General features: G+C 50.4%; 1 long non-coding RNA gene across 1 annotated transcript; it reads right to left on the bottom strand.

The window, feature by feature from the left end:
* Positions 1-90,892: 90,892 nt before the first annotated feature.
* Positions 90,893-134,749, bottom strand: LOC119518618. The gene is made up of 3 exons (XR_005213806.1): positions 134,711-134,749; positions 130,203-130,250; positions 90,893-91,338 (listed from the first exon to the last, which is right to left on the bottom strand). It is a non-coding gene; the product is annotated as an uncharacterized LOC119518618 (long non-coding RNA).
* Positions 134,750-144,179: the final 9,430 nt, after the last annotated feature.

The following is a 144,179-nucleotide window of genomic DNA, read 5'->3' as shown; positions in this document are numbered from 1 at the left end:
ATGTGCATGCACTGCTGAGGGCTCTGTCTCAGGGACCAGGTAAGATGTATGCCTTTAGCCCCAGGATGGATTTATCAAACCAGCAATGATGCAAATCACTTCCACAACTAATTTCCAGAATGTCCTTACACTGCCCGCTCAAAGCTGCCCTCAATCTTCCAAGGGAAGGGACCAAGCAGTGGGGGTGCTCCTGGTCCTTCTGGAGCAGAAGAGCTGAAGCACCCCTCTGGGAGGAGCCTTTTCTGTGACCTGTAGCTGCCCCACACGTTCTGAGGGGTGGGGCTGGAGTGGGGGTCAGGGGAGGTCGCATCAGTGAACCAGGGCTCCCTTGCTCCCCAAGTGTGACCAGTGGGGAGAACTGCCTGGTGGTTGGATGTCCACTAAGTGAGCTCCATGACATGCAGGGAATAGGGTAGAAGTGAGGCTCCAGAGCCATCATGCTGCGTTTGAACCCCAGCTTTCCCTCTGTTGCTCACCTGTGAAACAGGAGGCAAAAATTCAGATCCCTTGGGAGGATTGTGTGCTGCATCCTGCTCGTAAGCAATTGGGAAATTTCATGGCTGGCTTTGCAAGGTTGGGAGGTGGAGGGAAAACCAATGTACAGTGTAGGCCCTCAATAAATACCTCCCAGTATCATCAGAGAGTCTCACACCAGTATGCCTTGCACATATGCTACTTCCTAGAAAACTCATATCCATCTGTGCCAGTTTGAATGTATTATGTCCTCCAAAATGCCATTATCTTTGATGCAATCTCATGTGGGCACATTTATTAGTGTTGATTAGATTGTAATTCTTTGAGTGTTTCCATGGAGATGCGACACACCCAACTGTAGGTGATAACTCTGATTATATAATTTCCATTCAGCATGGGCCTTGATTAGTTTACTAGAGCACTATATAAGCTCAGACAGAAGGAGCAAGCTTGCAACAGCCAAGAGGGACACTTTGAAGAACGCACAGGAGCTCAGAGAGGGGCTGCAGCTTACAGAGACATTTTGAAGACAGCCATTGAAAGCAGACACCAGCCACGTGCCTTCCCAGCTAACAGATGTTTTCCAGACACCATTGGCCATCCTCCAGTGGAGGTACCCAATTGCTGATGTGTTAACCTTGGACACTTTATGGCCTTGAGACTGTAACTGTGTAACCAAATAAACCCCCTTTCTAAAAGCCAATCCATTTCTGGTATTTTGCATAAGGCAGTATTAGCAAATCGGAACACCATCCTTCAAAACCCAGCATGGATTTCTCTTCTCAGTGAGTTCTTTTCTGCCACCTCCATCAAGAAGTCTTTCTCTATCCCATCTTCTGCCAGCACACTTCACTGGGAGCATTTTTTGCACCATGTCTCAGGGTCGTTTATTTTCCTGACTGAATTGCCTGCATGCAAATATTAGTTTCCCTCACACTTTAAAATTTCTTGTCTAAGTTTTGGGTAGAAAGGGCAGGTATCCTTGCATCCAGCAGTCTGGGAGCCCAGGGACCCCTGGATCTGTTGCACGAGCAAGTTCCTTGGAGGTTCTGAGCTTCCTTTCCTACTCTGTAAACTGGAGCTAGAACATCGGGAAAGGGCAGGTGGATGAGAAGCTCGGTGTGCCGGGGTAAAGCTGGTGGTCGAGTGCCATGGAGGAGGTGCCTTTAGATAAACTAGATTGTTTTCCCTCTCTCTTCCATAGAGGAAGTAGACTGGAGCAGACAGAAGAAAGAATCAGTGAATTCAAAGACAAGACAATTGAAATGATTCAGGCTGAGGAGCAGAAAGAAAACAGAATGAAAAATGGTGAACAAAGCCTAAAAGGTCTGTGGGACGTCATCAGCCATACTGATAAATGCTTTATGGGAGTCTGTTCTAGTTTGTTAATTCTGCCGGAATGCAAAACACCAGAGATGGATTGGCTTTTATAGAAGGGGGTTTATTTGGTTACACAGTTACAGTCTCAAGGCCATAAAGTGTCCAAGGTAACACATCAGCAATCAGGTACCTTCACTGGAGGATGGCCAATGGCATCCAGAAAACCTCTGTTAGCTGGGAAGGCACGTGGCTGGCGTCTGCTCCAAAGTTCTGGTTTCAAAATGGCTTTCTCCCAGGACGTTCCTCTCTAGGCTTCAGCTCCTCAAAAATGTCACTCTTAGTTGATGTGGGGGCATTTGTCCTCTCTTAGCTTCTCTGGAGCAAAATCTGCTTTCAAAGGCTGTCTCCAAAATGTCTGTAAGCTGAAGCTCCTCTCAGTTCCAGTGCCTTCTTCAAAGTGTCCCTCTTGGCTGTAGCAAGCTCGTTCCTTCTGTCTGAGCTTATATAGTGCTCCAGTAATTTAATTCAGACACATCCTGAATGGGTGGGGCAACACCTCCATGGAAATTATCCAATCAGAGTTATCACCCATAGTTGGGTGGGGCACATTTCCATGGAAACAACCTAATCCAAATGTTCCAACTTAATCCCCACTAACATGTCTGTCCCCACAAGACTGCGCCAAAGAACATGGCTTTTTCTGGGGGACATAATACACACAAACCGGCACCGAGTCCCAGAAGGACAAAAAAAACAGAGAAACGGGAAGAATGAATTCAAAGAAATAATGGCAGAAAAGCTCACAAATTTAGCAAAAGACATGGATATGCACACAGAAGAAGCACAATGAACCCCAAACAGGATAAACTCAAAGACAACCCTGCCAGACACACAGCAGTCAAATTGGCAAATGCCAAGGACAAGGAGAGAGTTCTGGAATCTGTAAGAGAAAGAAAGGTGTTATGTACAAGGGAGTCCCAATAAAATTAAACATCAATTTCTCATTGGAAACCACAGAGGCAAGATGGAAGTGGAATGAAATATTTAAAGAGCTGAGAGGAAACAATGCCATCACAGAATTTTATATCTGGTGAGACTCTTTCAAAAATGAGGGAGAGAATTAAGACATTCCCAGATAAACAAACGCTGAGGAAGCGCATCCCCACCAGACCTGCCTGACAAGCAACGCTGAAGGGAGCTCTTCAGACTGAAAGGAAAGGACAATAGGCAGCAGATCAAAGGAGCATAAAGAAATTAAGACCCCTGGTGAAGGTAAGCATAGGGGTAATCTTAAATACCAGTACTATTGTAATAATATTTTTTGGCATGTAACTCCACTTTTTACTTCCTACAGATTCTAAAATGCAAATGCATAGAAATTATTGATAAATCTATGGCTTGGGACATACAATGTGTAAAGATATATTTTATAACAAGTAGAACAAAAGGTGGGGGGACAGAGGGGTACAGGAATAGTGTATATGTATGCAATTGAAGTTCAGTTGGTATCAAATCAAATGTGATTTTTATACATCTAGGATGTTAAATTTATAAGCCTCAGGTGACCACAAAGAAGCTATATAAAAAATATATGCAAAGAGAAATGAGAAGGAACTGAAAATGATATACTACAAAAAGTCAGATCAGTATGAAAATAGGCATTAATGAAAGAATTGAGGGACAAAAAGGTATAAGACCTACAAAGACCAAATATGAAAATGGCAGAAGAAAGTCCTGCATTATCAGTAGTTACTTTAAATGTAAATGGATTAAATATTCCAGTCAAAAGGCAGAGATTGGAAGAATGGATTAAAAAACATGAACTGACTATATGCTGTTTAAAAACTTTTCTGTAAGATCTCAACAGACTGATAATAAGTAAAAGCCCAACAAAGAAAAGGACCAGGTCCAGGTGGCCTCACTGGTGAATTTTACCAAACATTCTGTTTAAAAAAAAAAAAAAAAAAGAACAGAAAATAAGTGAAATACGCATTGAAGAGGATGTGGAGAAATAGGAACACTCATTCACTGCTGGTGGGAATGTAAAATGGTGCAGCCACTGTGAAAAGGTTTGGCAGTTCCTCAGACAGCCAAGTATAGAATTACCATAAGACCCTGTAATCATACCCCAAAGACTTGAAAGCAGGGATTTGAACAGACATTTGCACACTGATGTTGCTAGAAGCATTGTTCACAATCGCCAAAAGGTGGAAGCAACACAAGTGTCCCTCAAGAGATGAACAGATAAACCAAATGTGGTCTATACATGCAATGGAATATTTAGCCAAATAACGAATGAAGTTCTGATACAGATGACAGCACTGATGAGCCTTGAAGACGGCATGTTGAGTGAAATAATCCAGAGACAAAAGGACAAATATTGTATGATCTTACAGATAAGAACTAATTAGAATAAGCAAATTCATAGATTTGGGAACTAGGCTGCAGGTTGCGCAGGGACCGGGTGGGCACAGGGAAGTGGACGTTAAGGCTTAACTGGTACAGAGTTTCTGTTTCAAGTGACAGAAAAGTTTTGGAAATGGATGGAGGTGATGGCAGCACAACATTGAAAATGCAATTAATACCACTGAATTATACACCTGAATGTGGCTAAACGGGGAAGTTTTATGTTGTGTATAGATATATATATATGACCAGGACAAATACTTAAAAAAAAAAAAAAACCCACCACATCATAGGACCATACAATGCGGACAGCAAATCCTAAGGTAAACTATGGACTATAGGTAATAACACGTAATTATAATACTGTTTCATCAATTGTAACATAGTTACCACACGAAGGTAAAGCGGTAATAATAGGGAAAACTTGCTGTGTTTGGAGTGGGATGCATATGGGAACCCTGTATTTTCTGCATGGGGTATTCTGTAAACCTACAACTTCTCTAAGACATTTTTGTTTATCCCAACCTGCGTGGAAAACCTCTCGGGCCCGCATCGGGGGCCCACTAGCTCCCTCATGGCATCTCTGCCGATGGATCTTCACAGCAGGGATTGGGGAAACCAAAGCAGGCAGCTCCAAACCACTTCCATGGCCACTCTCTCGCCTCCCCTAAGCTGTGAATACAAGTGGCCAGGCCGGTGTATTCCTGGACTGTCTGCCTGAGTCATAAGTCAAAGCGGAACGGCCGGGTTCTGGGTTCGGGTCTCCGCACGTCTCTCTCCGGGACAGGTGGCCCAACGCCCGCCACCGCCCCGGAGGCCGCTCCCCACGCCAGCAGTGGCCCCTGCCAGGGGCTCTCCCACCCCCGGAGCACCAGAGCAGGAGTCAGCAAAGCCACAGAAGTCACAGGAAGTGACTTTTGAATTCCTTTTGAATTCCTGTCCCAGTAAACGTGCTCCAGGAGCAGCACATAGATTTCGGTCAATATGGGTTTGACCTAAGCCTTCCCCACCCCACACCCCTGCTTGATTTATAAGCAAACTCAGAAGAGGAGAACCTAAACCCCTGGCCCCTCCCGGTGGGTTTTTTCCTTTTTTCCTTTTTTTTCTGTTGTGTGTGTGTTTTGTTTTGCTGCTACACTGAAGTTTTGTGGTTTGCAACACCCTCTGCAAAGTTCACGGGAGCCGTATAAGAAAATACCGAGTATGTTGGCTGCCAGTGGACTTTATCATGGTCAGCGCAGTGAGGACCACCAGCTGGGGTTTGGGCAGCCAACCCGATCCCGGACCCTCGCGCCAGGCGCTTCTGCAGGCCTGAGACCTGAGCATCAGCCTCCACGTGAGATACAGGTTTCCAGAGGTCATCCCAGGAGCAAAGATCTCACAGGTTGCTACTGCTTTTATTAGGACAGGAGGCTGAGTGAGGGAAGGAAGCTTTAACTGGCAAGAGGCAACAGTTAAAATACAAGCCCAAGTCCTGGCCAGGGCAGGGGGCCCCCGGTGATCTCCCAGTCCTCCCCTCCCCCTCCCCTCCCCTCTACTGGCCGACACAGTCCTGCCTCAAGGCCCCACAAGTGCTATCCCCCCATGGGGTGCCCCCTCCCCCAGGCATCCTCCCAGCTCTCCCCTCGCCTGTCTCTGCGCTTGGCTCAGGGTCACCTACCCAGTCAGTTCTTCCCTGACCCCCGTTTGCAAAACTGCAAACTACCCCGTTCCCAGGCCCCTCCCTGCCCCTCCACACATCCATCTCCATCCAGCAAACCACAGTGTTTGATTTACTTTTCTGGATCACTGTCTCCCACCCCTCAGCTCCCACAATCAGAGTGTTTGCTTGTTCACTGTCAGGAAGCCAGCACAGTGCTCAGTGTTCAATAAATAAGGAATGAATGAATGAAAGATAGGACTTGCCTCAACACAAGTGAGGAGCAGTCCCTGGCTAAATGTTTTTGAATTAGGGATATCGGTATTGGAGAGGTTCCCCAAACCATCCTCTCTCTATCTTGTGATGCCTTAGCGATTCTGCCACCACGGGCAGCCAGTGTTCCCCGAGATAAACCATCGAGAAGCCAGCTGGGCTTTCTGGGTCCCTGTTCTGTGTTGGGGCAACTGTGCATTGTGTACACGCGTATCCTTGCTCGTCTTGGTCTTTCTCCTTGTGCCAGTTCGGATCTACTATGGCCCTCACAAAAGCCATGTTCTTTAATGCACTCCTGTGGGGACAGCTTATTAGTCTTTCGAGTAGGGTGAGACCTTTCAATTAGATCATTTCCATGGAGGTGTGACCCACCCATTCCAGGTGGGTGTTGATTAGATCACTGGAGTCCCTTAAGAGAGCTCATGGAGAGAAGGAGCTCAGAGAAGCTGAGAGAGATATTTTGGAGAGAAGCTAAGAGATGTAATCCAGAGTTTGCACCCGGGAGAAGCTAAGAGGCGACTCAGACCCAGACACTTGGAGATGCAGACAGAAGGACGTTTGGAGATGCTAAGCTGAGAGATGAAGCCCAGAGTTTGCCCCAGAGAAGCTAAGAGAGGACCCTCCAGACGCTTAGAGAGAAGAGTCCCAAGAGAACCAAGCAGAGAGCTGAGACAAGCTAAGAGAGACAGAAGCCCAGAGACATTTTGGAGAAAGACATTTTGAAACACAACCCAAGAGCAAAGGACCAGCAGACACCAGCCACGTGCCTTCTGAGCTGACAGAGGTGTTCCAGATGCCATCGGCCTTTCCTCAGTGAAGTATCCTCTTGTTGATGCCTTAGCTTGGACATTTTCATGGCCTTAGAACTGTAAATTTGTAACCTAATAAATCCCCTTTATAAAAGCCAATCCATTTCTGGTCTTTTGCATAAAGGCTGCTGTAGCAAACTAGAACACTCCTCAAAAGCTGATGTGAAATTATCCATTTAGTTCCATCAGTTTAGTTTTTATTCTCTTCTTCACTTGACTTCAGCAGCAAGTGAGACTGGGCCAGGGAGCACCACCGAGGCTCTCACTTTGTAATTCATCTCTGTGATCATTTAGCTTCATCTCCTGGGTCATGAAATAGTTAAGTCAGCAGAGCACCTGGCTGCTAACTCTCTTCTAGGCATGGACAATTCTCAGTGGGAATGATTACCAGGAGCTGGCCTTCTGGGGTGGGGCTGGGAGAGCAGAAAGAAACAACTAAACCCTGACTCTAAATCAGCATAAAAAGCAAGAATTCCAACAAATGGCTCAAGCCACACAAAACAACGATGAGCAACCTGGGCTTTCCCTGTCTTGGGACCTAATAGTTTGTGAAGACAGGAGGCTGGGGACGCCTGCCCTGGAGGACGGTTCAGACACAGGAGAGGTGGGTGTTAGGGGACCCTGTAGCCCAGACACAGAAGGGGGCAAGTAAATGAAGAAAATGAATTTACTAAACTCAGCACCAGCTGGCAGTCTCCACATCTCCTCACCAGCCCACGGCAGCTGCTCCTGCTACCTGTCTCCATAGATCCTGGTCCTTTTTCCATTCGGATGCACAGTGGCCTTTCTAACTGTTTGCTAAATAGCCTCACCTTTGGAGAGGACCCTCCTGTTTCATGCTCAAAGACCCCAATTTAGAGAAATCAGGAGCAAACCCTTGTGTGGGAAGCACAGGAGATTCACCACTGAGTGTTGAATCGCTGACTGAAGTGAGGATGGAGAACAAACATCGATGGACTGTTTTAGGGAACTCCAGACCCGAAAGAGGTTCCCAAAACAGCATGGACACACCCCGGGGTCTCCTCCCCTCCCCACCCTGTGACTTCTGGCAGACCCAGCCCAGTATCTGCTGCTGTGTCTACTCCCCAGGAGTGAGACGGGAGCCTCCCTTCGCCCGGCGGTCGGGACGGAGAGCACGGCTGCCCCTTGTGCAGTGACAGCCAGGCAGCTCCGTGGCCCTGAGGTGGAGTCGAGGACGGGGCTCCCCTGAGCGCCACTTTGGGGTGCGTAAGGAGTTCTCACACTGAGTTCACCCAACAGCTGCCTAAAGGTGATGTCTGTTGGGAAACTGCTGCCTCACGTCTAATTGCCTGATTTTTAGGAGACCACACACCCTCCTAAGCCCTGGCCCTGGGGGTTCGCCTGTCATAGCTTCAGTGTTTAATAGGAGGAACGTATTAGTTTGGAATTGATTCCTGGATCCCTAATCTATCTTAGACTTACCTCCAGGACCCAGGTAAGCTGCATCACCTTCCCCCAGTTCACACCCCGGAATCCACTGCTCAAAGCTGACAAGCAGATCCAGTGTTGTGCTTTAGGCTAACAAGGGCCCGTGCTCCCATCCCAGAAAGACTACTCATCTTTCCTACTGAAAAATAAGCATCCGTGCCCCAAAATAAGGACACCAGGGGCTCCCTGCAGCGTTCCTTAGTACAGGCTCAAAATGACAAGAGCCAGATGTTCATCAATTGGAAATTGTGAAACGATTGCCACATGTCCAAACAGTGGAGCACTCTGCAGTTGTAAAGGGCAGGGGGTGGCTTTCTGAGCTCGGGGGAAAGATGCTGGTGACATTGTGCAAAACAAACTGCAGTTTGATATGGTTTATGCCACATTTTTACAAACATAAGACAAGCAGAACTCTGAATATGGGTTTAGCACATACACACACACTCACGTTCACACTCAGGCACACTCGTACACACATGCACACACACCTTGATTTGACGTTGAGGTTAGAAGCACACCGGTTCTGCAGTCTGACCGAGTGGGTTCAACGTCCTTGCCACTTCCTCATTTTTTTGGTTTAAAAAAAATTATTCTGAGTGTTTCCCTCTGTAAAATGGGGATCACGACAGCACCTGCTCTTAAAGGTTGGTTTTGAGAGAGAGGCTGCTCCTGGCCCCCGTAAGCAGGCTGCGGGTGTCACTAGCACTAAAAGCGCAACCTGGGAGTGAGTACAGGAAGGGAGGGGGACGAGACGCTCCCTCTGTGCTTTGAACGTGTCTATATTGTTTTAAATTGCTTGTGAGCTGGAGGTTTCCCTCCATGCCCCTGAAATCTGGCTGCCCTCCGTCAGCACCTGATTGCAGAGCTCACCGCGTGACAGAAGTCCCTGCTCTACGACCACCAGCGTGACCAGGCATGTTCCGAGCCGGCTGTCCTGAGAGTTCTCAGAGACGGGCTGTGCTGGGGCCCACTGTGGGCAGCTTGCCTCGGAACTTCACCCCATTCCCGTTGAGCCTCTGGTGTCCTCGACGAAGGCGCCCACCGGCAGTTCCTAGGGGTCACCTCCAAATTGCTGACCACGAACCACTCCGAGGCCCGAGACGGCACAGCGGTGAGGTGCCGTGAGGCCCCAGGTCTGCACCTGCCAACGTCTAACCTCACCCCGATGTGGTGTCAGCCCCCCCGAGGGAGGTCAGAGGCGGGAAGGCGACGGCTCCCAGGACCAAATCCCTAACCAGGGACCAGCCACTCGGTGCTCCTGCATTTTCCGCGTCACAGGGGCGTCGGGGGCCCAGCAGGGACCCATCACGACTTAGAAACCAGGGACAACGGTCAGGCTGTCCCTCAGAAAGCTGAACAGAGCTGCCCTAGGACCCCGCGGTCCCGCTCCTGGCTGTGCACCCCGGAGAACTGAAAGCTGGGACCGGGGCAAGCCTTGTGCATCGAGCTCATGACAGCGTGTTCACGGCACCGAAAGGAGGAAGCAGCTGAAGACTAGAGGCACAAAACGTGGCACGTCCATGCAACGAAATCACACTCCGCCATGACAGGGAGTGAAGCCCTGACACACACTGCAGCGTAGATGAACTGTGAAGACGTCATGTTGAGTGAAATAAGCCAGACACAGAAGGCCAAACGGTGCATGGCTCCCTTTATATTAAATATCTAGAATAAGCAAATGCAGAGGGACAGGAAGTAGATCACAGGGCACCAGGGGCTGGGAAGAGGGGACAGGGGGAGTTTTCCCCTAAAGGATACAGAGCTTCTGTCTGGAATGATAAAAAAGGCATTGTAAGATGGTGGGGATGGCAGCGCATCGTGAATGCAATTAATGCCCCTGAATTATATACTTAAAACGAGTAAAATGGCAACTTTTATGTAATGTGTGTATTACCACAATAAAATTTAAAATGAGTAAATGACCCGGGGTGCAGGAATTCAGCCCCGAGCTGCCTGGCTCCACAGCCCCGTCAAAGTTCTAATCACCGCACATGCAGGTCACACATTCGAGCTGGCAGGTGAGACGTTCTCGGGGGTGAACGGATTCCAAGAGACCGTGACTGCAGGGTCCCCAGGCACCGAGAGCGGCAGAGCTGGCTGTGGGCCCCATCCTGGAGCCCCCCACTCCTCCCTGCCACGGAAACGGCGACTCGTGTCCGACCCCCGAGCACGGAGAGGGGGCTGCCCTGCCCGCACAGCTGCGGGTCCTGACAGGGAGCCGACTTCTGGCCACGAGATGCTCTGAATTTGAATCTGAATCTCCATTGGACGAGTTCGTTAATCTTTTAACAATTCTTCCTTCTCCTGCTTGCTGACGCGGCCTCGGGGTGAGGCTGGAGAGGGGGCTCTCTCCGCGTCACCCCGGTCCCTTGTCGGGCCAGGCCGAGCGAGCGAGATTCTGCACAGGCCTCAGTCTTCGAGCTCCCTGCACACCCAGTGCCGCCGTTTCATCTTCCAACAGCAGCCGACGCCATTCTAAAGAGCTTCCAAAGCCAGCCTTCCCCAAATAGCGCTCCTTTCCCCAACTAAAAAGGGGGAAATTCTGCAAAAAATAAAGAGCTGTTTGGAAGTAGCAATCCCCTGGAAAACGAAAAGGCATCTTGTGCTGGCCGAGTAGCCCCTCAGTGGTTCCGCCTTGAGGAGCGCTGCCTTTTCGGTATTTAAAGCTGTCACAAGGCTTCACCCTGTCTCTTTGATACAACACAGGCTCCAAGACACCCAAAGCCGTCAGGCTGAAGTGGGGTGTTCACTTTGACTCATTACAGGATAGATTTGATGCCAAATGGATGGACCATCCCAAAGTCACCTTTGGATTTTGTGGACATTTTTTTTTTTTTTGTCCTTTAATCATTTGTCAAGTTCACTCAACTGGGTTATTTCACTTGCCCAAGCAGCCCCTTTTTGTGCCTGAGCCCAGCAGGTGCCTCCAGCTCCCGGCACACACCCAGGGACGTGGCGCCCTGTGAGCCCCGCTCTGTGCCCCGTGCACTGGGTGGCTGGTTTCAGTTTTCACCGGAGCTAATTGAGGCTTGTGGGAGGCTTGCAAGAGGGTGGTGCCTGGGGAAACAAGAGGCTTTTGAACACAAGGTGAAAGAGCCTGACGGTGGTTTACATTCTTTACCTTAATTTTAACAAGTATTTGAACCCCCTTGAAAATTGCTTCTCTACAATAATAAACAGAGGCTGCATTGAGTCATGGGCTGGCCCCCCATGCTCACAGGGCTGGGGGGCTCCGGCTAACTCTGGAAGGCCGACCGGTAGCCAGGAGAATGCCTGCTCACCACAGCCTGACCAGCCCTCATCTGGGGGCACGCTGGGGTTGGTGTGGCAACATAAGGTTTTGGGTTACACATAAGCAAGTGAAATAGTGTATAAATAATTGAGGTGGAGAGTTACAGAGGAAAAGGCAGCCGCTGTCTGCCTGCCCTCCTGCCTGCCTGACCCGCCTGTTATTCATCACGCCAGGGTTGGAGCCTCCTCGGGCTCGTTCATCTCTGCTCAGGGCCCTGGAGTTGGCAGTGAGGGCCCATCCGCCAGACCTGGAGGCGGACGCCACAGCCAGCGCCGTGAGAAGCAGCAGCGGCCAAGGAGAATCCATTTGTGCACCCTCGGGTAGTTACTGGACACCTGCTTTGTGCCAAGCTCTGCTCTAGGCAATGGGGACCAGCAGCGAACTGAAACGCTAAGGAAACCCACCTTCTCGTCTCGCCACCAAGGTGTTGCCCTGAACTAGCAGCAGCCCCGGGGAGTGTGCCAGAAATGCAGTCTCAGCCCCACCATGACCTGCTGAGTGAGGAGCTGCTCAAGGTGCCCAGTTCATTCGAGCACAGAATAAAACTTGAGAAGCACCAGTCTAGGAAACAAAGGGAAGGTTCAGGAAGAAAAACCAAGGGGCCAAGTCGGAGAGCTGCTCTGCCCTATAGCTGCTTCTCAGGCAGCCAGGGCGAGCTCAGTGGGGCCGGAATCATCAGCCCCAAAACCACAGACGAGCAGGGCCAGCTGGTGGCAGCACCCATAATGCGGGCTGGCCCGGAGGACACATTTCTTTCACTCCATGAAGTAGGCAAAATAACAGCCCCCCCAAAGATGTCCAGGCCCTAATCCTGCAGCCTGTGAATGTCACCAAAATGGCAAAAGGGACTTGGCAGATATGGATAAGACAAGGAAGCTGTGACGGGGAGATGAACCTTTGTTATCCTCACAATCCTGCCCTTATAAGAGGGACACAGGAAGGTAAGAGAGACGAGAAGACGCTGTGAGCACTGAGGTGAAAAACCGAGGGATGTGACCAGCAGCCGAGGAGTGGCGGCTGCATCTAGGGCCGGAAGTTGGAAGGAAAGGAATCTCCCCTGGAGCTGCCAGCAGCTCTGCTGGCACCTTGAGTCCAGCCTGCAAGGCTCCTTTTTACTTTCAGCCTCCAGAACTGCAAGAGACTAAATCTGTGTTGTTTTAAGTCACTGAGTTTGTTTCTCCTCCCTTAGAGAGGATCTGCCAATGGTGTCTATCACTTCTCACGTCTTAAACTAGTCCTAAAATCAGCCAAACCAAGCAACAGCAGACCCAGGCACTCACATCCCCATATTCGAGGGGCCCGGAAGGTTCTAGAAAGAATATCTCTGACGGTCCAGATGAACAAGGTACACTACAGCTCATTCAGCATTAAATAACATTTCCTGGGAAAACAGATTCTGTCTTTTGCCTCGTTGGGGCCCACATATCCCTGTCCCTGGGTTTTGTACACAGTTGGCGCTTCATAGAGCATTGCGTGATAGAGTCCCGTGAGCTTCCGAGCAGAGCTTCCTACACGCCGGCTGGGGGCTTTGGTCTGGGGAGGCTTCTGTCCCAGGACAACAGCCCCCGGGGACACTCAGCCCCCTTCCTCTGAAAACGCTGGTTTTCCCAAGGTTCTACTCCGCGTCCTCTCGAGCTCCGTCTCCCTGCGAGCCCCACCCCTGCCCCCAGGCCCACCACCACCTCGACCCCACGAACGCCCCACAGCTTGTCCTCTCCAGGCCAGTTTCCTCTCCCGAGTCCCAGACCGACTTGGCTTCTCCACCTGGTGTCCCCCGGGTGCTTCAGACCAACCCAGCAAAGCCCACCTCCTCGCCCCTGCCCCCTGCAGCTCCTTCTCCTGGGTTCCTTATTTGGAAAATGGCTCCAGCTTCCACAAGCTTTGCTCCAGACAGACACCTGGGAGTCGTTCCTGACTCACCCTGCTTTCTCACCTCCTACGTCCGAGGCAGCGCCACAGCCTGGCGACTATACTCCCTAAGCATCCTTGGGTCTGAGCACCGCAGCCAGCACCAGCCCCTGCTCCCGGCCACGACCGCCTCTCCAGGTGTCCCTGCGAACCCAAATCTGATCACAGCTGCCGCCTCCTCTGAACAGGTCTCCATTAACCCCAGATAAGCCCAAGGATCCTACGCCTGCTTTCCTCCCCAGCCCCTCCTTCCACTCCGCACCCTCTGGGCCCCAGACACCCTGAAGCTCTCTCCACTCTCCAGTCCCCGCCCTATGCTTTCTCTTCTTGGGGGCTTTGTACCCGCAGTGACTGCTGAGGGCAGCCCCCCACACACCCCTGCCTGGCTGACATCTACCTGTCCTCCAGGTGTTGAGCCCAGCACCTCTTCCTTGGGAACGAGGAGGGTCTTCACTTGCTCTCAGTGCCCCGTGCCCGCCCACCAGGGCACCTTTGCCAGGAAGAGCACGTGCCCCTCTGCCCTCAGGCTTTTGCAGAGGGAGGGGATGCCCCCCTCCCCCAGGAGGAAAGCATGGTGGGAAACGACACTTCTGGTCCCTGTGTCCTCCCTTCACCCCCACCCCTCTCTTCCCAGCGAAAAGGGAAGGAGCGTGCCACCCTCCTGCATGATGACATCCCGGCACAAACCCGACACCTGCTAGCCTCCAAATCCAGGCTCCAGGCCCCGTCTTCTATCCCGAACCACTCCCCTCACCCCCAGCTGCTCGGCCGGCACCTGGGACGTGGGCGAGCCACTTCCGCCCCGGCAGAGGCAGGGAGAAGGCGCGGGAAGCTTGGCTGTAGCCCCAGACCACACGGTCTTCCCCAGAGGCCCTGACTACCAGGCTCTTCAATAACTGCAGCCAATAAGAAAGCTCCAAACCTTAATAATAAGCATTAATCAAGCTTTGACCATTGAAGAATCAAACTTTATATATATGTATGTGTGTATATATGCACATATGCAGATATATATTAATATGTTTATTCATTTGTTCATCTCTGGACTCGGGGAAACTGACACACTTTGCTGAAGGGTATGCAATTATCCGTCCCCTGCTAGAATAACCTTCCACGAAGGCGTGAGCTCTGTCAGTCTTCTCATCGTGCCACCTTCAGCCCTCGGCGGTGTCTGGTACACAGAAGGTGCTTGGCAGGTGCTCGTTGGCTGAAAGCGTCTATACAGGGCCCCAACCAAAATGGACAAATGGCTTCTCAGAGACCAGCTAACCCCAGAAGCCTCCAACCACCAGCCGGATCTGAACCCCCGACCTACCAGAATATTCCACCGCCCACATCCACCCACCTCCATGATAGTAAAAGCCAATTTGTAAAATTACCCGGCAGCCGGGCAGACAAGCACACGGATTGCTCAGCTGCTCCTGCACGCAGACTGGCGTGAAATAGCTGCTACTGAAGGGATCGGGGAGGGCGGCCCCAGGCTGCAGCTGCGAGTCCTTCTCCCATGGCCAAGGCTGGGGAAAGCAAAGACCTTGCTTCCGTGGCACTCACCACCTCTGGGCGCAGGTCTGCCCTTGGAAGGGAGCCTGGAATGGCTGGTCCAGTCAGCCTCGGAGATGCACAAAAGAGGCTTGGGGCCCGGGGTGTTTGCACGTGACAGGCACCATGTTGAGCAGTTCACACATGTCGCCTCCTTCTGGATCCTGGGTGGTGAAGGGCCCGGCCTGCCTCATGGGGCCGCACAGGGCCTGGATGCAGCCTCAGGTGTGACACACTCAGCACAACGCCCAGGACGGCTCGGGTTTGTCACCTGCTCATCTCTGCACCCCCACTGGGCTCAGTCCTCACCAGCACACACCCACCAGGCGGGGGCTGCCATGATCCCCACCAAGATGGGGAAACTGAGGCTCAGAGAAGCCACACGCTGGCCCGGGGCTGCACCAAGACAAAAGGGAGTTCCTTAAAGATTTACTGCAATGTCGAATCTGAAAGCAAATCCATGAACTTTCCACAGTGTTACCTTGAAGTGACATTAAAAACCGCTGGTCCTTCTGCCACACTGAATGGATCTTTTGCCCAGGCGTGCTTTTGTGACATTGTGCATGGGTCATCTGGAAAATACTGGATCACTGAGTCAGGCAGCTCTTCCCAATGTTGACACGTTCCATTAAACAGTCTCAAAAATTGGTTTGCTAATATTGTCACCAATCTCTTTGTCTTTGCTCACCATTTGTCAGTCATTCCATGAAAAAAGTCACTCCCAGCTTAGCCGTCAAGTGCTGTTTCTGGAGAGAGCTGTTGTACGCCGAGCTGAAGTAAGTGTGCTCTTTGCATATTTTGCCACATGGATTGTTAAAAAGACATGTATTCAGGGTGGAGATTTAATATGTTAATAATTGTACTGCTCCATCAAGGGCATTCTTAAGTGGAGCTCCTCTTCAGCTGTAAGTGCGTGGCGGTGATGGGTTTCCTGACCCCAGCACACTGTGGGACATGGCAGTGTCCACCGCTGGCTCTGCACAATCAGGCAAACGTCAACACCGTGAACATGCAGCCAACATCTTAGTTTTAGGAAATCCTTTCAACCTCATGGACCCCCAATGGGGTCCCGGTGATCCCTGGGCTACAAGGACCCCAGTTTATAGCTGCTGCCCTAGGTCATAAACCTAGGAGGAGAGTTCTGGAAAGGAGAGGGAGGAAGGGGGGGAAGAAGGGAGAGAGGGAGGAAGAGGGGGAAGGAAGTGGGGCTGCCAGTTACTCATACAATAGGCAACTAGACTCAAACTTAAGTCTGAGACCAGAACCAAGGACTTAGAAACCCTTCCAACTGGCAGGGGGCATGGGAGATGGTGTCACTCAGGGCTCCCATAAACTCCGGCCTCTGAAGACTTTCCAGGCCTGCAGGAGCCCAGGCAAGGTCACTTTGCCCTGAAACTTTTATCCCTTTGACATGGGATCTCAAGGGGCCTTTCAAAAACCTACAGAATCCATACCAGACTGTCCTCAAGGTTTCTAGGTTTTGCCCCAAAGGTCCTTGATTCTAGATCTCAACATTCCTTTGGTTTGGTGATCAACTTCAGTATCAGTTGGGGTCTCACTAGGAAAGGGACGCTCACGTAGAGGTGACCGCAGAGCAGCGCATCGAGGGCAGGTTCAGGGGCCCACAGGGGCTGGGGACGCATCTGGGACCAACAACAGGAAGACGCCATCCTCACCCTGGGCTGGCAAGGAGTGGCAAGGAGAGGGGGGCTGGGGAGAGCGCAGGCACCAGCGGGGGGCCCGTCTCTTCTCCCCCGCCCTCCAAGCCATGCGTGCCATTGGCTGATCCCAACCTGAAGCGGAACACAGCCTCCCAAGGCCCAGGGCCACAGGACATGAGGATCTGGAGGGACCCAGGGAGACCAACACGTCCAGCTCCCACGTCACACTGGCAACGGGCAGCACTGCCAGGGCAGCCTTGAGAAGAGGTCACGGTGCCCACCTCCCATCCAGGCCTCCTACCCAGCCCAAGGCGGCAGGGGCTCTGCAGGCCTGTCTTGGCCAAACTCCCGCCTCTCCAGCCTCCCTCCTGCTCCACGTGGATATCCAGCCCCACGTCCATCAGCCTCTCCACAGCTCCTGGTCTCTGACCCTCACAACAGCCCCTTGGAGGAGCTCCAATACCACCCCCATTTTACGGACAAGGAAATCAAGAGCAAGCAGCCGACAAATGGCAGATCCCAGATTCTCAGGCCCAAAGGTTGGCCCGTGGGGGGAGCTGAGGGCACAGAGCCCAGTCTATGGAACCCCAGGTTCACCTGGACCCAGGCAGCTTCCCCCCCTTCCTCTGCCTTGGGACCCTCGTCCGTCAACCTGGGCCACCCCTGCCAGATGATGCTAATGATGACGTCTAAGTCTAAAGGGCACCATGGCCCGCCCTTCTGGAAGTGAGGGGTCCCCGAACCCCATCTGTGCTGTAGTACTCTGTGGGCAAACCCACCCGCCTCCTCTCCTTGGCTGCCTGCACTTGTTTGAATCGGCAGCTGTAAGATTCTGACAATGTAATCAGGCAACGCTTCTCCATCTGGACTTCTGCAACCCTCTGGGAACCATTTGCCAAACACGTGTTTTACAAAGCCTGGGTCCGCCTCGCTGCGACTTGTGCAGCTGATAAGGCCCACCTTTCCACGAAGCACATGGCTTCTGTCCCAGCCTGCTTCCTGGCTGGAGGAGGGGCCCGCGGCTTCCAGGTACTGGGGGGCCGTGCTCGTGCCGGAGGTGGGGGGATGGCAGAGAAAGGACAAGGCCACGCTTTACTAAAAATATAAAAGTGCAACATGTGGTGCTAATCGAACACACAACAGGGGTCAGCAGTATCATGGAAAATAATTCATTTCTAACATCAGGCCAAACATCACTGAGAGAAGGAACATTTGGAAGTATGTCCCATGTACGCTGCTCTCTTTTCTGGATACTCAAGAGGATAAGGCACAGCTGACATCAGTGTGGCTAATGAATTTAGGAAGGCTTTGAGAGTCCAGAATAATTGCAAATGTGAATACTGCTGCAAAACGTGTCTACACAAAGGCTTAAAATGCCCACTTCCTCTGAAACAAAACTTTTAAAAATAGGTATTCCTCGCCTGGTTGAGCAATTGGTCGTCTACTGAATTGCTTGGCATGACTACCTTCTTTCTACAGGGAGGGATGAGGAAATAAAAAAAAAAAAGAAACAGATTATAAACCAGGCTTCAGATTCTCTCATCAGCTTGCTGGGACTTCAGGCAAGTACAATCTCCCCAAGCCTCACCTGGCACATCTGCAAACAGGGGTTGTGTTGGCACCACTGGTTGCTGTTCCACAGTTTCCTGTTTTCTGACAGGACCCTGTTTTTTTTTTTTTAAGTGTCCACCCCTCCCTTGTTATGGGAGCCTGGTCAGCTCAGCAGGCCCAGCGAGCCCTTCCCCGCCCCCGGACTTCGGCCCGTCACGTCCTCACGGTGCCCGGCAGCGGGTGCATTTGGGGCGCGCGACCTGAGACCTGAGCTGCCCAAGCAGTGAGAGGAAGGCCTCCTGCTCCATGGCTGGAGAAGTGGGGTTCTCCCTCCACCCCGAAGAGGAGAACAGAACCCAGCTGCTCCACGTCCTGCCGCAGCTCGCCACCAGGAGGGAAGTCAGCCTGAGAACAGAACCGCAGCACAGAGGAAAAGGGCAAAGCTGAAAGAATCAGAGAAATGGAGTCAGCGTCTGGATGACACCATTTCCCCCAACCCACACACAGACACACACACGCACACACACACTTGGGGTCTCTGTGCACTCAGAAGGTTAAACCAAACAGACCCCTTCAAGCAACAAGGATCCTGCCTGATGTTAACAGGTGATGAGGGGAAGCCCCAGAGATCTGAAGTGACCTGCCCAAGACCACCCAAGAGGGTTTTACAGGTCAAGGCCACCACTCACATACCCCAGCTAACTCAGCTGCCCCCTGTATGACACTCACGCACGTGGCTGCAGATGCCACACACACACGCATGCATGTGCACACACACACACACAGATTCAGAAGCTAAAGGTCAAACAATAGTGGACCTCAATTATAGTTTGCAGCTCTGAATCTGTGGGGCCCCTGGGGTGTTCCTGGAAACAGAGCTTTATTACAAATGTAGATGGCCTTGCAAAGCGGTTTCAGTCCTCAATGTCACTACTGGATCTGAAATGAGATGTCATTAGAAGTGGACCCAAAATGAAAAGTCACGGCAATGGGGAAGGCAGACCTCACTCTCGGTCCTTTGCTTCAGCCCCACTCCCCAGCAAAGTAAGTGCATTTTTAGGGCTGGTGGGGTCTCCCGGGCCTTTCCATCCCACTCCTCAGTGTGCCCAGACACCCGGGTCATCATGGAGAAAGCTGTAGAACAGCAGCTTCCTGGAGCCGGGCTCGGGGCACAGCCAGGGGCCAGCAGTGGCTCAGTACTTGAGACAGATGGGGTTTAATCGGGGGCGCGGGTGACCCCGATGGACGGTCCAGACGCGAGCAGAGCGTAGGGCGCCAGGCGGGGTCCTCTGTGTCCGGATCTCGTGACGAGGAGGTGTGGCTTCCTCGGGCAGGGCACAGCCGGTTCCCGGGGGCAGAGTTGACAACACGTGAGCTTTCCCTCTCAGAGCTGCCCGTGGGGTTTCTGTCTGCGCCTTAGGACTCGGGCTTTCACACAGCGCAGGGGTGGAGGCCTTGCCGTCTTCTTTTAGAAAGTTGCGCTTGGCTCCAGAACTAAAATCCAAGGCTAATATATGTCCCTCCTCAGAAAGTGGCCTCTGTGGCAAAGACACTGGTCTGGGGTGTGGAACTCCCATGCCAACTACTGGAAAGGTAACGCTGGGCACTGGATAACTAGAATTTCAGACGGCGTCGGTCTTAACACCAATGACCGAGCAAGCATTTAACCTCCAGGCTTGTCATGCAATAACGCTGACGATAGAAGTGGCAATAGTGATGCAGCACAATAAAAACAGTGGAGAAGGCGGTGGTGGCAGCTGGCATCACCGAGGACCCGCTCTGTGCCAGGCGGTGCATTATTTAACCCCGTGGAATCACTGCTAGAGGAGAAGGAGGAGGCACAGGAGGCTCGTGACCTGCCCGAGATTCCCGTCTCCCAGGAAGCGGCGGCAGGTGCTGGGGCTGCCTCTTCCCACCACGTGTGCGGTCATGTTGGTAAAAGTCCAAGTGCTGCCCTCGTGCAATGACAATGGCAACCCGTTGGAACTGCACGACGTCTCATTTCTCTTCTGTCCCCACACCCACCGCTATTGCTGACGTATTTCACGAAGCCCGGCCCCCTTCCCTGTGCGCATCATCACTCCCCACTGGGGTGATCTCTTCCCGGGTTCACTCTGCCCCCGGATCCGTGCGCTGCCCGTGAGCAGGGCCACCTCTGCCCAGCGTGGTGCCCAGCACGGCGTCTGAGGGCCTCCATGTTTGTGCAGTGGGCGGAAAAGCCCTGGAGTCGCCAGCTGCTAGCACCGGCAGCCGCGCGGATGATGCTCGTGAGCTTAGTGTTGAGGACCCAGGCAACGAATGTTTGTCTGCCCCGTTCATGTGACGTTCAGAAACAGGCAGAGCTGCTCTGTGGTGAGGGTAAGGGTGACACCTGTCCGAGGGACGGAGGGAGGGGCCGCACGGCCTCTAGCTATGTGGTGGCTACTCGGGTGTAGGCACGTGTGAAATGTCATTGGGTGTTGACTTTACCCCATATAAATTATACCTAAAGAAAAAAAGGTAAAAACAGAAAACAAAAGGGTACATCTTGCTGGAATGAGCCCTCAAAATGATGAGTCTCACAGGAATGCCCAAAGTCCTCTGAACTGGGGGTGCAGCTCAGCTGCCCCCGCAGTGAGTGCGGCAGAGGGACACTGGTCCCTAGAGGTGCCTGCCGGTCCCCAGAACCCGGGTCTAGGCTGTCTCACGTGGCAAAGGGGCTCTGCAGATCTGACTAAACTGAGGCTCCTGAGGTGGGAGGTGGTCCCGGGTTATCCGCGTGGCCTGATGCCGTGACAAGGTCGGAGCCAGAGAAGGGGATGGGGCAGTGGGAGCCAAGGTCGGGGTGGGTGGTCATGGGCTCTGATGACAGAGGAAGGGACCTGGAGCCAAGGAAAGCGGGGGCCTCCAGAAGCGGGGGCGACGAGGAAGGACTCTCCGTGCAGCCCGGAGCAGGAGCCAGCCCTGCCACACCTGGGTGCTAGCTTGGAGAGCCCAGGGTGGGGGTGCTGAGCCCCGGGACCACAAGGCAATGCATCTGAGTGGTTTTTAGCCACTAAGTTCGTGGTAATTTGTGACAGCAGCCACGGGAAATGGCCTGTTTCCTGTCATTCCTCTGCAAGCTCAGGCGACCTTATCTCTGAGCAATGCCAGCCGGGAATCACCGGCCGCACTCGGAAAATGTCCCCGAGCGGGACCAGTGGGTGCTCACCTGCACACCTTCTTCCCTTCTGGACCGTGTCCCGGACAGTGCGACCAGTGGCCAGTTGTGCACATTGAACTTAGCCCCCCTCGGTGACAGGCTGGGCTGGGCTGGGGCTCTGAGTCTCGTTCACTGTGAGGAGCTAAGACGGAGCTGCATTTTGGGGTTCCTGGAGCTTATGCCATTGTGGGGTTCATTTTAAGAAAAATCACTTAAACTTATAAATGCAAGACTCGAGACACCCCCAGGGTCTTGGAAGAGGCTGTGCAAGTGTGGGCCCTGTGGCTCCGCCTCCTCAGCCCCCCACACCCACCCAAAAGGAATAGCCTGTGGCTATCTCCAGACACGACACAGATTAGGGTTGCATGAGCCTGTCCCCTCGGTATCACTGTTCAGAGCCTGTGCATCTCCATGACTGGAGCAAGGTCAGCTGTGGGCCAGTATCCCAGGGGTGTACAAAAGGGGGGCTGAGGGGTGGGGGAACATCCACACCGATTGCAGCCAGTAAGATGTGCATTGTCTCTAGAGAGTTTAAAATGTCGTTGAAACCAAGAGTCAGTCTGCTTTTCATCATCATCCCTGGACTGGCAATTCCGAGCAATGCCAGCGGTAAGATCCCCCTCTCTGCTGGGCAGATCCCCTGCCCCTCCCGTGCACCCCAGCCCTCACTAAATCTCTGTGTGTAAAGGAAGGAGCAGGTGAGTGAGTGGGTACATCCGTGCTGCTGCCAGAGCCCTCAGTGCTGCGCGTCTTCTGCCTGCCCCTCCAGATCCCCACCTCTCCTGGCACCCAGACCAGGAGCTGGCCCTGCGGACCCCAGGAGGGCTCCCTTGCCTTCCGGCTGTTTCAGGCTGGGTGTGGCTGGTGGAACCCTGCCAGGGAGAAGAGTGATGAAAATCATATTTTTATTCTTATTACTTTTCACTCTATTTCCATTTAACATTTAACTTTGAAATATAGGAAAATGTATGGAGAAAGATAGATGATAGATATAGATAGATGGAGGGCTATGGATGGTAGAGATTCAGATGGGTGTAAGTGTGGTCATGGATATATAGAGATAGATAGATTGATACGTAGATAGGAAGAAAGAAAGATAGAGCTTCTTTCCCTTAAGGAATAAAGGGATAGAGGATGGAAGGAAGGGGAGAGAAGCAAAGTAGAAAAACGGAAGGAAGGCCTATCTGAGATGCCCACAAGGAATTCCCTAATTTTTATTTTCTTCCTTGAATTGGGGGCCCAGCATCAGGCTGGGGGAGAGACATGAGTCAGGGTCCCACCTCTGCCCCTTCAGCCAGCTTCCTGGCAAGTCCCCTCTCCAGACCCCCGTCTCTCTTTCAGCCTGAGAGACCCAGAGAATAGCCGAAGTCCCTTCCAACTCAAACGCCCCCTCAAGGTCCCCTCCTGGGCCCCCCACACCCCACATGGCTCCTGGAGCACCCACCACCAGGGTCGGCTGGGAGCTGCGTCTCCGAGGAGAGGTGTCATCGTGGTTACCTTGAATCGCATCCCTGAAAAAGGTTTATGGAATCTTTGCACAGTCTCAAAATACCTCCCTGTAGATACTTGTCTTTTTTCAGTGCAAAGCCCAGGATCCGTGAGCACACGGCATCGGATAGTGCATTCCCACCCAAAACGCAGGACATGATCACAATTGTGCAGAAATATCAGACAAGCCCAAGGTGTGGGCTCTTCGACAAAATTATCATCAACGTTATGAAAGACAAAGGAAAACGCATAAAGCTGTTAGTTTAGAGGAGCCTAAGGAGACAGGGCAACTGGGGGCAGCAGACGGTCTTAGATTTTCTTTTGCTTTTAAAGGACATTCTTAAGATAATTGGAGAAATCTGAAGCAGGCCCAGAGCTTAGATAACAGCATTGTGTCAGCGTTATTTTTTTTGTTTTGATAATGTACTGTGGTTACATGAAAGAAATCCTTGTTTTTAGGAAATAATACACAGAGGATTTAGTGGTCAAGGCTTATTGTGTTCATGGTGTCTATAGGTTAGGCTCAGAAAAAATATGTGCATGCTGTATATAATATATTATATGTAATAGATATATTTTACATAAATGTGTGTGTAGAGAAAGACAAAAAAGACAGAAAACAGAGAGGAGAGAGACAGAGAAGGATAAAGCAAATATGGTAAATTGGGGGGCTTTATTTGGGGCATCTGGGTGAAGGACATCTTGGGAATTCTTTAGACTCTTTTTACAACAGTAAATCTGAAATTTAAAGAAGGGCTGGGGGTGCTTTTTCAGGGATCCCTGAGTAAAACACAAACACACAGGCTACGAATTCAAGAACGTGAATGAGGTGGGGAGATGCGGTGGGTACAGTGGGGGAACCAGCCAGCCTCCACATTTCAAACCAGGACACGGGTGTCAAGCAGGAGCGGCACCTACAGTCCCTCCCCCTGGCACAGTTCACAGCGGCAAATTCTCCCAGGTTCACTTTCATCACCATAAATCGTCATAAGACAACCCCTCCGCCGTATGACACTTAACCAGCAGTAGGTGAGGGAGGCTGACAGACGTGGCATATGATGAGAGATGCTAGAACATTCAGATGCTGAGTTCTGATCATGCCTAATGACATGGATACAAAGACATATTATTTACTCTTAAGCAACCCATGGAGCCCCATAGCTTTGAATCAGGATTTCACATACAATGGGTGAGAGATTTTTCAGGCACAGCAACTCCCTTTATATAATGCAATCTGAGTAAATTTCCTGTAAGATACACGAGCATGATCTTAAAGATAATATGGGGTAACGGGGGCAAAGCCACAGCCGCCACCTGTGTTGACACGTAGCAAACCCCTGATGGGCTCCGACTCAATCCAGTGAGACACGACCTGGGATTCCCTTCTCCCAGTTTCCCAAAGTCCATTCGCAGGCCCCTGCCAGCTGTGTGGACTTTCCGGTTCCTCCACCTGCAGGGCCGTCTTAATTATATCAAGCCGCCATGACTCGGAACGACCACTTCTTTCAATCTTGTCCAATTTGCCCACAGCCATGTCAGCCTGGCTTCCAGACTGGATCTTGGCATTTCTCAACACATTTGCTCAAAGTGCACTGGTTACTGAGGCGTCAAACTCAAGCACGGCGCTTTGCATTGAGGGACACAACTTAAATCCAGTTGGCCGATTTCCAAAACGACTGTCAAATTAACGTGGGGTATCAGTATTGTCGTTTCTGTGTTTAACTTAGCTCTTGGAGGTTTGAAAAACAATAATATTCCAGGTATGCCTGGGAAGCAAAGAAAGAACACATCCACTGTCTTTCCACACTGTCGAGCTCAAACAAACACCCGTTGACAGGTGAACACAGGCTGCTGAGCACAGAATTTGGCTTTCTGCTCTGTGGTGTGTGGCCTTTCTCTGCCTGGAAGGACTCCGTCTCTCTCCTCCTGTCCCTGTTCCCTGGCCTCCTGGGTGTGTCCTTCCGGGCCCAAGTCCCAGGCCAGTTCCCTGTCCCCTTCCCCTGCTGTGCTGCGACCAGGCTGTCACGATGCACCGTGTGCCTCTTTCAGGACGTACACTTCAAATTCTTTACGGTCCCTCTGCATTGTTGGTGGATCCTGTATTTGAAAATTCACCCAGTTACCAACATTTATTTATAGCCCCCAAATCAATACTTGTAGCCTTTTCATGGTCATTTGTGGACATCGTGCCATGATGAGAAATCTGAGTCTCCCGACATGCACATTCCCAGCTGAGGTTGAACGTAATGACTCTCGGCCTTCTTCCTTCAGCTCTCATCCTATAAACAAGTGTCCTTTTCAGGGAAAATGCGTGTGTTAGACAAGCTTCATTCAGGCATGGATGATGGTGCCCTTGGCTGTGAGTTCAAGGTTAATGAATCAACAGTATAAAATAAGGTGTCTCTAAACAGAAATGTACATACAACTATGGTTATTTGTTGACCAGTGGATGAGCTGTTGTGACCAGAGGCCGGTGGGAACCTAACCCAGTATCTCTGCGGCGAGCAGTGCTTCGGGATTTGCTCAGTCTGTGTTCCTGGCAACTGGACAGAACAACCGCCACGGCTAAAAGGACTGACTGTGTTACCGTTTCCTTACCTCCTGACTCCTGCATTGAGTTTCTTACTTGCTTGCCATAGCACTGTGTGGGTATAAAGGCACACTGCTCATTTTCTGACAATCAATGGGCAATATTAGGCATGCCCATTGGCATGGTCTCACTTTGGTCCCACTTGTCAGCTCAGACAGAAGAAAAGTGGAGGTAGGGTATATTAAGCTGAGAACTGTGAGACCATCTCTGGGCTCAGCAAGAGAGAGCACAGCCACTGAGGCATGACGAGCGCCAGGGTGGAAGTTAAGGCGGGCGGCAGCCACATGCCAGCACTTCCTGCTCTTGATACAATGTTACCCTGCCGCGAGAGGGCGATGGAACATGTAAACCCTGAACTGATTTGTTGCCAATCGCCTGCCACCACCACATCCCCAGACCCTGCAGAGGAAGCACCCAGGCATTTTGTACCCAGGCAAATTCTGATTCAGCGTGTCCCAGTTGGGGGCTGAGATTCTGCATTTCCAACAAGCTCCCTGATGAGGCACAAGGACGGCACTTTGCGTAGCAAGGATTTAGAGTAAAAGAATGAAGAGCACTTAAGTAACAGAGCTGCAAAGTCTAATGATAAAAGTAATACTCTCCCATCCCCTCTGCTGTTTAAAGGCTTAGTGTGGTTAGGGACTCTCCATCACAGTCCGCTGTCAACCCATCCTGCAAACCAGCCCCGACAGCCTGTCTGCTCTAACTCCTCTCCTGCCCACGGTCTTGATCGTCTTATTCTCTAGTCCCTCAAAGCCCCTCTTTGATGTGTCTTGGCTCGGCCTTCAGATCCATGTGTCTCTTTTTCACCTTCCTCCATGCCCTGGCAGCTGACCATGTTTTCCATCAGGGGCCCCCTGCTCTCTGGCTTCTGGCTGGGTCCAGCCAAGGGGGTCACCAGCAGGAGATGGCAGAGGGGGAGGGGAGGGGTGTGGGGCCATGTCTCCCCAGCACCCACCTTTCAGGTGGCCTGGAGGCTGCACCCCCTTCTGTCCAGGCCCCCTCCACACAGCTCTTTAGTGGCTGGTTGGCAACCACCAGCTCCCCTCGCCCACTTGGGCCTGGGGCAGGGGAGGCCCCCTCTGTCGGGAGCACAGGAGTGGGGCATTAGGCCTCGTGGTTTCCTGATGCCTCGTCCACGGCTTTGCAAACAGCTCCTTATTAGGTTCTCGTTCTCCTGGGGTTACCCAATTTGAGCGTGGCTTGTGTTTCCTGCCAGGGCCCTGCACACTGCACTTGTCTTCTCCAGAACTTCCGCGATGCTGTAGGAAGCAGGGTTCCCACGGGGAATGTCCCACGAGGGCTGGCTGTTACTATAAATAACTATTTATTATTTTACTAAACCCTGAAGTTCTAGCTCTTGACCCTCCTTCAAGTCGTCTTGGATTATTTAATCCATCAGTAATATCCTCCTCCTTGAACTCATTCAACAAATAACCTGGCACCTAATTTTGAGCTGCCTTCTCTTTTTTGAAGTTGCTTCCATGGATTAGTCTTGTCTCCCCAACTCACCAGGAAGCTCTGACGGCATCTCAGGGTTCTGAGCAGCCCCTGTCCAACTCGGCACCTCACAAAGGGCCAGGATCTTACAATTAATCAATGGTAAACGTCTCCTCTGACCAGGAAAAATACCAGATGCATCTGAAACTCAAATAATTCAAATAAACAACTGGAGAACAATCTATTTATGTGTGTCTTCCATTTTGGTAATAAGTGAGCATTTGGGAAAATGTATAAAAGCAATAAAACACTTTTTTAAATCTGTTTTTAAAATACGGTTGAAAGCTACTGATGCTCTTATAAAGTTTAACCAGAGAGAATCAATGATCTTTCTTCTAATTTGCCGAGTTGAGCCCACTCTGCTGGCTCCCGAAGGCTCAGCACCTGCCTGGGGACCCCCCATCTGGGGGGACAGGGTCTCTTGCCCAGGTGGGTGATTCTGTGCCCCTGAAAGTAATCATGTCACTGTTTAATGGCTCAAACACAGCTGCCATTTATTTCTGTTGACCTTCCCAAGAAAACTGAGCAAGTAGCATTTTGCAGTTCAAAGCCAGCTCCTTCTGTTGAGAAGTCCCCGTTGTGCTGTTTTCTGGAAGGTGTCCCTGCCCCTGTCCAGACATGACCCAGAGGCCGGATCAAGGCAGCGGAGAAGGGGCTCTTTTTATGATTTTGAAACTTATGAATCTGAGATGAGCTGAAAATGCAATTCTCATCTACTGGAAGCCAGTTTTGTTATGACAGAGTTGGTTTATTTGCTCACTTGCTTTCTTGGAAGTGTTTTCCTTACCTAAACGTTCCTTCCACCCACGCCCACCCCCCACTTCTCAGTTTGAACCGGCAGGCATGACATCTGCAAGGCTTTCAAAGCAACAAATACTTCAGACATGGCAGTTCTGGTCGACTTAAGGGATGGCCATCGCCATCACTGGATGGATTACGAGTCCGGTTGGGTGTTGGAGGAGAGAGGGTCCCCTGAGGACTTGAGCTTCCCCCCGCCTGCCCGTCCATCCACCCATCACCAACGTCATGCTAACAAGACAAGGAGTCCTTCTCCTCTGCTGGAGTTACCATAATCCCTAGCCCGGGGTCTGTCGAGAACAGGCTCAGGTTGCAATAGCAACCAGGCCCTCTCCCTTTGGACCCAAAGTCCTCAATTCCAAAATTGAACCATGGTAAGAAAAGAAATGCAACACATGAGCAGATCCAGGACTGGCTAAGGCGTAAGACTCTCCCCTCAGGTGCAACACTCCAGGGATGCCAAAATACTCAGTGGTCAAGGCAAACAGTATTTTAATATGAAATTTTAAGGAATCAAGATCCAGGCAAAAATATTCATGATGAAAGAAATAAAAATTTGAAGTAAAGACAGGATCCTGCCCAATGCTGCCCCATTCACCTAAACCAACCCTGGTTTCCAATAAAACTTTATTTACGAAGCCTGGTGGCCCTTCCCCAGGCTGCTGGCCATCATTTGCTGGTTTGATTTTTTTTTTTTTAATATTGCATTAAAATGACATTTTTCTTGATTACTAAGTTTGCTGGCATCCCCTTACATTGCACCTCCGACATGAATGCCCCTCACCCTAGTTTTCTTGTTCCTGGCTGCTGTACACCTGGAGACGGCAGGGGTGGGGGGCATTGTCAGGGAGAGCGGCCTTTCCCCGGCGATAGTGCCCAGCACCGGGAGACGCCATGCCACGAAGAAGGCAGAAACGCGACGGCTGGGCGGCGGCTTCCCATCTGCTCGCTGCCTGACCCGGCTGCGCTGCTCTCCTTTAGTGCACGTGAAAGCAAACCTCCAGGGTGTCGGTGGCTTCCCAAGGCTGGAGCCTGGGCTAGGGGCCTGGCCACTGTCGCCAAAAGGTGGAAACCACCCAAGGGTCCATCAGCGGGTAAATGGATAGACATGTGTCCATCCACACAATGGAATATTACTCGACAATAGAAAGGAATGAAGTTCTGGACATGCTATGACATGAATGAACCTTGAAAACGTCATGCTCGGTGAAAGAAGCCATTCACAAAGAGCTGCATGTCACATGATTTCACTGATATGAAATGTCCAGAATAGGGAAATCCATAGAGATGGAAAGTAGATTCATGGTTGCTAGGGGCTGGGGGAGGGGGAATGGGGAGCGACTGCTAGTGGGAACAGGGTTTCCTTCTGGGGTGATGAAAATATTTTGAAATTAGATAGTGGTCATGGTTGTGCTGTAAGTGAACTAAATGCTACCGAGGTGTTCACTTCAAAACGGCTAATTCTAAGGCAGAGCCCACTCTTGGAGCTGACCCCTTCTTGCTTCATTGTGGTCCTGGCCCCAATTATAGCTCTAATATATATGCTGCCTCCCTTATCTCTTTCTTTGGGTTTAAGGACCTATTTTAAAAGTCAAGCAGAAAAAGGGACATTACAAATGTAAATCCCGCAGGATGCAATTGCTGTTCACGTGGCTAGTGATTCTGATTACTTTCATACCAGCCGCGTTTCAAGGAGAATTGAATTCAGGTGGTGTGAAAATTACCTGCTTTTGCAGAACACACCACTCTACCTGTTTCCTTGCACACCTGAATTCAGGAGCCTCGCTCCTCCACAAGAGGGCGTGGCCTCGCAGGGGCTGCTCCACCTGGGCTGCCCCGGCCCCGCCCTCGCCCCCGGAGGCCCCAGCCGGTCCTGCCAGCCCAGGAGCCCAGCCACCCCCGGGTTGCAGTCGAGCTGGGGAGGGAAGGCTTCCTTTGTGAGCCAACTGCGGGCTTGAGCTGATTCGAAAGGTGAGGTGTGGAGACAAAGAAAATACTGTACCTTGGTGAATGCCACTGCCATTTACTGCGTGTTTACAGTGTGCCTGCATGGCGCTAAGGACGTTACAAGCGTATCTTATTTAATCTTCCCAACACCAGCTGAAATGGGTCTTATTCTTTTGTCCACTTGGCTGATAAGGAAGCACAGGGAAAGAGCTCGGGTACCTTGTCCAAAGGCTCTTTCCTGGAGTTAGGGTTGGAATAATTATCCAGATAATTAGACAGAGGCCAGCATGGAGAGGCAAGCCCAAGCAGGGTGACTTTCGGAGGCCTGCACAGCATGAGAATTTGAGAATTTGAGGCTTCTCAAAAAGTCTAAGTCACAAGATATTCCTCAAATGAAAATACTGGATCCTTTGCATCTAAAACACAAGGGGAATGTGCATTTGGAGGGAGCGGTGGGGGCTGATTTGCAAGATGTAGGATGGACGTGGTTGAGTCTGGCTCCATGTGGCCTAAATGAGCATGGGGTCTCTGGACCCCTGTCCCAGTCTGCCTGGATGAGTCCGACCCCAGGACAGGCCAGATCCTCAGTGTGCCTCAGTCCTCAACCTAATCCCCTGACCTTCCTGCAGGCTACCACTCACCTGGGCTCACACCCGTCCCCGCCTTACCTGCCTGCCCACCTGCAAGCTGGGGGCCCAGAAGCCACCGTCATCAAGCCATCTTTGGCCCAGGTCCCTCGGCTATGGAATTCATGTTATTAGTTTTTTGATGTTGGAGTGATTACCAGTGGTGTCCCATGTGACATAGCATGCCCACCATTCAAGGTGCCCACTGGCTGCAGAAATGTCTCCAGGTACGGAGATGGGAGGAGGAAGGGAAGCTCTCTCTTCACCTTTAAATGGGGTGAGCCTGAGTTCTGTAACAGTGATTCCAGCAGAGCCTAAAGGAGTGTCTACTGGGATTGGGGTTTTGGGGTCTAACATCCATTGGGCCCCCAGGAGGCTGATGCAGACTCCATGGATCCTCAGCCAGAGGGGGCCTTCCAAACTCTCCATTTACCATCAGCCTCCCTGTCCTTCAACGTGTCCCCAACCATCCAGAGCGTCCCAGATGGTCCCACCAGCTACAGCCCATTTCCTGTGCCATCCTACAGTGTTAGCTTCCATTATCTTAGGGTAGCAGATAAACATTGTAGAAACTTTAGAAGATGCAATGTAACTGAAAAGGAAAAAAAAACATCATCCAAAGATAACCATGTAAGAATGTAAGAGGGTGCAGTCTGGCAGCTCCTCAGAAAGTCGAACACAAAGTTACCATGTGATCCTTCAAATCCGCCCCTAGGTATCTGCCCAAGAGAGATCAAAACAAAACAAAAGAAAACCTGTAGACGAGAGCTCACAGCAGCGTTACTCATCACAGCCCAGAAGCGGAAACAGCACAAATGTCCGGAAACAGATAAACAAACTGTGGTTCACCCACATAGCGGAAGATTGTATAGCCTTAGAAAGGAACGAAGTCCAGACACACACTACCACACCGAGGAGCCGGGGAAGCACGATGCCGAGGGAAAGGGGACAGTCACAAAAAGACCACCTGTCACGTGATCCTGTTGATGTGAAAAGTCCAGAACAGACAAATCCATGGGACAGAAGGTAGATCCGTGAGCCGGGGGCTGGGGAGGGGGAAGTGGGGAGTGACGGCCAATGGGTACAGGGTTTTTTGGGGGGAGTAATTAAAATGTTCCATACTCAGATTGTGGTGATGGCCACACATCTCTGTATATATACTAAAAACCACTGAGCTATACATTTTAATGAGTGAATTGTATGGTATGTGAATTATATATCAATAAAGATTCTTTTGAAAGCAAGTATTCATTTTAACATCACAGTTCATATTTTTCCAGCCACCTCTTTTTCATTGCACATATACATATATAAAAATATACATCTCTATACATGTATACACACATGTGTATATATATATTATACATGTGTGTATAGTCTTGTGCACTGTTGGTGAGTGTATAAGTAGATGCATAAAGGGCATATTATATGCACACATAGATACAGAGAGAGAGAGGATTTCATCGTGTTCATGGCTGGGCAGTACAGTATTTCACAGCCTTGATATGCAAACTCATTTACCTCTGCCCTCTTCCAACTTTTTTCTTCTACATACACTTCAGCGACCACTTAGGAAGACTTTGCTCAGTGGACCAGTGGTTTCCTTGGGATGACTGCCTAGAGGAGCTGCTGTAGTGTTCACTTATTAGAGCTTGTGTCATGGAGAAATAAATTGTCCTCAAGGATGGTGGCAGCCACCTCTGTACCCGCGGGCGGTGAATGGGCAGTGGCCAGCTGGTGTGCCCTGTGCCCTCCTCCGGCCCCTCAACTGCCTGCCTTCTCTGCTCTCACCTCTGTTAGCCGGGAAAACAGTAGCACCCAGTATTGAGCATCTGCTTTGGGCCGAGAGGACACTGTCTCCTGTAGGGCACCCACAGCTGCTTCCAGCAAACCAGCAGACAGGAATCGTCATCACAAAGCCCCTCCTGTGGAGCACATGATGCCCACCTGTCCAGGGAGGCTTGGGGGGCAGGAGGGCAGCTCGGCGGTGACACGTACTTTGGATGTGAGTGCCTTTCGGCAGGACTCGCCCACTCTGGCCTGCAGGGCCCGTGCCTCCTTCGGTGTTTAACTCACTGAGTCCTGACAGCATGGAGCTGGGGTTGACCTAGAGCCTCCTGACCCCGGCCCATGGCCTTCCCGGCTCCGACTGCCCTCCGGACGCACTCACTCACGCTCTGGACCCACAGGCTCTGGGTTTTCCATCCCTGCTTTACCATTTCTCTCTATCAGCCCCATTTTCACCAGCATTGGCTTATCCCACTGGGACATGTGATGGTTAATTCCCTGTGTCAGCCTGGCTCCGCTGTGCTTTCCAGTTGCTTGTTTGAACACTGGCTGAGAAGGTGCCGTGGAGGCGTTTCATAGATGGGGTGGCATCCACGGTCAGTTGGGTCTAAGCCAAGGGGATCACCCTCCATAATATGGGTGACCCTTGTCAGTCGAAGGCCTTAGAGCGAAGATCTGAGGTTTCCTTATGCAAGGAGAAATCCTGCCTCAAGACTGCAGCATCGTCTCCTGCCCAAGAACCTCCAGCCTGCCGGCCTGCCCTGTGGATTTCAGATGGTCTCCACAATCACATAAATCTCTTAATCATACACACACATATATATATACCTAATACAGGATGGGTTCTCACAGGCTCACGGTTTCAGGACCTGTCGCTGACCACCAGAAATTCATTCATTCACAGACTGGGAGGCGGCAGAGAAGGGGCCAGGCAGGGCCCTGCGGCTCATGGGGGGAGATCCGTGACCAAATGGCCAAGCATCCAGGGGACCAGGTGAGGCTGCTCAGCCAGCATCATGGTCACCAGTGGCAACTGAACTGGGAGGGCTTGTTCCACTCAAATATTGATCAGAAAAGAAAGTATAATCAGTCACGAAGATGGTTCTCTAAAGCCGGGAGAACAAAGACATTTTTGCAATTTGGATTCTGAACAGTCCTCTGGCCCCAATAGGCAGAAGTTAGGCGACAGAAGCAACTGGAAGCCTGGCTTCTCACCGATTTAATTCTCTTTAGCAAAGCGTGTGTCTCTATGGTAGCCTAGAATGCCCGGGATTGTCAACCCCAGCCCTCTGAGGACACAACTCCGGAAACAGCCTGTGCCAGCACTGGGTTCCTTCCCTGGCAGACCACGCCGGGGGACAGACGTCAAGCCTCTCGACAGGCTGAGGAGGTGTTTGGGTCTACCCAGGGGTCAGGGTCATGGTGTGAGCAGAGGACAGACTCCTCTACTTCCAAGTCGTATCCACACGGGGAGAGAACAAGGCCATCCCAGGCTCTGCCCTCCCAGGTTGGCTTTTCCAAAGCCCAATGTGATGTTTGGCTCATCTTCACTCTGTACCCCAAATGGCAAGTGGGGATCCCCTAGAGTGTCCTACTGTGAGCTAGAGAAGTACATGAGTTGCCCAGTGGTCCTGGGGCTTGGGTGGGACAAGTCAAGGCCTGTTGGCCTATCAGCGGATTACCCTGGAATAAACTGATAGTAGCCGCTGCGTTTCTTGGCTCTTCTGCAGGAGCCCATTCCCTTATCATCTCCACTACTTTCCAGCATCCAGTGGGGAGCCCTGCTATCATACCACCGATGGGTAGAGAAGCCACAGCGTAGACTGCTGGGCACGCAGCCACACAGAGGGGCACAACCCTGTGCTCTGGGAAGCCACACACACTCGCCCTGCCCTTCTCGGAGAGCGCAGATGTGTGCTCATGGCCCACGCTTTCAGGAGCATCCTCTGTGCTCAGAAACAACTTCAACAGCAAGCAGAGCAGAACCAACTGGAACACACACCTCCGCAGGGACCCCTGGGTGCTGATGTGCTGGAATGCACGTTTCCTTGTCCCCACATTCCTTCCTTCAGGGCAGTGGCTGCAGGTCCACGCACCAGCGCCGAGGACTAGTGACCACGGTGGGTGTGGCAGGGTGCCCCCACCTGGGTCCTGCTGCTCGCTAGTGTGCAACAGGGATAACGCACATTGCCAAGGGGAGCCTCAGTGTGTGTGCGAGCATGTGTGCGTGCATGTGTGCTCTGTCTAAATGTATGCATATGTGTACACTGTGTGCATGTGTGAATGCATGTGCACACGTGAGCATGTGTGTGCACAATGGGTTGCTATCAAGAAATCCCTGACCTAATGCACATGTCACAAGTTGGTCTCGTCAATTGTTTTCCAGGGCCACATAACGTGATGAGCCCGACACCGGTGCTCAGCAAATGGGTTGGAGGAAGGATAAATCGTTGTCATAGCAATAAACCAACTGGAGCCACCCCACCAGGCCAGAGATGAGCCTTAAGGGCAACACACGGGTGCATGTTGCCAGCCCCCACCGGGGCAGCGGGGTCTAGGCCAGGTGGCACAAATGACGGCAAGCCTCCGGGAGGCCCAGGCCCCTGCCACTCCGAGGGGCAGCTGGAGTTAAGCCACCCAGTCATGAGGGCTCACAGGAGGAGGCAGGACTGGAAGGAGGATGGGGGATGCTGGTGTCAGGAAGGCTCGGGCCTCAAGCCCTACACCTGGCTGTGTGACACCAAACAAGTCACACAACCTCTCTGAGCCTCCGTTGTCTCATCTGTAAAAGGGGGTTCATGATGCTTTGTTCAGGGGGCTGTTGTGAGGGTTAAATGAGTAATTGTGTGTGTGTGTACATGTGTAAATACTAATCCTGATCCTGGTACAGTGTACACACTCGCTAGCACAGCCTGGCCTATGGCATGCCGAGGTGTAACGTTAACTGTTCATTCATTGATCTATTCGGTGGGTGTTTATCACACTTACTATTCACCTGTCAGCATTCTAGTAAATAAAAGAAATTCTAGTTAATTCTATGCTAGTAAATAAAAGAAATCCCTACTCTCATGGAGCTGAAAGCCTAATGCAGAGGAAAGAAAACAAACAAATAAAAGATAAAGAGCATGTTTTTGGTGGTGACAAATGCCATGGAGAAAAGGAAATAAACAAAGCAAACCCAGATAAGGGGATGGAGCTGGCCCTGTAGGCACTATCCTCAGACAGGGCGGTCAGGGGCGGCCTCCGGAAGTGGTGCCATCAGAACCCAGACCTGAATGGCAGGAGGAAGGGATCCATGCAGAGTTCTGGTGGGAGAGCATTCCAGGCTGCCAGCCTGGCAATCACAGGCCCTCGAGTGGAGAATCATTCCTTGGGGCACCCAAGGCAGGCTGGGATGGCCAAGGCACACGGCCCCCACCTCTGCTCTCAAAACGGACACCAGGTGCTTGGGCTGGTGAGTGGCCTAGCAGGCTCCTGGCCCCTGAAGCCAGGTCTCCAGCCTTTCATTGCTTTAGGGACGAGTGTGCCCTAATGGGTAGTGGCCAACTTTAGGCCTCACCCGGATGTAATTTCTCCCTGGCATTAATTGGCAGGTAGTGGGTGGGGATGGGGGGACAAAGCCTCAAAGTCCCGGGTGTGTCTCGAGTTGATGCCCCCTCTGAGCCCCAAGGCTGGGGCTGCACAGCTGAGAATGGACACCCCACATCAGCTCATCACCTCGTTCAAGCAAACGAACAGATGCCACAGGCATGCTGGGCACCCCAAGGTGCGCGTCCCTGCTGCTCGTGAATATTCCACCTTGTTTCCCTTAAAAATAATTTTTTTAAGGTCTTGACAAAACACCCACTCTTCTGGGATTTCCAGAGTTAGCAAAAACGGAGCTCGGAGCAGCAGAAAGCTGAGTTGGTGTGTAGCTTGCATTTTCCATTTCCTTCACTTCCACCTTCCTGCTCCGTTTGAGGGGAAAGGGAAGCAGCTAATGTCATGGAGGGAGCGGGCTTTTGCCAAGTTGTCCACGGTCCCTCTGTCCCTGTGGGCCTGCGTCTCTGGACAAGCTCAGCGCATCCCTTCCACCCACCGCGGCACAAGACGGCGTCGGGCCACTTCATTCCCGCTGCTTTCTTTCGGGGAGTTTTAATTTTTTTTTCCAGTTGCCAACAGTATGTTAGGGGAGTTTTTCCCTTCAAGCCTCGCCTGCCAGCAGCTCAGGGAGAGCAGGGCATCAGGAGGTGACAGCACGGGGCTGGCCGAATCCTGAGCCACTTCCACAGATGATGTGACGGTCACCCGGCGAGGGGGCGGTGAGCTCACGCTGTCCCGCACAGGCTTCTGGGGGCCGGGCCTTCGCCAGGGGGGCAAGGAGGGTGGCTCTGGGGAGCTTGGCGTTTTCCTCTGTTGACCTCCAGAGCATGGAGGGCAGGAAACAGGAGTTTGGGGCGCAAAAGGCTAGGTTCTCGACACCACTGAGCACCCTGGAAGGACAGCGGCCCCCGGCTGGAGCTGCTGGGGGCAGGGCCGTGTCTGCTGTCCAGACTGTGCCAGAGTGGGGAACGCAGTCTTTGGGGTCCCGGTGCACACCCAGGGAAGGGCATTCCCAAGGGCCTGAGGAGGGGCGGCTGAGAGCCTCTGGCCATCCAAGGACCATCGTTTCGATCCATGAAGTTGTCTGCACAAAGCTTCCAGGGCTTTCCAAATTAAACGGTGTTTCATAGGATTCTTAACTTTACAATTTTCAGAAAGAAAGATGATATGCAAAGGGGATTTAAAGTCAACGTGAGGACTGTGGCAGGGACCTCAGGGCCCAGTGAGTTGGGAACATGGAGGAGCACAGGGGCATCTGAGTCCAAAGGGTTCCAGGGTAAACACCACCATTCCTCTCCTTGGAACGGGAGAGGAATGTTTATCTCTAGTTCCTTCCCCAGCAGGGGATCCCACACAAGGTGTCGGCCTGTCCTCCTCTCTGCCTCCAGCACTCGCCCGGGGGCCCCAGGGATCAGGAACTCTGTCTTCCTCATCATGTACCCCAGGACAAGGCTCAGACCACTCCATCCTCATGTGTCTTGCCTTATTGTTGCAAGATGGTTGCCACAGCTCCAAGCATCACATCCTCACCCGGCAATGTCCAAAGCAGGAAGGGAGGAAATAGACTGCTCTCTGAATGTTTCTCCCTTACAAAGGAAGGAAAATGTCTCCCGAAGCAGACTTCTTACATCTCATTGGCCAGAACCAACCCTAAATGTCAAAAAGATGGGTGGAGGGAGGGATGAGGGAGGGGAGGAGGGAGGGAAAGATGGAAGGATAAAAGGGTGGGCAGATGGACAGACAGGCAGATGGATGGATAGATGGATGGATGAAGGAAGGATGGATGGATGGGTTTTTTTTCCTTAATATTTCCCCATGGCTCAGTCTGGGGAATGACTCTAAGCTCCACGTTCTGTGCGCCTTTTCTTCTCAAATCATTCAAGGGCTTCCCACGGTCCTTGAGATTAGACCCAAACCATTACAATGACTCACGCCTCCCCTCGTGATCCACCTGCTCCTTTCCCACATGTGTGCCCCACTCTTTGTCCCATCACCCTGAGGATGGGTCCTCCCCGCTCCAGCCCAGCCTCCCTCTCCCCCAGCCCCTCTGGTCCCCCTTTCTTGCCCTACCCCTGGGACAAAAAGAAAGGCCCCCAGATGCTGAGTCCTCATTGACCACCTCTTCCTCACCCCTCAGCACTCGGCTGCAGCCTCATCCTCCCTAGGAACCCCTCTTCAGGAACCCCCAGCATAGCATCCTCCCCAGATTAGGATTGCAGGCAGTGGTTGTATCTCAGCTTGTCCCTGCGTCCCAGCATTGGGGTCATCTACACTGGGCACACCCCGATGTGCCCACTGGTTCCGGGGCAAGAGCCTCAGCTGCAGGAGAGGGTCCCAGAACCTTGGGAAAGAGCCGCACTTGCTGTGAGCAACGCAACCTCCAGAACTGCTCTGCAGGGTGCACTCCGGGGCTGCATTTTTGTTTTTTAAATGAAGATGTGGCCAGATGGTGGGAATCTCTCTTTTCTTCGCGTTTGGAGGAATATTGCAGGGACGCAGTCGGGCTGGGCTGGACAGAGCCCTTTCAGACACCGGGGCTTTGGGTTTTGTTTTGTGGTGCTGTCGTTTTTCTCATTTGGGAGCACGAGTAACCAGGGCATAGGGGATCCTGATCCTCTGTTGTTCTTTTTTTCCTGGAATGCGAGTTAAATTCCACAGGCACATGCCACAGGCGCTCTCCACCCCAGGCTGCCGGGAATCTTTCTCCGTGGCAATCAGGTCTGTCCCCGCCGCCGTTCTTGCTGCATTTCATCCCTTGGCTGGGGCTTTCCGCGGCTGCGGGGAGTGTGTCAGTGCGAGGCCCTCCCTGCACGGGTGGTGGAGTCCAGGAAGTCACCGTCATGCTTTCCAGCCTGGCGTTTGTGCTCCTGCTGCTTCCCGGGCCTCCCGCCTGTGCTGCACCTTTGAAGCGTGTCGAAGCTCCTCGGAGCTTTCAGATGACACTTAGGTAGCATGTCTCCTGCGTTCTGATCCCCACCAGCAGCCTTTGAGTGGTGACACGTTGGCTTTCCCCAGGTGACACCTGTGACTGCAGATGGCTGGCATGGAGGCGGGGCCTCTCCGTGGCTGTCGGGCGATCTCCTTACGTGCCTCCTGTCATCGCATCCTCTGGACTCAGGGGCCCCAAACGCTCCTCTAGCTGCTGGCTGCTCTCAGATGGTTTTTAAAACCTTCAGCTTCAAAACCTGCGGGCAGCCTCCCTGGGAACATGATTTTAAAGTATTTCTCCTCTTTAATCTCAAGTAGCTCAAGGAGGTAGTTTACAAAGCTGTGGCCCTGCTCTGTGGGCTGAGGCCGGAAGCAATGGCCAAAAGGCCGTGGTAGAAAGGGGAGCCTGGGTCTCCCCTGGAATTTGCTGGATGCTACCTGAGGACAAAGCAGACTGGGCAGAACTGGGCTGCCTGTATGCGCTGTTTGGTCAGCAGGGCCAGGCCCCTGCAGATGCCACCCCACCTGGTCCTCGTCCTGAGAAGGCAGACGGGATGTCCCCACTTTACAGGTGAGGACGTTGAGGCTCAAAGGAAAAGTCTCCATGTCCAGGCAATGCTGTCCTTAGATGCTTTTGTCCCCATAATCTGTGTCTGTCTCCAGCCTCACCCAATGCATTTTGCTACTGATAACCCGAGGGGAAGTGTATGGAAGGGGACAGGGACATAGGGAGGGGCTAGGCCATGGAGGGTTGCAGGTTGGACTCGATGCTAAGGGCAGTGGAAACCTGTCACCCCAGGCGCCATGTGTGGTGGCGGTTACAGGAGAGCATGAGGGCCAGGAGGAGAGCAGCTGGCCCAGTTGTCTCGGAGGAGATGGTGGCAGCTTGGCCTGGGTGCTGGGAGCAGGGATGGGGCTGAGCGGAGGCCCGTGGGATGGTGAGCTGTGCACGCTCAGTGCTGGCCCAGACGTGGGGAATGAAAGAAGAAAAGAACCCAAATAGAGCTCGGGCAGCAGGGCCAGGGTGGCACCTTTGCAGAGTCACAGAGGACACAGACACGAGCAGGCTGGGGGCAGAGAAGAGGGTGGTGGGCCTGGGGAGTCCTTATGCTGTTTTGCCTCGAGTGGCTGCTCAGACAGACAACTTCAAATGCGCCTTCTCACGTGGGGTTTGCGGTTCCCCGTGAGTGCTGCCCTAAGCCCTTTCCACGCTGCCTCACTTCGTCCTGGCAGCAGCTGTGGGGAAGGGGTCTCTGTGACTTGCCCCCTTTTGCAGATGAAAGGGGAAGCCCAGAGAGGCCATGTAACAGGTCTGAGGCCACACAGCAGGTGCGTGGCAATGGGGCTCTGAATCCAGACCACCCATGGCCAAGGCCTGTGATTGGAAGACTGGAAACTGCAGGCTGGAAAGAAACGGGGAGGAAAGTACCGGCACAGGGTCTCTTTATAAAACACCCCCACACACACCTTTTCACCAAAAAGCCCATCTCTGACATTCCACTGGAGCCCATTATTGGGTATGAAACTCTCTCTTGGCATTATTTATTCTTATTAAAAAGAAAAAGAAAAAAATGTTAACGCACCTCTACCCTGTTCTAGGTGATACAGCTCAATTCCTCAAGAAAGGCAGATAGATGTTTTTACCTCTAATTTTGCTGTTTTTAAGATCATGGAGTTTTGTTTTATTTGGCCCTTTCAAGCCAAGCCTTTTTATAAAAGAGATTTTACTCCATCAGAGTCCAGTTTATTTTGTTACATAAAAATCCCCAAAGCCCGACCTTGTGAAAACACAGCATTGTGCCCAATGCCGGGGGAGCTGACTGAATCTCAGAGTTTGCTATACAAAGAGGGGTGTGTGCTCCGGGCTCGCTGCAGGTGAGTGTGTGTGTGTGTGTGTGTGAGTGTGTGTGTGTGAATGTGTGAAAGTGTGTGTGAGCACACGTGTGTGTATGAGTGTGTGAGGGTGTGTGTGTGTGAGTGTGTGTGCGTGTGAGAATGTGTGAACGTGTGTATGAGTGTGTGAGGGTGTGTGCGTGTGTGTGTGTGAGGGTGTGTGTTTGAGTGTGTGTGTGTGTGTATGACATCTTGCATGTCAAGGTCTAGGAAGTTGTGACCCAGAATGGTGGGAGCCAGTGAAGCAGTGCGGTCTTTGATGCGGGTGAGAAATGCCCGGACCCTCTTTGCCTCTCCGAGTCCGGGGTGCGCCATGAAAAGCCACGAAGGCCGACTGTGAGTCTGTCCGTGGCGCTGGGGGTAGGACCATGCCTGAAACGTCCCTGGGTTCCCACCCGCCCTCCTCTGAGGCCATGTAGGGTTATCGCTCTTGATACTGAGATTTCAAGCCGGCCAAGGAGGGGACATTTTCACATTTCCAAAATACTGAATTTGTTTTTCAATCCTAAGTGCTGGAGACATAACATCAAATATAACAAACACACTGGGATGGGGGGATGACCACAACAGGGTGATAAGTCAGTGACAGAGACAGGTGGAGAGTACTGAGGGGTCACGGGACAAGGCCTTGAACCACAACTTGAGCAATCAGGGAGAGCTTCCTGGAGGAAGGGACAGCAAAGCTAAGATCTAAAGCTGGTTTCCACACTTTCTTGATCATAAGATGAAAACTTTTGACCCCACACAATGTGTGGTTATTTACTATAAATTATATACAGGTACTCTAGGTATATTATGTATTTCACAAAACAAAGAATATAAATGGATGGGCTCAATATAAAAAAGCAGCAATTAAATACAATTTTAGTTTACTTTAAGTACTAACTCTAAATTTTTTCAGGACCCACATGATTGACAATACATTATCAATTTTTGGGATCTCTTTTAGACTTCCGACTGGTGGGGGTGGGGGCTCTGGCTCCCTGCCGGCCTCGAGGGCTGGGGTCCCTGGGCCTGGGCTGAACCCCAGCTCTGCCCTTTGCTGTCTGCTTGGCCTTGAGCGAGATGCACAAGCTGCCTGCTTCTGCGGCGGCTTGCCTGTGACACGAGGCCACAAGAGTTACCTCTCCAGGGTCTCTGAGGACACAGTGGGGTTGTGCATGCAGGCCGAGCATGGGCCTGACATTTGTCCCTTCCATCTGTCCTTCCATGAGCATTACTGGAACCCCTGCTACAGCTCCCTGAAAAGGGGGCCAAGTCTCCCCATGATTTCCTGGAGCAAGCGGGCCAGCCAGGGAGGCAGGAAAACCACAGGGCTCAGGCAGCGTGAGAAAGTCCCAGGATAAGTGAGGCATGGAGGTGACCAGGGGAGCCGGGGACAGAGCGAGGGAGGATGGCGAGAGGTGTCCTGGCGGAGGGCCTGAAGGGGAAGGGACGGCTGCTGAAACCAGCAGTGGCTTGCACCCCTCCTCTGCTCCAACCCCTGTGTAGCTCCCGTCTCACTCTGGCCCCAGGCCCGACATGGCCCGGCCACCCTCTTCCCCAGACAGCTATGCATCCAGCCTCTCCACCTGCTTTTGGTCTTTACTCAAATGTGCCCTTCTCAGGCTGCTCTCTTCAGTAAGGGGCTCCCCTGCAGCACCCCCATCCTCGATTCCTTTCCCCTGGAGCATGAGGCACCATCCAGCATGCTAGGTCTGCTCCTTTGTTCGGTTTGGTATCTCCACTTCCAGTGGGTAAGTTCCACATAGACGGGGATCCTGCGTGTGTTGTGTTTTGTGCTGTCCCCAGTAGCTTCAGTGGTGACTGGTACACAGGAGGTGCTCACTAAATACTTGCTGAATGAGTGGATGCATCAATTCTAGGTAGAAAGGATAGTACAGAAAGCCACAGAAATGGGAAGCTGTCGATGGGTTCAGGGACTCCTGGGGAGTTCCTTGGTGGAGATGAGCGTTCAGGGGTGCCCTGTACAGTTGCTCAGGTTGCATGCTGCACAAGGATGCCAAGGTCAACAGGCCAGTGGGGTCTGAGCTCCAGCCTTCCATGCTTGTCAGGGTGTGCACCCCCAAGGCTGCCCGGAAGGTGCCTTTCCTCATTTGCATGTGGGCATTATATGTGCTACTTGTGGCTTGGCTCACGGGGCGGATACTGGGAAAGGAAGCCAAGCAAGCGAGAGACATGTATCGGAAAGAGCTCTGTCCTGGCCATGAAGGGGAGCCTGCAGCAGATTCTCAAGACGCCCCATGTGGCATCCCCCCGACCCACCTAACTCCAGCGATGCCACGGTGGGGCGCCCCGGCATACGCCAACACCCCATATCTCGCCAGCGGGCATCCCACATAGCTCACAGGGCTCTAGGCTCGAGCCCCAGGCAGTCACAGCAGCAAATGCACATCCCGTGCCCTTTGCTGACTTTTCTCCATCCTGGCCTGAATCCCTCACTTCCTGCTTCCTGCCATCACCCTCTAAATAAAGTGCCCATGCCAAGCACTCGCCTCGCGCTCTGCTTCGGGGGAAACCGAACCCAGATGGAGCCACTCAAGGTTACTCAAGACGGCTGACACCCCCACGTGCTAACTAGAAAGACCACTGTCAGCGCAGGGTGGGAGGTGAATTGGGGCGTGGGGGTCAGTTTGGAGGCTCCTGTGATGCTGGAGGCCTGGCGCGGGCATGGCGGGGGGTGGGGTGGGGGGATGGGCGGAGAGGACGCGTGGAACTCGGTGGTGGAAGAATTTGGGTGATGACTCCAGGGAAGGGGGGAGTCAAATGGTGGCCAGCCGGCCAACAAGGGCAAGAAACAGGAAACACAGGGGGGCAGATGTGGGGTGACGGAGCAGAAGCGGTCCGTGAGGTTTGCTCAGGGGTAGGAGGTGCTATCCCAGTGGGTTCCAGCCCCTCCGCTTCCTCTCAGCCTGGAGATGTCGTCTCGTGTTTGCTTATCCCCCGCTGCATTTAAGGTGCGCCTGATGAGTCCCTAGAATGACTATGGATCACGGATCACAGGGATAGCACTTTGTAGGAATCGGGGCCGCTGAGGAGAGTGGGAGAAAGGGACGGCTTATAGAGACGAGCATGGGATAAAGAGAAGCCAGCCAGCCCAGAGGAGCACCCAGTGGGTGCCACTGCTGGCGGGACAGGGCAGGGCGCTGCAGCTACAGGCCGGAGTGGCCCACAAGGAGCCCTGAGCCAGGGGCACAGCCAGGCTGAGTGGCATCGCAGGGAGGGGCCCTGGGGAGTAGACACTCCACCTGCTCTCCCGGCCCCTGCCAAGGCCCCTCGCCGGTTGGGTGGACCAACTGCAAGCTGGAAGGCAGGAGAGCCCTTGGGTGCACCCGAGAGGGCAGCCTCCAGGGGCGCAGAGCAGTGGAAGTGGAGGGGCACAGGCAGCACTTCCTTGAAGAGGGTCCATGGGCACTTGGCAGGGGACCCAGCAACCTTGGAAAACCACACACCAAACCCCTTGGGTGGCTGCTCCTGGGGTCTGGAGCGACACGCACCCTCCTTGCCGGGACCTGCCAGGGCCTTGCGGGCTGGCACAGGCTAAGGCAGGGCACAGGCACTACGGGGTGGAATTCTAAACTGTCCCCTTTCTTCGGAGCAATTTGGCAATATACGATTTTAAAATGTGCACACCCTCCTTCGGCAACACTTGTAGGAATTTGTCCAAGGAAATATTCAGACTAGAATTGCGGTCGCAGTTGATTCGTCTGGGGGGGGGGGGTGGCGGCCGGTAGCTAAATCCTAGGCTCCCAGGCTTGCTCTGAGGGTACCGGCGGCGGGGGCTCTTTCCCGGAGGCGAGGGCGAGGCGGGGGACTTGGCCAGGTCCCCGGCGGGGGGGCGTGCAAGGTGTGGAGGGCGGCGAGAAGGAACAGGCAGGACACGGTTCTTTGAGGGTGAAGAAGCTAAGAGAGTTTATTAGGGGTGAGCACAGGTTATATAGGCTGGCATAGAGGGCGGGGGTTGTTACAAGTCAATACTGAGGGGATAAAGGCTAGGATTGGTTCTGAGAGGGTGCGGAGGTTAGGATTGGTTCTAAGAGCACGGAGGTTGTTTGAAAAGGGGCAGGAGTTCCTCTGGCAACGGTGTCTGGCAACAATGTATGCGCACTGGTGGTGATGGGAGTTGCACTGGCAACGGGGAGTGTCCGGGCAAGATAAGGGGGGTGGGGAAAAGGCGGTTCCTCCGGCAAGCCTCCCCTAACGGTGGTATTTTGGGTGAGGAAATGGGGCCTGCCTCCGGCCTCACTTTCCCAGGCCTGGGGGGCTGTGGAGGGCGCTGTCGCCCGTGCCCACCACCCTCCCCAGGGGCTGATCAGGTCCCCCAGCCCAGGCCCGCCAAGTTGAAGCACGTAATCAGTGTCCCGCATTTCCCCCTTCTTTTCTAATTGAAGGAAGAAGCTTACCGGAGAGGTCCGCTAAGGGATGAGGGAAGGGGGAGGCCGGGGAGGGGAAAAGGGGTTGACGGTGGCTCAGCGAGGCTGGAGCTCGGCGTTGGTGTGGCGCCCGGGCGCTCGACAGGGGCCTTGCTGCTAGCGGGATGGACGAGGGTGGGGGGTTTAAAGTTGGAGGTTCAGAGAAGCTGGAGCTCGAGGTTGGTATGAGGTTCAGGCAATTGAGAAGGGCCTTGCGGTCGGCGGGTTGACCGGTGGCGGTGAGGTCGCGGAGGGTTGGTTGTCATCTTGGAGTAGGGAGCGTCAGAGGTGGCGAGTCGCTGGTACTGGATTTGCACGAACGAGGAAAAAATAGCATCTGTTTGTTTTCTTACAAGTTGGACGATTCTGCGGATAATGCAGGGTCCTAAAGTGAGAGCTAGAATGATCATTAGTAGGGGGCCGAGGAGAGGGAGGAGGTATGGGAGGAGGGGGGTAAAGATGTGGGACCAATAGCTGGTGGCTTCACGGTCTCTTCTACGTTGTTCCAGTCCCTCTCGGACCTTCTTTAGGCTGTCCTCGGCGAGACCTGTGGAATTGGCATATACACAGCACTCTTCTCCTAGGGCGGCGCAGAGGCCTCCTTCTTTGAGAAGGAGAAGGTCGAGACCTCGGCGGTTTTGGAGCACTACCTCAGAGAGGGAATTGACAGAATTTTTAAGATGGGAAATAGCGTCTTGTAGGTGACGAATGTCCTCGTCAACAGCCGCCCGGAGGTGAGTTAGGGCGGAGCTTTGACTGGCTAATGCAGCGATTCCGGTGCCAGCGCCTGCAAGACCTAGGAGGGAGGCAATTGTGAGAACGGTGATGGGCTCTCGCTTTTGCAGTGGGGCAGGAGCTGCAGTTGTTTCCAGGCGGAGGAAGAAGTCTTCCTCACTGTGGTATAGGACCTTAGGGATGAGGACAATCAAGAGGCAAGTTTCATGAGTTGTATTGAGGGTTTGTACATTAAGGCAGGGGGTAAGTCCTGTAGAGGAGCAGAGCCATTGGGAGGAGTTGTGGGGAATAAGAAACTTGGCAGAGCTGCTGGGAGAGGAGTAGTTGGCACAAGCTGTGAGGCTGGGAGAGTTACTCGAGCGAGGGCGGATGCACTTTCCTGTAAAGGAGACTGAATGAAAGGTTAAGGGGACGGCAGAGGTATTCCAATTGCATTCCGAAGGGCTGTCCTCTGTGTTTTCTGAAAAAGAGAGGTTGGAGGCGACCGGCTCATACAGGGGGGAGGAAGTGGAGAGGCAAAGCCAACAAGAGGAGGTAAGATTGGGGTTGGAGGAATTCACTGAGGTGAAGGCCGCTTGGATAAGGTCGAGGAGGGGAGAGGAGTAACGAGAGGGGGGTAGGAAAGGTTGGGGTGGTGGTGTTGGCGATGCGTTGTTTGCAGCTGAGGTGCAGCTGGTTGGAGCTGAGGTGCGGCTGGAGGACTGTGGAAAAAGGGGGTTCACTCGGACTGGGGTCCAGGCCCAGGTGTACTGTTGTCATCTGGTGCACCAGGTTGCGGAGACGACGGCGTTCTCGTCTCGTTAGACGCGTGGTTGCTGGTGGCTGGCCGGATTGCCCTTCCTGGGATCCAGATTGGTTGTGCTGCATCATCTGGGAAAACACAAGCAAACCCGCGCCCCTGGGCGAGGAGTGGGGAGGGACCCTTCCAGGCATTATTCTCTGGGTCCTTCCAGTAAACCATCGGGGCCTGGGTGGGCCTATACGAGGGCCCCCAATGTTTATGTAGGGGCGAAAGCCCTTCCTTATTGAATGTGAGTAGATTAAGGTGAATAAGGGCTGCTATGATAAGGTCCCCTGGAGTTGCCTGGGGGAGCATTGCCCTTTCTTTTTCAATTTGTGTTTTTAAGCGGCGATGGACTGCTTCCACAATGGCTTGACCCTGAGGATTATAGGGGATGCCGAAATGATGGGTGATGTTATATAACTGAAGAAAGGCCGCAAAGGAGGCACTGCGATAGGCAGGCCCATTGTCCGTTTTTAGGTCCCAGGGGACTCCCATGAAGAGAATTCCCTGTCTCAGGGCCTTGATACAGTGTTTGGCTGTTTCCCCGGCGAGGGGGACTGCATAACACATGGCCGAGAAGGTGTCAATTATTACATGCACATATTTGAGGCGTCCAAAGGACAGAACGTGAGTTACATCCATTTGCCATCTAGAATTGGGTTTTAGGCCTCATGGGTTGACTCCCTGAGGTTGCAGGGGGCCAAGCGGCGCAAAGGGCGCACAAGTTGCACAATTGCGGACAAGATGTTTACAGGTGTCTTGGGGGAGGCCACATAAATGATGTAACAACGTAGCCGAAAAGTGAAACCTGGAATGCAATAACTTGGCCTGGTTAACAGCATCCCCCGGAGGGGCTGCCATGTGGGTTAGCATAGCTTGGATATTTTGAGCTGAGACCGCTTGGTCTACTATACTGTTGCCATTAGCCAAGGGCCCCGGAAGGCCTGAGTGACTACGAATGTGGCTAACGAACCAAGGATCCTGTCTATGCTCTAAGATGCTTCTGAGGTCAGAAAGTGCTTTATCGATGGCCGAGTTCCCGGGGAAAAAGGTGGAAAATGCGAGGACTCGGCAGACCTGATACGTGTAGAGGCTGTCAGTGAAAATGTTTACTGGGTGGCTGCAGTGGGCGTTTAGCGCGTATGACACTGCCAGAATTTCCCCCACTTGGACTGAATGAAGGTTGACATAACTGAATAGGCGGGGTTCCGGGTGGTCCTGAGAATAAGAGAGGAAGGCGAAACGGGTTTTGGAGGCGTCAGTGAAGACGGTAGTGGCACCCGGGATGGGTACAGAGGAAGGGAAAGGATGGAAGGGGCTGCGGAAGGGAAGCTTGGCGAGCCCCTGTAACAGTCGATGGCTAGGATAATGGCAGCTGAATTCCCCCTGAAATCCTTCCAAGAGGATTTGCATGTCCGGGTTGTCACGTATAAGCAGGTGGGTTTGGCCTGTGTCTAGGGGCCAAACAATTTTTTCTGGCGGCTGTCCGAATACATGAACAGCTAAGGTGACTAGATCTGAAGCTAGGCTGATCCAGAGCCGCACTGCGGGGCAAATTTTCCTAAGCCGGCTTTTAGCAGGGTGCACCCAAAGCAGAGGGCCTGGCACGGGAGTGGGGGTAGGGGCAGCGCTGTCCCAAGGGTTGCCCTGAGGTGTAGAAGGCAGCCAGGGGTTGTTAGTCGGCAGGGTGGGAGGAGTAGCGGCAACTGCCGGTAGCGGCTCCGAGGGGGAGCTTGTCGAAGGGGGAGGCGGAAGTGGGAGGCCCCAAGCGTCGCAAGATGGCGGCGTGGTGGGCGTGGCTAAGACACAAGATGGCGGACCAGCCCCGCCTGTGAAAGGGCGGGGTCTAAGGCATAAGATGGCGGACTAGCTCCGCCCTGTGAAAGGGCGGGGCTTAAGGCATAAGATGGCGGACCAGCTCCGCCCTGTGAAAGGGCGGGGCCTAAGGCATAAGATGGCGGACTAGCTCCACCCTGTGAAAGGGCGGGGTAAAGCACATGCGGTTTCCGGCCCGGCTTAGGGCTGACGTCATCACTAGAGCACTTCCTCCCCTCAGTAGAAGAAGGAGGAAGTTCGCCATTTTGGAGCAGTCTGGGGGGGCGGTTGCAAAGAGGCACAGGGTGCCAAACAAAGAGAGAAAGACACAAAGGAGGACAGCAAAGTAATGGAGGGGAAGAGGGAGAGCGTTAGGAAGAATGGGGGTCATAGAAGAAAAGAAGGAGAGGCAGCCGGGATAATTGGGGAAGGGAGGAGCGGCTCCGGAGCGGCGAGGGAGAGGCGGCCCCTAACGCGGAGCGGCGAGGGAGAGGCGGCCCCTAACGCGGAGCGGCGAGGGAGAGGCGGCTCCTAACGCGGAGCGGCGAGGGAGAGGCGGCTCCGGGAGCGGCGAAGGAGAGGCGGCCCTTACCTTGCAGGCGAGGAGAAGGGGAGCTGGAGAGGCGTCCGGGCGAGCGGGTGGTGTACTGGATCGCTGCGTGGAGAGGTCGCGCCCCACGTTGGGCACCAGTTGCGGTCGCAGTTGATTCGTCTGGGGGGGGGGGGGTGGCGGCCGGTAGCTAAATCCTAGGCTCCCAGGCTTGCTCTGAGGGTACCGGCGGCGGGGGCTCTTTCCCGGAGGCGAGGGCGAGGCGGGGGACTTGGCCAGGTCCCCGGCGGGGGGGCGTGCAAGGTGTGGAGGGCGGCGAGAAGGAACAGGCAGGACACGGTTCTTTGAGGGTGAAGAAGCTAAGAGAGTTTATTAGGGGTGAGCACAGGTTATATAGGCTGGCATAGAGGGCGGGGGTTGTTACAAGTCAATACTGAGGGGATAAAGGCTAGGATTGGTTCTGAGAGGGTGCGGAGGTTAGGATTGGTTCTAAGAGCACGGAGGTTGTTTGAAAAGGGGCAGGAGTTCCTCTGGCAACGGTGTCTGGCAACAATGTATGCGCACTGGTGGTGATGGGAGTTGCACTGGCAACGGGGAGTGTCCGGGCAAGATAAGGGGGTGGGGAAAAGGCGGTTCCTCCGGCAAGCCTCCCCTAACGGTGGTATTTTGGGTGAGGAAATGGGGCCTGCCTCCGGCCTCACTTTCCCAGGCCTGGGGGGCTGTGGAGGGCGCTGTCGCCCGTGCCCACCACCCTCCCCAGGGGCTGATCAGGTCCCCCAGCCCAGGCCCGCCAAGTTGAAGCACGTAATCAGTGTCCCGCATAGAATGAAAAGGTGTGTGTGCTAGGAAGTCTGTCAAATGCTGTCAATAAGAGCAAATTAAATCAAATAAAGAATAAGCTACATGTCCATATGTCCATCCGTAGACACATGTCTTTCCATATGGAGAAATAGCATGCAGTTAGCCCTGGGTGGACAGACAAGGAAAAATGAGCACATTATAATGTATTGTCACAAAAGCACACAACGAAACAGTGTGATTCCATCTTCCATATATGCACATAGACATATACATAGACATGTATATCTTTTTACAAATACGTGTATATAATATTCAGGTTACAACCACAGTGTTGGCTGATGCATCTCCTTCCACCCCTTTCCATCCAGGCCTGGCCTGAGCTGGAAAACCTCTGCCAACAGGAACCAAGAGGTATCCTTGTTCAGTGACGTGGTCAGCATAGCTTTTCAATAACACATTCATTCTGCACGCTCAAATTCAGCCAGGAAAGGAAGGGGGTGGGGGAGAAAAAGAAAACGTGGCGTATTTGTGTGTGCGCTGAGGGTTCTGAGCTCAACAAGGCAGGAGTGTGGTGTGGGCTGCCTGGAGACCGCAGGATCCAAAGCAGCAGTTAGAGCACTCATTAAAATGTGCCAAATATTTGCAGCCTGGTAAGATCCAGCTGCAGAAATCCAGGGGTCAAAGTGCTTAAGGATGCATAAAACGTGGATTTTTCCATAATTATTTAAACATGTGTTAATGAGTGCTGCAGTACAGTCCGACCAGGTCCATCAAAGGATTAAAATCAGAGGGAAATTGGAAAGGAGTAGCTTGGGTCAGTAGGGAAAGCGTTCATTCGGGGGTCAAAATTCCCCCAATTTCTCTTTTGGCTCTAGTCCTCCTGCTCAGAGAGAGTCAGCAAATCTCACTAGAGCACACTTTTCTCAAAGGGAAATGATCGAGGGGGTGGAATGAGATTGTCTGATGCCCCCAGCTCTAGAAGTCTCTCGTTCGTCAAAACCTGCCAATCTCCTATATGGACCGAAAATAGAAAATAAGAAAAGAAGGCTGCAAAAGAACTCTGGAGTTTTCTGTGCTTGGTTAGACCTATAAACGCAGAAAAGGAGCTGTGTTTTAACCAAAGGAACGAATACAAATGGGCCACTCAGAAAGCTCACAGAAAATCTGATGAGAAGTTTCAAATATTTATGCCGTTAGCCCCCACGGCCCTCCTGTCACCGCTGCCTGGAAACCCATCGGTGTCGGCTCAGTCTGGAACCTGTGGGTGAGGAGGGAGGCATTTACACCGCTCGCCAGGCAGGGAGGAAATACAGGAATGGCATCGCCATCGTTTATGCCCTAAGCAAGGAAAGAGAAAAAGAGAAGGCAGCCAGTCCCAGTTCCGGACTTTGCTATATGCCATGCCCGTTACTGAAAGTGTGACTTCCAAAATAAAGACAGTAGTGATTTCAGGGTGTATTTTCTCCTACGTTTTTGAGGATGTTTTGGGCCTTTCATCTCCTCTGAAGGCGTATCACCTAATTATGACTCTTTCATCCCACTATCCTTTAAGAACACGCCAGTCTTCTCTACGGCAATTGATTATGACTGAGGGGTTTCCACGTTCTGCCCGGTGCAGAGAGCCTGAGCATTTGTGAATACCTGAATAAACTCCTTTAATCCAAAAACAAACTCGTCCTGAAAGAAACGTCCTGAAAAGGCCTTTCATAGAGTGTTTTCAAACTCGCTGGTTCATGGTTTCTTTGGATTTCACCCTGTTTCCTGTACTAATAGTCCCTGAATGCATTCCCAATTGCGGCTTACTGGTCTACCGAGGTCCCCAGGATGAAAAGGGAAGAAGGAAAAAAGTAACACAGCGGATGCTTATAGGAGCTGCCAAGACTGGATAGGTTGAAACTGAAAGGAAATATGTGTGGGTGTGAGTGTTATGTTCTTTCTACAGTTTTTTTTAAGGGAATGATTCTCTAGGTAATGCTTTAAAAATACAGTTCCCAGTCACACGTAGCGATCCTGTGGAGTCTGGCTTTGCAGGATGAAAGCAGATTGCCTGAATTAGCGTGGAAAGTTCATACATGCAAGGCCTAACCACACTATTTGGAAGAAATAGATCTGCTAGAAGCTTGAAAACTTGAATTGAAAAAAAAGAAGTCTCTATCATTGAAATTACAGGGGTTCCGTGTATTAAAACTCCTGAGTCAATTCTGTACTCTTTTAATGGAGCCACTATAATCTCAAAAATAGAGATTTCTTTTTTTCAGAAGCCACACATGGCATACGCTATTGATCTTAGTAGTCACAAGGCCACCAGATTCAAGGGGAGGGGCAGAGACCCCACCTCTCTGGGGAGGACTGTGGAAAGGCAAACGGACAGCAAAGTGCTTGCTGCTTTCTTTGCAAATCCTAATCTGTCTCAGGGCTCAAGAAATACAGTTTCAAAACAACTAGATTAGAAAATCTCTAGTATTCCTTCCTGTTAAAAAAGGAAAAAAAAAAGAGGCCATATTTATTTGTTCAGTCTTCTCTTTTTTTCAAGGCTTTATTGAGGTATAATTGGCATAAAATAAACTGCAGCCATTTGAAGTATATAATTTGAGAGGTTTTGACATAGGTATATGCCTGAGAATCCATCACCACAATCAAGACAATGAATATACTCAACACCCCAAAAACCTTCCTTATGCCCCTTTCCAATCCCTCCCTCCCGCTCCCACCCACCACACTCCCATCTGAGCCACTGCTGGCTCGGAGGGATTACCAATAAAGTTGCTATAAACATTTGTGTGCAGGGTTTTTGTTTTTCTTCTTCTGCATGTGAACATGTTTTTGTTTCTCTGGGATAAACGCCTGAGAGTGTGACTGCTGTGTCACGTGGTACAGCGTGTCTGGACCGTTCTACGTTCCCAACAGCTGTGTGCCTGTGATCCTAACTCTCGCCAGCACTGGTGTCGCTGTGTCGCATTTCAGCTGCTCTAACAGATGCGTTGTGGTTCCTCCTCTTAATCTGCATATCTCTAACGGTTAGTGATGTTGAAAGTCTCCTCCTGTGCTCATGTGAAATCAGTAGATCCTCGCGGTGACGTTTCTCCATGTCTTTGGTCTTTCTTCTAAGTGGATTGTCTTTTTATTGTTGAGTTTTGAGCATTTTACTCTCAATATTAGTCCTTTCTCAGACATGTGGCTGGCAAATATTTTTTCATTCTCTTAATGGGTCTTTCAAAAGAAAATATTTTAATTTTGATGACGCCCGTTTTAGAACTTTTCTCTTTTTGCGTTGTGCTCTGAGTGGAGTCTAAGAACTCTTTGCCAAGCCCTAGGCTCTGAAGATTTTCTCCTATGTTTCTTTCTACAAGTTTTAGTTTTACACTTTACATTCAAGTCTGTAATCCATTTCTGGTTAATTTTTGTATAAAGTGTGACACTTAGGTTAAGGCTTATTTTTTTTACCAGTGTATGTACAGTTGATCCAGCACCCTTTGCTGAAAAGCTATCTTTCCTCCACTGAATGGCTTTTGCACCTTGGTAGAAAATCCATGGGGCTTATTTGTACGGGTTGTTTCTCTACTCCGTTCCCCGGATCGTATATCTATCCCTCTGTCTTGATTACTGTAGCTGTCTTGAAATTGGGTAGACTTTATTAAGACTTTTCAAAATTGTTTTAGCTATGCTACTTCCTTTCCCTTGTCATGCAAATCTTACAAATAATCTAGTCTAGACCTATAAATAAGTCTTGCTATGAATTTGATAGGAATGTGTTAAACCTGTATAGCAATTTGAGGAGAAGTGACATCTTTACTATGTCGAATCTTTGAACCCATGAGTGCAGTGTGTCTCTCCATTTATTAAGATCTTTGATTTACTTCATCAGCATTATGTAGTGTTCAGCATACAAGTTCTGTACATGTTTTGTTAAACTTATATGTAAGTATTTAATGTAATAATAAGCTAATGTATTTTTTTGAAAAATTTTAAATGGTATTGTATTTTTAATTTCAGTGTGCATGTGTTCATTGCCACTACATAGAAGCACAGTTGATTTTTTATATTTATCTTGCATCCTGTGGCCTTGATAAACTCACTTATTAGTTCTAGGAGGCTTTTTTTGTAGATTCCTTCATTTTTCTTCATAGACTGTCATTTGCAAAGAGGCACAGTTTTATTTCTCCCATTATGGTCTTCATGCCTTTTATTTCCTTTTCTTGCTTATTACATTGGCTAGAACTTCCAGCATTTTGTTGAATAAGTGTGGTGAGAGTAGATATCCTTACCTTATTCTCAATCTTATGGGGAAAGTATTCAGTCTTTCTTTATTAAATATAATGTTAACTCTAGCTTTTTTGTAGGTGCGTTTTATCAAGCTGAGGAAGTTTGCTTTCTTTCCTATTATTCTGGAGGTTTTAAATTTTTTATCATGAATGGGTGTTGAATTTTGGCAAATGCTTTTTCTGCATCAATTGACATGAAAATGTGATATTTCTCCTTTAGCCTATTAATATATTAATATTCAATATTGATTCTTCAAATATTGAACCATATTTCCAACCCTGGAATTAATCCCACTCAGTCATGGTACTGTATATATGAATTCTATTTGTTGATAGGTTTTTGAGAATTTTTGTCTCTATGTTCATGGGGAATTTTTATTTATTTATTTTTTTATTAAATTCAGTTTTATTGAAATACATTCACACACCATACAATCATCCATGGTATACAATCCACTGTCCACAGTGTGATAACATAGTTATGTGTTCATCACCACAATCTATCTCTGAACATTTTCCTTACATCAGAAAGAACCAGAACAAGAATAAAAAGTAAAAGTGAAAAAAGAACACCCAAATCATCCCCCCATCCCACCTCATTTGTCCTTTAGTTTTTATCACCATTTTTCTACTCACCCGTACACTAGATAAAGGGGGTGTGATCCACAAAGTCTTCACAATCACACTGTCACCCCTTGTAATCTACATTATTATATAATTGTCTTCAGGAGTCCAGACTGCTGGGTTGGAGTTTGGTAGTTTCAGGTATTTACTTCTAGCTATTCCAATACATTAAAACCTAAGAGGTGTTATCTATATAGTGCATAAGAGTGTCCACCAGAGTGACCTCTCGACTCCATTTGAAATCTCTCAGCCATTGAAACTATTTCGTCTCATTTTGCATCCCCCTTCTGGTCAAGAAGACAGTCTCATGGGGGATTTTAATTGTAGTTAGACCATTTACATTTAATGTAACTCCTCAAGCCTGCCATTGCAGAGAGAAAGCAGACATAGACAATGTGTAAATAAATGAACATGGCTATGTTATAACAAAACTTTATTTAATAAAAAATATATGACAGGTCAGATTTGGCCTGCCAGCTGTAATTTTCCAGCCCCTGCTTTACTGTACTGGATAGAACCTCCAGTACAGTGTTGAACTGGAGTGGTAAGAGTAGATGTTTTTTTTCTTCTTCCTGATCTTGGGGGGAAAACATTCATCTTTTGGCATCAAGTATGATGTTAGCCATTGGTTTTCACAGATGTTCTTTATCAGGTTAAGAGTGTTTCCTTCTATTCCTAGTTTTCTGGGAGTTTTGTTTTTAATCAGAAATGGGTGTTATATTTTGTCAAATGCTTTTTTCTGTCTCTATTGAGATGACCATATGATTTTCTTTTTTAGTTTGTTAATATAATAGACTATATTGATTGGTTTCCTAATATTAAACCAATCTTGAATTCCTAGAACAAACTTCACTTGGTCATGATGCATTATCCTTTTTATATATCATTGTATTTGATTTCCTAAAATTTTGTTCAGAATTTTTGCTTCTGTGTTCATGAGGGATATTGGTCCATAGTTCTCTTTTCTTGTCATTTTTTTTTTTTTTGTCTGACTTTGGTATCAGGGTGATGCTGTTCTCATTGAATGTATTGGGAAATGCTCCCCCCTTTCAATTTTCTAGGAAAGTTTGTGCAGAATTGGAATAATTATTCTCCTTAAATGTTTGGAGACTTTGCCAGTGAAGAAATAAGAGCCTGCAGTTTTCTTTGTGGGAAGTTTTTAAACAACAAATACAATTTCCTTAATAGATAGGACTGTTCAGTTTATCTATTTCTTCTTGAGTTTGCTTGGGTAGTTTGAGTCTTTCAAGCAATTTATCCATTTTGCTAAGTTATCTGTAGGACCTGTAGTGATGTTGACATTATCATTCCTGATATTGGTGATTTGTGTCTTTTCTCCCTTTTCCTGATCAACCTGGCCAAAGGTTTATAAATTGTATTGATTTCCTCAAAGAACTACTGTTTTCCTCTTCAGATCCTCCCTCCAAAAAGAGAGCGCTACCTCTTTCTGCTTTCAGTGTGTAAGGAATCCCTAAGAGCACTATCTACCTTGCCCCTCATCTACAGCTGAGCCGCAGGACAAATTCACCTACCAGCTTCCAAGTTTATCAATCCCACACCCAGTACCACCAACTTTCATCTCACAAATAATTTGTTCAAAGGTGCAGCACCCCGCTCAGATACTGCAGTGAAAGCCAATGTGTAGATGTGGAAATATTTTGCACCCCCTCCCCCTCCAAAAAAAAAGCTTTAGTGACAGGGATATAATAACCAAGTGTGCTGGTTTGAATCTATTATGTTCCCCATAAAAGCCATGTTCTTTATTGCAATTTTGTTGGGGGCAGACTTATTAGTTTTGATTAGGGTGGAACCTTTTGACTGAATGTTTCCATGGAGATGTGACCCACTCAGCTGTGAGGACTCTGACTGAATTATTTCCATGGAGGTGTGGACTCCGCCCATACAGGGTGGGTTGTGATCACTTCACTGGACTACTTAAGAGAGCTCAAGAGCCAACACAGATGCTGATGCTTGTAGATGCAGGCAGAAGGACATTTGGAGATGCTAAGCTAAGAGATGAAGCCCAGAGTTTGCCCCAGATAAGCTAAGTGAGAACCCACAGATGCTTATGGAGAAACGCCCTGGGAGAAAGAAGCAAGGATGCAGAGGAGCTGAGAGAGACAAGCCTAGAGACATTTTGGAGAAAGCCATTTTGAAACACAACACAGGAGCAAAGGACCAGCAGATGCCAGCCACGTGCCTTCCCAGGTGACAGTAGTGTTCTGGGTGCCATCAGCCTTCCTTCAGTGAAGGTATCCTCTTGTTGTTACCTTAGTTTCGGCATTTTTATGGCCTTAGAACTGTATGTTTCTAACCCAATAAATCCCCTCTATAAAAGCCAACCATTTCTGGTATTTTTCATAATGGCAGCAATTAGCAAACCAGAACACCAAGGTTACTCATTTAGTGAAGGGATATTCATAACCCAGCTCTGCCTTTTGTTACAGGTAACCTTGTGTAAATGACTAACTACCTTTGAACCTCAGTTGCCCTCTCTCTAAAATGGAACTACTAATAGGATTGTTTGAGGACCCCATGAGATGATGCATGCCATGGGCTTAGCAATGAGTCTGGCATATGGTAAGTGTTCCACTGGTGATCACTGTTAAAATATGACAGCAAGGGTTACAGCCTGGGACTCGGTTCCCTTCACTACTGGAAAGATGGATTTATGATCTTCCTTTTCTTATGTTGATTTTGGAGCCAAAGTTTATTGGTTATAAATGTGAAAAATATAAAGCTGTGGTAGAAATTCAGACTGCATTTCATTCCATGACGGTCAAGCCCACGGTCACCCCTGGCCAAGCTCTCAAGTTTATATTTCCAGCAACCAAAATACACTTTAGTTATAACAACTATTGCTTCAGGAAGTTTGACAACTCTGTGGCGGTGTCTCAGGAAGAGCATGGATCCTGGGCATCTGCCCAGACCATCGTTTCCCGGGAATGCAGTCGTGGGCACATGGCTGGAGGGGACTGGAAGGAGAGCCAGGGAGTCACGGTGGGGAGAGGGGCCCCTGAATCCAAACCAGCTGGCCCCCTCCCTGGGCGAGAACGTCCTCGCCGACAGCCTTCTCTGTAAATTCCTGCTGGGAGACTTGGGGAGTGGGGAAGAGAAGGGGATCTGGAGGAGTGACGGGGCAGGGATGGAGAGTTAAGTTGACTATCTCTGGCTGCCTAAGGTTTATTTAAACACATCGGCACATTCTTCAACATCAAAGGTGGGGTCTAAACCCCACCCTGCTGGCACAAGGGTGAGCCTCAGGGCTGCACCTGAACAGAATGAGGCAGGTTTCCAGGGTGGGTTAGGGACAGCCAAGCACCTCCCATCTGTCCCTCTTGGGACACTGCTCCGGTAGCCTTCAGGCCCCACTTAAGATGTCCAGTCACCCTATGGCCAGCACGTGGACATTCCACCCAAAGAGAAGGAGAGAGAGATGCCCAAGCAGCGTTTGAGCCTTCCCAGCCCGGGCACCCAACAGGTGAGTGAAGAAAGTTTCCAGGTGATGCAGCCCCACCCGACTGCCACCAGAGGAGAGCCTGAGTGAGAACTGCTGGCTGAGCCCAGGAATCCCCAGATTTGTGGGCAAAATAAATGATGGAGGTTGTACTATCTCACTACTTGGGGGCTGTTTGTTACAGAGCAAGAGACAACTGCAACACAGCCCCTGGCCTTGAGGGCGCGCCTCGGTGACTCCGACTGCCAGCATGCCCTCCCTCCCACGCTCGGACCTCCAGCCGCAGCCACTGCTCCACCAATTACTGCACGCACAAGCAGATGGCAGCCTCGAGACCTCCAGACACTCTGTCCCCTCTGCCTGGAGAACTCGCCCAGGCAGCCACCCCCACTCCACCTGCAGCTCTGCTCACTCTCACCCCAACATCAAGGCTGTGCCTGAGCCCCCAACCATCTCCACCCACCCCTTCCCACAGTCTACCCTTCGCTGCCTTTGTTTTCCTCCATGTTGCTCACCACTACCTGGAGTGGCTTCCCTCCCTCCTCCCCCCTTGTTTCCTCCCTCTCTTCCTCCCTCCTTCCTCCCCTCCCTTCCCTCTCCCTCTGCTTGCTTCATCCTCTGCTCGTCCATTGCCTGTTTCTCTCCCCGACACCCTGGAATATAACTTCCTCGAGGGCAGGGCCTTGGTTTTGTCACTGCTGTGTCCTTGGGGCCTGGATCGGGGGCTGGCACATGGCAAGCACTTGGTGCATGTTTGTCGAAGTGCCAGATGCTACCTTTTCCCCATGGGGTGAGCTGCAGCTCCTGGGATGTGCATGGGCAGAAGAGACGGGGGTGACACACACGTACCCGTGCCGGGCCCAGCTGGGGGCCAGGGGTGTGGCTTCTCCCCTTCAGTGAGGACACCTCCACCAGGTGAGCGTGGGTGTTGGGAAGCAGCTCACCTGGCTCTCCCCACGGCCAGGAGCCCACCAGGTGCCCGAGGAAAGAAAGGTGGAACAGCCATCAGCCCCCAAGGTGACCTTTGTCTATGGGCATTTGGTGCAAGCGACAGGTAAGCTCCTCAGGCTGGTTTGGATCCCAGCCCCTCTGATCCTCATTTTTCTCATCTGAAAAATGGGCCACCCCAGGGCGTTGACACGGGCCTTAAATGAGGTCACACACACAAGGCACTTAGCATGAACCTGGTCACATATAGGGCCTCAGTAACTGATCACCAGTATTGCTTCTCCCAGGTGGTCAGCGGTGGCCACTTCCACCCCCTAGCCAGACGGCAAAACCACCCACCGGGGACGCGGAAGGTGACAGGCATTTGCTGGAGGCGGCGGGCGGCACTGCTCTCCCGGATCGCAGGCCCAGCAGGGCTGAGCCTTGGCTTGCTGGCTGAGCAATGGCCCCTGTCAGCTCCCCCCTCTCCAGGCGAGGGGGGGACTTGCTTCCGCCCCCTTTCTTCCCACTCCCGGGTTTGTCTGGGGCTGGGAGCGCCGACCCAGACGACATCATCTGCTGCGTTCCCAGCATGTCAGCCAAGGGTGAGCTCCCCCCACGCAGTTGGAAGAGGGAGTCTTGGAACGCACCTCGTGGCATTCTTGGAGAGCGATGGCGGCCTGCTGTGAGGCAGTGCCCCTCTCACTGGCCCTGCCGCCCCATTTCCAACCCCGGGCCCTGGAGGTTCTCGTGAGAGCGGCGTGCCCACTGCCCGGTGACTCTGCGGTGGCCGTGAACCGAGCGGCATCCCACGTCCCCGTTGCACCCAGCTCTCGGTACCAGCAGCCGGCCGGGGAAGGGGCCTCCAAGCCAGCCCGGATTAGAGGTTTGGGGTTTGGAACGTCCGCTTTCGGATAAAATCAGAATGAGAAAAAAAAAAAAGAGAGAGAGAGACAATTTCGGTGACACAGTCTGCAAAACAAAACAGCCCTTCAGCCCCTGAGCTCCTTCTGTGAAATGACATCAGCGTCCACCACAAAGCCGGCCTGGCCCCTGTCTCAGGCCTGTGGACGTGTCACTTCCCTTCCCAAGCGGGGACGCCTGGGCCCGAGTCCTGCCGCCTCTGTGCCCCTCGCTCAGGGGGAGACGGCCGCAGCTTCCCGCCCCTGCTCCGGAGGGGTGCCATTGCCAGGGTGTGGGCTGGGATGGACGAGGAGCAAGGCCAGGAAATAAATGGCTTTCTGGTGGTGGGTTTTCCCGTCCCCGCACCAGCCAGTCAGCTGCGTCCCTCCCACCCTGTCCTGTCTCCTCTCCCCCTTCGCCCCGACCCCACACCTCTGACTACCAGGGCTGGGGTTTGTAAATTGCGTGGAAACTGGAGAATACTTTGGATATGGGTTTTTGTCTCATTTAAGCAGCAACTAAATCACATTTAGATTTGTTTAGCATCACACAAAAGATAGACATGTAAAAAGACCAGAAAGAAATACACAACATATTACTTCTCTGGTTGACTTTGGGTGATTGATTTTTTTTTCTTAATTCCTCTACTTCTATAAAAAAGGATTTTTCTAAATTTTACTTCTGTCATACAACAACATTATTAAAAACCACCAAGTGAACCTCATCTCAAGGCCAAAAGGAGCTACTTAGTGGAAAGTGAAGCTCCAAGAGAGCCCAGAGCCTCTAGGGACGTCCCTTTTTGAAGAGTCACTTTTCAAAAACTCAGAAATAATCTGCGTAGCTGAAAAGTCGGATCCTCTGGGATCGTCACCCCTTTGTTAGCGGAAGTGACTTACCAAGTCACGGGACATTTTGCCGCTGGACCACACAGCAAGGCCATTGCCCAGGCATCCACCGAGCGCGTCCCCGGCCCGGCCCTGGCCTGGAAAAGCCTCCTGGTGCTGGGCTGGGTTCGGGCGGGGAAGCACGGTCTAGCAGAGAACACGGGAAGGTGCTTCTCTCATCCGTGCACTCGACATCTACTGGGTCCCTCCTGTGTGCTGGACTCTGTTTTGGGGCGCTGGGATACAGTGGTGAACAGAAGAGACAAGAACCCCTGCCCTCATGGAGTTTACATGTGCAGCAAATGTGGCGGGAGAGCCAGGGAGGGCTTCAGGGAGGAGGCAACAGTTGAGCCCTGGGAGATAAGTAGGAGCTCACCAGGCCGAAGAGGGGAGGGTGTGGGCTGTGGGCTGGGGTCTGGGCTCGTAGCCTCCCATGACCGACACTGGCCGCGGCCCATTTGAGCAGAGGGCGTTTTCTCAAGAGGAGACTGGGGGTCTCGGGGCGTTGCTTTAGGATGCTGGAGACCAGCGCTTGGGAAAGGGGGCGGCAAAGGAGGCCAGTGGGAACTGGGACCACTGTGCAGACCTCGCGGCAGCCCCGGTCTGGGCAGAGACCCCTTGGGCTGGAGACACAGAGCACCCTCAGCCGCTCTCCACCGTCCCCTGCCCGCTCTGCGCGGAGGCGACCGTGACAGGCTGTGCCTGTGGCTTCTGACTGCCCGTTGGCCTGGCCGGGAGGAGGGAGGGCAGGGTCTTTAGCTCCCAGCTCCCTCTCCTGGGTCCCTGGGGCTTGGCTGCTTCCCTCCTGCCAGCGGCCATCTCCACGCATCTGTCCCCAGGTTCTGCCGCTCGGGGAGGCCCACCCCTGCCCCTTGATTACACTCCCTCCTCCTACCTGATCAAGTGCCATCTGTTTCCAGATGGGCCCCTGAGAGACCACGGATGCTGCCACCAAACCTCGGGTGTCACAGCCCACCCCAAGGACGCCGGGTCTGGGCTGCCCTGCTGCCCCTAATGCCCCTGGGACACTCCCTGCTGCCACTGCCCACCCTGAGGCATCCCCGCCCCCCACGGGCCTGCCGCTTTGGGTTTGCCTTGGAGTCCTCATCCGGGTGGTTGCATTTCCTTCCCAGGAGCTTGGCCATGCTTGTCCCTGGCTGCTCGGAAGCTGGAGAAACAGGTTTCTGGCTTTGTCAGCGTCTGTCGGGAGAGGACTTAACTCCTGCGAGGTTTCATAAGGTGGCCGTGACCTCAGCCGACCCTCAGTAAGCACCCCACCCCCACCCCCACTGCCACCCCGGTTAGTAACTGGAATCTCTAAGCGTTGTTTGGACACAGTCACTGGGTTTCCTGTTGCAACAAATGACCACAGACTCAGCGGCTTCTACAGACCCGAATCTATTATCTTGGTTGTGGGGGTCAGAAGCCCGACACCAGCTGGCAGGGCTGCCTTCCTTCCGCAGGCTCTCCGGGAGAATCTTTTGCCTTGTCTCTCCCGGGTTCCAGAGCCGCCCACCTTCCTCGGCTGACGGTAGCCTCCCCCAGCAGGGTGGCACCTTCTCCCCTCTCCCACCTCCGCTTCCGTCCCCACAGCTCCTGCTCTGGCTCTGACCCTCCGCCTCCCTCTTATCAGCGCCTTGTGATGACCTTGGGCCCCGGGATACTCCAGGATGGCCTCTCCATCCCAAGAGCCGTAACTTACATCTGCAAAGCCTCTTCTGCCGTGTAAGGTAATACGTGCACAGGTTTCTGGGATTGGAAGCCATCCTTCTGCCTCCCACAGTCGCCAAGGACGAAGCCCACATTTCCCATCCTCCCTTCCTATTAGATGTGGCCATATAGCTAGGCTGTGGCCAGTGGGATGGAAGAAGATTTGATACGTGCAAATTTCAAAGAGGTGGGGGTGCCTACCACTTCCCTCTCTCCCTTATTACTGTCTGGAATGCAAACGTGATAGTGGGAGCTGGAGCAGCCATCTTATGCTAAGAGATGGAACTCAGTCATTGAGGAGAGCAGAGCAATAAGAAACAAGGGGCCTGAGTCCACAACCCCACAGGGCCACGCTTCATTGTCCTACTGTTAAAGCAGAGAGGAATGGGTTTCCATCTTATTTAAGCCACTACTAATTTAGTCTTTGTGACAGCAGCCAGAAATATATTCTACCTAAGAAGTAGAAGATTTCGCCAACATAGGTAGGGGATTCAGACACCAGGTGGCCAGCAACCTCTCCTGGGGTGCTGATATTGGGTGGCAGAGCATCTGAAGGACAAGCTGAGACACCAGCTAAGCAGGCTGTGGAGATTCATCCAGGTACTGAACAGGGAGTGACACATTTTGATAACATATGGGATCCTGCGCTCAAAGCACATGAAGGCAAAATGGCAAGCGGTATTACAGGTGGTGATTCTAGAATCAGGCTGCCTGGGCTTGTGCCCTAGCTCTGCTCAGACAGAGGCCAACTTCTCCACACCTGTTTCCTCCTAGGTGCAGTAACAATAGTATTTGGGTGTACCACCATTAAAAACAATTATTCACTGTTTATCTGATATTCAAAGTTAACTGGGTACCTGGGGTTTTGCTATTATTTGTTTGTTTGGGGGTCTGTGCTGTTTCTCCTGCTAAATCAGGCAACCTTTGGCAAGCAGCCACATTGGATCAGGCACCTCCAAAATGAAATGGCTCGCGTTCCCTTCAAGCCAAGGCCAAAGGCCCTGTTTCGATGAAAACCACCCAGTTCAGTGACAGAAAGACATGCCACTGGCTGTGGAAACCACCCCACGGTCCCAAGAGCACACGCTCCCAGGGAGAACCCTGCATTCTGGGCCGGGTCTCGGCACACCCCTCTGCTCTGGAGAAGTGGCCAAGGGTTTGGAGTCCCTCGCTGGCCAGGTGAGGCAGCCAGGGAGGAGACAGCAGGGTGAGCCCCAGCCCCGGGCAGCACCCCACGAGGGCCCCGTGGTGCCCCTTGCCGAGAGAGGGTGGAGCTTTCTTTTTGTAAAAGGCTCCTCTGGGAGCCAAGGATGCCAGCCCCGGGACTCCTGCCAGGAAGACAGTGACCCACAAGCTTCAATGTGTGGGTCCCACCTTAGTCCACAAAAGTCTATAAAAGCTGGGCCACAGCCCAACCTGGGTGAAGGGAGTTTTGAGCTGCCTCATCTGGGAAAAGTCAAGGAAAGGGCTGATTCATGCCCTTTTGACCACCCTGCTCTCTTTACATGTTGAACACGTTCTGATTCTTATGGACACAGGTGTGAGTGAGGCTGGAGGGGATTTCAGAGCCGCCTGGAAACGTCCCCCTGCTTCTGAAGCCAGGAGACCCTTCTTAGCCTTGGGGCAGGACTTGCAGAGAGACAGTTGATGGAAATAGATTCCCTCCTACTTATCCATCCAACAAATATTTACTGAGCTCCTACTATGTGCCAGATGCTGTTCTAAGTCCTGGGAACAGAGCAGCGACCAACATAAAGGTCTCTGTTCTTACTGTCAAAAGGCTTTCCTGAACACCTACTGGTGCCAGAAATGGTGCTTGATGGTCAAGAGTCAGACCCAAATAAGACAAGATCCCTGCCTTCATTCATTCATGCATTCATTCATTCATTGTTTCTGAGCATCTACTATATGCTAGACAGTCTGCTAGATGGCTCAGGAAACTAAAAAGTAAGACAGACCTAACAGTTTGGTCAAGGAAAGGTGTGTTTGAAAAAAAAAAAAACTAAGCTAAACAACAATCTAGGTGCCCCAGGAGAAGGAGGTACAAACTGCTACAGCAGTGCACAAGAGAGGGAAAGACAAACAACCTGGGATGAAAGAGTAAAAGGTGGCTTTGCAAAGGAGAGGGGTTTTAAAGGCTGAATAGGAGTTCACCAGGCAGCAAAGCAGTTCATCTGTGCAAAAATGCAGAGGCCTGAGGGAGAGTGGAGTGTTTGGGGAACAAGAAATAGCCGATGTGACTAGAACATGAGGCGGATGAGAATCAGGAGGAAGTGGAGAAGCTATGCCAGAATTTGGCTTTAAAGAATCTTATACTCATTCATTTATTTCACAGATATCTATTGCCCGCCTACTATGTACCATGCACAGGGGACACAACATTGGAGAAAACCCTGCCTTTAGGGAGTTTATGTTCTAGCAGGGGAGGCAGATAATGTAATTTTGAAAGCAAACAACATGGATGCTGATAAACCCTGGGGAAAAATAAAGCAGGATAAAGGAGAAGGTGGTCAGGGAGGACTTTGCAGAGAAGGTGGCATGTGGGCAAATACCTGGAGAATGAAAGGCAGTGAGCTACGTGGCAATCTGGGGAAGACATCCCCCTGGGGGGCAGCAGCAAGTGCAAAAGCCCCGGGAAGGGGGGCAGGCTGGGGTGGAGGTGGCTGTGACGGCGTGAGGGTGGGAGGGAGCCGAGGGGATGAGCTCAAAGAAGGGCCTGGCCACGGGAGCTCTGTGGCTCTCAGCAAGGACCACAGTTTAGGGGGCTCAGGGAGGGAGGAATCCACTAGGGTTTTGAGCAGAGGGCATGTTACCCGACGTAGTTCTGAAGGATGACTCTGGCTGCTGGGTTGAGAATAGTCTGGGAGTGGGGGAGTGGGGGCAAGAGTGGAAGCAGCTAGCACCTGGGATGTAGGTCCCCAGAAACATGCTTCTAGAAGATCCCAGGTACTCAGGGATGGAGGGATGAGGGATGGGGATGAGGGGATGGGGGATGGAGGGGTGGGGGGTAGAGGAATGGGGGATGGAGGGATGGAGGGGTGGGGGATGGAGGGATGGAGGGATGGAGGGATGGGGAATGGAGGGATGGAGGATGGAGGATGGGGGGTGGAGGGATGGAGGGATGGAGGGATGGGGGATGGAGGGATGGGGGATGGAGGCATGGAGGCATGGGGATGGAGGGATGGGGAATGGAGGGATGGAGGGATGGGGATGGAGGGATGGGGGATGGAGGGATGGGGGATGGAGGGGTGGTGGATGGAGGGATGGGGGATGGAGGGATGGGGGATGGAGGGATGAGGGTGAAGGGTTGGAGGATGGAGGGATGGGGGATGGAGGGATGGGGTGGAGGGATGGGGAGATGGAGGGATGGGGGGATGGAGGGGTGGGGGATGGAGGGATGGGGGATGGAGGGATGGGGGGATGGAGGGGTGGGCAGCCAGAGCCAGAGGCCAGCGTGGGAGCTGAGAGGAGGCATGGGGTAGAGGCGCCCCGGTCCTCATCGTTAGTAATAACTGCAGTGGTCCCTGTGGGAGTTTCCTGTGTTAAGTTTCCTTGCAAATTATCACAAACTTAGTGGCTTAAAACAACAGAAATGTGTATCCTTACTGCCCCATAGATGGGAGACTGAAAGGGCCCCCCTGGGCCAGGATCAAGGCGTCGGCAGGGCTGGCTCCTTCCGGAGGCTCCGGGGAGACGCTGCTCCTTGTCCTCTCCAGGCTCCAGAGGCTGCCGCGTCCTCGGCCAGTGGCGGTCACCCCGAGCCCTGCTTCCACCAACACCCCTCCTTCTCTGGCTCCGACCCTCCTGCTTCCCTCCTTCCCTCCGAGGACCCTTGTGATTGCACTGCCCCCTGCCCCCAAAAATCCCCCCATCTCAAGGTCCTTAATTTAATTGCATCCATCTGCATCGTTCCTTTTGCCATTTGCGGGACCGTGTCCTCAGGTTCTGGGGATGAGGACATGGACGTCCTTGAGTCCACGGCCGGGCCAACCCCACCACCATCCGTGGGCTCAGTGAAGCCTCAGGGCAGCCCCAGGGGGCAGGGGCTGCTGTCACCCCTGTTCTCCAAATGTGGAACCGGGGAGCAGAGAGGGTACGCCACTCTCTGGGGTCACACCATGGGACCTGGAGGGGTGGGGACGCAGGCCCATGTGTGGCCGTGTCTCTGTGTGACACCCGGGGAGCCCTTCCCCTCGGCTGGCAGGTGAGTAACAGGGGGCTTCACGCACAGACACAGCAAGCCCCTCCCAGGCCAGCCCGTCATCCGGGCCACCTGAGAAACTCCCGCCAAGTTTGAGAAGGATGCAGCTGCGGACCTTGGCCCCTTCCTCAAGAATCAGGTCACACTCTGGCGAGAACCTGTTCCCTTTGAGCTCTTGGCCATGCTCTGATTTGGTCAGGAGGACATCTCAATTCTCATTGCCTAGTGGCGGCTGCGTCACTGGGTGGCCCCATCTGTCCAGTGGGATAGAGCCAGGAGAAGCCCCTTCCGGCATCGTGCACAGGGGGAAAGCAGCTGCACGGACACCCAAGAAAAGTTCAGCCTTGTTTATTTTCATTTTTGTGGCTAAAAATGCTCAGTTCCTAGGCCCCGTTGTATGGGATAGCTGTTCCTTTAAAAAGCAAAAGGAAGTGTGGTCCTGGCAAAGTGAACCGGAGCAATAAAAAATAAATCTTTGTAATTGTTGTGGAGACAGAAAGCAAAACAAATGGGACTTAAGTCCATTGTAAGAAAATGTCAGCTATCGGAGGGGCCAGCCCTTAGCATCTGAAATCATTTCTCTCCCTGGAGTCGCTGCTGGCCAGGGACCAGCACATTCGATGCGCTGCATTCCTCCTCTGGGGCTTCTTGGAATGTCAGACTACTACGGCTTTTTCTTCTTCCTGAAAAGGACAGATTGCTTCAAAGATGGTGATGGAGAAACCCTCAGGGGTGCGCTTGAAGGACGATGACGGTCAGCGCGATGGCTAACAGGCACATCTCGGGCTTCCCCAGAGGGCGTGTGTGCACCAAAACTCCTGCCGCCCCGGGGAGCAGATGGGTGTGCAGGTGGGAGTGAGTGCACAGGTGTCTGTGCTGTGAGTGTGTGCACACGTGTGCACATGCACTAGTATGCTTGCATGCCAACATGACCTGGGCATCTTTGAAAGCAGCTCATTTCCCTTTGAAACCACCCAAAGAGAGCATCCAGCATCACGTCCACAACACTGAGGCAAAATGGGAATCTTTCTCTATTACAAGGTCACCTGAATTTGTTCCCAGAAAACATAAAAACACCCCACTTCTTTGTGCCACTTGCTATAGAATAAACTTCACAGCTGTGAGTTGGGGTCTACAAACGACTAGAAAATTGAGTGAAAGCGAGTGGAGAATCCGAGTTCACGTTTGGGAAGCATAATGTGCTGATCCCTAACAGCCCTGCCCACTGAGGACAGTCCCAGCTTGGGCTCTGGGCTGGGGGAGCGGGGAAGAGGGGCCACTCTCACTTCCGAAAGGTTCCCATTGGGGTGGTCGTGTGACCTGGCCTGGGAGAAAGTCCTTTTCCCGGATGTGGAAACTGGGGGTCGTGGGGCCCAGCTGGGGTGGCGGCCGAGGCCTGGATGGCCTGGTGCTGTCGCATTTATCACAGCTGCCCCCCGATACAGGAGGACGTGGTGAGTGTGCGAGACGCCCTCCACCAGGGTCCTCGGGGTCTGCCGTGGCCGGGCTTCCTGTTTGGGGTTAACCCCATTTCTATTCCTAACACTCTGTGGGAATTTAGGGCACGATCCAAAGAGAAGCTATTTGCTAACCCTTAAAAGGCACAAACTATTTTCCCATCAGCACCTTCTGCCTACTGTTAGGCACCTCTTGAGTGTAGAATTCTGGGTTTATCCAGCAAAGGTTAAGGGGCTCCCAGGAACCCCGAGAGTGAGCCACAATGAACTCTCCAGAGGTCGCCCTGGGAGAAGATGGGAATGGGATTTTCGTGTTTCTTTCCCGTGGAAAATGCATTCTGAGGCCCGTTTTGTCACCAGCGTCTGGGCTTCTCCCAGGAAATCAGAGGCTCCGACGCTGAGCACTTGGCAGGAGACGCCGGCCCTCTTAGCCTTGGCCTCCACAGCAGGCCCATCAGCTTGCCTGGGACGGCGCAGAGTTGGGGATTAGCTGGCTTTACAGACTCTAAACTGCCATGAGGGGAGGCGGGAGGAGCTGCAGGGCCCCACTGGGGTAGGCCGAGGCCAGTGGGGTCAAGAGCAGGCACGTGGGAATTCTGGACACTCCTCCAGTCACTAGCTTCCCAACTGTGGCCTGAAGTTTGACCTCTTCTGGCCTCCTCTGTACCACGGGCTGTGTAGTTCATTGATTCAGCAACAAGGATGCACTGCGCACCTACTGTGTGCCAGTAATGATTCTAGATGCTGGTGCCAAAGCCACGAGTGAAATATACACAGCCCCTGCCCTCGCGGAACTGACGTGCTCGTCGTGGAGAAATACAGTGAACAAATAATGCCCGAGACAGCAACAGGGCTATGGGAAAATAAAACAAAGCCTGGCACAAGCGCTGAGGCTGCTGAGGTTATTTTAGACGGGAGGGTTTGGGGGAGCCTCTCTAACAGGGTGACATTTGAGCAGGCACCTGGAGCGAGGAAGCAGAGCGTCATCTGCAGAGAGCACTGAGCGTGCAAAGGCCCTGTGGCCAGGGGTGCGGGGGCTGCAGCTGGAAAGGACAGCTGTGGAGGCCTGGGGAGGCGAGTGCTGGCCGGGGCCGGCCCTGTGCAGTGCTGTGTCCCAGTAGGAAGAGGGCAAACGAGGCAAATGCTCAGAAAGCACTCAGGACCATGCCAGGCACCCGGGACCGCTTGGAAAAGGGGCCGCTACAGGCTGGTGCGGTCGTAATTCCCAAAGGCAGAGGCTGTCAGATGTGCCATCAGCCCCAACACACCAGCCCGAGAGAGGCCCTAGAGGACACCAGGAAAAAGCCCTTAAAGGGTCTTCTCTGTTCAGTCATCAGCTCATTTAATTCCCAAATGGCCGAGCTGGGACAGGCTGTTTTCCTTCTTGAAGATGAAGAGCTGAAGCTGGAAGCTCAGAGAGTGAAACGACTGGCCCAGGAGCACACGGCCAGCAGCCCATGGCTGCAAGCCCCATCCTCATCCCTGTGACCCAGCCGTCCTCTAAAGGGACAGGGCTAACGCCAAAGGGAGGGGACGTGGAGCTGGAGGAAAGGCACACAGATGTCGACACAGAGGTTGACAGAAAGTCTGAGCAAAATGTTCAGTTCCTTCTGGCACTGGCATCCCAACAGCTGACTGCAGACAGGGCACGGGCAGTAACGATGCCCCACGTGCTGACAGGTGCCTCCTCTGTGGTGCCCTCATCCTCAGGGTGAGCATCTGCTTCGCCCGGGAATGAACGAGTGAATGCCCCCACCCAAATGGCATTTCCCCCCATTTCTCAGAGAGGGTTGAAGGACTTCCCCCAAGATCACACATCCGAGGAACCCGGGGTTGTCCCTTCAAAGCCAGCACCTTCTCCCTGGTCCTCCCAGATTCAGAAGCAGAATCCTTCCTTGTGGCCGTGGAGAGGAAGGAGCCTTTGGCGGAGGAGGCTTCAGAGTTTGGCTGTCCCTCAGCAGCTCACTAAGTTCCTTCCCCGGCTCTGGGAAATCGGGAACAGCATCCGACTCGGAGCTCGCTCTTTCCTGGAATAAAAGCTCTCCTCCTCGTTGGCAGTTTCCTAAGGGAGGGGGCTGCTTTGGAAGCCATGGAAGGTGGTCAAATGTTTCCCAGACGGCAGAAGCGACCTGAGCTTCCACAAACAATCTTCACTTACCATGAAAAACAGCTCATCCCGCAGGGGCCCCAGACCCCCATTGCACACTCACAAGGGGGTGGCAGGCAGGCTTCGTCTCCTGTCCCAGCCGTCAAGTGCACTGCCAGCCTAAAGGCTCACGGGACCGCACCCAGACGGTGAGAGGAGGGAGGTGACCGACTGGAGATGTCTGCTGAGGAACTTGGAGGGGTCAGAGGGCTGCAAGCCACAGATCTAGGCTTCCGGACCTAGGCCTTGGGCTCATCAGAGGAAAGGTGCAGCACACCTGTGCATGAACAGGAAGCATCTAGAAGCCTTGTGACTGTAACAGTGAACATTCGCCACCGTTCCAAGAGTTCAACACATTTAGACCTCTTCCTCCATCCCATGAGGTAGGTCTATAATTATCCCTTTCACAGATAAGAGAATGGGATGCAGAGAGACTGAGCCACATGCTCGAGACTGCTCAGCTAGCCAAGGGTGCAGTGAGAGCAGGCTGCACTCTCAACCCCTCGCCTCCTGAGCCTCAGGGGACCGGTGGAAGGATGCTGAGTTTGAATGGATGAACCTGGGCTTGACTCCCATCTCTGCTGTCCATAAGCGAGGGGAAGAGGAAACACTCTCAAAAGACAGCTGGGCCCAGCTGCAGACACAGGTGGATATGAGCATTTCCATTTTCTCATCTGGAGCTCAGAGAAGGCATGTGATCTGTCCAAGTTCACACAGCTTGGAGGAGAGACAATGGGGCCAGAAGGCAGTGTTCTCACCTGCTCTAACCCATGCCTTTTCCTTTATGTTAGATGAGGACATGAACCTGATCCTGACCGGGGTGGAGAAATCAGAATGAGTAGCAAGAATGAACCGGAAACCAGGTGATGCAACCCTTCTCCTTAAGCAGAGCTCTGACTGCACGGGGCTGCTGCAGGCTCCCCGCATGTCCTTCCCCGTGTCTGTGGACTTCCCTGCCTTCCAGTGGCTGTCAGGACAGATGCAGGCAGCCTGGGCCGGCCCCAGAGCAGCTGCTTGATGGTATTCCCAGCCCAATTGGAAAAAGGAATTAGCACAAACCTCAAGAGAGAGCCTGTTCTCATGAAACCCTCGGCCGGGGCAGACTGAGTCGAGTGGGAAGGGAAGCGACTGTCACTGCATCCTCTTATCTGTTCACGGGCCTTTCTCTGCCTCCCACGGGAGCAGCTCTGGCACATGCTGGGAGCACAACAAGTGAGCACTGAATAAAGGAGCAAACAGGAGCTGGATTCTAAGGTCCTCACCCACAGCCCTGAGAAGAGGCTGTCACGACTGCTGTTTGGGGTCGTGCCGCTGGGCTCTTCTTGTGAGCACCTTCTGTGACCCAGAGGGAATCACAGGCTCCTGGGCAATTTCCTGCTCTTTCCAAGCACCCCAGAGCCTCAGTGTCAGGACCGTTTCCTGGATGCGGTGGTCCCAGGAGCTTGCTGCTTGCCAGTCCCACAGTGCCCATGTGTTCAGGACTAGGCCAGGCCTCGTGTTACATGATGGAGCCTCTTGTCAGAACAGCACATGCTTGCGGCAAACGTTCCAAGCCACAGAAAACATGGCAGTGGACTGTGAAATTTCCCCAGGCCACGGACATCACAGACATTTCCTCAAACTTTTTAAATGGGTAAAATATTATCATTGACCGAGCTCCAAAAATCAAAACTACAAAAATGGTATTTCCAGAAGGTTCGTTGCCTCCCCATCCCTTCTATCCATTTCCACTTCCTGTAGGTAGTTTCCTTCATTTCTGCTTTATCCTTCTGGATTTCCTTTTTTTGGGAAAATATTATATATGTCGATGAGTGTGTGTGTATATACATGTGTGTGTATATATACACGTGTGTGTGTGTGTGTGTGTGTGTGTGTGTGTGGATACACGTGGTCCAACCCTCCCCTGCTCTCCCCCCAGGTGCCCTCAGGCCTCCCGTCCAGCTTTGGGCACACTCGCTGCCCAACAGCCACCCCTGGCTCGGCCGCTGGGTCCGCGTGTCCACGTATATGAAGAACCAGGTGCTCCTGGGAGTTCACATCCCCTGGGGGCAATCCGGGGGTGGGACAGAAATACTTCTACCCTGGGATGGGCCTCCCCGGGGGCCCGAGGCAGCGTCACCTCCAGCAGGGGTGCAGGGATGCCCCCCCTTTGCTTGGCCTTCTTCCTGGCCCAACCCCAACTCCTCACTCCTCCACCCTATAAATCCCCTTCACACACAGCCTCATCTCAGGGTCTACTTCCAGGGAACCCCACCCAAGGCCGCATCTTAAGGGACATTTTTTCCTAAAATGCGCTGGGTTTGAGACAGTTTCCTCCTTAGTAATATTCAACAAGCTCCCAAGCTCTCCTTCCTGGTAACCCCACTGTAACCTCCTCTGGGGTCTCGTCTATGTCTGTGGCCCAAGGTGTGTCTGCTCGTGGGCAATGACTCATGAGGCCGGGGCCTCTCCACTGACTCAGCAAGGCCATTTCCTGCCCACAGTCTTCTAGAACTCCTGTGTGCCTCCACACAGGGGGGACCAGCCCACCCCCTGATTCACCAGCTCAGTTTTCTGTCACATCCTGTACTTTCCCCGAGGATTTTTCTGTTCTCCTTCTGACCAGGGTCAGTGCCAGCCAGCCCACAACACCAGAGAACAGAAATGTGGTCAGGCAGACACCAAAGTGGTTCCAAAAAATTAAGAGGCAAACACAAAGGTCAGAGGGTCCTCGGCCCTTCGCTCGTTGGAACTGAGCTCGGTGTGTTGAAATGTATGTAGCCTCTGTGTCCCCTTCCTGGTTTCCCCCAAGCCAGCAATGGCAGGGGGACCGGATGGCTTCCCAGGTGGTAGAAACGTGAGGGCCTGCTCGCCAGCAGGAGTAATCATTCTGGAAACCGTTCAGAACGCTCATGTGTTCTGTGCTTTTTCCCCAAGTAAATAAGGTAGAAAAGCACCAGAGAAGAGTCAAAGGTTTCCGTAGGAATCCAGACCACAGGGAGAAGAAAATGAGTTGTTGGGACTCACTTATAGGAACAATTTCTCCACAAACCGAGCACGGATGCCTGTTTAGGAGAAGACGCCACAGGACCTGAAGTTGACTTCCATAATGAGTGAAATGTGAGGGACTGCCAAAAACAGTGACCACTTCCAAGATCTGGTGAGAACAGAACTAAGTCAACAAGGGGAGAACCAGATCCAAGGTTGCAAAACAAAACAAGTTGGCAAAACTTTCCAACAGCCGTACTGGACTGTTCTATGGACATCAGTTTACACAAATCCTCTTTGTCCTGAAAACTTGGGCTCAGGGTTGCTTCTCAAGTTCCATATGGTTAATCTGTAGGTTTGGAAACACGATGGAGGGTGGATTTTGGTTGTCATGCTGCTGTTTTAACAGAGCTCACCATAATATATTTTAAATGCCTAGGATTGGATGACATTTTCATGTCAGTCATGAAATCATTGCAGTGTTCTTTATCCAATGCCAGATGAGAATCTTTATAAAGTAATTATGGTTTTCCTTCTTGCAGAACTAAATTGACAATCCAGAATCATGTTAAGCAGAAGATGTTGAGGCAGAATTATTAGGACAATTTTTAAACAGAACGACAGACAAACAACAAGAAAACAGGAAACAAATGCCAAAATTGAGGGTTATCGATTTTTTGGTGAATATAGGTATTGTCAACATCTAATATAGAAGATATGTGTCCAAAATTACTCTTTCTTCAATCACCTGATATTTTTACATTCAAATTCAGAGAAAACGGGTGCATTCTCAGTTCACTTTTCTTCCAAAGAATCTTCCAGATCCACGAATAAAGCACAACGATTAACAACACAGACTAGACACAAACACCTGACTTTAAATCCTCAGTCCATTACTTACAAGACATGGAGCCATGTGGAATCTTTTCACCTCTCTAAGCCTTAGTTATGGTATTTTATAGGGTTGCTGGGAAGGTTCTAAGACATGAGGCCTAGAAAAAGTGCTTGCAATGTCTTTGCCCATCAAACAAGCTCAATATGTGACATCAATGATCATTTTTATTTTCTGACTCTGTCCCTATTTGAAACAGATTAGTTACCTCAAACATAACTTTGTGTCTCTGTAGCTTCATAATAATGCAAAATAATTCTACATGAGACACACACACATGCACTTGCTCACATGCACACACACATGCACGCACGTCGTTAGATGGTTAATTTTCTCCCAACCACATTTTAAGGACCCGTGTGATTTGGGCAGGGGTACACCCTGCTGCTTTCCCAGCAAATAGATTTGTCCAAATCTGTTTACTCTCAAATTCTTCTAAAAATTAGCTTCATTAGCAACAGCCATGGATTAAATGGCAGACACGTGGCACACAGAGATGGTTTAGGATGTTGGTTTACCCAATTTCCCAGAGTGATTCGTTTTTAATGAATTATGCACACTGATCATAGGCTCTGTTCAAAGCCTCATTTACTCTGGAAATTCCTGAAATTGCTATTCATTTGGCAGTGTTCTTATTTTCCCCCTTGAAAGCTCATGAAAACCCTCTGAAAAGGAAAAGTATCAGCACACACATTTTGGTAGATTAAAAAACATAGATGATTTGATAGAAAGCAGGTTCAGGGTGAAATATTCATGATAATGAATCAGCTCTCTGACTTTTTTTAAGCCCCACAAACCCTGACAGCAAAGAGACTTTGATGAAAAAAATTCACCATAGCTTCAAGAGTGCCCACGGAACAGGGTCTTAAACATCTCTAGAAGAGCTCAAGGTTCCGAGCACATGGTGGAGCCTCAATAAGTGTGCGCCAATTAATGAAAGCACATTCTCAAACGAGGTCCTGGGCAATTCAAGGAGGGAACTGACCCTTTTCGGGGCCAAGTGCCTGTGGAGCCCGTCGAGCGCAATGATTCCAGTCCGCCCCGTGGCTCTCTGCTGTAGAAAAATGGTTTCCCTTTCTGGTGGATGGGACAGCCGCAGGATTTCTGGATTACGTCTTCCACACAGGTTGCGTCGAGGAGACACAGCGTTAAGTGTGCAGACAGGGAGGGTTTAAAGCTAAGCGGCATTCGTAAGGGAGATGAGAAAACAACCAACATGCAAACCGCTCCAAAGGCCATCCACACAGATATTCCGAAGGCCAGCAGCTGAACACTTGGCTGGAAAATAAAGACGATGTAGACTGAGTCATTCTATGAGTGAACATCATTGAGCAAACCCCCCCACCCTCAGCACACACACACACACACACACACACACAAACACCATGGATAACATACAATCTGGTGCCGAGCAGAAACCCACAGGCCCAAAAAGCCATCCTCACCCTCCAGAGGCTTACAGTCTAGCTGGGGAGATAAGACGAGGAGGTTGGAAACTAAATGAAACACAAGAAGCAAATCTAGTTTACCAATGCAAACACAATCGGTGAGTCTGAGCTGCATTTAAATCAAGATCTGCCCACCTCCAACTGCAGGCTCTTCCCCTATCACACTCCCATGGACGCAGGAGTGGGTCTTAGTCTTCATATCTTCCCAGAGCTTCATACAGCATTTGGTTATTTTAAGTGCTCAATTTTAAATGAATGACTGCTGAAAACAAGAATTAAGTAGCACGGCACGTGTAAAACATACGAGGAGCCAGCACACAGTGGGGGTTGGTAAGCAGTGATTTCCTTCCTCCCTGGACAGGCGAGACCCGCACCCCCAGGGACCAGGTGAGAAAGGGGCTGAGGACACCAGCTTCTCCCTCCCTTCAGCCAGTCCTTCTAGATACCCAGGAGACTCGAGCTCAGAGTTGGCAGATTTGTCTGACGACACAACTTGAGTAAGTTGCAGTTAATTAAGTAAGAGAATCCTGTTTAGTTCAGGGCTTGATTGGAAAAAGCAGAACCAACCAGAGTGACATGGGATATGGGTTGATTACAGGATCTGACCTTACGGCATCACGGGGGTTGGTTCAACCATCTAAGGATGCTGTTCCTTCTGGGTGTGGTGCTGGTGCTGAGATCAGCCAGCAGGCAATCAGGAACGGAAGATGGAAACGAAGTTGGGGGTAGGGTGGGGTGCAAAGATGAACTGGAAGCTGCAAGGAGGAGCCAGAGCAGCTGGTGACCTTCACAAGCCATGGACTAAGCATATAGCTGGCCCAGGAGTCGGAGAAGCTAGAGGAGGGCTTGGTGGTGGCTGGAGGAGCTGCAGATGGCTTCTCCAGGCCAGCCAAGCGAGCCAGCGGGTCCAGGAAGCAGGTCTGACGGCGCGCATGAGCTGCGACACCTCCCGGTGCCCTGCGATGACCTTCCAAATGCAGTAAGAACGTGGCTGCTGCTTCACGACTTCCACTTTCCAAATCTTGCACAAAATGTGTTTTGTGGTCTTGTGCCCCATACTAACCTGGAATTTTGCAGAAGGGATTCTGGGAAACATGGTTGCAGCTTGGCTAAATTGACACAGGATGATCCCCTACTGACACATTCCAAAATTCTTGTTTGGCGTGTGGTCAGGACACCACAACCTTCCCCAGGCTGCAAAGATTTGTGTGAGTCAGAAAATAGGGTCCCCACTGGGAGGTGGGGAAGGCCCATAGAGGAAGCTTAGCAAGTGCCAGCACCCCTGTACCCCCACTTTCTTCCCCACTTCCTCATCTGAGATGGGAGATCTCCAACTTGAATCCCCACCTTGCATCTCAGATGATCTGTTTTGTCTCCTGTGCTCCTGGAACAGGAACTGGCGCACAGTAGGAGCTCGGACTCTCTAAGCTCTGGAACACAGGCTCTTGGTCCATCAATTGGGAATAAGACGTGTTTATAGAGAACATCCCGGTGAGTTCAACTCTCAGGTGGTGTTTCTCCAAGCGTGGTCTGCAGACGTCTGAGGGCCCCGAGACCCTTTCCTCGGGTCTGAGGGGTCAGAATTCTTTTCCTGATAAAACTAAGACAGCATTTGCCTTTTTTATGGTGTGGACCTCTCTGCAATGGCACAAAAGGAACTGAGGGTAAAACCACAGGGGCCATGGCCTGGATCGAGGCCGTGTGCCAAACTGTACCAGCAGTCGGCGTAGCCTTCCCCACCACACAGACACATTAAAAATTTAAAGAGCCAGTTTCACTTAAGAATGCCTTTGATGAGCAGTAAAAATTAGTAGTTTTATTAAATCTCAACCCTTGGTTACATATCTTTTTAATACTCTGTGTGATGGAATGGAACGTACACAGACAGCACTTCTGCCATGTCCCTAAGTATGAGAGTTGTCTCAAGGAAAAGCACATGTGCAGTTGTCCAGGCTGTGAGCTGAACTGGCCTGGTCTGTTCTTCGGTTGATATCATTTTCCACAGAACGCAACTTTAACTTGAAAGAGCAAGAGAGATACTGTGGCTATTCAGACTTGGGTAGGTGGTGACACTTTCTGTCACTATGAACACAACTGACAGTTTGCTGCCAATGGTGAAATTCAAATTTTGGAAAATTTGCCATCACTACTGTGAGCTTGACAGCTTCCCAATTCTTAAAGAACTTTCCGATGAGATTGGTGGTGGTATTAATGAATGTGATTTTTTAAATTTTGCATAATCAAATGCGTCAACATTTGGAAGATTTGAATAACTCAGTGAACCAATATCCGCCAAATGTCCAGTGTATGAAATTATCAAATCATCCATAGGTGAAAGATCCAGTGGGTTTTAACGTGCCGGAGCAGGAAAGGTTCATTGGTCGAGTTTCAGATTCCACATTGCAACTGACCCTTAAGAGACCGCTGCTGCAGCATCAAAGAACCACAAGGATCTGAGAGGGGTTTTAAAACACCCTCTACCCCAACTGCATATCTGCATGAGGTTGCATTTCTTCATATACATCAATGGAAACACACTGCAACCGCTGAAGTCAGAAGCAGATATAAAAATCAAGCTGCCGTCTATTCCACCAAACATTAAAGAGAGAAACAAAAAAGTAAAGCAATGTCCCACTCTTCTCACTATTTTGTTTGTTTGTTTTGGAACACAACGCATTTTTCTTTAAGTGTCTCATTTTGGTTATGAGTGTTGCTTTTCAATTAATTAACAAATATTCTAAAAGTTTCTCAGTTTTAACTTCCAATAAGTGACTATCAATAGATATAACCCATATAGCACTTGGGGTTCCCAACAATTTGTAAGAGCATAAAGGGGTCCTAAGGACAAAAAAAAACCTTTGTGTACTACTCCTCTAAGTACTTCCTGAAACATCCCCCCAAACTAAAGTCCATCTCAGAATAAGTTTAGATGCACAATCACACAGCCTTCTACATTTCTAGAAGGGCCATCAGACAGACTCTTCTTGCTCTACACACCTCAGTTTCCTATGTGTTTCACACCAGGTTGGAATTATTTGCAAAGAATTTTAGAACTACAAGAAGAGACAAGGTGAACGGGCCCTGTTATTCAAGTGGGAAAAGTAGAGGTGAAGAACCTGAGACCCTGCTGCAGAGCAGGCCATGGGTGCATCCAGCCTGCAACGAGATGGGGAAGAAGCCAGAGTCCCCAGGCTTCCCAGGAGCCTCTGCGGCCAGGGGACGTGGGGCAGGACTGGCTCTTCTCCTGACGCATCCAGGGCCTGGCCTGTGGCCCTGGCGAGGAGCGTCGTGGGAATAGCCTGTAGAGTCCCCGGCCCTGCTCGCTTCCGCTGCCACGGAAACCAGGCATTATCCCAGTGAGTGGAAAAAGAAAATTAGGGCCATTTAAGAAATGTGAAATTACAGGCCAACAATGGCCCGGCCACCCTCCTATCTGCTCCTCTCCAAATTTGTTTGCAACTTCGTGTTGCTCAGCAGAGGGGTGCCAGGTGCCAAGGCTGGAAATGCAACAGGGCCCCTTCGACGGCAGCCCCCCTCGACCCACCCCGGCACAGCTCATGCTCAATTTCCCACACGCTGCCCTGAAAAATGATTCCGAACACCAGACCACAAGGGGCTTTTTATCTTAGCTGTCAGCCTGAAATACATTCAGAACTCGGAGCAATTATGGAAACATTTGGGTCTCCTGAACTTTTCTCTGCTGGGTTTCTCTCCCAAATAAAATGAAATGAAACCTAGTTCTTTGGGGATTAATATAAACAAAGATCATAAAGACCTCTTGGGGGGGGGGGGGACGCTCGCCAGGTCATTAACTAACAACTTCTCTCGGTTAAATGCAAGCCCGTCGGGGAGAGTGGGGAGGCGGGTGGGGGGCTCTCAAGGAGGGGCTCGCCATGAATAAGGTGAATTCTTTTAATTAGAGCCCTAGAAAATGTTGTTTCAGCCCCCCCCCCGAGACACACACCCTGTCAGTCCACAGCTCTCAGGCCCTCAAAAGTATTGAATGCAAATATCCTTTTTTTAAAAATGAGGTGGTCACAGGGTCTAGAGGGAAGAAGGGATTTTTGAAATATGCACTAAGTCAACAGAGCTGTGAGCAGTGGGACAGTAAAATTTCACAGCCAGGCTTTGATCTGGATTTCAGAAAAATGAAGCCATAAATGTAGAATGTTTTATGAACCCAAAATAAGAAACTCTTTGTCTTTTATCTAAAATGTCTACTGAGAAAAATCAGAGGAGTATCTGAATATCGAGCTCATTATATTTTATTTGCGGCGGGGTAAAAAGAGAGCACGAAAATATTTACTGAGGTTTATTTTAACTCTAAATAAACTAAAAGTTGTTTTTAAATATATATTTTTCCAATGGGTTTCAATGGCTACATCCAGCAGCCCACAGACATCGACAGGGAGGCATTTGCTTGCTGAAATTGAAGTTTTCCCTCCAAGGCGGCTGTGACCTTAATAAGGAAAGCTGCATTCTGTGATCAGCCCTGCAGGTGAAAATCCTTCCCTTCAGCCGCTGCTACCTCCCAGCTACCCTTCTCGGACAAAGCTGCTGACTTCAGCTGCCTCTTCTGCATGCCCAAGGGTGAAGGAACCCATTCTAGGCTCCCTCTGCCTGGGCTCTCTCTGCTCTCAAATGTCTTTTTTTTTTTTTTTTTTTTCTTTTTAAGAGGAGGAGGAGAGAGCACACATGTAAACTAAGTGGCCAGTAGAGGTGGCCCGCCTCTCCTGATAACGACGAGGACAGGGACAGGCTGTTCCGTCGGGTCCCATCCGAGGCAGAATGGTGGGAAAAGGTCTGAGCTGAGCACAGACTCTTCCAGGTTGTCCACAGATGGGTTGAGGTCTCAGCTCCACCACCCTGGGGGGCTGCCTCACCTCCCCAGGCCTCAGCAGAGAAGGAAAGCAGAGTGCCAGGAGAAAACTAAAGTGCTAGTGGTGGAGGGGGTTTAAAAAGGCGGGGTGGGGTCTCTCGGTCAAGATGACACTTGAAGGAATGGGGAGTGTGCTACCTCTGGGGGGGAGAGTCACGGGCCGAGGGGACAGCAGGCGCCAAGACCTGAGACAGCAGCAGGGCTGGCCTGTCCAAGGGGCATCAGGGGGTCGGACGGGCTGGCCAGGGTGGGCAGTGGGAAACTGCAGAAGGGGTCAGCGCGATCATGGCGGGGGGCCAGGTCCCAGAGCCTCAGAGACCACCATAAGGATTCAGCCTCTTACTCTGAGATGGGAACCCCTGGAGGTTCTGGAGACTCTGGCTGGTGAACTGGCCCTCGGGGACAGGCACCATCTCCCTGGTGGTCCCTGCTTCTCCAGCCCCGGTTCTTGCTCAGTCCCCTTTCACTTGAGTCCCTGACTGTGGGTGCTTGCATAACTCCAGCCACCCGGCTCACCAGTGAGTGCCAGTGATGGCAACAGAGCTGGGAAGCAGTGGGCCACTCAGGGCCCAGTCTCTTCCTCTAAGAAGAAAACAAAGGCCCAAGCCCTCCTGGGGTGGCACAGGCACATCCGAGTCATAAGCATCTCAAATCGGTCAGTCACAACCGACATCATTCATTCACTATCGCACCCAGAACCCAGAACCATGCCTAGCAAGAAGGGAGGGAGGGATTGAGGGAGGGAGAGGATCTGGCACCCACCATGACAAGCCCCTCGAGCCACTGGGTTTAAAGTCAAGGCCGTCAGAAGCAATCTCCTGGAGGGGCCTTCCCAGCCGGGGTCTACCTGGAACCAGGGACCCCAGAACCCCCGGCACGTCTCATGGGAAGTGGCCCTGCGTGTGTGAGCCTGGCTCTGGCGTGGGCTCTTTGCCCAGGCTCAGTAGTTGTTCCAAGTGTGGCTGCAGGTTCTTCCTCACTTCTTTTCTCAAACTGCTCTGCCCAGGGGCCATTCAGCAAAGGTTTGTGGAGGGTTTCCCGGTGGTCCAGCCCATGAGTAAGTCATGAAATCAGCATAATGGGTTGTAACCACCTTTTGAAAAGGAGAATAAAATAGAATAGACTAAAACAGTACAGAAGGGGGGTGGGGTTCACAGCAGAGCACATTTCACATAATGACAGGCACTGTTTTGGAAACATTTGTGTCCGTTGTGTCTGCGAGTGTGTATGTGTGTTTGTGTAGGTATCCCAGGCAAGTTAGTCAAGACACATGCTCTGCTGCTGTAATAAAGAGACCCAAATGTAGTGGCTCAACAAGAGGGGATGCGGGTTTCTCACTCTTATCCCGTCGGCCAGGCTTAGTGGGGACTCTGCTCTGGGGGGTGGTGGGGGTCCCTGGGGTCCTCCCACCTTGTCCTCTCCCTCCCACCTGCCCCGCCTTGGCTGGCTCACACCTGCAGCCTGCACGCCACCCACGGAAGAGTGGATGAGGAGGAAGTGGAAGGCAAGTCCTCTCATTTTTAAAGGACAGGACCCGAGCGTGGCAGCCACACTTCCTCATCATCCTCTTAGTGCGAGCATCATCTCATGACCACATGTATGGGGTGTGCTGGAAGGGGGGTCAGGCTGAGCACCCAGGTGCCTGCTGAAACCTGGGGGTTCCCTCACCAAAGGCAGACAGGGGGGAAAGGAGGCCAGCTGGCATTCTCTGCCACCCTCGGTAACCAGGCGAGAGGACCACTTACTGGGGACACTTTCAAACTACTGAAGCCACTCTCTCCTTATGCCTTATGACTGTGAAGGGTGACAGCCCACTCTGAGATACTAAGGGTGGGTCTGCACACCAGGAGAACTAGGTGGCTCCTAGCTTGGCATGAAGTGCTCCTGTGTACTTACCAAGGGATGTGGCCTCCCTGGGGGACATGGCAGGCAGCTTCACTAATCACTGGCTCCCCTATGTCTAAATTGAGGTGATGATAAATTGAGGTGAAAGCATGGCAGAAAAGTGAAAGACTCACTCTGCTGCTAATTAACCATGTGCCCTTGGGCAAGCTCCCACCCCTCTGGGCCTCAGAGTTGGAGACCTTGATTTCAAATGAAGATCTGACATCTTAGAATCTCTTTTCCCTGCCCTGCCATAGTCTTCTCTGTCTGGTCCAAAGCTGTGAGTTTACACAGATGGGCTGGCCTGGTGCTGGGACCTGTCACTGTGGCACTGACGGTGAGGGGCTGCAGCACCTGTGGGGAACACGTCAGTGTTTCCAAAGTTGTCCTGAACGCGTCTCACTCGGGGCTGAGTGGGCGGATGTGGAATCACCCAAGGAGAAAAACTGGATTATCACAAAAAAGAAAGACTTGCTCCTAAATGAAGAGCCCCAGATCTCAGCATCAAGATCTCAGATGTTGTTTTAAAAGACAGAGATTGGAGTGAGGGTGCTTTTTAAACAGAGTAACCGTGCGTTAATAACACTTTCTGGACAACTCCTTTTCACCCATCTCCAAGGCCACCAAGTAAAGCCAGCCCACGCCTAGTTAGGCAAAGTGCCACTGGAAAGAACATTTTAGACAAAAGGCAACAATGGCTTTGGTTTCCATGCCATATCATTATATCTTGAAATGGAGCTCTTGACATGCCGCACATAAAACGTACAACTTTTAGCTAATTAAAACGTTTTAAAAAAATGCAATTTAATGAATTCAAGACTTGTTTATGCTAACCCGCCAAGGCATTTGGCAAAGAAAAAGTGTGATTTGGTGAACATCTGATTGCAGGCCTGTGAAATTCAATTTGCAGGGAGGCTGGGTTGGATCGGATTTTTATTGAACTATTGGGCAGAACGTGAACTAATTTCCGACTACCTCATGAGGACTTCTAAGCAAGGTTGACAAAGGATTTATCATAAGCATTGCTCAGGCCAGGACTGTGATTATAAGTGATACATGTGTAAATTGTGTTTATAAAGTTTCCGAGCCACAATTAAAACATGCTGTAATTCTTTTTCCCCCTTTTCCCTTCTTACCTCCCTGTGATGACTTACTTGCCTTAAAACTTCCCCTTTTCTCCCTCAAATTAGTACCTGCCAGAGATTTCCTTTGGACAGAACAGATTCCCGGCACATACTCACAGAAATTTTCAAGAAGCTTTTGATCTTCCATTTTTTTCAAAACCACCCCGAGAGAGTAGTTTAGCTATCAATACTTTACATAACCCTTCTTTTCAAAGGCACAAACTGAAAATAATTTGGAAATGTCATTCAATGCTCCATTTTTTTTCTTATTCAGTGTCAAAACTGTTTTTAAAATCACAGATTATATTGAGGACATATCTAAAAAAGGAATAAAATGGGTTTGAGGAGCTGAGCAGAAGGAAGATTGAAAGAAAAAAAGGAGAATCTAAAAGCTGAGATGGAAATATCACAAAAAAGTTGGTCCCTGTGTGTTGGGCCTATGGTTCTGTACAATTCTGTGTGTGTCTACGAGAGCAAGCTTAGTTATTACACTTTTCCACATGTCCATATATTTATTTTTGTGTTTGCGCTATCAGCGTCTGAAAGGACATGTTAAGATCTCCAGTTAATGAAGAGTTAGTTTAGCTATTTCTCCCCACAATTCTGCCTGTTGTGGATTTAGAGGTAGATTTTTTAGAAAAATTTATATATATATATATATATATGGGAAACACGACCTGATAAGAGAAGGAAGCGACATCCTGAGGGACACACGGTAAGCTGCTGACGGACAGGAGCGGCAGGCGGTACCTGGCACACCTGCGCCCATCGGAGGGTCGGCGTCGGGCATCCCTGGACCATCGCCTCCCTGGCTGCATCTCATTGGCCCTCAGCCCAAGACCAGCCAATCCTCGGCCTTCCAGTAGCCAATGACGGACCCCGACACAGGGAGATGCGCTGGGCCAATCAGAAGCCGTCTCTCGGGAGCGCGGCCCCGGAACCCCCTCGGAGGAAGCACCGGCAGGGGCGCCGGGGCTGAGGGGGCGCCGGGAGGGGAGGGTGCCCTCAGGGCGGGATCGCGGGGTTCATTCGGGTTTACAGGTTAGACGTCACCAGGATCGGGGAAAACCGAAGCTACGAGGAAGCAGAAGCCATGACACAGAGGAAAGATCCTGCCAAGGACCCGAGACAGCAGAGGCAGCAGGCGCCCAGGGACCAGCACACGGAAGCCGGCAGGGCCTGGCACCCGCAGCGCGGCACACGGACACGGGTTCCTACCCTAAAACACCTGCTGAGCCTGCTGGCCCTGAAACCTTTCCCAGGACTACCACCAGTGGCCCCCGCTGGGCTCTTCCCCGTCATCCCCTCCATCACTGTGCCTTAGCGTGCAACCTAGAAGAAGGTCAAACACCGGTTCTCACAGGCACACCTTTCTCCGTCTGAGATGGACCCAAGGTCGCCCTGCTCAGTCCCGGCTCTGGTTGGATGGAATGCATTTAAAACACCGGGACTGTGTTTCCTCCAATGTAATGAGATTATCAATAGCCCTACCTCATAAGGGTGTTCTCAGGACTCAGTAAATGGGAGAGCCATTACCAGCCTCTGCAAAGGAGGTTGTGAACACTCAATGTGGGTGCCCAGTGACTCTTTGTATGAATATCTGTCCTCCCCGCCTCCCTTGAAGACTGCAAGCTCCACGGGCAGGGATCACATCTGTTTAGTTTAGCACCAGATTTTGAGTGCCTAGCAGAGGGCCTGATGCATAGCAAGAGTTCAGTAAGTACGTGTGGAATGAATGAATGAACGAATGAATGAATGAATTAAGAGAAATGAATATGAGTCAGCATTTCGAAAGGTATAATGTACCATCTACCAGTTCTGAGAGATGTAATTAGGTATCTCTAGAGGAAAAGGGGATTCTGTAGTCAAATCAATTTGGGAAATGCCTTTTTTTTACTACAGGACTTCTCAGAGCCTTTAGCATGCTAAGGAGCATTTTGAATCTCTGAGAGGAGGATGGAGCATTCAGTATTTTTGCAAAATTCTTTGACCTTCGAAGCCTGTTTTTCTGTAGTGTCTCTCAGGGGACTTATTCCATGGGACACACTTTGGGGAATCAACTAAACCCAGAGGCTTCTTGTGAAATACTCTGATTCCATCCAAGGAAGGCTGGTGTTTCCAGAGAGGCCAATCACGATCTGTTACTGCATCCTCCACTCAGCACTGATGATCGAATGCATGCTCTCTTCACTCGCAGACCAATGAGATGCCAAGGTTGGCTTGCAATCTTTAAGATATTAAATTTTAAAGGAAAGTGATGTAGCTTGTCCCTCTCGTACATTAGAGAATGCTGCACTGGTCAACACTCCCCCGAGAGGGTGACCTCTTAACCCCATGGCCTGGGTTCAAGTCCCGGCTCCACTCCTTCTAGCTGAGTGACCTTGGGCCAGTCACTTAACCTCTCTGAGATTCTCTCCTTATCTGTAAAATGGGAAGACCAATACTGAAGGCCAGCTCCACGGGTATCTGTAAGGGTTCAGTGCAACAACCCAGAGAGCACTTAGCAGAGCATCTGGTACCTAATAAGCACTCAATGAACTTCATTATTAAAATTGATTTTTTATTACATTTTGCTGGGAATAAAAATAAAGCTGTGGTGGAATGGCCTGTTGGTTTCACTATGGATTTTTTAACCAAACCACCTGGGTTTAAATCTTGACTCTGCAACTTATGGACTATGTAACCTTCAGCAAGTTATTTAACTCTGTGTGACTCAGTTTCTTTATGTATTAAATGGGGATAATAATAGCACCTGATGGGTTGTTGGTAAAATTAAATGAGTTAATATTTGTAAAGCAATGCCTGGCACCTACTTTATGTCAATAAATATTATCATAATTGTGTCCTGTTGTGCTTTTCAGAACATCCCAGAAGGCTGATTGGAATCTCCCTGGAGGCTCTGTTCTTCCCTAAATGACACTGTGATGGGAAAGCGCTCCGAGGCCAGGAGCTGGCATTTCCCTCTCTGTCCCGGCCGGAGGCAGGTACCCAGTCAAGCCGGGTTGACTGACTGGTGGCACGTCCTCCCCGAGGGTTCCTCCGGACACTTGGCGGTACTGGTTAGTGGACGGACTTGCCATCCATCACTCTCACACAGTGCCTGTCTTCGGAGGCCGAGGCCCTGGGAAGAGCGGGGCGCCGAGCTCGCTGAGTGGGTGGCACCGGCCCCGTCGCTGGAGCCTCGGACAGCCGTGCTGAGTGTGCGGAGCTCCGGGCCTCCAGGGAGAGCGGGCAGCGAGGCGCACCTGACCTTTCCCCCCACGTCCTGCCATCTGGGCCGAGTCTGAGAAGCAAGAGGAGAGGGCGGCCCTCGGGGACCTTAGCTGGGAACGTCCACTCCCATCCATGGGTGCCGGCCCCAGGCCCCCACGGGAAAGACAAGGAGGGGAAGTGACAAGGAAGTGCCAGGTCTACACGGTGGTGGGTGTTATCCTCAAAGGATAAAAAGCCACAAAGGATCACTTCCCTTATAACCTGTGTTACCAGGCCGCTTCCTGAGGGATTGGGGAAAAGTGCAGGAAACTACAACAGCTCTACAAGAGATTTAAAGGGTCAGAGGGCTGGCCTCAGTCTGCCTGGAGTCATGGGCAGACAGACCCCACATGCACCCAGGGCTCCCTGCAATCCTTGGCCTGCTGCCCCCAAGACCAGCCCTCCACCAGCTTCCGGGCCCCTCAGGGGCACAATTCTGGGCTGTGTTCTGCACAGCCCCCCACTTCCCACAGCGCCCCTGGGGGACCTCACAGTGGCAGGCCACTTGTTAGTTAACACATCCTTTCTTGCCTCTCTCCCATCCCTGCCTCCCCTCCCCACCCACCTCCCTGAGAAACCCACCCACCAAGTGCTCACCTCGGGCTCTGCTTCTGGGGAAGGCCTGACCAGGATACCCGCTGGACCCACCGCCCTCTGCTCTGCAGTCACCAGGCCTGGCTTCCAGTTTCCGGTTTCCTGGGCGTCCTGAGGAGCCTGTGGCCCTGGGCAGTGGAGCCCCTTCCTCCCCAGTGCCCAGCTTCTCCATTTGCAAAGTGAGTATAACAATGGCATCTGCCCCAGGGTGCTGCCCTCGGGGTTGGCTGAATTAATGGAGGGAAAGGGTTTGAAGGGCAAATCCTGCACACATCAGGCAGCACAGGCTTAGACTAGTTTCTTAGACAGCTGAAGCCTCAGTTTCCCCAGCTGGAAGATAGGAGAGTAATCACAGTGTCATCATAGAATTTGCTGAGAGGGCTTGTGCATAGGCAGGAACTCGATAAATGCCACTCGTGTTATAATAATGCTTATCAGTAATCATGCCAGTCACTGTATCCCCTGCGACTGCTATGTTGGGGTCCTGTAAGGTGGGATGAATAACAATAAGGAGACATTGACAGCATCGGTGACCAGAGGAGCAGCTGTCCAGTGTGGGGACAGCTATGAGAGCAGTTTAATGTGGACCAGACCCCAAGGTGAGTGATCTGCAAACATGGTCTCATTGACTCCCAGCCAGCATGGGAGGTGGGTGTTTTCAGGTACAGTTTACAGATGGGGAAACTGAGGCAGGCTCAGAAGATAAATTCACTTGCCCAAGGCCACACAGCTAACGAGGAAGCAGATCTGGGGGTTGGAATCCAGCCTGTCTGACTCCATCATTACCCTATACTTGTTGCATCATCTTTACCTTATAGCACCTCCAAAGTTAAGGTTTGGCCAGCCTGTGTGTCTGTTCTCAGGGAAGCACTGATTTCTGTGATAGCCAGGTGAAAGAAAACCTGTTTGTCCTCCGTTGGATTCCTCAGCAACTTGGCTTTTGGCAAAAACTCTTAGATATCCTTCAAAACCCTACTTAAATAGCCCTTCTGTGCAGCCTTCTATGACTCCTTCATGTATTCTCTGGTTCTCATAACTGGTGGCACTTCCTTCAACTAAAGCGCTTCCCTATCTTGTAAAATTGGAAACTGCAACACTTCTTCCATGTATCCATCAGTAATCATGTACTCTACCAGTTATTGTGAGGGATAAAAAGATGCTCTCTGCAGGCCCTGCCCTTCAGGGGCTTGCCACCTAAGGAAGGTGCTAAGACACACATTGTAGCCATACACAGAAACAGCCAGCGAGTCTGCTCCATCTTTTTTACCTGACCAGCTCTGAGTTGTTCTTGGGACAGGACTCGGAAATCACCCTCTCCAAGCAGCCTCCCCTCTAACGGTGTCCATGGCTGCTCTGTGTTGGGATGATCTGGCTATGAGCTGCTCTGTCCCTCCTCATCCTCTCTCCAGGCAGGGGCTGGGGAACTTAAGAGTCCTTGGGATGCAAGCTGGAGAAACCAAACTGAGTGGGCTTAGTGAGAAGCAGAGAAGTTGCCAGAAAGGCATGGGGGCATCTCCTGGGCCCTCAGGCAGGAAGGTGGCAGGCCCTTGGGAAGCGGAAGGACCCAGTAGACTCAGGCTGCACTCTGTGCTGCGTGTCTCTCGCTGTACCTCCTCTTTCGCTCTCTATACAGACCTCTCTACATAGACCCGTGGCAGAAAGCGCGGTCTTTCTATGGTTTCCAAACACATTCTGCAGGACCAGCAAAATGCAAAATGGATGCCACTAACCAGGCTGTGTCTTACAACAAGTCTTGTCCAACAAACTTTAAGCACTGGGTGGAAGCTGCACAAATCTCCCGCCTTCCCTCCCCCACACAGTGTCAAGGGCAGAGTCTTTGGTGTGAGCATTGACTCGTGAACGTGCCCAGCCATTGCTCAGAGCTCTTTGAATTGCACACTGACCTGGAGAATTTGGGGACAGTGGGGGACCTGGGCCACGGGCCACTGCCACTTCTCGCTGTACCAGAGGCAGCCCAAGATGCTGTATGGGTGACATCTCAGCAGAGGCCACGCTGCCAGTGTGTGACAGTGAAGTCTCTCCACATGGAGATATAGGTCACAGGAAAGAGGGGTGTGCTTCACGATGGCAAAGCCACCCTTACAGGCCAAGCCCAGCAAACATGTCAGAGTCAGGGTCCATACATCAGGTCCTGTGGCCTCAGTTCGGCAGAAAAGACCCATCCGCTACCAACTGGCTGTCCCAGGGGCCCTGGGGCATCTGCCACCCCGCTGACCCTCACCCCTGCCCCTCTCCATTCATCAGGAAAACAAAAACTCTTCAGGTATTTCAAATGGAGAGAAGTGAATAGAGGGGTTGGTTACACGGGAGAGGCTAAGAAGCCACGGGGATGGGCTACAGGCAGCCAGAAATTAGCAAGAGCAGAAAGCTGCCACTGCCTACAAGGCAGTGGTGTCCCTTTGGCCCTGAAACCAGGAACTTCAGCAGGAGCTGGACCACAGAGGAAGGGGTGACCTCAGGCAGCTGGAGGCAGGAAGGAGACTCGGCACCCACTGTCGGAGGCGCTGCCTGAAGCAGGTGAGATGGGGAGAGCCACCCCCAGTTCCCCCCTCTCCTCTCCACTGTCCAGTCTCAGCCAGGGCCTCTCCCTGGAACAGCCCACACAGCAGCCAGTACCCAGGGGAGCCTGGAAGTGTCTTCTGAGAAGAGCAGGTCATGGCTCTGATAAAGCAGCAAATGCCCTCCCCCTGGTGTTGCCCCACCCCCAGCCAAAAGGAGGAGCCCTTCCTTTCTCCCAGGGCTGCCAGGGGTCCCTCCTCTGCACCTCCCCTTCCAGATGAAGCCGCCACCTCCATTCTCCCTTTCCGGGGCTGGCGGCTTGTTCTCGGGGATCCAGGATCCCTGTCTGTCCCTGCCTACTCCGTGGCAGAGCTGACAACTTTCCTCTCTCGAAAAAAAGAAAAGGCATCAGTGCATTTCATCTCTCCACCTGATCAAACACACTATTTTATTTCCATGTGATACGCCCCATTATTTCCTGTGAAGTCACTCCCTTCTCCCAGTAAAGTTCAGCCGCTTGGAGAGATGAATAAGTGGACGTTAAACAACATAAAAATCTAGACAGTAACTCTATTATCCCGAGATCATGCCGCAATAGTCAAGCATGTGCCCAAAATGGACCACCAGCCTACCGAGGATGCTGGGTGGGCGATGGGGCCGGGGCCAAGCCGCTGGCTGAGCTCCACAGCCTGAGCCCACTCAGCCACTGCTGCGGCTCCTTGCTTTCTGCTTAGCTTGGAAGTCGACTTCTCTGGATGGGGTTCAAACATCTATACATTTTTATCAGCTTTTAGAAAATGGAAGTTAAAAGTCTAATGGGATTGCAAAGCAGAGACTGAATGGTTCCAGGGGAGGAAGTAATACAGGATAAAAAGGGGGTGTTCAGTTTCAAAGGCTTCTAGTAGAAAGTTGGGGAATGCCTTGAATAGAAAGCACTTGTCCTCAGAGTGCCAATTTTTATTATGGATATCTGGTCAGGAAAAGAAGTGGAAATGTCAAGTGGAAAGAGAAATTAGGGCGATTGAGGACTCCCATCCTGGGAGGAAATATTTAACAAAGTTCATTATTCATTTTTCATGAAGAGCATTTCTCATTAAGAGCAACGGGCGTCGTGTTCAGTGCGTGGGGCTGGCGGTCACGTGCAGACTAGGCTGAGCTAGGCAGTTAAACTTTTTTCCTTTGTAATCTCAGTTAAAGAATTCTGATCCATTGTGGGCTTTTGGCTGAGAGCAAACATTCTGTCTTCTCTAGGGAATCTCTGCCTTGGCTTGACAGAAAAGTGGAAATGGTAACCTAGTAGAACTGGCGCATCTCTGGTTCCCAGGATGGGGCGGGCGTGCCTTTCGTCCTTGCCGCCCTGCTGGCTCTCTCGGGCAGAAGGCCTCTGGATCGGAGGAAGGCTCAGGGAGGTTTTGACTTGCCCCTGCTGGTTCTTGCATCCTGTCAGGGACCCTGGGAGTGGGTCATTCTGGAAATCAGACATAAATGGCTTACTTTTTCTTTCTGACAGTGACATACAACAGCGATTTCTCCTTCTCATTTGATGTGTTTCGAAATGTAGTAGTTACTGCAAACTATTTCCCTAATTGATCTGGAATGCAGACTAATTCCTGAGCCCTGAATTGGTTCATGTGTCCCAAATTTAGAAATTGCTTCATACGTTCAAGGCTAGCTAGGACTGCAATTTAGAGTTTTGTTTAACAAACAGAGAACAAAAAAAGTGGAAGACTCTGAGCTCTGACCTGATTATAAATGCTTTTTTAAAACCCTGCAAACATCCTGATAATCACAAAAATAGAAGCAAGCATTTACTGAGACACTTCCGACTCGCCAGGCACCATGCTAAATAGCTTCCACACAGAACGCATTGGGTTCTCCCAGAATCCATGTGATCTGGGCATCAACACAAAGAGATAAGGTCGTGGGGCTCACAGAAATGAAGTTTAAATGGACAATAAGAGGTGGACCCAGGACAGAGCTCTTCTCTTCGGTTGGAGTTCACTGTGCCCAGGGTCATTCATGGGTATACATTCATGGATATCCAGATGAGCTCTGATATGAGGCCATTCCATGCAATACTAAGCCCACAGCTTTCACCCAGGGGACGACCACAACAGAAATTTCTAATTGGGTAAAAAATAGGAATCAGCACCCAATTTGTTCTTCCCACTTTCCATCCCAGAGGCAAACACGACCTCAGGCAGGTAATCAGGGTCAGCATCAATGCTGATAAGTCATGTGGATGGTGTGTACTCGATAGGACGTGCTGAGAAGGGCAACTTCCCTCTGTGGGCTTCCTCTCCAAGCCCTCCCCCTGTCTGAAAAAGAGAAAAAGATCAGGCAGACCCACACTGAGAGACAGTCCACAAACTACCTGACCAGTCACGACCTTGACCTGATCTGTCAAGGTCATGAAAGACAAGGAAAGCCTGAGAAACTCTCCCAGACAGGCAGAGACTAAGGAGACAGGACAACTAAATGTAATGAGAGACCCTGGATGGGATCCTGGAAGAGAAAAGGACATTAATAGAATAACTGATGAAATTCAAACAAAGTCTGTAGGTAGTTGCTGAGCATGGGCTCAGCAACATGGACTTCCACTTACCAAGGCCGACCTGGCTACAGCTACTGCTGAGTGTCCAATCTGCCCACACTCAGTCCCCGATATGGCACCATTCCCCAAGATGATCAGCCTGCTACCTGGTGGCAGGTTGATTACATTGGACCATTTCCATCATGGAAGGGGCAGCAATTTGTTCTTACTGGAATAGACATATACTCCGGATATGGGTTTGCCTTCCCTGCATGAAATGCTTCTGCCAAAACTACCATCCATGGACTTACAGAATGCCTCATCCACCGTCATGGTATTCCACACAGCATTGCTTCAGACCAAGGAACCCACTTCACAGCAAATGAAGTGAGGGAATGGTCACCTGCTCATAGAATTCTCTGGTCTTACCATGTTCCCCATCAACCAGAGGCAGCTGGTTGATAGAACGGTGGAATGACCTGTTGAAGACTCAATTACGGCGCCAACTAGGTGGCAATACCTTGCAGGACTGGGGCAGTGTTCTCCAGGAGACTGTGTGTGCACTGAATCAGCATCCACTCTGTGATGCCATTTCTCCCATAGCTGGTCCAGGTCCAGGAATCAAGGGTCCAGGAATCAAGGGGTGGAAACAGGAGTGGCACCACTCACTATCACTCCTAGTGATCCACTAGGAAAATTTTTGTTTTCTGTCCCTGCAAGCTTAAGCTTTGCTGATCTACAAGTCTTTGCTCCAAAAGGAGGAGTGCTTCCACCAGGAAACACAACAATAATGCCATTGAACTGGAAGTTAAGACTGCCACCCGGCCACTTTGGGGCTTCTTAGGTCTCTGAAATCAACAGGCAAGGAAGGGGATTACTGTACTGGCTGGGGTGATTGATCCTGACTATTGAGGGGGAAATAGCACTGCAACTACACAATGGAGGTAAAGAAGAGTTTTCCTGGAATACAGGAGATCTCCTAGGGCGTCTCTTAGTACTACCCTGACCTGTGATTAAAGTCAATGGAAAACTGCAAGAGCCCAATCCAGGCAGGACTACCAATGGCCAAGAAACTTCAGGAATGAAGGTTTGGGTCACCCCACCCAGCAAAGAACCACGGCCAGCTGAAGTGCTTGCTGAGGGTAAAGGGAACATGGAATGGGTAGTGGAAGAAGGTCGTGATAAATATGAACTCCGGCCACGTGACCAGTTACAGAAACAAGGACCATGATGGCATGAATATTTCCTCCTTGTTTTGTTATGAGTATGTTTGTATTTGTCTGTAAAGCAAATATTTTTGCTTTCTTCTCTGTCTTATCCCCTTGTCATATGACATAAGCTGTATTGTTCATTTTGCAGTATTTAAGTTAAAGGAAATCAATTTTAAGAGTTAATGTCATCCAAGGACTTGCACCCTATTCTGGAGAGATTTAGTGAGTTTCCAGTTGTGTGCTAGACAGTGGAGTACTGTTATACGAAATATATGTCTGTTATTGCTCTCTACTTAGAGATAAAGTATGGTTTTAGGTGATGTGTATAGCTGCCAAGTTGACAAGGGGTGGACTGTGATGGTTAGGTTCATGTGTCAGCTTGGCCAGGTGATGGTACCCAGGTATCTGGTCAAGCAAGCACTGGCCTGTTACTGCAAGGACGTTTGCGGCTGCTTAATAAACCAGAAGGCTGGTTTATTAAATCATCAGTCAATTGGCTGCAGCTGTAGCTGATGACATCAACGAAAGGCATCTTCCTCAATGAGAGAATGCAGTCAGCTGGATTTAATCCAATCAGTTGAAGACTTTTAGGCAAGACAGATAGAGGACCTTCACTTCTTCGGCTGACCAGCGAAACATTTCCTGAGGAGTTTTTTGAAGTTGCCAGCTCGTTTCCTGAGGAGTTCATCGAACACGTTCATCGAAGTTGCTAGTTCACTGCCTGAGGAATTTATCGAACATCTTCACTGGAGTTGCCAGTTTGTTGCCTGCCCTATGGAATTTGGACTCAGCATACCCACAGTTGCGTGAGACACTTTTATAAATCTTATATTTATAGATATCTCTCATTGATTCTGTTTCCCTAGAGAATCCTAACTAATACACCAGTGTTGACTCTTTACTTTTGCAAACTGTGCCATTGCTATGTAAGAAATTAACATAAGGGCCACTGGGTGACGGGTGCATGGGAACTCTACTGTCATTGCAACTTTTCAGTTAATTTAAAATTACTGCAAAACAAAACATTTATTAAAACGATTACCCAGCATTTCTTGCAGCTAGGGATAGCCAAATTACCCCATTCTGGCCAATGAGATGGGGTTGGATTTCTGGAAGATCTGTTGCTACTCGGATAAAATCTTGGCACACAGCTCTTCCCCTGCCTCTTGGCGCCTTCTCTGTGGCTGTGGTGCCGACAGAGTGCATGCATCAAGGACACAGTGTGCAAGGCCAGGGGGAGACCGGGTTCCTGGCAAGTTCTTTCAGCTGCTGCACGAGCCCTGGACAGCCCATCTCCGGGATTCTCATCCCACAAGAAATTCCAACCACTGGGTCAGGTTTCTGTGATAGGCAGCAAGGCCAACCTCATTTGTATTAGGTCTATCCACACGAAGTTGCCAATATTTGGTTGATTTGACCCACAAAAATGGCAGTTTCACAAGGCTCAATCTACCGAGGACAATTTCTTTTTCTTAGTGTCATTGAATCATATTCATCAACTCTAAGACTAAATAATAAGGAATAGCAAACTGTCTCTTTCCGAATTTCTTTTTCCTTGGGGTAAGGATTTGGCCTCTGAAGAATCATAATACTGGTTTTTAAAGTTTGTGCTTTACCAAGTTTTATCTTCTTGATTCAGATTCAGTAAAAACGTTTCTCAACCTCCCACTATCGTGTGCACTAGATGCCATAGAAAAACCAGTTCTTACTGGTGTTTTTTTTAAAAATACCTTCCTTCCCAGCAATTCCACTCCTAGGTATACTCAAATGCTTGTGCATGACTGTCCCTGGCAGCTACTCACAAAAGCCAACATGTGGGAACAGCCCACATGTCCATCAACTACTGAATGATCAACCAGAGGTGGTCTAGCCAAATGACGGAATATGATTCAGCTGTAAAAAGGAACAAAGCACAGACACATGCTACAATGTGGATGAATCTCAAAAACATTATGGTGAGTGAAAGAAGCCAGACACCAACCATCACATCCGGTATGACACCATTTAAATGAAACGTCCAGAATAGGCAAATCAAAGAGAAAGAGAGTACAACGGCGATTGTCAGGGCTGGGGGAGGGAAGAATGGGGGTGACTGCTAATATTTGGGGCTTTCTTTAGGGCAGTGAAAATGCTTTGACCCTAGATAAAGGTGCTGGTTGCACAGCATCAAGGATGTACTAAACACCATGGAATTACAATTAAAATGGTTAAATTTAAGTTATGTGCATTTCACCCTAATAAAAAAATACTTTTCTTCAATGCCTTTAAATACATCATAAATGTATCATCATCCTACTAAATGACTTAGAATTGAGATCAAACAAAATAAGGCCAAGCCAGCCAAGGAAAGATGGTTCTTAACGCATAGATTTTTACATCACCAGTGTTCCAGTTACTGAATGCTGCATAATAAACCCTAAACTTTAGTGCCTTCAAACACTGACACTTGTTGTGTTCACAAATCTGCAATTTCGACTGGACTTGCCCAGAACAGTTGGTCTCTGCACCACGTGGCATTACCCAGGATTCCTTAAGGACTCACAGAAAGCTCTTCTCACTCGCCTGCCTGGAGCTTGATGGTAGCCCTGAGCTCAGGTGGGGCTGGGTTAGTACACCTGCACGTGGTCCTTCCATGTGGCCTGGGCTCCGCACAGCGTGGTGGCTGGCTCCAGGAGGTCCTGGTGGAAGCTGAGCCACCCTTCACGGTGTAGCCTTGGCTGTCACCCAGTGGCATCACTTCCACCGTGGTCACGGGCCTGCCTAGGCTAGGAGGAGGCGGAGGACCCTGTCTCCCTGGAAGGAGAGCAAGTGGGCTCCAGGCGCTGCTGCGAGCCTGGAAAACGCAGCCCAGCACCTCCAGGATGTGGCGGAGGTTGATGTTCTTGCTTTTAAAGGGTGGAAACGCAAAGCACTGTGAAAAGTCTCATGACTCACGTATAACTGGGAATCTAACAGTAGTTTGGGGTTGATGATGGAAATGGTCTCTGGGTTTTCACCATAGAACTTAGGAGTCAATTCTCTGTACTCTCATTTGTGTCAAATGATCACATGGAAGCACTCAACAATGTCCCAGTCCATGGAGCTCTGTTACTTGAATGCTAAAAATCTCTCTCACCAGCTTCCTCCCACTTGCGGCTGAAAAGAACAACCTCTGGGTGATTATTGCCCAGAGATACATTTAGTTAACTCCATACGCACTGCAAACAGACTTAAAACATTAAACACATCTGTGTTTACCCAATCAATAACTTTACCCTTCAAAACAAAAAAGAGAGAGGGAGAAAGTGAGAGAGGGGAAGAAAAAAATTCTATCCAATGTTGTTTGGAATAAACGCTAGCATTTTTTTCTTGGGATGAAAACCACTTCGTCTTAAGGCCAGATTTCCTGAAAACATACCCACAAATATGTGGTCTCCTCGGGCAAAAAGCAAGAGATTGTTTTTTGTGGCCCTGGAAGCCTGACCTTGAAACTTCATCTGGAAATCGGGGTGCTGAATGGAGTCAGTTGTTGAAAGACAATGGAGGACAGAGCCACCCCCCAGAACTGACATCCTTACGCGGCTCCCCCACGCTGAGGGCTAGATGGGCTTCTTTCTGGCAACCCCACTGGATTTCTGTAACCACTTGAGCGGTTTCCTCTCCCAGGGAGCCTGGGCAAGATAAGAAGCTGGGGATCTCACGGTATCCCCACGAGCTATGATGCGCTGCCGGTGTGGAAGTCTTGGTGAATTCTACCCACTCTCCTGTGTCCTTCTCCACCCTCTTCCCACTTTCCTTTTCACTTTAAATTTCAGCATGTGTGGGGTGTGGGTTTCAACCCACACAATTCATTGTGGGTCCCACCCCCCAAATACGCTCATGCCAAGCCCTGGTATCTGTGATTGTTGAACGTGCCCCTAATTGGAAATAAGGTCACTGTGGATGGAGTGAGCTGAGGGTGCACAACAGCGCACCCCAGTGCAGCGACTGGTGCCTTTTAAGAAGAGAAACTAAGACAGACACGATGGGGAGCCAGCACAGAGTTGGGGTGATGTTGCCCAGCCAAGGCACGCCCGGGGTGGCTGGCACTCCAGGAGCTGGCAGAGGCCCAAAGGAGCCTCCCCTGGGGCCCCAAAAGGGAGCGGCCCCCAGGACTAAGTGAGAACAAATGTCTATTGTCTTAAGCTCCCCAGTTTCTAGGACCTTCTAGTACAGTCCATTGACACAAAGCTCAAGGTGAAGGTCAGTGTATATTTAAAAAAAAATGAAAATAAAAAAAATTTAAAATGAGAGAAAAAGAAAAGCCTACTGTTTTCACTGCCCCCTACGGAACACGTGATCCATTTGTATCAATCGGTGGGAAGGTCAGAGGTCGTTTGGCCCTGGCCCCTAGTGCACCCCTCCAGCCCACTCCTTCTAGCACTGAAAATGCCCAGGGAATGAACCCGCTCATCTAATGAAAATGGAAACGTTAAAGTCTACGTGTTCCTTGTTTCTTGGTGTGATGTAAAGTCCTATTGGAACTCCGTCTGTTGGTGATTTGTATCTTTATGTTAGTATCTAATCTTCACTGGAGGGGCATTTTTCAAATCTGTAAGACCAAAGCTTACAATAAGTTCTGGAAAGATTAAAGAGCTGCCGTAGCCGATGGCCGGCCGTGCTTAGCATCACCCCTGTCCCCCTCAAATGGGGCTGACTGCTGGTTGTGAAGCAGGGCCTCCTGTGCGATGTGAAAGCCATTTGCAGGTTAGAAACGTGCTGCTGCAGTGGGCGCGTGTCCTCACAGCCCTGTCCGAGGCGGCCGCACCTCCTGCTGCAGAAGCCACCGCCGGGCGTGTGCTCCGCCTCTGGGGCTCGGCCCCTGGCTGCATTTCTCGCTTCTGCAGCATGGGCAGCTCAGCCAAGGAGGGGCCAGTTCGTGCATCCCTCCAGGGGGCCGACTTGCCTGCTTGTGGTCCAGCCCTCTCCCGCACCTGCGCTCTCAGCAGGGGGACGGAGGGGCCGCGGGTGGCTCCGGCCACCGGACCCTGCGGCCTTGCCCCCGGCCCTCCTGCTGGCTCGCTGTGAGTCTGCACTAAGGGCTGATTCAGGACACAGGAGCAAGCCAGGCGGACCCTGCGCCAGGGAGCCTGTGACCTAGTGAGCAAATGGGATGCCAACACAGCTCAGAGTCGTGACCCAGGAGCACGTGGGGACTGGGGGCAAGAAAGAGAGCGGAGTCGGGGGCTCCTTCTTACACAGGGCTGCAGGAAAGCCCTTCCCGCAGGGACGGGGAGCGGTAAGCAAGAGAAGGGCAGGGGTGGCGGGCTGCAGGCAGAGCAAACACGGGGAGCGTCTGTTTCTTCCCGCCTTCGCGGCCCTCCGCGCCACGTGACCCAGTGTATCTTTGTTTGCCGGCTGTCCTCCTCTACTTTATGCACAGCCGCGTCCCCACACCCAGCACAGTGCCTGCCACACTGACGGCGCTCAGTAAATGTTTGTGAAACACCTGTGGGGTGAATCCGACCCCAGACACCCGCAGGAAGCCTCACTGGAAACGGACATTGCTCTGGTCCGGGGCACGTGCCGAGTGATTTTCTGCTGGGAGAACCCATTGCCCCGCCGTGATTAACATCATCAGAACTGCTCTAGAATTCTGCTCCATCTCCTGGAAGGGCTGTTTTGAAACACCTCACACGACTTCGTTAGCTCTGCCCCATATGATAACTCAAGCCACCAGCTCCCAGGCGCAAACTAGCCCCACACCGGCGTCACTCCCGTTCACCGCCCTGCTCGCCTTGGCAAGGCAGCGTGAGCCGAGGCTCTGCAGGGCGTGCAGGAGCTGGAGTTTCTGATGAGTAAACCAAACAACCCCGGCAACTTGCAGGTGCCTGCTGGCTGCACCCGGAGCAACTCTGCACTGCTAGTTTGAAAATGCATTTATGGTTCCTTTCCCCGAAAGTGCTCCAAGTGCAAATAGAGAGCTCGGTTCCACGTGAAAGCTTATTGTCTGGACTGTCATGGGATGAACTTGTATGTTTTGAAGATTCCGTTGACCATGTGGGCCTGTGGTGGCCGACAGGATAGATCGTGAATTCTAAACCCACGGCCAAGAGCCGTGGCCACAGTGAGTGATGGCATTCCCAGGTGGGGAGGTGGGGAGAACCCCCAAGAGCTGGTCCCAACCCCAGGGCGGTTCTGGGAGGGAGAGTCTACCCCACCATGACCCACACACACACACTTGGAATTCAGACACAGTATGTGGAAAAAAAATCATAAAAACAGGCGTTGCCCTTTGAGACAACAATTCTGCTTTTTGGGAATTTATCTGAAGGCAATAACTAATGATGTGGTGATAAAAGATTTCACTACAAAATGTCCATGAGAAGATTGTATATAATGTTCATAGACTGGAAGGAAGCTGAGTGCCCTCCAGCCAAGGGTGCGTGAAATGTGGCACCCCTGTGCAGTGAGCGCTGACCACCTCTGAAAGATGCTGCCGACGGGTCGGCAAGCAAGGACCCACAGGCCAAATCCGGCCCACAATCTGTTTTTGTAAATAAAAGTTTTATCAGAAAACACCACACTCATTTCTTTACATACTGTCTCCAACTGCTCTGGTGCTACAAGAGCAGAAAGCTGTGCAGCAGAGTAGACATGATGACACCAGTTTCTCACAGAGCCTAAAATATGCACCCTCTCACCCTCTACACACAATGTTCACCAATCCCTGCTACAGGATGAGAAGAAACATTCATAATGTTTTGCTGGGTGAAGAAATATTTTACAAAGTGGTGTGATTATCACAATCTCATGTACAACTTCAAAGAATAGACACATGTATACATACATATGTAGTGATTTTCTGGGCCGGGGAATTTTGAATGGTTCGGGAGAGCTTTTCTGTATTTCCTAACTTTTCTGCAATGAACCTGTGGCACTTGCATAAAAATAAATGGGAAAAAGCACAGCAAAACGTGGAGTAGAGAGAGCAGCACCAGGCTGCAGACTGGGGGACCCAAGTAGATCCACATTCCAATCCCTCTGCCCCTAACAAGCAGTGACCACAGATCTGACTTTCAGCCTCTGAACAGCACTTGCCTCCTCCCTGGGGGAAAAGAGGAGACTCGGTGGCCCAAGGCCTCAATAATGAATGGGGCGGCCGTGAGGCTCCGAGTGAAGTGACCACCCTTCACTGCTCTACGGTCATGCTGTCCAACGGGGCAGTCTCCAGGCAGGGGTGCCTATTTAAATTTAATTAAAAGTAAACAAAGTGTAAGATTCTGTTCCTGGGTGGTGCTAGCCACCTTTCGTGGGTGTGATGGCACCTGTGGCTGCCGGCCGCCACCTCGGAGGTGCGGATGTGGGATGTCTCCACAGCCGCAGGAAGTTCCACTGGACGGCATGGCCCAGAGCTTCACAGGCTTGCAGCAGTGGAGGGGGTGCCCAAGGCCACACCCTGCATCCTGGACTCTCTCCTCCCCACCCTCCCCCAGCCCACCTGACCCCACCACACACAGACAAATCCTAGGCATGCTCTCAGAACCAGATTCAAGCCCATCATAAAGGGTCAGGGCAAGGCTGTCTCTGGGTCCCTCTCCCAGCCTTTCCAGCCCTGGAAGTATTGCCTCTGAGAGCAGAAGGGGTTCAGAGTGCCACTGTCTGGTGTTCCCCAAGGTGGATGCCATGGGACACTGCTCCAGGAGAGGAGCCCTGATGAAAGAGTCCTGGGGCCCAACACACTTGGAGACAATCCATCCTCACCCCGATGACCATGCTGGCCTGCTCTCCGCAGTCCTCAGTGGCCACCAGGCCCATTCTGGCTCAAGAGGGCCGGGCGGGCACATCTCCCCCCGGCTCCACACTCAGGGATGTCACAAGGGTCAGCCACGGGGGCGTATTTACACCACAGAAATCAGCAAATGCTACAGACCAGAGCTTTTTACACCTTTACCGGCAGCCCACTGACCCCCACCAGCCCTGTTTCTCTTTTTGTGCTAATTTTGCTCTATGCCCGCTAACATCCTTCAAAGTTAGCATCACATGGATGGCGCTTGGGAAAGGCTGGCTGTAATCCCACAGACAGGCGTGCAGAGGCTCCGAGGGGGCCGGGAGCAGTGCAGGCTCCCTGTGTGTTCATGGCAGAGCACTTTCTAGAAAGAAGGGGTTTCAGGGTCTCCCTGAAATGCTTAACACGGAACAGCACTCAGAAGTGGATGAATTTCAGGCATCGTGGATCAGGGAAGACGACTGGGCTGGAGCCTCCTGGGGCTTGTCAACCCCGGTAGTGGCCATGCCCGCAGCCAGCCCTGCTCTAGAGAAGAGGGAAATACCCATGCCTCCTTTCGTCCTGCCTCGCGACTGTCCAGCCTCCTCTCTCATCGTGGACAGGATCCCCTTCCTTCCAGCTCAAATCAACCATGAGGTGTGATGGGCGAGGCCCCAGATTTGGAATCAGAGAGGGGCATTCTGACGCTCTCCTGCGGGGGCTTTCAGCTGGGCTCTTGTTAAAACAGCGACCACAGACTTAAACGCGTCCCGGCGTTGGTCTCAGTTCTGCCTGTGGTTTTTCATTCGGGGCCAAAGACTGGGGATGGCAGCTAAGACAAGCAGAAGCCCAACTCAGCAAGGAGAAAGTGGGCGGATGATGGTTCTCAGCAGTCAGTCCCCAGACAGAGCATCCTGCTGCCTGACCCTGCTCTTCACATTCAGGAGAAAGGGGACCTGCAGGCGTAACCCAAGAGGCACTTCCATCCTAAGTGACTTCCATCAGAATCAAGGGCAGTATCCCCTGTGGAAGCCACAGGGGCCAGGCCGGGCCAGGCCGGGCCAGGCACGTGGTCAGAGCTTGGGGCCTGGGCCCCCTGCCCGAGCATGAGGAACAGCCACCGATCGTCCATCACAGAGCACGAGCATGCCAGTCCACAGGGCACAGAGTGGGCGGCTCCCTTGCCAAGATCTGGGGCCCACCTCTGGTCAAACCCCTAACTTTTAACCTGAAGCAAGATCAGTTTCCAACAAGACAGCGTTATCTGCGCAGGTGTCAACAAATGAAGAACGGTGCCCATGGCCCCACTGAGCCCCCCGCCTGGGACCTGAGGAGCTGTCCAAGTGGGCAGCCCGGAGGCAGCGCCTCTTCCTGGGATGTGGGAAGGCCGTGCAGTCGGCTGTGACTGTGTGTGCACGGCACAGAGCTCCCCAGGGGGGCGTCTTGTCCGCACATGGCCTCTCCACAGCCCTTGAGATCAGAAATTCCCAGCCCTGTTCACGGGCAAGGTAGGAGGCTCAGCTGGGTCACGGGGTCTGAGTGGATGGACACCATGTGTGGGTGGAAAACCAAGGGGTTCTTATGCCCAACTCGGTTTCTTCTCACTCGCCAGCAGGAGAAGCCCGGCCCCGTCCTGCCCTCAGGGAGACACAGGCTCTGGCGTCCAGCTCCCTCTTTGCATTAGGTGGCATGTTTGGTCTTTCTCAAAGATTCTCTATTTTAAAGGATGGGAGGAATTAGCACATTGTACAGTAAAAAATAAGCTTACATTTGCTCAGATTTTAAAACATTAAATGTTTTGCTGGCTTTTCTTGGCTGGTATGTTTAACAAAATATGGTCACTGGAATCCGAAAGACTATGACTCAAAAGAGCTCCCTGGGTATTTCCAGAACTTTATTTTTTTTTGTAAGAATGATTTCAGCTTGTCTTGCTCCCTGGCTCTCTGCAGATCTTTGGGCTTGACTATTGGCAGTACCGCAGTGGCCAAGGTGAGGTGGGAGTGGATTGCTCTCTCCCATGGCGTCCAAACTTGTGCACAGCTCTGCTCTCAGAAGCCCCCAGGGCCCCGGCCCCTTCTGTCTCCTTGCTCCTCCAGCCCTAGGGTTTCGCTGCTGCCACTTGGGTCAAGGTCAGGGAAGCTGGCACCACATCTGCACTCCAGCCCCAGAGAGGAGGAGCTGGGAGAGAAAGGCACCGGCAAATGCTGCCTCACTTCCCAGCATGTCACGTGGCCCAAACTTAACCCCAGAACCATGCCGGCTGCCAGAGGGCCGGGAAAGCGTCCCTGTCCCAGGCAGCCTGGGCCCGGCTAACACTCCCTTACTGTGAGGATGAGGGAACAGTTGCCAGGGAAGGAGCAGCCTCTCCGTGCTCTCCCTCTCCCTTGGCCTGGACGCCAGCCTAGTCATGTTGCTCACGGGGCAGCCAAAAAGAGTTTGGATGTAGCTGAAGAACCTTTCACAAGGCTTTGGTACTGAGTGGGAGAAGCCAGAGCCAGAAGGCCATCTGATGCATGACCCCAACTACATGAAACGCCGAGAACGGACAAACCCACGGAGACAGAAGGTAGACCAGTGACGGCCGGGGGCTGGGGCAATGGGGAGAGGGGGGTGGCAGCTGAAGGGTTCAGGCTTTCTTTCTTGGGTGATGAAAGTTCTGGAATTAGCTGTGTTGACGGTTGCACAACTTTGTGAATACACCAAAAACTACTGACTTGTACACATTAAGAGGGTAAGTTATGTGCCAATTTGAGAACAGACTTTGATAGCCAAGTTCAACCTGCAGCTCCCAGGGCCCCCGGAGAGCCCAGCCTCTGCTGCTACCCTGGCCCTGGCCCCGGCCGCCTCGTCCTGCTGAGCTCCCGCACTGGCGACTCCTGCTCTCTCCACACCCGGTCACTGTCGGAGGCGGGAGACAGCGAAGCAACGAAGACCCTGCCCTTGAGAAGCGCGCATTCTAGCGTGTGTGGGGAGGGTGGACAACAAACAAACGCTTCTCCTATCAGAGCGGCAACGTGCAGAGGCCTGGGGATGGGGTTGGCATCTCATGGAGGGGCTTAGGGAAGGTGTCCCTGATGCAGGACCTTTCTGCAGACCCCGGAGGACGGTGAGGAGGGCGGCTAGGGGAGGAACGTTCTGGGCCGAGGGAGGCCCCTGGGCAGAGGGGGGCTTGTGCACAGAGGGAGCAGCTGGGAGCCGTGAGGGCTGGGCAGGGGCTGGGAGGGTCGAGGGCCAAAGGACACACCGCCTAGACTTTTGCTTCTGTCCACGTGAGAGGGTTTCCGGCAGAGGGGCCCCCAATCTGACAAGCTGCCGTGTAGGGCCAGGGTGGGAGCGGGGTGCAGCAAGGGGCTGGTGCTCTCCCCTGGAGAGACACCGGTGGTTCCGAGCCGGGACGGAGTGTGGGAGTGTGAGAGGTGGCCTCGGTCGTGGTGGGGCTCCACGGGAGACCTCCTGGGACCTGCTGACAAACGGGCAGGAAGAGAGAAGCCCCAGTGCCTCCGAGGCCCAGGGCCGGGCATGTGCCAGGCTGGAGTCTCCCTGTACCGAGGGGGACACCGGGACGGGCAGGTGTGGAGGGAGCATGAGGCGCTTGCTCTGGAAATGCCACGTCTGTGGGGCCGTGGGACAGCCAAGTAGACATGACCCTTCTCTCCCCAGAGCTGACAAGGGAGTCTGGGGTCCAGTCTGGGGCTTTTCTGGGCCCAGCTGAACAGGGCCAGTCACCATTCTTGGGTGGTCCCAGCTCTGTGGACCTGCACGAGGAGACGGAGAGGGCCCCACCATGAGCATGCTGGAGATGGGAGGCGAGGGGGAGTGAGCTGGGGCGCCTGTCCTGGGTGGAAGGGGGAGGAGAGGCCGGCTCCCACAGCCACATGGTGCCCGGCTCCAGCCTGACTGGCCCCGGCCTCCCTCAGTGCTAAAGCTGGGCACGCAGGCTCAGGGGCCCCCAGCATGGGCTTTGGCCAAGCAGACCCAAGAGCACATCTCTCCACACGGACCTCAGGCTAGTCACCAACGCCCGGTGCCTCTGTTTCCTTGTCTGAAAAGTAGGCACAGCAGTGCCGTCCTCCCAGAGCTGCCCTGAGTAGAAAACGGGATGTTCAGAGAGAGCTCCGAGCAGCGCTCAGGACGTGGTACCGGCGACCAAGGCTCTTACTCCTCCTGCCAGGAACTGGGGTTGGGGCCCAAGGGCCATCGCACGCCTTTGGAGAGAAGCGAAGCGCCTTACGCTTGGAAGGTGGTTTACGACGCTGCCTTTGGGTGTCTCTCGGGTGAGTGGCTGCCATGGACCAGCCCCACGCCCCGCGCCGGACAGAAACCCCTGCCCTTGAGCTGATGCTGGAGGCAGCGTGGGGCTAAGAGAAGGAAGAGAAGAGGGGACAGCAAAGGCTGCCCTGAGGGTGGAATAGCATGAGCCCTCAGAGGTTGGGGGTGGGGGTTTGTGGCACTGGGATCCCCAAAGGCACACCCGGGATGGGGCAGCACGAGGTGCTCACACAGGGAGTGACCTGCTCAGACTTGGGCTCCAGGGAGTTCACTGGGCCCCACTGTGGAGAGGGGACGCGGGGGCAGCCAGGGCCGCAGCACCCACCAGGAAGCGCTGAGAGCCTGGCCTGGGTCCCAGCCCCCACGGAGGGGCATGGGTGCTTTGTGGGGGCATATGCTTATGCTAAGTCCTGCACAGGGACAGGTCACTTCATCTCTCCAGGAATCCTGCAATACCAACATCGTGATGCCCCATCCACAGCAAGACAAATGGGTGGAAGTCTAGGGAGGGAGATACGAGCCCATGAGCCACGTGGCTGTGTGCAGGCGGGAGGGCGCATGGGTGGCTGGGGGCCATAGGCCCCGGCTTGGTCACCTGGGTTGACCCTGTGGGTTGGGGCGCAGTGAGGTTGGGGTGCCTGCGGGACTAAAGGGAGAGACTGGGGCTGGGCAGATGGATTTGGAGCCACTGGTGCACAGGTGACCGTGAGGAGGGAAAGAAGATGGTCCCAGCATCAATCTCTCCAGCCAAGAGAAGCCCAAATCCCACTCAGCTTTGTACTGCAAGTCCCCATGCCGCGTCCTCACCGTGGGCAGGCTTGGAAGCTCTTGTCCAGGTGAGAGTTGGGGGGTTATGGCTCAGAGAATGAAATAAATATCCACAGTCCATATTAATACAAGCAAATGATTAAAGGTATAAATAAGTGGGAAAGAAGAGACAATTCCAAGTGATTTATGCAGATACTCTGCCCTCCCAGGGTGGGCTGCACTGGGTGACTTCCTTCCAGAGGGTGCAGCGTGGAAAGCGGGGTGGGGGAGAGTGGCTTTCCAATGGGGAAAGCTGACAGATGGCCTCAGCCAGCTGCTCAAGGTCAACATCGGCAGTGGAAAGGCAGGCTGACGGGATGTCCTCTTGATAGGATGTGATGAGAAAGCACTTTCCTTCTGGGGGCTTCCTCCCCTGAACCCATAACCCCAATCTACCCACCAGGAAAACAGAAGAGAAGTTTCAGTTGCGAGGCATCCCGCACAATACTTGGCCAGAACTTGAAACTGTCAAGGCCATCAGAAGTGAGGAAAGTGTGAAACTCTCCGAGCCAAGAGGCGCTGAAGGAACCTTGGCCACTAAATGTAGTGTGGGGTCCCGGGTGGGATCAGGTGGAAAGTAAGGAAATCTGGGTTAAGCATGGCTTTAGTTAACAATCACACATCATTATTGGCTCGTTAGGTTGTAATGAATGCACCACACCATTGTGAGATGCCAACAACAGGGGGTCACCGTGGGTTTGGGGAGACAGGGACTTCATACCACACCTTCGCGGTTTTTGTTTTAAACTTGAACACTTACTGAAAATAAAATAGAAAGAGAAATTTTAAGAATAACCATGGTCTTGGGGCTTCAGGGCCACGACTCGAAGGGTCCGCTGTCAACACCTGCCCGTGGGTGGAGGGATCCTGGCAGCCTTCTCGGCATCGGCAGCCGCTGGCAGCTGTGTCTGGGCGGCCGCAAGCTAGGGGCCTCGCTCCCGGCAACTCTGAGACAGAAAATCAAGGCCAGTTTCAGAGGGCCGGTGTCCGTGCGAGGGGAGTGGGTTCACCGAGGACAGCGTGTGCTGCCCTCCCCCAGCCTGGGGGCGGAGAAGGGGCTGTGTTGCTCAGAGTTTCCCACGCAGCCTGCAGGCCCCCCGCCCAGTGCAGTTAGTCCCTTGCCTGTCCCTAACATCCCCGACAGCTGTGGTGGCTGGAGCCCCAGGCGGCTTATCAGATCGGCACCGAGCTCGGCACTGATCCGCGGGAGCCGTGGCGAATGCAGCCTCAGAGCACACAGTCCCCTTGGAGCAGAGATGCAGCTACACTGGTCTGGGCCCAGGTTCTTTGTTGGTGTGGACACTGCCTTTATGGCACTTGAAGCACGAGGCTGTGGGGTAACTCACGCTTTGGGCCACACCGTCCCCCACCCCATCTCCAAACACCAAATCACTGTTTCGTTCCAGAAAGTGCCGTGGGGTCTGGCTGGGCCGTGTATTCGCAGTCGGGGGAGGTGGCTCGATTTGGGCATCCCAAGCTGGGCCTGGCCCAGGCTGCGGCCCTGTCACTGGTTTTCTTTCCTCTCCATTTTAATCCCCAGAAATCCGGCCAGGACGAAGAGAACTTGATTCAAATCAGCAGCTGCTGACCTCTGATGGTGCCAGGTGCATTCCACCTCCACGTGGAGGTGTCCTCCCTCCCATTTTCCAGGTGAGGCTCTGAGAACGTGAGGCTTTGTCCTGGGATCGTGAGGCTGGTCAGAAGCAAGGCTGGGGGTCGAACTGCAGGCTGAACCAAATGGTTAGTTTACTGGGGACGCTGCAACAAAGAACTGCAGGCTGGGGCTCCAAACACAGACGCTGACCCTCTCACAGTCCTTGGGGCCAGAAGTCCAAAGGCATGGGGTCGGCAGGCCCTACTGCCTCTCCCTGGCTTCCGGCACTTACCGGCAAGCCCCAGTAGTGTTCCTGGGCAGGGGGCAGCAGCTCTCTGTCTCTGCCCCATCACAGGGCAGTGCCTCTCGGCCTCTGCCAGTGTCCACATCCTTTCCTGGAAGTGCACTAGCCACTGGATTTAGGGCCCACCCTACTCCCCGATGGTCTCGTCTTAACTTGCCTATTTCCAGCTGCAACACCCTTTTTCCAAATAGGGTCACATCATGAAGTACCCGGGAGCAGCATTTCAAAGTATCTTTTGGGGGACCCACTTGGACCCCTAACGCCACATCATTCCAAGTTCCCACAGGCACCTGATAGCGGACACAGAGGACCTCTCTGAGCCCCTCCCCGGGCCCCTCTCACAGAGGCGTTGCCCACCACAGGGATCCTCCAGGGCTGCCTCATGTGAATGCCAAGCACTTTTGTTGTTTAAATAGAAAAGAATATTTTATTCACGTACGAGCCGTCCTTTCCTTCCTCACTGAGTTTGAGGCCAGGAGCTGACATACCAGTTTTACACAAATCATTGTCTGTGTTATTTACATACAGTTCCACTCGTTTGATTAAAAAGAAGGCATCTATCTCTACCTCTGGAAACTGGAAGTCTTGTCTGAAAGGAAACTAATTAATTAGGTGATAGATTAGATTAGATTAGATTAGATAGAAACGATAGAAATAGATATGGTTAGATGGATAGATGATAGATAGATGGATAGATAGATAGACACATTATTATTAAAACTATGTATCAGAACTGAGCACACCCAGCTCCCAGATCGTGGTTTCTAACATATTATCCAGTAAAAGAAATGAGGTCTCCTTGGAGCAATGGCTGATTCTAGGACTGGGCGAGTAAATACACAAGATGTGCCTGGAGCATCTTGCAGTGCCTGAAAGTAAGGAAGTACACGAAAAAGAAAAAAATCACAAAGATGGGGGCATGTCAAAAGGACACAGGAGCCAACTGAAAGAGCTCCCACTGGCCAAAGCTGGGACGATTTGAGCAAAAAGATAAATAAAGTAATATTGGATTATAACTCAAAGTATAAATTAAATATCCATGAGTCCATACTGAAATAAATAAATGATTGAACAAATAAATAAATGGAGGGGAAGAGACTATTCTCCCATGCAGAAGAATTCCAAATAATTTATTCAGATATTCTACCCTCAAGGAGATGGAGCTTAACTCCCACATCTGATGTGTGTCTTCCCACCAGAGTGTGCTACAGAAGAGGGGAAAACTGACTGACAGGACCTCAGCTGGGGGCTCAAGGTCATCCTTGGCAGGGATCAGGTGTGTTGACAGCAGGGACTTTGCCAGGATGGGATGAGAAGGGCACTTTGCCCCTGTGGGCTTCCCCCAGGAACATCTAACCCCCGTCTATCCATGAGAAAAACAGCAGACGGATGCCAGTAGAGGGACATCCTGCAGAACAGCCGACCCGCACGCCTCAAAAAATCAAGGTCATCACAAGCAAGGAGAGTGTGAGAAATGCCACAGCTAAGAGGAGCAAAGGAGATGGGACGTCGGACTGTCACATGGGGTCTCGGAAGGGGTCCTGAGGTGGAGAAAGGACATTGGGGGAAACTACGGAAATCTGGATAAACTATGTACTTAGTTAATGAGAATGTATCATACCGATCTGTCGGCAGTAAAATGTGCCACACTAAGGTACAACGCTAAGACAGTGGGACTGGGTGAGGCGAGATGGAACTCTGTGCTATCTTTGCAATTTTTCTGTAAATCTAAGGCTATTCTAAAATTAAAAGTTTATTTTAGAACACTAGATCAGAACTTAGCCACTTCTATATCTTAAATATGTATAGCTAAGTCTGGGTCAATTAAATCTCAATCATGCTGTTTCTTTAAAACCCTCAGAACTCACAGCCATGGACCCCTCCCCAACATTCCTCCCATCCCCGCCATGGGGGTCCCTAATCTAAGTCACTTCCCAAGACCCTCTTTTTCAACAACCCAAACTTCCCCTTGACACCTTGTGATCAAATTAACACTTGTAACCAAAAGTTCCTGCTGGACCCCAAGGGAGAATCTTCCAGGAAGCACAAAGATTTTCTCCCAGTATATATTTGTTTAACTCTGCATTTATTGTTTGGGCTGTAGGTGAAGCCACTGAGCCTCACGCCAGGGACGACCGTCTGGCTGCCTCCTCTAACCCGGGCGTGGAGTTGCCAACACGGCGGCCAAAGGGGCAGAGCTGCTGTAGGGGGAAGCATGGAACAGAGGGGCAATGCTCAGTGCCAGGCCCAGCAGAACAGGGTATGCGTCCCAGCCCTGCGGTGTATCACGAGGCCTTGGACCTGATGTGCGCGCACCCCACCCAGGCCTCCTCCACTCTCACATCTCTGTCCACACCGAGGACCTCCTACTGCCAGCCCCTGGGCCCTGTGGTGGGCTCCCCTGGCTGCAGAAACGTGCTCACCATGGGCACAGCCCCCAATCCAATAAAGATGAGCATCCTCACTGGGGCCCCACGGAAGTACTCACTTGTTAACACATCCTAAGGGGCTTCCCTGTCTCAATTCCCACATCCCTCTGGTGCTTACAGGGATCGCCCAGGATGGTGACAGCCACAGCCATGCCCCCCAAAGGCCAGAGCCTTTGTGTGCCCCTCCCTCGTTGAATCAGGACTGGCCTGAGGTGGCCAACAAACCACCTTAAATGTGGTCCTGGGTGACTTCTGAGGCTAGGACACGGAGGCCTTGCAGCTTCCATCTTGGAGCCCTGAGCTGCCACGGAGGAGCCACTCGGCTTCCTCAGGCTGCCATGAAGCAGAGAACCCTTGGGGGCTGACACCAAGAAAGATGCCAGCTCTGGCCTACAGAGTCATCCTAGCTGGGAACTCCGACAAAGTGCAGCAGAGATGAGTTGCCCCCACTGGGCCCTGCCCCAATTGCAGATTTATAAACAAAATAAATGATTACCATTGTTTTAAGCTGTTAAGTGTTGGGGTCATTTGTTACGCAGCAATGGATAACCATAACACCAGCCCCGTAAACGACCTGTCCTCAAATACTGATCTCTGAGCTGGCCTCTGGGGCCATACCCAAGGCAGTTGTGAGGATCAAAGGAATAATGCAGACTGTGTTTGCACTCACACGCACACAAAAGCCGGTGACTATTAGAGCCATTATGTTCACCAACACAGGGAAGCCTTATGGAGAAGTTCGTCAACACTTTAGAGCAATGCACCACAAGTGTCTGTTTAGAGCCCAAAGGGAGTAAAGAGATTGGCAATGGATAGGGAGCAGGGAGAGTGGAAAAAGTGGCTTGAACCAGACCTTTGCAAGATGCTCAGTGTTTCTCTTGGACCAGAGTCAGTAATTAAAATGTAACTGGAGGTACATATTATTCACATGAAATGATGCTTTACGCAAGGTCACGGCAAATTGAAATCACCTGGCGGGAGGACTTGGGACTGTGAGACCGCTGGTTGGGGCCCCAGCTTGGCCCCACCACCCCAGCCATCGCAGCCTCTGTGGAAGTGAACTGCAGATGTGGGGGAAGGGGGCCCACGCCTTTAAAAGAGGAAGAAAAAGTAGGGATTTCAACCCGGATCTCAACCCACAGTGGGAAGACGTGCCACAGTGGAGCTGCCAGAGACGAAGTGGTCTGGCTCCTGCACAGGAGACCCCAAAGGAGGGGCGCCCTAAGGCAAGATCAAAAGAGGGCCTGGGAGGCCTCAGGGAGCACGCCTGGGGAAGCCAGTGGAGGTCTCTGGGATGCCTCTCTCCCAGAGCAGGGGTCTGTCTGGGACAGTGAAGGGCAGCCTGGGATGTGGGATTTTCCTGCCCCATAATGGACTCTTGGAACCTTCTGGGTGACTTGGGACAGCATCCCCATCACCCTGATGCCTGCAGTCAGGCAGGACCCCAGCCTCGAGCTCAGTGTTTTCAGTGAATCATCTCATTTCAACCCCCCCACCCTTAGGAGTAAGCATCACCACCCCCACTTTCCAGGGGAGCAAACCCAGCCCCGGGAGAGAGGTGCCAACTGCACCAGAAGGGCCGCCCACCTGGGGAGCTCTGGATTCCCACTGCAGCTGACGCCAGAGCCCGTGTCCTAACATCAATTTAAGATGCACTTTACCTGCAATGAAGTGTAGTTTGGTGAATTTAGACACAATTTTACAGTCACGTAGCCACCCCCACAAGTGAAGTTAGAATGTTTCCATCACTCTGGAATGTTCTTTCATCCCTGACCCCAGGCATCACCGTAGATTAGCTTTGCCTTTTCTAGGATTTCATATAAATAAATCCTACAGTATGGACTCTCTCGGTGTCTTTCATTTAGGGTAGTACTTTTGATACTATATTTGCGTTATTGCATTAACAGCTCGTTCCTTTTTCCAGTTGAGTACTGTTTCATCACGTGGATGTACTAGACTTTGATTACAAATTCCACTATGACTGGGCATTTGAGCTTTTCCTGGTTTTCATATTTTGAACAAAGTGGCCATGGACATTGGAATACAAATTTTCATGTGGACATAAGTATTCATTTCTCTTGAGTAAATATGTAGGAGTGAAATAGCTGGATTATATGATAACTATATTTAACTTTATAAAATATTGTCCTTCTAGTGTACACTCTCAAGCCTATATTTTTGACCATTATGCTGGATTGCCCGTTTGAAAGCACTGGCTCTTTGACCTCCCTCTGCTGCTTGTGCACTGGCTGAACTTGAGAAAATGATTTAATTTCTTTCTAAGTTCCATCTCCTGTGAGATGACACATCTGAACCATTGGATCTTAGTCTTCAGAAAGCTAAGGACTCTCTCTTTTAACATGGACTCCAGAATGCTTCCACCAAACGAACCACATTACATCATGAGCTCACAAGGCTCTTTGCTTTAGAGCCGGGCAAGGAGTTTGAGAGATGGCGTGGTCTGGAGAAAAGCATGCACCTGGGGTTTGGCAAGGCCTGGGCTGAAATCCCTCCTTTTCCAGAAACTGGCTGTGTGACCTTAGGAGGGTCACTTGGCCTCTCTGGCTTCAATTCCTCATCTGTAAATGGGACTAATACCAGCTGGGTGGGATTATTGAGGTAGAAAAGCAAAAACATATGGAAAGACTTGAACACACACAGTACACATTCAATAAATTGTGGTTACTGTTGTTATTAGACAGCATTTGTTTTCTAATTAGCTTCCTAATTAATAAACTATGCCTTTACTTTATCATTCTGGATATCACTTCTGCTAAACAAGGCTGCACATTATTGGCTAGTAAAAGATTGTTTTCATCCTTCCACGTGGTCTTGTTAAATTGTCCTGATTTCCTGGAGTGGGCGGGAGCTGAGGCTGAAACCCCTCTGAGGTGAAAGGTCCCACGGCAGATTGATTGATTAGTGGCTGGGGAGGGAGGTCATGACGGTGACTGCAGGGGTGGGGCATGGGGGGTCGTGACTCCCACCCCCCACTGCTGTCAGGAGTTCCTGGCTCTTCCCACCAGGTGGCCTTGTCTCACCCAGGCCAGCTCCTTCCTGCCCACAGCCCACATGTGGGGGATGGGACCTTGCCCTCTTCCCTAAGGGGACCCCCAGGGCCTCTGAGAGGCCCCTGACTCAGGAGGAGGGGCCCAGCAGACCAAACCCTGGTCTCCACTGGGGTAACCCCAACCTCCTCTTCTGCAAGATGCCCAACCCCCAGGCCTCAGGAGCTGGGTCCCCTGAGACATGGGATTTCGTCCACGGGATCTACCCAGTGAAGTAGATCTCCAAGGAAGTAGGGGAGCGGGAGAGGGCAATCAATAAACATAAATTATTTTTTACTCTTTAAAAACTGGGTCCTTCCCCCTCAGACTTGTCAGAACCACCCAGTTCTCCAAAGCCTAATCTAGCAGGTGACTCTGAGCTGGTGGTTCTCCAACTTTGCTGCCCACCAGAACCCCCTGCAGAGCTCGCAGGACTCTCCTTGTTGAGGCTGCATTCCAGACCCAGGAAGTGGGAATCCCGTCTCTCGTCTCCAGGGCAAGGGCAGCTCTGTGGAGGAGAAGGGCCCTACAGAGAGCCAGTCCATGGCCAGCCAAGGAGGGCAGGGCTGTGCTCTCCCCCAGCCCTGCTCGGGCCTTCCTAAGGTGCTTCCTTCACTGACTCCCTGCAGCTGGACGCAGCCGGCCCAGAGCTCGCCCTTCCCTTGGAGCTGGGTAGTGGACACAATGTCCCCCAGAACATCTCACTTACAGGAAGGGAACTGATAAAAGTAGACTGATGGCAGACGCCACGTGCTTTATCTCTTGCACTTTCAAAAATGAATAATGAAGTAAATATAAAAAAATCAAAACACTGCAGAGGTGTAATTCCCACCTCCCAGATGCAAAGAGTGAGTCTCAGAGACTGGAGGGCCGGCCAGAGGTCCACAGCTGGTACCCAGCAGGGTCAAGACCCAAATCCAAACTGAGAACTACCCAGATCCAAAGCCAGCTTCAGAGGCACCTTGAAGCTACGGAGTCCCCTCCCTGCCTGGTTTTACCCCCATGACCACCCCACAGGGTCAGGTTTGGATGGAGGGGAAAAGAAAGCTCAAAGAGGTCAGCTGACTTGCCTAAGGTCCCACAGCAAGTAAGAGGCCCAGCTGGGATTCAAGCCCAGGGCTGACAATGTCACAGTCTGTGCCTTTTCACCCGAGGGCTAAACCCCTGCCCATAAAGTATCCATTCTGCCAGCATGGAGGGTTTTGTACAGACTCTGCTCCCAGTGCCCCCAGCACAAAATAAGGCGAGGGCCTAAAGAATCCGGGGCCTTGGGAAAGCCCTCCTTTCTGGGTCATGGCTGCCTGTCCATGCCCTAGCTCCGTTTTTTGTTTTTTTTTTTTTATTAAATTCAGTTTTATTGAAATACATTCACACACCATACAATCATCCATGGTATACAATCCACTGTCCACAGTATGATAACATAGTTATGCGTTCATCACCACAATCTATCTCTGAACATTTTCCTTACATCAGAAAGAACCAGAACAAGAATAAAAAATAAAAGTGAAAAAAAAACACCCAAATCATCCCCCCATCCCACCTCATTTGTCCTTCAGTTTTTATCCCCATTTTTCTACTCATCCATATACTAGATAAAGGGGGTGTGATCCACAAGGTCTTCACAATCACACTGTCACCCCTTGTAATCTACATTATTATATAATTGTCTTCAGGAGTCCAGACTGCTAGGCTGGAGTTTCGTAGTCTCAGGTATTTACTTCTAGCTATTCCAATACATTAAAACCTAAGAGGTGTTATCTATATAGTGCATAAGAATGTCCACCAGAGTGACCTCTCGACTCCATTTGGAATCTCTCAGCCACTGAAACTATTTCGTCTCATTTTGCATCCCCCTTTTGGTCAAGAAGATACTCTCAGTCCCATGATGCTGGGTCCACATTCATCCCTGGGAGTCATATTCTGCATTGCCAGGGAGATTTACACCCCTGGGAGTCGGGTCCCACGTAGGGGGGAGGGCAGCGAGTTCACCTGTTGAGATGGCTCAGAGAGAGAGGGCCACATCTGAGCAACAAAGAGGTACTCAGGGGGAGACTCTTAGGCACCATTACATGCAAGTTTAGACTCTCCTTTGTGGTAATGAGCTTCATAAGGGCAAGTCCCATGCTCGAGGGCTCAGCACATCAAACCACCAGTCCCAATGTTTGTGACAACATCAACACCAGTCCAGGTGAGGATGTCCAACACATCCGCACCTTCCCCCAGATCCTCGGGGCTGGGGAGGGGGAGGCTGTAAATATATTTTTTATTATCTGCCCAAATTACTCTGGGATGTGTCACTATTTCACTCCAGCCTATACTAACCTACCGTATCTCACTTCCTGTTCAAAGTTCCATGCAATTGTGGTGTTTGAACAAATCAACTGTAGAGCTGTACCGTTTAGAAAATTTAGATCCTGTACAAAATAGACATCTCTTCCCTTGGTCTCACATGGAAGCTGAAGTTTTAAAACACAATCAGTTTCAATCTTTACCCTTTGGCCTGGCTTGCCCTGGTCTTAACCAGACCTGCTTCATTCATATCCCTAGCTCCATTTTTATTTTGGAATCTGCAAGAAGTGCCCCAACTGAAATTTTTATTTTCCACACACACTGCCCTTGCCACATGTCCTTGCCCTGTCTGAACGGGAACTTATCTCCCACATGATGTAGGAGGGATTGTAAGCCAGCCCTTGCAGTCCACAACCCAATCCACACAGGCAGGAAATGGGCCATGAGACATCAGTTCCTTCCAAGTTTTGGAATCAAAGGACTGAGGCTCAAACCCAGCTCTGCTGTGTGACTTTGGACAAGTGCCTAAACATCTCTGGGCTCCCTCCTTCATCTGTGTGAAGCTGGAATAATAAGGAAACTTCTGAGATCATACATAAAAGGAGGCATTGTAATCCCACAATAAATATTGTTATTATTTTGAAATGGGCTGACTTTAACAAGATGTGAAGGAACGGTTGGGTTGGGAGAGGAGGCGGCTGGGAAATGGAGAAATTAAAAGGAAAAATCATTTGGCTTTTCAGAAAGATGCACAAATGCTCTGCATGAACACTTCTTTCCCAGTTGGCACAGTTCTGCCCCTGTCAGTCTTCTGAGCTTGGTGGGAAACAGCCTCTTTCTGAGCAGACAGCCCTGAAAACAGGACCCAGGGCTGTTAGCGCCCACACGAGCCCCTGGCCTCTGAGCTGTAGGACTCGATCCAGTCTGCTCAGAACTGGGGTATTTTCCGGGGGTGCTCAGCATTGTCTCCGCGGGGCCTGGCCATGTCCAAGCTTGTGGAATGTGCTGCTGAGCCTGACAGCTCCGCTTGGCAGCAGGCTGGGCCTGTAATGGGCGCCAGGGCTGGGAGGATGACGAAGTGCTGAAATCTCCCTGAGACGAGCATCATATCAGATTGTGTGGCTGCCAGCTCGGGGCTTCCATGCACAGCAGGCACATCCCTGGCAACCGATGGAGAGATAGCTGGTAGACATGACAGCCATCAGCGCCAGGAGCCGGCCGGGCATGTCTTCCAGTTTGAGGGCAGTCGACCCTCCCCCTCCCCAGGTGAGCCCATGTGGGTGGCTGAAAGGAGAGCCCCATACCAGGAGGAAAGGTACCCCAATTCTGCTCCTGTCACTGACCAGGTGATGAGAGATGAAACAGCGAAGAAATTAATAGCCGGGGCGCTGATATCATGTGAGCAGATAGACCTTGTTTGTATCCTGACTTGAATAAATAATAGGGAGGGAGATGAGAGATGGATGGATAGATAGATGATATAGATAGATGATGGGAGGACAGATGGATGGATGCATGCATGCATGGGTTAGATAAGAAAGATAGATGAATGGATGATAGGTAGGTAGAGAGAGATTGGATGGATGGATGGATGATAGGTAGGCAGAAAGGTGGGAAGGTAGGTAGATATAAAGATAGGATAGATAGATAGTAAGAATGGATGGATGGATGGATGGATGGATTAGACTAGAGAGATGGATGAATGATAGGTAGGTAGGTAGGAAGGTAGTAGATAGAATCATATAGATGGATGTACATACAGATGGACGGAAACAGACAGACAGATACATAGATACACAGATACATAGATACAGAGGCATAGCTGTAGATGTAGATGTAGATAAAGATATATAGATATTCCAGTAGAAAAAAATTTGAGCAATAACTAGATATTTGATTATTTTAAAGAATTACTGCTCACTTCCTAGATGTGATAATGATACTGCCGAAGAGCAAGCTCCTGTCCAGGCCTGGCCTGGAGTCCTCCCTGCATTCGACGTGCAGCTCCTATGGAGAGAGAGGCCTCCACTCGCCTCTCAGATCACTAGGATGGGATAAGTTGGCATGGAAGAAAGGAATAAATCCAAATCCTCATTTCAGGAGGGCCTGTTTTCTGCCAGACACTGCCTTGATGTGGTGGAAGCAAAGGTGAGCAGGCACACATTGCCTGGCCACATACAGCTATTTTAATTTACCGAGATTGAAATAAGTGGAAGTAAGAGCACTAAAACTTCAGCTCCTCGGTGGCACTAGCCACATTTCAAATGCTCGATAGCCACATGTGACAGTAGTGACCTCATGGGCCGATGCAGTTCTAGAACATTTCCATTGTTGCAGAAAGTTCTCCCGGGCAGTAGGGGTTTGGGGGAGTGAAGGTCTGAGCAGAGACACAGCCAGGACACTGGCCCAAGAGAGACACGAGGCCGAGTGCTATTAGCTGCTGAGTCATGGGTGAGGACGTTGTGAGCCTGGGCACCCCATGGGGCAAAGTCTTTCTTCGGGGGGCCTTCCCTTCTCCCATTGGCTTCTGGGAACGCAGAAGTGAGTCCCCATGCTGGTGGAACTAACCGTCTCATGCAGAAAATAGGTATAATCATCAACTTTTCCTTCCCATTTGAGGCAGTTTCTTGTTAGCTAGTCCCCCAGCGTCTACTCTTTCTTTACTTACCTCCCAATTAAGAATCGGTATGTCATAGGGAGGCCCCAGGGTCTGCATTTGACATCTCTACTTGAATTCCAGTTTAAGTTCATGCCCCAATGCTTTCCCCCAATTCCCATTCCGAGATTGCCAACAGACAAAGCAGCTGAGCATCGCCACAGACTTCCCTCTGGAGCTTGACACCCTAAACAGGCTGAGCCCGCAGCCCAGGGGTGGCTGAACTCTCACAGCTCAAAACCTTCCCCCCACCCAGCCTAGACCAGAGCCTGGCGCCCCAATGGCCTGTTTTCTGTCGACGACTCCAAATTCCAGATGACCTGGAACCATATCATTTAGTTGTTTGGGTATTTTTTGGTGACAGAAGGAAACCAAGAGAGGCCCTTCTCCAATGAGCCACTGTCACCCGCCAGCTGAAACAGCACATTTGGTGCCAACAATGTCTCACCCCGGGAGGAGGGAGGTTTTTTTTTTCCTCTGCTTGGACCCAGTGCCCATGTCTCAGGTTTCAGACTAAACTCAAACCTCTTGAAAATTGAGGCAATTTTTTTTTGGCACCAAATATATCTTCTGGAATTGGTGGACACTGGCTGCCTAAAATGCTGTTTAAGGTGGCTGGGGTCCCCAGTGGCCCTCAGTGAAAAATTTATTGGAATATGCTATGGTTTGGGACATTTCAGATGCTCTGTGACACGGTTTTTCCACTCACCTGCTTGGGGTGGGGCTGGAAGGAATCATTTATAAACGTGGACTCTGGTACTAACAAGGCTAGAGGAGGGAGGCCTGGAGCAGCTGAAGTTGGTGACAACACACAGCTTCTGGGGGCAGGATTAGCTTTGGGGACAGAGGACATTTGGGATGCAGCTGACCCTGTGAGCACGGCTCGGGGCTGCAGGTGGCTGACAGGGACAGGCAGCACCAGCAGGTGGGCAGGGCCCCAGCCCAGCAGGGGAGAGGGCAGAAGCCAAAGGCAGGGAGGTTTGGATGCAGCTTCTGGGGCCCTCTAGGAAGCTGGGCTCAGGGACAGAAGTCCAGTCACTGGAAGGAGGGAGATAAGTTGAAGAGAGCCCCGAGCCTGGAAACACTGGAGAGTACAGTCAGGATGGGGACTGACTGTGACAGGCAGCGAGACTCAGCCTTGGACCGGGACCCCAACAGGGAAAAAGCTAAGAGTCTGGTGGGTAGAACTTGCTTGCCATGTAAAAATTATGCAGATTGTGGATGCTTACCAAAGCTGGACATGTGCCAGGCACGCCACTGAGACATGGCTATTACCCACTCCCATGGGGCCCCTTCTCCGTGAAAACACTCGACACGCACCCAGTCACTCTGTTCAGTGACGGTCAGGACCCAGCACTCTGTGGGCAGGGTCTGGTCTGTCCTGCTCTGCTGTGTATTCAGGAATTTAGGTCCTTGGAAAGGATCTGTGGCGAGAGGGAGGGAGGGAGGGAAGAAGAAAAAGGAGGAAAGCAACAAAAGTGAAAAAAGGAAGAGGGAAGGGAAGGAGGGAAGGGAGAGAAAGGAAGGTAGAAAGCAATGAAAAGGGGAGGAAAGAAGGGAAGAAGGAAAGGAGGGATGAAGGGAAGGGAAAAGGGAGATTTCTAATCCTTAAAGCCGCCCTGCAAACTATGTCCCATCAACCCCAGGTAAGTGGGAAACTGAGGCTCAGAGACTTGCCCATAGGAGCTGCTTCTCCTGCAGTCTGTCTGGCCGCAAAGTGCATGCCATCCCCTCTCTGAGACCACTCTGCAGTTAGCCAGATGTGGACCCGCTATGAGGTGCTCTGGAAGGAAGCTCCTGGGCCGGGAGGCCATAATTGTACTAATTCATCAGTAGATTCAAAAGCTGGGCCTGCCACCCCCAGTAACAGTCGCTCAAACAGGACGGAAGCTATGTCTTTCCCTCGAATGCTGGGTCAGGGGCTGTGCCCTCTCTATCCTGTGGCTGCACCCACAGAAGCACCCACAAGGTCACAGTGGCCCACACCGGTCAGGTCCACATTCCGCCCTGAGGGAAGCGAGGAAAGGAGAAGGGCACAGCACCCCCCTCCTTTGTGGGCCAAACCCAGAAGCTGTACCCATCGCTTCTCCACACACCCCCTGGCCAGAGCTTGGTCACAAGGCGGGCGGGAAAAGCAGTCAGGGCCCTGCTAAAAACGAGAGGTCCTCTTGCTGTGCCAGAGAAGGGAAGGGCCGGTGGGACAGCCTCCTGTGCCACAGCCTCTGACGCGAGGCCCGGGGATGGCAAAGGGTGGAGAGGGGCTGCAAGTCTAAAGAGTAGAGAAAGCAGAGGAGGCAGGACTTCCTAAAGACCCCCTGCACCCACCCACTCCACCTTCCAGCCTATCTGGGAGGCGAGACCCAGAGACATGTTAAGTGTTTTCTGTAGCATGTGTTGCAGCAAGTTCTGAAGGAGCAGCACTTTTCAAAGATGCTGGTGCTGTGTTTGTTCAATAACGACAATAGCAGCTAATGTCAAGAATTCTGTTAAATTTTTTCTTCAAATTATGATTCTTGATACCTCTAAAGAAAAGACTGTGATTTCAGGTATCTCTGAAGTGTATGGAAGAAGAGAATTCATTTTTGGAAGTGTTGATTGATTGAAACAACTTTTAGGAAGAGCATTATGGTTTTATCTAGTGCATTTTTTAAAAGAATTTGACTTAAAAATTCTTCGGGAAATTTATCCTGAGAAACTGTCATAAATGCATAAATGTGCCAAAAAAAACTGTAGAAGGATTTTCACTGTAGCATCATTTATCATAGCCAGTAATTGGAAGGGACCCAAATAGACGCCAAAAGGAGATTGGTTAAGTAAACTACAAACCCACAGAAAGCCATGCAGTCATTAAAAAGTAAAAGAGCCATGCATATAATTATGGAAAATGCCCAGAGTCTATCATTTAATGAAAAAAGAACTTATAAAACAGGAAGTAAGATCAAGCCCCAATTTTTATTAAAAAGAAATAAAAACAACATACTGATCTTCCTGGATATACATGGAAATGTACACCAAACATCTCTAAATATAGTGATTCCAGGGAATGAGAACTGACACTCCCCATGTCATACATTTCAGTGGTTTGGGAATTTTTTTAAATAACTGAATGCCACTTGTTTATTTAAAAACATGTTTAAAATATAAGTGGACAAATAAAATTATAGTTTCAGATCCCAGCCAATGAAGTTGAATGAAATTTAAAATAGGTGATAAAATCTACTATATATCTATAATGCTGGAATAACTTTTTACAAACACATATTATTTTGTTTTTGGGAGAAACTATTTTAAATAAAGTGAACTGGCAACAAAATTTTTGAAGCTCAGCTGCTGGTACTTTGTTATCTTTAGAGACATTATTATTATTATTATTATTACTATTATTAATAATAATTGCAGTTTCCCTGTCTGGATGCAGTTTCTCTGTCTGCAAACAATAAGCCATAGTAAATATTTGCATTCCTTTCATTTTGGAGAGAGCACAAAGAACTTTCCAGATGCCCTCTCTAATTGCTTTGAATCCAATTTAAATAAAGAAATATTGTCAGAGTTTATAATATTTATGTGTGTCTAATTTGCTTTCTAATTACTTTTAAGAAAAAAATGATTAAAAGACTCAGTATAAGCAAAACCTGGGGTGGGGGGATATAAAGAAGAAAACCAACTGAATATCTTCTGGATTTTTATTTGTAAGGTGCTAAGGAGACCTGGCACAACCTCCCTCTTCCCACCCCCAACTCCCCCCATCCATCTACTCTTTTCAAGATCATTGTCTTCTTTCCTGAAAGAACTGTTTTCTTCTGGAACAAACAAGCTTCATTTTGAAAAATAAGTGCTTTTCAAATACTAGTGACACATCGCATCCACAGCCCACTCCAAGAAAGGTCTCATACCAACATGTCGACAGCATCAAAGCACACAAAGAAATCAGACTGAAAACTCCACGAGACACGAGACAGCACAGCAGTCTTGGGCATCAACCCCAGCCCACTCTGGGACCACTGCGGGAGCAGGACTGGGTGGCGGTCACCAGGGCCCTGCCCACTGTCCGGTGGCCGTGGTGCGCTACCCACGGAAGCAGGCATTTTTGCAGGCACGCCTGGGGAGCCACAGAGCACAGCAGAAAAGGACTGTGGCTCAACCCTCAGTTCTGACCTCAAGTCACCTGTGTGACCTCAGGGAAGCCTCGGAACCTCTCTTACTTCTCATCTGCAAAGCGAGACGTGTGATGTGTTGCTGTGCCAAACCCGCGAGAGAAGCGCAGAAGTGCTCAGCAATGCCCTGATGGAGCAGGTGGAGAAGAATGAGACACCGAATCAGGGGGCGGTCAAAGCCCGCGCACCATCGGCTGTTACCAGAGCCCACCTGCCCGTTTCACCAACAATGAGAAGCGCATGGAAGAGTTCCGTACCCAGCACCAAACACTCAGGTTCCCCTCCCTCCCGAATTCAGCATCCCCGCTGCCGCCAAGTCCAGCACGGTCGTGTGGCTTGCTTTGGCTAACGAGATGTGAGCAGAAATGCCTCCTGTCCCTTGGAGAAGGAGCCCGTGGTGACTCATGTCCTTTTCCCTCTGCCCCAAGGTGGTGGTCTCCAGAGGGAAGCTGCACCCTTGACCTGGATCCCAGGAGAAGAACAGGTGGGAGGCAGCTGCAGCTGGCCCCCAAGGGATGTTCTGCATGAGCAAGAGACTGTGTTGTTGAAAGCCACAGGGATGACAAAATCACTTGCTGCTGTGGCATGAGCTGGCCTATCCTGACAAGTATCAAAATGGAAATCAGAGTGCGCATAACTACAACAAGCACGTGCTGGCTTCTGAAGCCGTTCAAATGGCTACACTTTCTTGCAGGACTATTTCCCCAGGCAAAGACCCCTGGCAGAGGTACCTCATGCTGCCGGACACACAGCTGCCCGGTGACAGACGAGTTCTTGGGAGGCCTGCTTGGTGCAAACTCGTCAGAAACATTTTCTTAGAAAGGTGGATTGATGCATTCATGCAGAATCCTCTTGAAATCCTTTTGACACCTTGTGTAGATTTATCTGTTGGAGTCAACTCCAATTCAGAATGCTTGTCATTCTAAAGCACAAGTTACATATTTCAGAGCATTTTTATAAAATTCAAAATCATCATTTGAAGCAATCAACTTCCAGCTGGACCTCCACATAGAGTACACAAGGACAACCTGGACAGAATCGTGCATGATTTAGGAACAGAGAACCTTATTTCACAAGTCTTCTCTTTGATCGTGCTTTCTTTTTCTTGTCTTATTCAGGAAATCCTTCTCTATATCAAAATTAGAAATACACTCACCCATATTTTGAACTAAAAATTGTAGAGTATATCTTATAACATTTATGTCCTTAATCAATCTGGACTTTCTGTATGTGTGTGTGTGTGGTGTGTGTGTGTGTGGTGTGTGTGTGTGTGGTATGTATGTGTGGTGTGTGTCTGTGTATGTATGCATCTGAGTGTGGAGGGGCGGCTAGTGGTGAGGGTAGAGATTCTAATTCCTCTTTTATTCTTTATGGATAACCCATTTCACCAGTTCATTTACTAGATACTCCCTGCCACCGCGATCATATAGAGAGATTATTTTTATGTAATATGGAAATACAGATGATGCGAGAAAATGCAACATTTGCATGAATTTTAATGGGTAAAATATGAGTTTTTAACAACAGGACTTTTCTGGTTACGAGAGAAGAAAAAACATGATTTTTACAATCTTCAGTTGTTTTTTGTATGTAGCAGTTTTCTGACTCAAAAGTTTGTTTTCGCCAGCAGTTCTCAGCCTGTACAGAGTCCTGTGTTTTGCGTCAAATTCTAAATAGAGCTTGAATATGCTCGGTGGTGATGTGTTCACAGGAGCCGAGCAATTCCGGCTGGGATTGTCTGTGAATCAGGGAACATGTCACCAAGATAATGTTCCTTCCTGAAGAAGATGTGCCAGAGAAGAGCTTTCCAAGCACTGTGGGAATGAGCTTTCTTGCAAGGCGCCCTGAGCGTCTGGAGGCAGGAGTAACTCCTCCTTAGAGAACCACTTCCCGTCTGTGCCCTCCTTGAATGGCTGCCCACCGTCTCCCCATCTGGGTGTCCAGCGACAGCCCCACTTTGAGGCTGTCGTGAAGATTATGGGGAACAGTGTTTTATGGACTGCAGAATGAAAACTACAGAAAGAGCAAATCTAACATTGGACAAGAGCAGCATGCTTTAATTCAACGTACGATTCCTTCCCCTAAAATGGCATCGGAGACTGTCAGAAGCTGGGCACCGTTCCAAAGGTTAGAGACAGGGCCAAAACATGTAATTTTAGCCTTTTCTGATGGTCATTTCTGTCTCTGAAATGTTAAATACTGTCTCACCACAGTTGCAAAATCCAGCCCTTGCTGCACAGCACATAAGTCCTCACTTTGGGTCTCTGGCCATCGGAGACCATGAGACATGGAAACAGCCCTCGAGCACCTCCCAAGGCTGAGAGCTCAGTGCTGCTGCTCCTGGCATCACAGAAAAGGCATGTGGCATAGGAGACAGGAGGTCTGGATCCAAGGGGCAGCTTTGCTTCCAGAGCTGTATGACCCTGGCTCAGCTGCCCACAGACCCTGGCCTCAAAGCCCTAGACTGTACAAGAGGGAGGCTGCACCAAAGCCAGGGGGGCAGCGAGGCTCCCTCGCTGGCACCAACTCTTATCTCCAGGGTGGAAGGCTGCGGACCTCCTGGAAGGGAACTGAGGCTGGGCCCAGGTGCTGTGGGAAGGAGGACTGGGGGGCAAAGAAAGAGAAGGGGTGGCACAGGGACCACTATTTGCCATCCCTGGGATGAATGACCACTGTATCTTTTCTAGTGTTTTGGAGCTCTGCCTTGGCTGCCTCTCCTTCACTGTAACCAGGAGCAGGTCCATCTCCTTGGCTCCAGCCCTTTCTAAGGGGGCAGAAGCAATGCTCCAGCCCCAGTTCAACAGCTGAAGGGCCCCTGGCCTCTGGCAAGTGTTGAGCTGAGTGCAGCTCAGCTGAGGGCCCTGCTGTGGCAGAGGCTGCTATGCCTGCCCATGTGTCCTCACCCTGCCATGCAGCCATGGGCCAGGGGCTTTTCCCTAGGAGCTCCTGACTGCGTCCTGCCTGTGGGCACCCTCTGACCACAGGCGCCCAGCCCTTCTCACCCCAGGAAGTGCCAGGGAGTGGCCCTTGACCAACAAGAGCCAGAGCCAGTGGGTAGATGCCCAGCTTCCTCGTCCTTGGCTGGGACAATCCCTAGGCCTGCTCTGTGGTCTCCCCAAGCTCACTGGTGGGACTGAGCCCAGATACTCTCAGTAGTTCTCTCCTTGTCTCCGTGTCCTGTGGCTGCCATAACAAAGCACCTTGAACTCAGGGCTGAAAACCACAGCATTTCTGTAAGTCTGGAACCAGGGGTGGGCAGGGCTGCTTGCTTTGAAGGCCCAGGGTCGGGGGGTTGGTCCTTCCAGGCCCTTCCAGTGTCTGGGGTGTGCGGCTGTCCTGGGAGGGCCTCAGCCATGGCAGCCTTGGCCGATCTCTGCCTCTATCTCCACGTGGCCACTTGTCTCTCTGTGTCTGGGTCCAAATTTCCCTCCTCCTCCAGAGACCCCAGTCACGGGATTTGGGGCCACTGTGCTCCAGGATGGCCTCATCTCAACTTGACCACATCTGCAAAGAGCCTGATTCCAAATAAGGTCACGTTCCGCAGTGCTTGGGGTTAGGAGGTAAACACATCTCGGGTTGGGGGGAGTGTCCACAGTTCACCCCACTGCACCCCTAATTAGTGCACCTTTCTTGGCTCCCCCCACCACCCGCCACCGTCCCCATCTCACTTCCCCACCCCTCACCTGGTGTTCCTGGGCTCACCTCCCTAAGAAACGGCCCACACGCAAATCCTGCCTCAGGTCTACTCCTGGGGAGCCTCAGCTTAGACCTGGCTTTTCTGACTTAAGGGGGTGTTGGAAGAGTTGTTGTTTCTCTAGAATATCTGCCCTCGGGGGTGGATCATGTCCCCCTGAATTCTGTCATGGGAGACTGGCTCCTGCGGGGTTTAAAGGATCCAATCTGGGGAGACCCCATGTCGGCGCTTTCGCCCTGCTCCCCAGGGAGTGTCCTCCAGGCAGCTCGCAGCCAGGGCCCAGTGCTGGGGGACATCCCGACTCCCACTCTCCCTGGCTCCAACCCTTGCATAACAAAGCCCCAGCCCTTCCCTCCACCTGCGTCTCCTCCCAGCAGCTGGGCATCACCTCCCAGCAGCTGGGCATCACTGCCCGGCCTTCCACGCCCCTCTCCCACCCACGCCCTGTCCCGCTGCCATGAGAGACCCTGGGCCTGCCTGTCCTGCGCACAGACTTCCACGGCTCCCCAGTTTCGGGGGTTCATGTACTGCCTTCAAAATTCCAGCCACATCCAAGCCCCACTGCAGACTGTCCTCATGAGCTCGGACACTGTCACGTACTCCCTGCACTATTTACTCAATAACCTTCTCTAAATGCATCCTCTTTTATCTAACAAAACATACTGTACAAGAAAGCCTTCTGTCACTAGTAGAACTGGAAAACCAATATTGGAGGCCATCAAGAGGAAGTAACCTTGACAATAAATGCTATGAAAACCAAACAATGTGCACCAGCGTCTAACCAGGTGCTCCGGCTGTCTGCAGACTCTGCTTAGCAAGTGTTCAGGAAGGAGTTACAGGCAAAGCGGGGCCAGAGAGAGAGGTTTCCCCTCAGATAACCAGAAGTCTTGGGTGAGAGGTGAAAGGAAGTAACCTCCATGTTAAAATCAAATGTATTTAATGTAAGACCCGGGGTCCCACTGAAATCATCTTGAGAATGCCCAGTAGATGGGGGCTCGCGGTGTGGGAAACACTGGTCTTAAGCAAGAACAGCAAATAGGTCTCAACTCCCCTGTGGACCCTCGTGGATCCCTGAGGCTGCCTGGGGCCCATCCCGATAGGAGCCGGAGGCCGCTCTCTCCAGCCCCACGTGAGGAGGCCTGGGGCGCGATCAGCAGTGTCTGCCGAGGGCTCAGGCTGGGCTGGGGGCAGGACGTGGGCCACGCCCTGGAAAGGCCTCCATGTCTGACCTCCAGACCCTTGTTGGGCCAGGTCCTGTCTCAAATGTTCACCCTGGCAATTTGCTTGAAATTGTGTTTATGCTACCATTGTTGGATCCTTTAAACAACCCTGGGAGGGAAGGTTTATGATTCTCATTTCACAACTGAGAGTGGAGGTTAGGGGACTTGCCCACGGTGGCACGGCCAGGAAGTCACCGCCGCAGCACCAATCCAGGGCTCTGCCACTTTGCCAAAACACTGGAGGGGACCTCCCGGCACACTGTGAGCCTCGTCACCGGGACCTAGAATGTGAGGCCAGGGCTGAGTCAGGAGGGGAAACATTTATCTATATTTATCTTATAATCAAGCTGCTGCCCCGTCCTAGGGCAGTGGCTGCACCATCTGAGTAGACACAACAAACTTGTAATAACTCCACGCAGCTCTAAACCAGAAGAATATTTTTACTCTGGTGAGTCAGCCCTTTATTTGTCAATAGAGGCCATTAAAGGAACAGGCCCGGGGCCATTTATAAACATTCAGAGTGCAGCCCCTGCAGATACCCTAGGGAAGGCAAGCTGTCTAGAAATAAGCCTGTGCCTGAAAACAACGCCACCAGGCCAGGCAGGCCAGGCAAGCTGTCTGGGCAAAGTGTTGCTGGGTGGTGCCAAGAGCAGAGGAAGTGTTCAGAAGTGGGCAGAAGGGCACTGCACGAGGGCTTCGGGCACCTCTGTATCCCGGCTCCACCAAGCCCTCCATGTGGGCAAGATGGTAGAGTCTGTCGCACCTCAGCTATGTCATCTGTGAAATGGACATGATGGGGCCAGCCTTGCCAGCTTTGTGAAGATTAGCAGAGACGATGCACACAATAAGCATTCATGATGGCCATCATGGTGCTGGTGGGGATATGATGAAAAGGGGATGGAAATATGGATTTGTCCAGTACCCATTCCCCACATTCCCCAAACCTGAGCCAGATTCCTGTGACATGCCAGGCCCTTCGCTGGGTGCTGGGAGAGGACGATGATGAAGCATGTGTGTGCACACAGCCCTGCTGGAAAGAAGAAGGGCAGAGAAGCAGAAGTGCTGCCTTACTACTGGAGTGCACCTGGCAGTGTCTACCTGAGATACACACACCTGTGACCTGGTGGTCCCTTTCCCAGGTGTGCACCCAGTAGAAATGAAGGTTTAAGCTCCCAGGAAGATGCTCACTGCAGGTGTTGCATTTGTAGCAGGAAACGCAAATGAGCCAAACATCATTCGGCAGCACGGGTGACTAAGCCGTGGTGCCTTCATCGAAGGGAGCATGACGCAGCAATGAAAACAGAGCGATGTACAGCTGTGGGCAACAAGTGGCAGGAGCACACCAGCAACATAGAGGGAAGACGCCAGATGGTTCCATTTGGAGGAGAGTTGAGAATAAGTAAAACGAATCGATGGTGACAGAAGTCAGAAGAGTGTATATCTTTGTCAGGGAGTATTGATTAGGAAGGCGCATGAGGGAACTTTCTGGGTTGACAGAAATATTCAAAATCATGATCTGAGCGAGATTGTAAAGGTGGACACAAAAGCGAAAATTGACAAATGCTGTACCTCAAGTTGAAAAGAGTAAGATACGATCATAGAAACGTCAGCTCTGTAAAGTATGTAAGAGGCCACCTAATGGCCTGGGGGCTGCAAACTCAAAAGTCTACAAGGACCAGGAAGATCCTAAAACAACTGAAGTGGACTGGGCATAAGGCAATGGACTGCCACCAAGTATAACATCTGCCCAAAGATAGTGTCTTTTAAAATATTTTTGGAACCAAGGAACAGCCAAGGACTACTAGCCTCTGGCCCCATCAAATTGGAGACCTCTCTATCCAGCCCCTTCATTTCCCCACTGGGGATGCTGGAGCCCAGAGACACAAAGAGACTGGCCCAAAGTGGTACAGCTCCTGAAACAAAGCAGGTGACGAGGCATGTCCAGGACGGGCATCTTTCGGGCACCTGCCAAACGGGCAGCAGGCTGAGGTGGGAGGGCCCTGGCTGGAACACTGAGGCCTCTTCCTAACTCCAGCCCGTCAGAAAGGGCTGTGACCTCCTGGCAAGTCCCTGAAGCTCGCCCAGGGCCTCGGTTTCCTTCCCAGATGGTAATGATTATCGAGCGCTACCTCCTTGGGGACAGAAACGCCATCTTCACATCAGTACCATCTCCCCAGAGCGCCCGCTCATGGTTGGCAGTGAGCAAAGGTTGGTTCACTAAGTAATTAATCGATCAATCATTCTTGACCACATCAAAGGCATGCTGTGAGAAAGAAATGGGAACAAATATGAAAACACTTAGTAAGGTTATAAAAATGCAAGGCGCTCGCTGGAATAGTCTAACCCAGGAAGCCAGATGTTAGCAACAATGCAGAAGGAATTTAGGATTCAAATACCTGAACGGGGAAGGTGATTCCTCTCTTCAAGGCGCTTCAAATAGGTCACTGAAAAGCAATTAGATGGGTCTAAATTGTCCTTACAGACACTCTGTTTTCTAGGTACCAACTGATTGTCTATATGAACTTTTAAATGCGATTTAACAAATGTGTTAGTCAGGACTCCAAAAATCCAACACAAACTGGCTTAAGCGAAAAGTATTTATCAGATCCTTCAAGCAAACATCAGGAGGAGAGCAGGCCTCAGGGACTGAAAGCCCTTCTCCCCTCCCTTCTCTCCTCTCTCTTCTCCCCTCTTTTCTCCCCTCTCCTCCCCTCCCTGCTTCCCCTCCCCCCTCTCCCTCTTCCTCTCTATCCCTGTAGAGTTTTTTTTGCCAAGTTGCTTCTCTAAGGTCAGTTCCACCCATCCACCAACAAGGCTTGGCCCACCATCCCAGGCATCTCCAGGTTTCCATTCTTTAAAAGGGGTTGAGTATTCAGCCTACCAGCTCCTGTAGGAAAACTCCCATGGTGAGCTCTGATTGGCCCCAAACGAGTCACATGCCCAAAGCTGGGCCAATCCCTGCGGCCCAGGGTGGAGCCTGCTGCCCACGTGGCTGCTGAAGGGGCCCCCGGCTGTCAGCCCTGGTGTCTGAGACCTCCAAGGATTTCCACCCTCTGTTTATTCTCCACCCGCCTGCCTGCATTACATCATTCATATTTCCAGAAAGACACTGATCGGGGGCGGGGGATCAAGAAGAGAATATAAAGACTGCATTTTAAAGAAGAAGGAGGAGGGAGAGGAGAAGAGAGAAGAGATAAGGAATGGGGCTGGACTTGGAACAGGAAAGGCTCCTGACTTAGGCGTAACAACCGTCCTTTACAGGGCCGGGTCACTGCCTCGTCTGGGCTCTGCCTCCAGGGAGGTTAGGCAAGGCTTCTCCTTCCAGCTCCGCAGGTGAGAAAATCCCATTTCAGAGGGGTTAGGTGATTTGCCCAAGGTCCTGTACCTTGTTGGATTATGAAGAAGAAAAAGTCCCAGACTTCCTCACTGCCTGCTCAGGGCACCCCCTCCCCACCCCTGCTTCCCCAACAACAGCCTTTCGCATGAGAACACACCACGGTTCCTCTGGTTATTTACTATGTTCCTTCAAGTTGACTCATATTCTTCATTTTAATAATTTTTGAACATAAACTTGAAAGCACTACCATAAATGGGAAACCAGTATCTGTTGAAAAGTAGAATGTAACCCAAAGTAAATACAATGAAAACAAAGCAGTGTTATTCAGTTCTAGCTAGACATTGTTACCTGCCCAGGGCTCCGAGCCCAAGCCTTGAGCTGTCTTTGTTAAAGGAAATGCTCAGCCCGTGTTAGAAATTAAAGACAGGCTGGCACCAAACCCTGACTGTCCTTGACGTAATCAAGGGGTGGAAGAGAGCCGAGAAGGGAAAACCGTCCTCCCTGGGTGACTCCATCACGTGCAATGCTGTGTCTGTGCAACACTAATCCACAGGTGGAAATGCACGTTCCCTTGAGTTGCCTTCATTTCCAGGGCTCCCTTGTTTTATGGCCAGTTTCTAGTTTCCCACTTCATCAGGGATATAAAGTTTCCTTCTGAAGTCAGTGGGTTTCCACTACTAGTTTTAACATGGCAGAAGAAAATTATTACCCTTCTTTCTTTTGGAAAATCATCTTCCCCACAGAGGGAAGAAAAAGGAAAATGGGAAAAACAAGCCCAAATTCCACCTCCACTGAAAGGAGGGGACCTCCTGCACCGTGGCCTGCTCTGAGGGGTGGTTTGGATGCAGAAAGGCCCCTGGGCAGTCTCTCCGAGCTCAGCATCTCCTGCCGCTTTTCCCCAGTGCTGCAGAGCCCCAGGAAACTTGGGAATTGGAGGCTCCGGGTACCTTGCAAGGTGGAGTGTGTGCACTCGGGGCCCCACACCATGCAGACAATATAAGCCCCCCACCTCTCCCTCTGGGGATGGTGATTATTTCCTCTGGAGAAATTAGAGAGGATCCCAGCTCAGGGTCCCCAGAACTGTGGAGCAGAAACTGGACTGAACACATAAAGGTGAAGGTCAGCAGTCTAAAGAGTAAGACCTGCCACCTCCCACCCTGCTCCACCCCAGCAGGCCAGCAGCCAGGCCCGGCCTGGGAGAAATTCAATGCACGGAGAGAGAACCTCTGGAGTCTCCAAATCCCTCAGTCATCCTACAGGGAAGCCTGTGTGTGCAAGACCCCACCCATGTTCACAAAACTTCCAAGATGACTACGTGTGCCTGACCTATAAAAAAGGCTAACAACTGAGAAATGCTCTGGCATGAAAGACAGAGATGAGGACAAACAATCAGAAAAAAAAAAAAAAAAAGAATCTGCAGGAACAGAAACAATGCAGAGAGCGATATATGAAAATGCCCCTTAAAACAGGTGTTGGGCATATTGGCCCATGAGCTAAGTATGATTTTTACATTTTTAAAAGGCTGAAAAAAATCAAATGTAGAATTATATTTTGTGACATGTGAAAATTGTAAGAAATTTGAATATCAGTGTCAATAAATAAAGTTTTATTGGAACTCATCCACAGCCATTCATTTACAAACTGTCTGACTGCTTTTGCACTACAGCAGCAGATAGAGACTGTATGTCCTGCAAAGCCAAAAATACTCACTGCCTGGCCCTTTACAGAAAAGGTTTGCCAACTCCTTCCTCACAGAAAGAGAAGATGTCAGAGTATCTATCAAACAAGAACAAATTTTATTTTAAAAACTCACCCAGAATGAAAACAAGCTCTATGATAACATAAATTAAAAATTCAGTAAAAGGGTCAGAATATAAAGTTCTGAAAAATCTCCCAGAAAGTAGGGGGTAAAAACTAAAGAGATAGATAATGGGAGAGGGGAAAAAATGAGAAATTTAGAAAATCAATCCTTGAGGTCCAATATTATACTAACAAGGGTTCTAGAAAGACAGAAAAGAAAATCATGGAAAGGAAATTGTCAAAGAAACAAGATAAGAAAACTTCCCACAGTAAAGGACATACATATCCAGACTGAAAGGGCCCACACATTTCTCAGCACAAAGGAAAAAGCATAGCAGAACAAATCACACTTAAAAGTTTTTAAAATCACTTCCTAATGCTAGAGCCCACTATCTCCCATTCTGCCTTGCTCTCCAGAGGCAACCACTTTTGATTCTTTTAGCTCTTACTTCTACTATTTACAGCAGTATTTCTAAGATGTATATATTCTTGTTCTTAGCATCTAGGCATTAGCTACTGACTTTTATTATGGTAAATGAGGCATTCAATTCTTGGGTCCTTCTCACTTTGTCCTAATATAGCTATATTGTAATATTCCATTAAACCTGCAATCATGTCCTTCTTATGACCAGGCAATTATATTTCATGGCTGAGGGATGTGGTGTACAATAATTTTATTTGTTTCTGGTACAACTTTTCTTTGTCTTGATTTTAATAAATGCCTCAAGTTTTAAGTTTTTAATTGCCTATCTAAAAGTTATTTTTGTTTTTAGATCTCAAATGTAATACTATTTGAGTGTGACTTTAATAAAATATTCATTTTATAAAATTAAAAATGCTTTTGAGACCATTTTTAATGTTTTTAAGGATTTAAATCTTTAAATCCTGGAGGAATTTAAATTTTAAAGGGCTAAAAAAATTTTTTTAAGTAAATAGTACAGATGGTATGTAAATGTGGGAAAGTCTGTGAAAGCATCGCCCAAGTGACAGACAGGTGAGAAAAAGGAGCTGGCAGTTGGCAGGGAGGGCCCCGGTCAACAGAAGCAGCGTGGGCAAGGACTTGCAGGTGAGAGCTAGACCGGGCACTGGGAGCTAAAGGAAGGTCCGCCTGGTAAGGACTTTCCCTTTGTGAAGACCTCTCTTCCCCGCAGTTCATATCTAGTAACCAGTGCCTCTTGCGAATGAGGAAAAGAGGGACTTGGATGAGACGGACAGCTGTGAGGGGCTTCTCTCCAACCATGAGGTAGGGCACAGCAAAGCATCTCCCTCCCTGATTTTCCCTGCCCCTCATTCTGTCTGGTCTTGGTGCCAGATGCAACAGGATCCTGGGATCCCAATCTGATGTCTTGTAATAATGTGTGTGTGTGTACCAGGTGTATCTAGAAAATGGCATTATATACAGGGACAGAAGGGTGTGTTTCAAGGAGAAAAAGGAAACATTAAGCCTATCAACTTGAAAATATTTAAGGATGAAGTGATATGAGTTCTAGGATTCATTTAGAAATAATTGGGATCAGCACTGAGTTGATAATTATCAGAGCAGGGTAAGCAGTACATAGAAGTACTCTTTGCTTTTGTATATGTGTTTTATATTTTTCATCATAAAATGCTAAAAGCAAATCAGAAAGCCCCCTAAGTTGTTTCCCCCCGAAGTTTGGGGGGACCAGTCCTTAAAAGTGATTTCCAGAGAGTGACATCATCAACATGACATAAGACATCCTTGAACACCCCCACCAGAGATTCAGTGAATAAAAGGACAAATTTCACCTGCTTAGAACTCAGGAGGAAGGTAGAGACTGGAGAAGGACTCCACAGACACTGAATCAAAGAAAGAGAAAACATCAGTTAGGAAACTTCTACCCCAGAAAGCCCGGTCCACTCCCTCTCCCTTACTCAGTCCCATGCAGCTTGGAAAGTGCTCGGAGGCAGTGGTCTGGATCCCTCCCACCTCCCCTGGGGACACAGACTATACAGTCCACAGCAGCAAGTTAGCACCTCACACATATCCAGGCACAGGGACCCAAGTCCTCAGAAATCCAGGGCAAAACACAAGCCACTGAGGAGTGTGCAAAAGAGCCCCCAGGAGGGGAAAGAAAGGGTAGGGGAGAGACACCATGGTAAAATGCTGAGCTCACTCAGTCCAGTTTCTGTTGGCTGAACCACCTAAACACAAAACAGACTTTCCTGGAGTGGCCCATCTTTCTGGATTGACCCCATCTGGATCCCTGAGGTGGGATACCATAGCAGGAAGAGACAAAAAAAAAAAAAAAAAAGGAGGGGGAATGGATGTTAAACAGAACTTCTATAAGACAGGAGGGTCCCAGTACTGAAAAGAGTAAGGAAAATGGGGCACTGAATGAAGGAGAGAATTTAAACAAATCACAGGAGCTGAAGAGAAAATTCTGCACAAATACAAACAGAATAGATCAAGATTCTCAGAGAAAGAACAGAGGAAGGAAAGTTTTCTCCTCAAGATGAAATAATTATACAAAAAATGCAATCTTAAAAATTGTACCACTTATCCGGGGCAAGAATTAGGTAAAGAGGAGCTGAGAAAATCAGATCAGTTAAGCATGGGCTATTCTAAAGGTCTAGAATAAGTTGGACCAACCAACAAAGACAATCAACAATAAAATCCTAGACAAGAGGGTGAAAATGACCTTCAGAATTTCATCAAGATAATCAGATGCCTAGATATAAGCAAAAAAATTACAAGCCATTCTAAGAAACAGGAAGATATGGTTCATACAAGGGAACAAACTAAAACTTCAGAGGAGACACAAAATTTGGAACAACTAATCAAAGAAGTTCAAACAAATATCCTAAATCAATTCAAGGAGATAAAGAAAATTAGCATAAGGAGAAAAAGCATATTAAGAAGACAATGTGTGAGCATAAAGAAGAATTTGAAAGTATAAAAAGAAACATAACAGAAATTATGGGGATGAAAGTCACAATAGTAGAAATTAAAAATACACTAGAGGCATGCAACCACAGATGTGAATAGGCAAAGAAAGAATCAGTGAATGAGAAGACAGGACAATCAAAATCATACAGTCAGCAGAACAGAGAGAGAAAAGAATAGAAAAAATTGAGTAGTTTCTCAGGGATTTGAGTGACAGCACAAAGCACACAAATATATGCATCATGGGTGTCTCAGAAAGAGAAGAGAAGGGAAAAGGGGCAGAAAGAATATCTGAGGAAAAAGTGGACAAAAGTTTCCCAACTCTTATAAAAAACGTAAACATGCATATCCAAGAAGCACAATGTACTCCAAACAGAATTAATCCTAATAGACCTACTCAGAAACACATACTAATCATAATGTCAAATGTCAAAGATAAAGAGAGAATTCTTAAAGCAGCAAAAGAAAAGCAATTTGTCACATACAAGAGATCCTCAATAAGACTGAGTGATGATTTCTCATCAGAAACCATGGAGGCAAGAAGGCAATGGTATGACATATCTAAGGTACTGAAAAAGAAAAGCTAAGAGCCAAAAATTTTTATTCAGTAAAACTGTCCTTCAAAAATCTGGGAGAATTTAAAATATTCATACACAAACAGAAAGTGAGGGAGTTCATCAATAAAAGACCTTCCCTACAAGAATTACTAAAGGGAGCTCTGGAGGTTGAAAAGATTAGACAGGAGAGAGTGCCTTGGAGTTGTGTGAAGAAATGAAGATCTTCAGTAAGGGTAACTAAAAGGGTAAATCCAAACCCAATAGTACTGTATTCTTGATATACAACTCTACTCTTAATCCCATAAGAGTCAGAATAGTGTTGAAAAAGAAAAAGGCATATTTCCTGATAATGGACATGCAAAATATAAAGTGGTAAAGTGTGACAAAAACAACATAAAGAGAGGAAATAGATAAATATTGGAACAGAGGATGTTTATGCTATTGAAGCTAACTTGGTATCTTTTCAAATTAGTAGGTTATAGATGTAGGTTGTGTAATATAAACCCCAGGGTAACCACAAACAAAGTATTTTTAAAATATATAGAAACAGAAATGAGGAAGGGATAAATCAGACACATCAAAAAGATCAACTATACAGAAAAGGATGTTGCAATAAAGAAAAAGAGTGACCCAAAAAAATGACATATAAAAACCAAAGGACAAAATGGCTGAAGTAAGTACTGCCTTTATGGTACCAGTGCTGAATGTTAATGGATTAAACTCCCCAATCAAAAGACAATGAGGTTCAGAATGGAAAAAAAAAAAAGTGTTATCCACTATATATTGTTTACAAGAGACTAACGTTAGATCCAAAGAAACAAATAAGGTGAAAGTGAAAGATTGGAAAAAGATACTCCATGCCAATAGCAAAAAAAAAAAAAAAAAAAAAAAAAAAAAAAAGAGCTGGGGTAATTATACTAATATTGGACAAAATATACTTTGTCCAAAGCTGTTATAAGAGAGAAAGAAGGACACTATATAGTAATAAAAGGGGCAATCCACTGAGAAGAAATAACAATCATAAATATTTACGCACCTAACCACACTGCCCCAAAATACATGAGGCAAACACTGGCAAAATTGAAAGGAATAATAGACACATCTACAATAATAGTTGGAGGCTTCAATACACCTTCTTTTCAACAGACAGAACATCTAGAGAGAAAATTAATAAGTAAACAGAGAACTTGAATAATATGATAAATGAATTAGACCTAACAGACATATAGAAATTGCACCCCAAACAGCAGGATATACATTCTTCTCACATGCACATGGATCATTCTGAAGGACAGACCACATATTTGGTCACAAAAAAAGTCTCAATAAATTTTAAAAGATTGAAATCACACAAAGCATCTTCTCTGACCATAATGGAATGAAGCTGGAAATCAATAGCAGGCAGAGAACTGGAAAACCCACAAATATATGGAAGTTAAATGATACTCTTTTAAATAAACAGTGGGTCAGCGAAGGAAAGGAAAATCAGTAAATATCTTGAGACGAATGAAAACGAGGACACAACTTATCAAAACTTATGGGATGCAGTGAAGGCAGTACTGAGAGGGAAATTTATAGCCCTAAATACCTACATTAAAAAAGAAGAAAGAACTAAAGTCAAAGACCTAGTTGCACACCTGGAGGAACTAGAAAAAGAACAGCAAACGAATTCCAAACCAAGCAGAAGAATGAAATAACAAAAATCAAAGCAGAAATAAAGGAAATTGAGAGGAAAAAAAAACAATACAGAGAATTAACAAAACCAAAAGTTGGTTCTTTAAGAAGATCAATAAAATGGACAAACCACTATCTAGACTAATAAAGAAAAAAAGAGAGAAGAAGCAAAAATTTTATTTTATTCTGATAAATAAAATCAGAAATGAGAGGGAGAACATTAGTACTGATCCCACTGAAATAAAAAGGATCATAAGAGGATACTATAAACAGCTGTATGCTAACAAATTAGACAACTTAGATGAAGTGGACAAATTCCTAGAAACACAAAAACAGCCTACACAGATTCTAAAAGAAATAAAAGACCTCAAATGACCAATCATGAGTAAAGTGATTGAATCAGTTATCTAAAACCTCCCAATAAAGAAAGCGTAGAACCAAATGGCTTCACAGGTAAATTCTACCAACCATTCCAAGAAGAATTAATACAAATCCTCCTCAAATTCTTCCAAAAAATTGAAGAGGAGGGAACACTGCCTAAATCATCTATGAGGCCAACATCACCCTCATACCAAAGCCAGATAAAGATTCCACAGGAAAAGAAAATTACTGACCAATTTCTCTTATGAATATAGATGTAAAAATCCTCAACTAAATACTTTCAGACTGAATCCAACAGCACATTTAAAGAATAATACACCATGATCAAGTGGGTTTTATCCCAGGTATGCAAGGGTGGATCAACATAAGAAAATAAATTGATGTAATACACCACATTAATAAAACAAAAAGAAAAAACTACATGATCATCTCCATTGATGCAGAAAAGGCATTTGGCAAAAATCCAGCATCCTTTATTGATAAAAAGAATTTAGAAAATAGGAATAGAAGAAAACTTCCTCAACTTGACAAAAGGGCATATATGAAAACCCACAGCTAACATCATACTCAATGGTGAAAGACTGAAATCCTTCCCTGTAAGATCTGAAACAAGACAAGGATGCCCACTGTCACCACTGTTATTGAACATAATACTAGAAGTTCTAGCCAGAGCAGTTAGACAAGAAAAGGAAATAAAACACATCCAAATTGGAAAGCAAGAAGTCAAACTTTCACTATTTGCAGATGACATTATCCTATACAAAGTCCCCCCAAAAAATCTATAACAAAGTAACTAGAGCTAATAAATGCATTCAGTGAAGTCCAAGGTATGAGATCAACATATAAAAATCAGTAATGTTTCTATACACTAGTAATGAGCAAGCTGAGGAGGAAATCAAGGAAAAGCTCCATTTACAAAGCAACTAAAAGAATCAAATATCTGGGATAAGTTTAAACAATGATGTAAAGGACACGTACAAGAAAACTACAAAACATTGCTAAAAAAAATCAAAGAAGCCCTAAATGTATGGAAGGACATACCATGTTCATGGATTAGAAGACTAAATATAGTTAAGATGTCAATTCTACCCAAAATGATTTATAGATTCAGTGCAATCCCAATCAAAATTCCAACAGCCTTCTCTGTAGAAATGGAAAAGCCAAGGGTAAGGAGCCCCAAGTAACCAAAAACACCTTGAAATAGAAGAACAAAGTTGGAGGACTCACACTTTCTGACTTTAAAGCATATACAAGGCTACAGCACAAGGATAGACACAATGACCAATGGAATTGAAATGAGAGTTCAGAAATAAATCCTCACATCTATGGCCAATTGATTTTTGACAAGGGTGCCAAGTCTACTCAATTGGGAAAGAACAGTCTCTTCAATAAATGGTGCTGGGAGAAATGGATATCCATATGCGAAAGAATGAAAGAGGATCCCTATCTCACACCACATACAAAAATTAACTCAAAATGCATCAAAGACCTAAATACAACAACCAGGATTATAAAACTCCTGGAAGAAAATGTAGGGAAGCATCATCAAGATTGTGAGTTGTGCAATGGATTCTTAGACTTTATATCCAGAGCACAAGCAACAAAAGAAAAAGTAGATAAATGAGACCTCGTCAAAATTAAAAACTTCTGTGCATCAAAAGACTTTGTCACAAAAGTGAGAAGAGGATCTGCTCAATGGGAAATCACATATCTGATAAGGGTTTAATATTCAGAATATATAAAGAAATCCTACAACCCAGCAAGGAAAAGACCAACAATCCAATTTAAAAATGGGCAGAAGACTTGAATAGACATTTCTCCAAAGAGGATACAGAAATGATGCTCATGAAAAGATGCTCCACATCACAGGCTGTTAAGGGAAATGCAAATCAAAACCACAATGAAATATCATTTCACACCCACTAGAATGGCTACCATTAAAAAAAAACAACAGAAAATTAGAAGTGTTGAAGAGGATGTGGAGAAACAGGAGCACTCATTCATTGTTGGTGGGAGTGTAAAATGGTACAGACACTGTGGAAGATAGTTTGGCAGTTCCTCAGGAAGCTAAGAATAGAATTACCATATGACCCAGCAATCCCACTACTAGGTATATACCCAGAAAGAATTGAAAGCAGGGACTTGAACAGATATTTGCACTCCAATGTTCACAGCAGCATTATTCACTATTGCCAAAAGATGGAAGCAACCCAAGTGTCCATCACCTGATGAATGGATAAACAAAATGTGGTATGTGCATATGATGGAATATTATTCAGCTGTAAAAAGGAATGAAGTCCTGATGCGTGTAACAACATGGATGAACCTTGAAGACATTATGCTGAATGAAATAAGTCAGACACAAAAGAACAAATAATGCATGATCTCACTGACATGAAATGATTACAATAAGGAAACTCATAGAGTTAGAATTGAAAATATAGGTTACCAGTGGATAGATTAAGGTTACAGAATGGGGAGTTGATGCTTAATTTGTATGGAATTTCTATTTAGGTTGATTGTAAAGGTTTGTAAATGGAAGATGGTGATGGTAGCACATTATTGTGAGTGTAATTAACAAACTAGATTGCATAGGTGAATGTGGCTAAAAGGGGAAACTTCAGGCTGTATATGTTACTAGAATAAAAATTAAAAGATAAAAGATAAGATTGTATAACACAGTGAACTCTATTGGAGATGATGGACTATAGTTAATAGTATGAGAAAGTTCCTTCATGAATTAAAACAAATTATAACACTAATACAAGATGTTAATAATAAGGTGGGATATGAAAAAATACAACTATGGATGAAAGGTAATAGCACTATTGTAATATATAATAATTTTTCACCAATTGTAACAAGTGTAACTACTGTTAAAAATTATTAGTGCAATTACAAAATAGTGCTATCATCAATTGTAACAAATGTTCTACACCAACGCAAGGTGTGGGTGGTGGGGTGCTGTATGGGAACCTGAACTTTATGCATGATTGGTCTGTAAACTCACAACTTCTCTAATAAAAATTCTTTAAATGATTTTTGGGTTGCCCTTCTCTGGTTAGCATCCTATGGGTAAAGCCAACAGGTTGCATTCTTTCTTTCCACTCCCCAGTCAGTGGCTGCCAACACTGTGGAGTCCCAGCCCTGGGGTGCGGGGAGGGTGTCAGACAGGTCTGGAGAGGATGGCAGGGCAAGTGTTGCCCAATTCACAGCCCACTGAGAATTCACAGTTCTCTAATTGTGAACCAAACATGAACTTTTTCAGCTTGGGAGCTCATTTATATTTGGCAAAAAGCAACATCTCATTTCAGAGCCAGGAAGGGAAGACTTTAAAGATTTAAAACACAACTCCAAAAGCTCCTTGGACATCAAATAGCTTTCTTAAAACAAGGTTTTGATGAGTTGAGAGCAAATGAATCAGAAACATATGGATTAAATTCCCCTTAAAATCCACATGGGTTTATAAATGAGGGGGGAAAGGGGCTTGGCAAATATCGTTTTGGTTTTATCAAACCCCAAGCATTTTAAAAATGGTGTGAGATGGTTGGCAACTCCAAAACACAGCTGAATTTGTCCACTGCTAATAGCAGGGCTAAGAAAAGGATATGACTGGACATGTTAGAAAAGCCATGCCAGGGTGGGTGTTGATTTTTCCTGCATCCAATAAGCACAGGTTTCCCTTCAACATGTCAGAAAGCTGCCAGCTGAAGACTCCAGCTGATGGTGCCATACAGCTGTCCTGGTGTTTGTTATCACCCTTCTTTTTCTCGATGGCGCAGAACTGCATTAAAGGAAACTGCAAAAGACAGCATTTCCATTTTGTTCTGATCCCCACCCCCAATTAGAGACGCCCTCCAAAATTCCCCCAGCAGCCATCTCCAGGAAGCCAAAGTGGCTCTCCCCAAAAGAAAGCAATGTAGCCTCTGTGCCCAAGATGAGGCCCTGACTCAGGCTCTGAACAAAAGCAAAGCCCGTGTTCTTTTAGAATCCAAGTGGGGACCCTAGAGGGGGTCCTGTGGTCAGGCATGCGTGGTGGGGGCCCCTCTGAGCTCAAATGGCAGCAAACCATAGCGGACTACACCTGAACCATTCTCAGGCCTCCCAGAAGCCAGGCTCCCCCTTAGTTCAGAGAGGGCAGGTGCTGGCTGAAGTCACACACCAAGAGGATCAGCGGTGCCGGCGACAGCACCCAAGGTCCCTCACGCACAGGCCTTGTACGCTGCACCTCAAGATCTCATGTTGTGCACAGGGAACATTCTAGAACAGCTCCTAGAATCCTCACGCAGCGTGCCCCCTGGCACTAAGCAAGAAAAAAAGAAAGAATTGATGGTCAACAAGTTCCAGAATAACCACCAACCCACACCTTCACCGTCAGTGCTGCCCTAAAGGCGGGACTCGCTCCAGCCATGCTTACTGGGCATCTCGGAAGAGGTGGACACAGGGAGCTGTAAGAGAAAGGATGCTGCAGGCCAGCAGCCTTGCCCATAGGCCAGGCTCTGCCACGTAGAGCTGTGCAATGGTGGACAAGCTAGCTAACCTCTCCGTGGCCCTGTGTATTCATCTGTGAAGGGAGAATGGCCGCTCCCAGTTCGGAGGGCTGCTGGGGGGATTCCATGAGCTCATACATGTCAGGCCCTTCTCGCAGGCCTGGCCCAGAGCAAGCCCTCAACCAGAGCTCATGGCGTCATTACTACCCTGTAAAGGCCACTGCAGACAACGATCTCATTCCGTTCCCTCTCCACCACTCCCTGAGTGTCATTAGCCAGCCTGAGAGATGAAAAATCTGAGGCTCCAAGAGGCTGAATAACTTGCTAACAAGTAGCAAAGCCAGATTTCCAATCCAGATAGCCACCTGTAGCCCAGAAGACGCCTCTGCTTCCAGGCAGATGCTGCCCCTTGCCAGGTGCACAGCTGGGCAAGCGTCTTGCAGTCTTGGCTGGCCCGCTCAGTCGATGCCCAGCAAACGCCGAGGCCCTGTCCAAATCCAGAACCTCACGCTCCTGCAAGCTGAGCATGGCTTAAGAAGGCGGAGGGCTCCCACTCCAATGCCGTGTCAAGGGCTCCGTTCTGAGTTCTAGTTCTGGGCAGCCTTGAGCAGGAGAATTCACTGACCTCAGTTCCCTCACCTGTAAAATGGGCTTCATGTGAGTACCCACATCATAGGGCTGGGAAAAACAAATGACAGAAGGCAGCAAAGCTCTCACTTGGCAGCGTTCCCAGCACATGCTAATTGCCTGATAATTGTGAGGGCTTGTGATTCTGTTGTCACTTGCCGAAGCCCCAGCCTCTGCCTCCAGAGGTACAAGGTGTCCCTTTTCCACTACCCATGCCCACTGCATACCTGGGGGCAAGGCATCCTGCCTCCCGAACCTGCCTGGCACCCAGGCGCAGAGCTGCCTAGAAACACCAGTGCTCCCGCAGCCTGTGCCCCTCCGCTCTTGCTTGCCTGGGTGAGCCAGGTGTTTGGCTGTCATTGTCAAAGTGCTCGTGGCAACACCTGGTCACACTTCAAGATTTGATATGGAATGAAAATCCCAAGTGAGGGTAATATAGACGTTTTCAGCTCAGTGCAACGGATATTGACCTCCCGGAACCTCAGTTTTTTATCAAAATGTAGCTAACAAACTCCTTCTGAAGGGTATTGCCAAGAACATAGCAAATGCTCAATAAACAGGCTAGTAGTATCAGCCCTGGACTCTCCAGGTTAATGCTAAAA

Source organism: Choloepus didactylus, chromosome 22, assembly GCF_015220235.1.
Source record: "Choloepus didactylus isolate mChoDid1 chromosome 22, mChoDid1.pri, whole genome shotgun sequence".
Classification (NCBI taxonomy): Eukaryota; Metazoa; Chordata; class Mammalia; order Pilosa; family Megalonychidae; genus Choloepus; species Choloepus didactylus.
This window is presented reverse-complemented; position numbering and strand designations above follow the sequence as displayed.